The 127,963-nt window shown below is 43.8% G+C and overlaps 2 protein-coding genes and 1 non-coding gene across 4 annotated transcripts in view; all 3 read right to left on the reverse strand.

The window, feature by feature from the left end:
- Positions 1-26,116, reverse strand: part of LOC106563797 (serine/threonine-protein kinase TAO1-B) — a 70,755-nt gene extending 44,639 nt beyond the window's left edge. The window contains exons 1-10 of the mRNA XM_082958296.1: positions 25,674-26,116; positions 25,454-25,534; positions 12,466-12,746; positions 11,653-11,724; positions 10,933-11,034; positions 10,717-10,762; positions 10,479-10,575; positions 6,870-6,983; positions 938-1,029; positions 726-819 (exon numbers count right to left, since the gene is read on the reverse strand). Of these exons, the coding sequence (XP_082814422.1) occupies positions 726-819; positions 938-1,029; positions 6,870-6,983; positions 10,479-10,575; positions 10,717-10,762; positions 10,933-11,034; positions 11,653-11,724; positions 12,466-12,597 (749 nt within the window). The 5' untranslated portion in view covers positions 12,598-12,746; positions 25,454-25,534; positions 25,674-26,116. The remainder of the gene's footprint in view (positions 1-725; positions 820-937; positions 1,030-6,869; positions 6,984-10,478; positions 10,576-10,716; positions 10,763-10,932; positions 11,035-11,652; positions 11,725-12,465; positions 12,747-25,453; positions 25,535-25,673) is intronic.
- A 25,055-nt stretch (positions 26,117-51,171) lies between these two features.
- Positions 51,172-58,737, reverse strand: LOC106563798 (uncharacterized). The gene is made up of 2 exons (XR_014379492.1): positions 58,417-58,737; positions 51,172-55,214 (listed from the first exon to the last, which is right to left on the reverse strand). It is a non-coding gene; the product is annotated as an uncharacterized LOC106563798 (transcript).
- Positions 58,738-73,639: 14,902 nt separating this feature from the next.
- Positions 73,640-112,415, reverse strand: LOC106563799 (telomerase-binding protein EST1A). 2 transcript variants are annotated; one of them, XM_014129659.3, is made up of 19 exons: positions 112,261-112,415; positions 100,664-104,030; positions 100,316-100,508; positions 99,764-99,874; positions 99,552-99,658; positions 92,206-92,284; positions 91,611-91,721; positions 91,203-91,418; positions 86,937-86,998; positions 86,568-86,713; positions 85,536-85,649; positions 82,378-82,546; positions 80,808-81,030; positions 80,437-80,616; positions 80,050-80,199; positions 77,234-77,378; positions 76,700-76,953; positions 76,425-76,506; positions 73,640-76,183 (listed from the first exon to the last, which is right to left on the reverse strand). In XM_014129659.3, exons 1-19 carry the CDS (start codon positions 112,364-112,366, stop codon positions 76,053-76,055), a joined length of 5,946 nt encoding a protein of 1,981 aa, XP_013985134.3. In that variant the 5' UTR covers positions 112,367-112,415; the 3' UTR covers positions 73,640-76,052. The 2 variants fall into 2 exon arrangements, with proteins under 2 accessions (XP_013985134.3, XP_013985135.1); XM_014129660.3 differs by lacking the exons at positions 86,568-86,713; positions 86,937-86,998; positions 91,203-91,418; ... (5 more) ...; positions 100,664-104,030; positions 112,261-112,415 and adding an exon at positions 85,938-86,531.
- Between the last annotated feature and the right edge of the window lie 15,548 nt (positions 112,416-127,963).

Consider the following 127,963-nt stretch of genomic DNA (forward strand, 5'->3'; position numbering starts at 1 on the left):
CTTCAGACAAAGTCTTTATCAAGGGCCCGTCTTCAGACAAAGTCTTTATCAAGGGCCCGTCTTCAGACAAAGTCTATCAGATAATTGCCTCAACTGATTTTGCCTATTGACTACTTTGAAGCAAGGTAAAACATGCCTCATATTACGTTGTAAAATGTTCAGCTTTCAAACAATTAAGTATATGTTTTCAAAACGCACCCTGCCTCCACCTCATTGCAAAGTGGTGTGTGAGGTGCTGATGAAGCCTGTCTTCCGTTATGCATATGAATGGCGAATGGGAAGCGCGTTTCAATTACCAGTTGAGAAATAAAAAAATAGTAGCTCTTTTTAATCGCGTCCCAAAAACTATTTAAAAAAAAAAACAGGACTGGCCTTATAAAAGCACTGTGAGAGATTTTCCACATGTGATAAGAAATAACTAATATACACACACATGGTAATTTAATTCCACTAAATGATGCAAATTAACCCCGAAATTGTTAAGTATGACCGGTCAAATGTATTTACATCAACTGGTATTCCATCAACGAATAGGCTAAAATGCATTATTCCGCAATGGGATTCCTTTTTCGCTCCCTGACTATTATCCGCTACAAACTTGATTTATCTGTGCTGAACTTTGTTTTTTTTTTTACAGCTAACGGAAACTCTGGTGTGTGTGTGTGTGTGTGTGTGTGTGTGTGTGTGTGTGTGTGTGTGATATAGTCTATGTATAACACACTCACCAGTCGCTGGACTGCAGCGTAGGGCTCTCATTCTGCGCTATGTGGTATAAGGCACTCATAGCGTTCATATTGAACAGAGGAGGCTTCCTCTCCGCTGCACACAAGAGATACACACAGATTAGTCACATACACAGACAATGTTTACACACGCAGTATGTTGCACATATAAACAATCGAAAACCACACACACACACACACACACATCTACCTACCTAGTTCTACACAGGTAATCCCCAGGGACCAGACGTCCACCTTCCCATCATACTGGCCCTCGTCCATGGCCAAGATCACTTCTGGGGCCATCCTGGAGACAGGGGGAGGGGGAAGAGCAAGGAGGAGGGGAAGAGGAGAGAGACAGAGGAGGAGAGGAAGAGAGAGAGAAAGAGACAGAGCTCAATTACAATCATTGAACATTTTGCCAACAGAGATGGTGCATAATGGCACAGGTAGACCCTATAGAAGGCACGTCAGGTAGACCCTATAGAAGGCACGTCAGGTAGACCCTATAGAAGGCACGTCGGGTAGACCCTATAGAAGGCACGTCGGGTAGACCCTATAGAAGGCACGTCGGGTAGACCCTATAGAAGGCACGTCAGGTAGACCCTATAGAAGGCCCGTCGGGTAGACCCTATAGAAGGCCCGTCGGGTAGACCCTATAGAAGGCCCGTCGGGTAGACCCTATAGAAGGCCCGTCGGGTAGACCCTATAGAAGGCACGTCGGGTAGACCCTATAGAAGGCACGTCGGGTAGACCCTATAGAAGGCACGTCGGGTAGACCCTATAGAAGGCACGTCGGGTAGACCCTATAGAAGGCACGTCGGGTAGACCCTATAGAAGGCACGTCGGGTAGACCCTATAGAAGGCACGTCGGGTAGACCCTATAGAAGGCACGTCGGGTAGACCCTATAGAAGGCACGTCGGGTAGACCCTATAGAAGGCACGTCGGGTAGACCCTATAGAAGGCACGTCGGGTAGACCCTATAGAAGGCACGTCGGGTAGACCCTATAGAAGGCACGTCGGGTAGACCCTATAGAAGGCCCGTCGGGTAGACCCTATAGAAGGCCCGTCGGGTAGACCCTATAGAAGGCACGTCGGGTAGACCCTATAGAAGGCCCGTCGGGTAGACCCTATAGAAGGCCCGTCGGGTAGACCCTATAGAAGGCACGTCGGGTAGACCCTATAGAAGGCACGTCGGGTAGACCCTATAGAAGGCCCGTCGGGTAGACCCTATAGAAGGCCCGTCGGGTAGACCCTATAGAAGGCACGTCGGGTAGACCCTATAGAAGGCCCGTCGGGTAGACCCTATAGAAGGCACGTCGGGTAGACCCTATAGAAGGCACGTCGGGTAGACCCTATAGAAGGCACGTCGGGTAGACCCTATAGAAGGCCCGTCGGGTAGACCCTATAGAAGGCCCGTCGGGTAGACCCTATAGAAGGCCCGTCGGGTAGACCCTATAGAAGGCCCGTCGGGTAGACCCTATAGAAGGCCCGTCAGGTAGACCCTATAGAAGGCCCGTCAGGTAGACCCTATAGAAGGCCCGTCAGGTAGACCCTATAGAAGGCCCGTCAGGTAGACCCTATAGAAGGCCCGTCAGGTAGACCCTATAGAAGGCACGTCAGGTAGACCCTATAGAAGGCACGTCGGGTAGACCCTGTAGAAGGCCCGTCGGGTAGACCCTATAGAAGGCCCGTCGGGTAGACCCTATAGAAGGCACGTCGGGTAGACCCTATAGAAGGCCCGTCGGGTAGACCCTATAGAAGGCCCGTCGGGTAGACCCTATAGAAGGCACGTCGGGTAGACCCTAGAGAAGGCACGTCGGGTAGACCCTATAGAAGGCACGTCGGGTAGACCCTATAGAAGGCACGTCCGGTAGACCCTATAGAAGGCCCGTCGGGTAGACCCTATAGAAGGCCCGTCGGGTAGACCCTATAGAAGGCCCGTCGGGTAGACCCTAGAGAAGGCACGTCGGGTAGACCCTATAGAAGGCACGTCGGGTAGACCCTATAGAAGGCACGTCGGGTAGACCCTATAGAAGGCACGTCGGGTAGACCCTATAGAAGGCACGTCGGGTAGACCCTAGAGAAGGCACGTCGGGTAGACCCTATAGAAGGCACGTCGGGTAGACCCTATAGAAGGCACGTCGGGTAGACCCTATAGAAGGCACGTCGGGTAGACCCTATAGAAGGCACGTCGGGTAGACCCTATAGAAGGCACGTCGGGTAGACCCTATAGAAGGCACGTCGGGTAGACCCTATAGAAGGCACGTCGGGTAGACCCTATAGAAGGCCCGTCGGGTAGACCCTATAGAAGGCACGTCACCCTATAGAAGGCACGTCGGGTAGACCCTAGAGAAGGCACGTCGGGTAGACCCTATAGAAGGCACGTCGGGTAGACCCTATAGAAGGCACGTCGGGTAGACCCTATAGAAGGCACGTCACCCTATAGAAGGCACGTCGGGTAGACCCTATAGAAGGCACGTCGGGTAGACCCTATAGAAGGCCCGTCGGGTAGACCCTATAGAAGGCACGTCGGGTAGACCCTATACAAGGCACGTCAGGTAGACCCTATAGAAGGCCCGTCAGGTAGACCCTATAGAAGGCCCGTCAGGTAGACCCTATAGAAGGCCCGTCGGGTAGACCCTATAGAAGGCCCGTCGGGTAGACCCTATAGAAGGCACGTCGGGTAGACCCTATAGAAGGCACGTCGGGTAGACCCTATAGAAGGCACGTCGGGTAGACCCTATAGAAGGCACGTCGGGTAGACCCTATAGAAGGCACGTCGGGTAGACCCTATAGAAGGCACGTCGGGTAGACCCTATAGAAGGCACGTCGGGTAGACCCTATAGAAGGCACGTCGGGTAGACCCTATAGAAGGCACGTCGGGTAGACCCTATAGAAGGCACGTCGGGTAGACCCTATAGAAGGCACGTCGGGTAGACCCTATAGAAGGCCCGTCAGGTAGACCCTATAGAAGGCCCGTCGGGTAGACCCTATAGAAGGCACGTCGGGTAGACCCTATAGAAGGCACGTCGGGTAGACCCTATAGAAGGCACGTCGGGTAGACCCTATAGAAGGCACGTCGGGTAGACCCTAGAGAAGGCACGTCGGGTAGACCCTATAGAAGGCACGTCGGGTAGACCCTATAGAAGGCACGTCGGGTAGACCCTATAGAAGGCACGTCGGGTAGACCCTATAGAAGGCACGTCGGGAAGACCCTATAGAAGGCACGTCGGGTAGACCCTATAGAAGGCACGTCGGGTAGACCCTAGAGAAGGCACGTCGGGTAGACCCTATAGAAGGCACGTCGGGTAGACCCTATAGAAGGCACGTCGGGTAGACCCTATAGAAGGCACGTCGGGTAGACCCTATAGAAGGCACGTCGGGTAGACCCTATAGAAGGCCCGTCGGGTAGACCCTATAGAAGGCACGTCACCCTATAGAAGGCACGTCGGGTAGACCCTATAGAAGGCCCGTCGGGTAGACCCTATAGAAGGCACGTCACCCTATAGAAGGCACGTCAGGTAGACCCTATAGAAGGCACGTCAGGTAGACCCTAGAGAAGGCACGTCGGGTAGACCCTATAGAAGGCACGTCGGGTAGACCCTATAGAAGGCACGTCGGGTAGACCCTATAGAAGGCCCGTCAGGTAGACCCTATAGAAGGCACGTCAGGTAGACCCTATAGAAGGCCCGTCGGGTAGACCCTATAGAAGGCACGTCGGGTAGACCCTATAGAAGGCCCGTCGGGTAGACCCTATAGAAGGCACGTCACCCTATAGAAGGCACGTCGGGTAGACCCTATAGAAGGCCCGTCGGGTAGACCCTATAGAAGGCACGTCGGGTAGACCCTATAGAAGGCACGTCGGGTAGACCCTATAGAAGGCACGTCGGGTAGACCCTATAGAAGGCACGTCAGGTAGACCCTATAGAAGGCCCGTCAGGTAGACCCTATAGAAGGCCCGTCAGGTAGACCCTATAGAAGGCACGTCAGGTAGACCCTATAGAAGGCACGTCAGGTAGACCCTATAGAAGGCACGTCAGGTAGACCCTATAGAAGGCACGTCAGGTAGACCCTATAGAAGGCACGTCAGGTAGACCCTATAGAAGGCACGTCAGGTAGACCTTATAGAAGGCCCGTCAGGTAGACCCTATAGAAGGCACGTCAGGTAGACCCTATAGAAGGCCCGTCAGGTAGACCCTATAGAAGGCCCGTCAGGTAGACCCTATAGAAGGCCCGTCAGGTAGACCCTATAGAAGGCACGTCAGGTAGACCCTATAGAAGGCACGTCAGGTAGACCCTATAGAAGGCCCGTCAGGTAGACCCTATAGAAGGCCCGTCAGGTAGACCCTATAGAAGGCCCGTCAGGTAGACCCTATAGAAGGCACGTCAGGTAGACCCTATAGAAGGCACGTCAGGTAGACCCTATAGAAGGCACGTCAGGTAGACCCTATAGAAGGCACGTCAGGTAGACCCTATAGAAGGCACGTCAGGTAGACCCTATAGAAGGCCCGTCAGGTAGACCCTATAGAAGGCCCGTCAGGTAGACCCTATAGAAGGCCCGTCAGGTAGACCCTATAGAAGGCCCGTCAGGTAGACCCTATAGAAGGCACGTCGGGTAGACCCTATAGAAGGCACGTCGGGTAGACCCTATAGAAGGCCCGTCGGGTAGACCCTATAGAAGGCACGTCACCCTATAGAAGGCACGTCGGGTAGACCCTATAGAAGGCCCGTCAGGTAGACCCTATAGAAGGCACGTCAGGTAGACCCTATAGAAGGCACGTCAGGTAGACCCTATAGAAGGCACGTCAGGTAGACCCTATAGAAGGCACGTCAGGTAGACCCTATAGAAGGCACGTCGGGTAGACCCTATAGAAGGCACGTCGGGTAGACCCTATAGAAGGCACGTCAGGTAGACCCTATAGAAGGCCCGTCAGGTAGACCCTATAGAAGGCCCGTCAGGTAGACCCTATAGAAGGCACGTCAGGTAGACCCTATAGAAGGCACGTCAGGTAGACCCTATAGAAGGCACGTCAGGTAGACCCTATAGAAGGCACGTCAGGTAGACCCTATAGAAGGCCCGTCGGGTAGACCCTATAGAAGGCCCGTCGGGTAGACCCTATAGAAGGCACGTCGGGTAGACCCTATAGAAGGCACGTCGGGTAGACCCTATAGAAGGCCCGTCAGGTAGACCCTATAGAAGGCACGTCAGGTAGACCCTAGAGAAGGCCCGTCGGGTAGACCCTATAGAAGGCACGTCGGGTAGACCCTATAGAAGGCACGTCAGGTAGACCCTATAGAAGGCCCGTCAGGTAGACCCTATAGAAGGCCCGTCAGGTAGACCCTATAGAAGGCACGTCAGGTAGACCCTATAGAAGGCACGTCAGGTAGACCCTATAGAAGGCACGTCAGGTAGACCCTATAGAAGGCACGTCAGGTAGACCCTATAGAAGGCACGTCAGGTAGACCCTAGAGAAGGCACGTCAGGTAGACCCTAGAGAAGGCACGTCAGGTAGACCCTATAGAAGGCCCGTCAGGTAGACCCTATAGAAGGCACGTCAGGTAGACCCTATAGAAGGCACGTCAGGTAGACCCTATAGAAGGCCCGTCAGGTAGACCCTATAGAAGGCCCGTCAGGTAGACCCTATAGAAGGCACGTCAGGTAGACCCTATAGAAGGCACGTCAGGTAGACCCTATAGAAGGCACGTCAGGTAGACCCTATAGAAGGCACGTCAGGTAGACCCTATAGAAGGCACGTCAGGTAGACCCTATAGAAGGCACGTCAGGTAGACCCTATAGAAGGCACGTCAGGTAGACCCTATAGAAGGCACGTCAGGTAGACCCTATAGAAGGCACGTCGGGTAGACCCTATAGAAGGCACGTCGGGTAGACCCTATAGAAGGCACGTCAGGTAGACCCTATAGAAGGCACGTCAGGTAGACCCTATAGAAGGCACGTCAGGTAGACCCTATAGAAGGCACGTCGGGTAGACCCTATAGAAGGCACGTCGGGTAGACCCTATAGAAGGCACGTCAGGTAGACCCTATAGAAGGCACGTCAAGAAATAAAAACTTGTCATCACACGGACAAAGCTGGTAGACCCCCTGGTAGACCCCGCTGACTGTCGGGCTCTGTTGTTCCTTACCAATATGGCGTCCCCACAAAGGAGTTGGCTGGCGAAGCAATGGAGGCGGAGCCAAAGTCAGCTAGCTTGACCTGCCCTGGCTCCGTCAGGAGGATGTTACCAGCCTTGATGTCTCTGGAGAGGGATGGAGAGAGGTGGGGGAGGGATGGAGAGGGAACGAGATTTTCAAAACAGTACTTTGGACCACATGCTAATCTCGTTACGGACAAGCCCCACTGGGTCAGTAGGTGTAATTTCATTGTTAGACAAGTACCACTGGGTCAGTAGGTGTAATCTCAATATGGACAAGTACCACTGGGTCAGTAGGTGTAATCTCAATATGGACAAGTACCACTGGGTCAGTAGGTGTAATCTCAATATGGACAAGTACCACTGGGTCAGTAGGTGTAATCTCAATATGGACAAGTACCACTGGGTCAGTAGGTGTAATCTCGTTGTTAGACAAGTACCACTGGGTCAGTAGGTGTAATCTCAATATGGACAAGTACCACTGGGTCAGTAGGTGTAATCTCAATATGGACAAGCCCCACTGGGTCAGTAGGTGTAATCTCGTTACGGACAAGCACCACTGGGTCAGTAGGTGTAATCTCGTTGTTAGACAAGTACCACTGGGTCAGTAGGTGTAATCTCAATATGGACAAGTACCACTGGGTCAGTAGGTGTAATCTCAATATGGACAAGTACCACTGGGTCAGTAGGTGTAACCTCAATATGGACAAGTACCACTGGGTCAGTAGGTGTAATTTCATTGTTAGACAAGTACCACTGGGTCAGTAGGTGTAATCTCAATATGGACAAGTACCACTGGGTCAGTAGGTGTAATCTCGTTACGGACAAGTACCACTGGGTCAGTAGGTGTAATCTCATTGTTAGACAAGTACCACTGGGTCAGTAGGTGTAATCTCGTTGTTAGACAAGTACCACTGGGTCAGTAGGTGTAATCTCGTTGTTAGACAAGTACCACTGGGTCAGTAGGTGTAATCTCGTTGTTAGACAAAAACCACTGGGTCAGTAGGTGTAATCTCATTGTTAGACAAGTACCACTGGGTCAGTAGGTGTAATGTCATTGTTAGACAAGTACCACTGGGTCAGTAGGTGTAATCTCAATATGGACAAGTACCACTGGGTCAGTAGGTGTAATCTCAATATGGACAAGTACCACTGGGTCAGTAGGTGTAATCTCATTGTTAGACAAGTACCACTGGGTCAGTAGGTGTAATCTCAATATGGACAAGTACCACTGGGTCAGTAGGTGTAATCTCAATATGGACAAGTACCACTGGGTCAGTAGGTGTAATCTCAATATGGACAAGTACCACTGGGTCAGTAGGTGTAATCTCAATATGGACAAGTACCACTGGGTCAGTAGGTGTAATCTCAATATGGACAAGTACCACTGGGTCAGTAGGTGTAATCTCAATATGGACAAATACCACTGGGTCAGTAGGTGTAATCTCGTTGTTAGACAAGTACCACTGGGTCAGTAGGTGTAATCTCGTTGTTAGACAAGTACCACTGGGTCAGTAGGTGTAATCTCAATATGGACAAGTACCACTGGGTCAGTAGGTGTAATCTCAATATGGACAAGCACCACTGGGTCAGTAGGTGTAATCTCAATATGGACAAGTACCACTGGGTCAGTAGGTGTAATCTCAATATGGACAAGTACCACTGGGTCAGTAGGTGTAATCTCAATATGGACAAGTACCACTGGGTCAGTAGGTGTAATCTCAATATGGACAAGTACCACTGGGTCAGTAGGTGTAATCTCAATATGGACAAGTACCACTGGGTCAGTAGGTGTAATCTCAATATGGACAAGTACCACTGGGTCAGTAGGTGTAATCTCATTGTTAGACAAGCACCACTGGGTCAGTAGGTGTAATCTCAATATGGACAAGTACCACTGGGTCAGTAGGTGTAATCTCAATATGGACAAGCACCACTGGGTCAGTAGGTGTAATCTCAATATGGACAAGTACCACTGGGTCAGTAGGTGTAATCTCAATATGGACAAGTACCACTGGGTCAGTAGGTGTAATCTCAATATGGACAAGTACCACTGGGTCAGTAGGTGTAATCTCATTGTTAGACAAGTACCACTGGGTCAGTAGGTGTAATCTCAATATGGACAAATACCACTGGGTCAGTAGGTGTAATCTCGTTGTTAGACAAGTACCACTGGGTCAGTAGGTGTAATCTCGTTGTTAGACAAGTACCACTGGGTCAGTAGGTGTAATCTCAATATGGACAAGTACCACTGGGTCAGTAGGTGTAATCTCAATATGGACAAGCACCACTGGGTCAGTAGGTGTAATCTCAATATGGACAAGTACCACTGGGTCAGTAGGTGTAATCTCAATATGGACAAGTACCACTGGGTCAGTAGGTGTAATCTCATTGTTAGACAAGTACCACTGGGTCAGTAGGTGTAATCTCAATATGGACAAGTACCACTGGGTCAGTAGGTGTAATCTCATTGTTAGACAAGCACCACTGGGTCAGTAGGTGTAATCTCAATATGGACAAGTACCACTGGGTCAGTAGGTGTAATCTCAATATGGACAAGCACCACTGGGTCAGTAGGTGTAATCTCAATATGGACAAGTACCACTGGGTCAGTAGGTGTAATCTCAATATGGACAAGTACCACTGGGTCAGTAGGTGTAATCTCAATATGGACAAGTACCACTGGGTCAGTAGGTGTAATCTCATTGTTAGACAAGTACCACTGGGTCAGTAGGTGTAATCTCAATATGGACAAATACCACTGGGTCAGTAGGTGTAATCTCGTTGTTAGACAAGTACCACTGGGTCAGTAGGTGTAATCTCGTTGTTAGACAAGTACCACTGGGTCAGTAGGTGTAATCTCAATATGGACAAGTACCACTGGGTCAGTAGGTGTAATCTCAATATGGACAAGCACCACTGGGTCAGTAGGTGTAATCTCAATATGGACAAGTACCACTGGGTCAGTAGGTGTAATCTCAATATGGACAAGTACCACTGGGTCAGTAGGTGTAATCTCATTGTTAGACAAGTACCACTGGGTCAGTAGGTGTAATCTCAATATGGACAAGTACCACTGGGTCAGTAGGTGTAATCTCATTGTTAGACAAGCACCACTGGGTCAGTAGGTGTAATCTCAATATGGACAAGTACCACTGGGTCAGTAGGTGTAATCTCAATATGGACAAGCACCACTGGGTCAGTAGGTGTAATCTCAATATGGACAAGTACCACTGGGTCAGTAGGTGTAATCTCGTTGTTAGACAAGTACCACTGGGTCAGTAGGTGTAATCTCGTTGTTAGACAAGTACCACTGGGTCAGTAGGTGTAATCTCAATATGGACAAGTACCACTGGGTCAGTAGGTGTAATCTCATTGTTAGACAAGCACCACTGGGTCAGTAGGTGTAATCTCAATATGGACAAGCACCACTGGGTCAGTAGGTGTAATCTCAATATGGACAAGTACCACTGGGTCAGTAGGTGTAATCTCATTGTTAGACAAGCACCACTGGGTCAGTAGGTGTAATCTCAATATGGACAAGCACCACTGGGTCAGTAGGTGTAATCATGTTTCTGAATGCTCCTCTAACTGTCTCACCTGTGAATCATGTTGTGGGAGTGAAGGTAGGCCAACCCCTGCAAAGCACCATGGGTAATGGCAGCGATCTCCATTTCCTGAAGGGGATTTTTATGAACTACAGGATGAGTAAGAGAGGATATTTTAGAAAACATTTGCTAAAAATGTGTAAAAAGACACATTGTGTCAAACACAGTCTAAATTGACCACGATGTAGTACAACACAAAAAGGAAGGTTAATGTTTCTAGAATGTTTTACCTTCTAGAACATCAGAAGCGGAGCCCAGACAGTACTCCATCACCAGCTAGACACACACAGAACACATCCAGGAAGAAAACAGGTCCATGGATATACACCTGAAACATCTCAATGGGAGTTTTAACCTCAAAATGTGTGCGAGGGTGTGTTTTTCTGGGTTTCATAGGTAGTAGGCCTTCATACACTACCGTGTGTGTGTGTTTGTGTGTGTCTTACCCATGCTGTGTGTTCTCGTAGGTAGCAGCCCTTGTACTCTATGCTGTTGGGATGTTGAATCCTCTGGAGAAACTTCACCTCTTTTACAATGTCCTGCCATTTCTGAGAGAGATAGTTTTATTTTTTTTTTAAATACCTATATCGGCCCAAAATTAAAATGAAAAACAAAGAAAGAGTGAGAGAGAGGGAGGGAGAGTGTGAAAAGAGAATACTTTTATTTTTTAAGAATAAACCATATAAAGAAAGACTTAATATATTTCTGTGGAGACATGGTGAAACTACAAATGAGTTCTTGGTCAACCAACACACCTGGGGAAATAAAATGGGTGCAGAGTGACTACTCAGATCACTCTGAATGAACACAAAACATACAGAGAACCCTGGAGGTCTCCATCAAGTGTTTGTTCTCATACGTGACATACATACGGAATGGTGTCTGTCTACTGGGGTGGTTTTCTTCGTACACAGATTAGGTGTAATCTGATTACAGATCATTTGAAATTACGAGGAGAGCGAGGTGAAAGTGAAAGTGTATGAGAGCCGTGGGGTGACCTTGGAGATAATTGTGTTCAGCTCACATATTTCTATCGGAGAGTGTGTGTGTGTTAACTCAATCTGGTGCAGCGCAACATTTCTCAAGTGTGCCGTCTGAGATGTTGTCCCTGTTGAAATAAACTTTCGAAAGAAAAACAGGGAGGAATGTGTAGCAGTCCGCCTCACCTCGTTGGACTGCTTCCCGCTGTAGGACATCTTCTTGATGGCCACCACCTCGGTAGTTCGCACATCCCGCGCCTTAGACACAGACAGAGAACACACACACACACACACAGGCAGAGAACACGAACACACCTTAGACACAGAACACACACAAGCCTTAAGACACAGACAGAACACGCACACAGGCCTTAAGACACAGTCAGAGTAAACACACAGGCCTTAAGACACAGTCAGAGTAAACACACAGGCCTTAAGACACAGAGAGAACACAGGTGGAACAATAGGACTATTACAGCACAGGAATCGGTGTGTGTGTTTGCATGTTTGAGTGATGTGGTGTGTGTGTGTGATGTGGTGTGCGTGTTTGAGTGTGTGTGTGTGTGATGTGGTGTGCGTGTGTGTGTGAGAGATGTGGTGTGTGTGTTTGAGTGTGTGTGTGTGTGAGAGATGTGGTGTGTGTGTGTGTGTGTGTGTGTGTGTGATGTGGTGTGTGTGATGTGGTGTGTGTGTGTGATGTGGTGTGTGTGTTTGAGTGTGTGTGTGTGTGATGTGGTGTGTGTGTTTGAGTGTGTGTGTGTGTGTGTGTGAGAGATGTGGTGTGTGTGTTTGAGTGTGTGTGTGTGTGTGTGATGTGGTGTGTGTGTTTGAGTGTGTGTGTGTGTGTGAGATGTGGTGTGCGTGTTTGAGTGTGTGTGTGTGTGATGTGGTGTGTGTGTGTTTGAGTGTGTGTGTGTGTGTGTGATGTGGTGTGTGTGTGTTTGAGTGTGTGTGTGTGTGTGTGTGTGATGTGGTGTGTGTGTTTGAGTGTGTACATACAAAGTAGACTGCTCCAAAGCTGCCATGACCTATCTCTCTGAGGTCAGAGAACAGTTTCTCAGGGTCTTCCTTGAAGAACAGCTCAGCTACATCCGGGTCCTTCAGACTGCCCGCCCGCACAGTGGAGGGCATGCTGGGTAATGTAGTTTTCTGTCTCCCGGCAGGGCGGGGGCAGGGGCCAGAGGACTATCTGGCCGTTGGAGCGCAGCTGGATCTATGCCAGAGCAGCTGACAACTCATCTGCCAGTGGGGAGGAGCCAGAGGAGCCGGAGCATGGGCATCTTGAGGGAGGGGGAAGAGGAAGAGTATGTAAGAAGAATATGGGGGGGGGGGGGGAACAGCTTCGTTACTCCGCTTAGAGAAACATTGGATCAAACATTGCCTCTCACTCAGCTTAACCTCATCCCCAGGCTATTGTGCACAGCGTGGGAGTGTCCACAGAATTCTATGGGAGTGGTCTTATGCAGTAAAATATGTCATTTAATCCAACCAAAAGGACTGCGTGGCTAAGGGAAAGTTGTTTTGGTAGATTAAGTCGATTAAGCCAATGGCTATGCGTTTGATGAGTTGGTCATTAAAATGTTCAAAACTCACTACATTAAATTACACCTGGGAATTCTGGGAAATTTACTGGACTTTTCCATCAGGTAGATATTTAAAACTACTGGCCTGGGCGAGTAGACGCACAAACATCATGTAGATCTTTAAACTACTGGCCTGGGCGAGTAGACGCACAAACATCATGTAGATCTTTAAACTACTGGCCTGGGCGAGTAGACGCACAAACATCATGTAGATCTTTAAACTACTGGCCTGGGCGAGTAGACGCACAAACATCATGTAGATCTTTAAACTACTGGCCTGGGCGAGCAGACGCACAAACATCATGTAGATCTTTAAACTACTGGCCTGGGCGAGCACACGCACAAACATCATGTAGATCTTTAAACTACTGGCCTGGGCGAGTAGACGCACAAACATCATGTAGATCTTTAAACTACTGGCCTGGGCGAGTAGACGCACAAACATCATGTAGATCTTTAAACTACTGGCCTGGGCGAGTAGACGCACAAACATCATGTAGATCTTTAAACTACTGGCCTGGGCGAGTAGACGCACAAACATCATGTAGATCTTTAAACTACTGGCCTGGGCGAGTAGACGCACAAACATCATGTAGATCTTTAAACTACTGGCCTGGGCGAGTAGACGCACAAACATCATGTAGATCTTTAAACTACTGGCCTGGGCGAGTAGACGCACAAACATCATGTAGATCTTTAAACTACTGGCCTGGGCGAGTAGACGCACAAACATCATGTAGATCTTTAAACTACTGGCCTGGGCGAGTAGACGCACAAACATCATGTAGATCTTTAAACTACTGGCCTGGGCGAGTAGACGCACAAACATCATGTGGATTAATCATTGATTTAACATCCGGGTTTAAACTAGGCTATTGCCTTAATGAGAGACAGAAGTGGGGTCAGAGTGCAGTGAGGGATTCAGTGTGTGTGCGTGTGCATCATTGAGTCACGTATTGATGAGTTGTGTGTGTGTGTGTTTCATTGAGTGTATTGATAAGTGTGTGTGTTTCATTGAGTGTATTGATAAGTGTGTGTGTGTGTGTGTGTGTGTGTGTGTGTGTGTGTGTGTGTGTGTGTGTGTGTGTGTGTGAGAGAGAGAGCACTGAGTTCTTCTGGGACTGAAACATCAGCCTCTGATGTGCAAATCACCACAGCTGTAGTACCACAGCAAAGCTCTCAATAAAACACACACCATTATGGATTAGGGATGTGTGTGTGTGTGTGTGTGTAAGAGAGAGAGAATGAGTGACATTGTGTTGACATTTGAAATGTCTTTATTGTTTTTGGAACTTCTGTGAGTGTAATTTGTTTATTATCTGTTTCACTAGCTTTGGCAATGTAAACATGTTTCCCATGCCAATAAAGCCCTTAAATTGAATTCACACACAAACATGAAATTGATCATAAATACAGTGTAGACATTGTTAATGTTGTACATGACTATTGTAGCTGGAAACGGCAGATTTCTTTATGGAATATCTACATAGGTGTACAGAGGCCCATTATCAGCAACCATCACTCCTGTGTTCCAATGGCACGTTGTGTTAGCTAATCCAAGTTTATCATTTTAAAAGGCTAATTGATCATTAGAAAACATTTTTGCAATTATGTTAGCACAGCTGAAAACTGTTGTTGTGATTAAAGAAGCAATAAAACTGGCCTTCTTTAGACGAATTGAGTATCTGGAGCATCAGTATTTGTGGGTTCGACTACAGGCTCAAAATGGCCAGAAACAAATAACTTTCTTCTGAAACTCGTCAGTCTATTCTTGTTCTGAGAAATGAAGGCTATTCCATGCGAGAAATTGCCAAGAAACGGAAGATCTCGTACAACGCTGTGTACTACTCCCTTCACAGAACAGCGCAAACTGGCTCTAACCAGAATAGAAAGAGGAGTAGGAGGCCCCGGTGCACAACTGAGCAAGAGGACAAGTACATTAGAGTGTCTAGTTTGAGAAACAGACACCTCACAAGTCCTCAACCGGTTCCAGCTACAATAGTCATTTACAACATTAACAATGTCTACACTGTATTTCTGATCAATTTGATGTTATTTCTAAAGTGACCCCAAACTTTTGAACGGTAGTGTAGGTAGGAATAAAGTGACTTGGCAACAGGAAAGATAATAAACAGTAACAGCAGCGTATGTGATGAGTCAAAAGGGTCAATGCAGATTGTTAAATAGTTAACTAATAGCTACCCAGATGAACTATTTAACAGTCTTTTTGGCTAGGGGTTAGAAGCTGTTCAGGGTCCTGTTGGTTCCACACTTGTCGTGCGGTAGGAGAAAACCGTCTATGACTTGAGTGGCTGCAGTCTATGACCATTTTTAGTGCCTTCCTCTGACACCGGCTGGTATAGAGGTCCTGGATGGCAGGGAACTCGGCCCCAGAGGTGTACTGGGCCATACGCACTACAGGGGCTGTTACGCTGACCGCATTACCACCAGTCATGAGTCATAAAGGCAGTCAAATTCCACCTGACCGTTTAGTCACATTAATTAGGCTTCTCCAAGCTCTGATGCTGCTGATGGTCATTAGCAGCCTACCAAACTTGCTAACTGCCTGGTACTCAGCACTCTATTGTCCCTTTAATCACTCTGACATCAATGCAAATGTATTCAAAAATCTTATCAAAACACTTCATGAGGGCACATGAGCTCATGTTGCGCAACATTTCTATAGGCTGTGTAATTGTGTGAGAAAACAGAGTGATGGGCTCTATTAAAAAAGAGGAGGATCCCATCAGCTTTCTATAGGTTAGGCCCATTATATTTATTTTTCAACTTTCCTAATATTAAGCACATTGTTTATCTTTACAACAGGAGTATAGCCTACATTTTACATTTTAGTCATTTTAGCAGACGCTCTTATCCAGAGCGACTTACAGTAGTGAATGCATACATTTCATTTCATGCATTTTTTTTTTTTTTTTTTTTTTTTTTTGTACTGGCCCCCCGTGGGAATCGAACCCACAACCCTGGCGTTGCACACACCATGCTCTACCAACTGAGCCACAGGGAAGGCCCCTACCTGGCTGGCATGAAAATTAACCACGGGAAAAGTATCCTCCATTCGCTATTAAAGTGCATGGTCATGTATTTTTTCCCCTGAACCTGTTTCCAGACAGGTGCATGATAACGGTCCATTCTAAAAATCTACATTTTACACATATATTACTTAGTATATGGACTATGAAACATTGTTTCTATTTGAAGAAAGAAAAGTACATTTACACATTAGTATTAGGCAGTTTGTTGTGGTATGAGGTGTTATGGAGCACGATGAAGGCATATCAAAACGTTGAGACGACCTATTCCCACCATCACTAAGGTCATGCGCACCACTTTCAATGACAGAGGCAATGCTTACACTTCTAACCCCAGTTACTGCTAGTGGAATGATCACGCTGCTCATCAATCCCTGCTAAAGGGGGTTGAGACGGAAAATGATCAAATACATCCGACAATGTTCAACATTAAGACAAGTTCACTGAAAGTAACTAATCAGAAAGGCTAGGTCAATCTAATGTATAATAACACTTCTGGAATTGATCAAATTAAGTTGGATCCAAGCAACAAAAAGTCATTATGCTGTACCTAATATATTAGTGCCTGTAAAACACTAAAAAGGTAGGTTTATTATACATTTTTAAAAATTGTTCATGTTGGAAATATTCAAAAAGCTCATAGAAAATAGTTGCCTCAGTTTTCTAAGTAGAACAATAGGTTTTACAGTGTGTACAGGATGAACCCAGAGACTAAAAAGACACCTGACCAATCAACATAATATAATTCATACCTCGTCGACAGAGAAAGTAGGCCTAGAGAGAGCAGAAGCTGTCAACCAATCAACACAGCAGTTCTGGCCTGAATCAGAGCATAAAACACAGTCCATGGACAGTCATAGTAGAGAGACAAACCTAGGAGGATTTCCCCCTTCTCACACACAGTCACACACACTAGCTCCTCTGTCATTAGGATAAAGGCAGTGTTTAGCCTAACTCTCACTCTGCTACCACATCACTAGTCAAATCAAAGTTCATTGGTCGTACACAGCTTAGCAACGTTCTAGAGCAGTGAAATGCTTATGTTTATTTGTATCTATCCTTTTTATCCCCAATTTTCGTGGAATCCAATTGGTAGTTACAGTCTTGTCTCATTGCTGCAACTCCCCTACGGACTCTGGAGAGGCGAAGGTCGAGAGCCGCTCGTCCTCCAAAACACGACCCAACCAAGCCGCACTGCTTCTTGACACACTGCCCACTTAACCCGGAAGCCAGACGCACCAATGTGTCGGCGGAAACACCGTACAACTGGTCAACCGTGTCAGCGAGCATGTGCCCAGCCCGCCACAGGAGTCGCTAGAGCGCGATGGGACATCCCGGGACGGCCAAACCCTCCCCTAACCCGGACAACGCTGGGCCAATGGTGCATCGCATCATGGGTCTCCCGGTCGCGGCCGGTTGAGACACAGCCCAGTATCAAACCAGGATCTGTAGTAACGCAGCTAGCACTGCGATGCAGTGCCTTAGACCACTGCGCCACTTGGGAGGCCCCTGAAATGCCTATGTTACTAGCTCCAAACAATCCAGTCAAATGTCAAAAAGTACACAAATTATCAAAATGTTTAAATAAAAACACAAGAAATCGTGAAATGGCTGAAGCAATTTGGTAACGGAATTGACTATAATGTATTTTCAGCTCAGATTTACTCACAAGGGAATGGCATACAACACAGCCTTGGCATAGCCTATAGGCATAGTGTTTTCATTTTAAAAAATATATATTTTATGTATTCATTCAAATCAAACTTTATTTGCAACATTCGACAAATACAACAAGGGTAGACTTTACCTTAAATGCTTACTTACAAGCCCTTAACCAACAGTTCAAGAAGAAGAAAATATTTACCAAGTAGACTAAAATAAAAAGTACTAATACAAAGTAACACAATAAGAACAACAATAACAAGGCTATATACAGGGGGCACCGGTACCGAGTCAGTGTGCAGGGGTACAGGCTAGTTGAGGTAATCTGTACATGTAGCTGGGGTTCACAGTGCGGACAGAACCGAGGTGGCCAATTTGGATGCAATCAATTAGCTTTATTTCTGAGAGATCAAATTATTTAGGTCAACAAAATGCATTTTGAAGGAAGGCTAATCTTATCCGTTTCTAACCACAAACAATTTCAGAACCGTCTGAGTTGGTGGGTGTTGAAAATGTACCCAGGATCACTGTATGTGTCCTGGGGTGGACTGGCTGGCTGAGAGGGTTTTTTCTGGATAGCTGAGAGGGTGTTTCTGAGCATGCCAGTGTTTCACTGGGACAGAGGCTGCTGCTACGGTGGGTTATGTCAGGTGGCAACTGATATAGAGCGGGGTGGGGGGGGGGTCAGGATAACAACACTGATCCCTGTGGACTGTACTGTGTGGCAGGCCGAGAGAACAGGCTTTACCACACTCCCTCTCTGATCCCTTTTTCCTGGGAGATGCATAAATCCTATAGACTATAGTACTGTCAGTGTGGCAACAGTGACCAGGCCTGAAGCTGGTATAACACATAGTAGAACACAAACATTAACAGGCTGTTACGCCACCGACCCACGTAGCTCAACTAGGACGCCACCGACCCACGTAGCTCAACTAGGACGCCACCGACCCACGTAGCTCAACTAGGACGCCACCGACCCACGTAGCTCAACTAGGACGCCACCGACCCACGTAGCTCAACTAGGACGCCACCGACCCACGTAGCTCAACTAGGACGCCACCGACCCACGTAGCTCAACTAGGACGCCACCGACCCACGTAGCTCAACTAGGACGCCACCGACCCACGTAGCTCAACTAGGACGCCACCGACCCACGTAGCTCAACTAGGACGCCACCTACCCACGTAGCTCAACTAGGACGCCACCTACCCACGTAGCTCAACTAGGACGCCACCTACCCACGTAGCTCAACTAGGACGCCACCTACCCACGTAGCTCAACTAGGACGCCACCTACCCACGTAGCTCAACTAGGACGCCACCTACCCACGTAGCTCAACTAGGACGCCACTTACCCACGTAGCTCAACTAGGACGCCACCTACCCACGTAGCTCAACTAGGACGCCACCTACCCACGTAGCTCAACTAGGACGCCACCTACCCACGTAGCTCAACTAGGACGCCACCTACCCACGTAGCTCAACTAGGACGCCACCTACCCACGTAGCTCAACTAGGACGCCACCTACCCACGTAGCTCAACTAGGACGCCACCTACCCACGTAGCTCAACTAGGACGCCACCTACCCACGTAGCTCAACTAGGACGCCACCTACCCACGTAGCTCAACTAGGACGCCACCTACCCACGTAGCTCAACTAGGACGCCACCTACCCACGTAGCTCAACTAGGACGCCACCTACCCACGTAGCTCAACTAGGACGCCACCTACCCACGTAGCTCAACTAGGACGCCACCTACCCACGTAGCTCAACTAGGACGCCACCTACCCACGTAGCTCAACTAGGACGCCACCTACCCACGTAGCTCAACTAGGACGCCACCTACCCACGTAGCTCAACTAGGACGCCACCTACCCACGTAGCTCAACTAGGACGCCACCTACCCACGTAGCTCAACTAGGACGCCACTTACCCACGTAGCTCAACTAGGACGCCACTTACCCACGTAGCTCAACTAGGACGCCACTTACCCACGTAGCTCAACTAGGACGCCACCTACCCACGTAGCTCAACTAGGACGCTACTTACCAACTAGGACGCTACTTACCAACTATGACGCTACTTACCAACTATGACGCTACTTACCAACTATGACGCTACTTACCAACTATGACGCTACTTACCAACTATGACGCTACTTACCCATGTACAGTTGAAGTCGGAAGTTTACATACACTTAAGCTGGAGTCATTAAAACTTGTTTTTTTAACCACTCCACAAATTTCTTGTTAACAAACTATAGTTTTGGCAAGTCGGTTAGGACATCTACTTTGTGCATGACAAAAGTAGATTTCCAACAATTGTTGACAGAGAGATTATTTCACTTATAATTCACTGTATCACAATTCCAGTGGGTCAGAAGCTTACATACACTAAGTTGACTGTGCCTTTAAACCGCTTGGAAAATTCCAGAAAATAATGTCATGGCTTTAGAAGCTTCTGATAAATGGTGTCAATTAGCCTGAGTCAATTGGAGGTGTACCTGTGGATGTATTTCAAGGCCTACCTTCAAACTCAGTGCCTCTTTGCTTGATATCATGGGAAAATCTAAAGAAATAAGCCAAGACCTCAGAAGAAAAATTTAAGACCTCTACAAGTCTGGTTCATCCTTGGGAGCAATTTCCAAATGCCTGAAGGTACCACCTCCATCTGTACAAACAATAGTATGCAAGCACAAACACCATGGGACCACGCAGCTGTCATACCGCTCAGGAAGGAGACGCGTTCTGTCTCCTAGAGATGAACGTACTTTGATTTGCACTTTTCGCACCAATCTCAGAACAACAGCAAAGGACCTTGTGAAGATGCTGGAGGAAACAAGTACAAAAGTATCTATAGCCACAGTAAAACGAGTCCTAGATCGACAAAACCTGAAAGGCCGCTCAGCAAAGAAGAAGCCACTGCTCCAAAACCGCCATAAAAAAGCCAGACTACGGTTTGCAACTGTACATGGGGACAAAGATTGTACTTTTTGGAGAAATGTCCTCTGGTCTGATGAAACAAAAATATAACTGTTCGGCCAAAATGACCATCGTTATGTTTGGAGGAAAAGGGGGGAGGCTTGCAAGCCGAAGAACACCATCCCAACCGTGAAGCACGGGGGTGGCAGCATCATGTTGTGGGGGTGCTTTGCTGCAGGAGGGACTGGTGCACTTCACAAAATAGATGACATCATGATGAAAGAAAATTATGTGGATATATTGAAGCAACATCTCAAGGCATCAGTCAGGAAGTTAAAGCTTGGTTGCAAGTGGGTCTTTCAAATGGACATTGACCCCAAGCATACTTCCAAAGTTGTGGCAAAATGGCTTAAGGACAACAAAGTCAAGGTATTGGAGTGGCCATCACAAAGCCCTGACATCAATCCCATAGAAAATTGTGTGCAGAACTGAAAAGGCGTGTACGAGCAAAGAGGCCTACAAACCTGACTCGGTTAAACCAGCTCTGTCAGGAGGAATGGGCCAAAATGTACCCAACTTAGGGGAAGCTTGTGCAAGGCTACCTAAAACATATGACCCAAGTTAAACAATTTGAAGGCAATGCTACCAAATACTAATTGAGTGCATGTAAACTTCTGACACACTGGGAATGTGATGAAAGAAATAAAAGCTGAAATAAATAATTCTCTCTACTGTTATTCTGACATTTCACATTCTCCTACAGTGAGGGAAAAAAGTATTTGATCCCCTGCTGATTTTGTACGTTTGCACACTGACAAAGAAATTATCAGTCTATAATTTTAATGGTAGGTTTATTTGAACAGTGAGAGACAGAATAACAACAAAAAAATCCAGAAAAACGCATGTCAAAAATGTTAAAAATTATTTGCATTTTAACGAGGGAAATAAGTATTTGACCCCTCTGCAAAACATGACTTAGTACTTGGTGGCAAAACCCTTGTTGGCAATCACAGAGGTCAGACGTTTCTTGTAGTTGGCCACCAGGTTTGCACACATCTCAGGAGGGATTTTGTCCCACTCCTCTTTGCAGATCTTCTCCAAGTCATTAAGGTTTCGAGGCTGACGTTTGGCAACTCAAACCTTCAGCTCCCTCCACAGATTTTCAATGGGATTAAGGTCTGGAGACTGGCTAGGCCACTCCAGGACCTTAATGTGCCTCTTCTTGAGCCACTCCTTTGTTGCCTTGGCCGTGTGTTTTGGGTCATTGTCATGCTGGAATACCCATCCACGACCCGTTTTCAATGCCCTGGCTGAGGGAAGGCGGTTCTCACCCAAGATTTGACGGTACATGGCCCCGCCCATCGTCCCTTTGATGCGGTGAAGTTGTCCTGTCCCCTTAGCAGAAAGACACCCCCAAAGCATAATGTTTCCACCTCCATGTTTGACGGTGGGGATGGTAATCTTGGGGTCATAGACAGCATTCCTCCTCCTCCAAACACGGCGAGTTGAGTTGATGCCAAAGAGCTCCATTTTGGTCTCATCTGACCATAACACTTTCACCCAGTTGTCCTCTGAATCATTCAGATGTCCATTGGCAATCTTCAGACGGGCATGTAAATGTGCTTTCTTGAGCAGGGGGACCTTGCGGGCGCTGCAGGATTTCAGTCCTTCACGGCGTAGTGTGTTACCAATTGTTTTCTTGGTGACTATGGTCCCAGCTGCCTTGAGATCATTGACAAGATCCTCCCGTGTAGTTCTGGGCTGATTCCTCACCGTTCTCATGATCATTGCAACTCCACGAGGTGAGATCTTGCATGGAGCCCCAGGCCGAGGGAGATTGACAGTTCTTTTGTGTTTCTTCCATTTGCGAATAATTGCACCAACTGTTGTCACCTTCTCACCAAGCTGCTTGGCGATGGTCTTGTAGCACATTCCAGCCTTGTGTAGGTCTACAATCTTGTCCCTGACGTCCTTGGAGAGCTCTTTGGTCTTGGCCATGGTGGAGAGTTTGGAATCTGATTGATTGATTGCTTCTGTGGACAGGTGTCTTTTATACAGGTAACAAACTGAGATTAGGAGCACTCCCTTTAAGAGTGTGCTCCTAATCTCAGCTCGTTACCTATATAAAAGACACCTGGGAGCCAGAAATCTTTCTGATTGAGAGGGGTCAAATACTAATTTCCCTCATTAAAATACAAATCAATTTATAAAAAATGTTATATGCATTTTTCCTGTTTTTTTTAATGTTGTTCTGTCTCTCACTGTTCAAATAAACCTACCATTAAAATTATAGACTGATAATTTCTTTGTCAGTGGGCAAACGTACAAAATAAGCAGGGGATCAAATACTTTTTTCCCCTCACTGTAACTGACCTAAGACAGGGTCTTCTTACTAGGATTAAATGTCAGGAATTGTGAAAACTGAGTTTAAATGTATTTGGCTAAGGTGAATGTAAACTTCCGACTTCAACTGTAGCTGAACTACGACGCCACCTACCCACGTAGCTCAACTACGACGCCACCTACCCACGTAGCTCAACTACGACGCCACCTACCCACATAGCTCAACTACGACGCCACCTACCCACGTAGCTCAACTACGACGCCACCTACCCACGTAGCTCAACTACGACGCCACCTACCCACGTAGCTCAACTACGACGCCACCTACCCACGTAGCTCAACTACGACGCCACCTACCCACGTAGCTCAACTACGACGCCACCTACCCACGTAGCTCAACTACGACGCCACCTACCCACGTAGCTCAACTAGGACGCCACCTACCCACGTAGCTCAACTACGACGCTACCAACCCTTGTAGCTAAACTATGACGGTACCGACACTTGCAGCTAAATTCCATCGAGAGCATCCTGACCGGTTGCATCACCGCCTGGTATGGCAACTGCTTGGCCTCCGACCGCAAGGCACTACAGAGGGTAGTGCGTAAGGCCCAGTAAATCACTGGAGCCAAGCTTCCTGCCATCCAGGACCTCTATACCAGGCGATGTCAGAGGAAAGCCCTAAAACTGTCAAAGACTCCAGCCACCCTAGTCATAGACTGTTCTCTCTGCTACCGCACGGCAAGTGGTACCGGAGCGCCAAGTCTAGGTCCAAAAGGCTTCTTAACAGCTTCTACCCCCAGGCCTGAACAGCTAATCAAATGGCTACCCAGACTAATTGTATTGCCCCCCCCCCCCCCCCCCCCCCCCCCCCTTTACACTGCTGCTACTCTCTGTTTATTATCTATGAATAGTTACTTGAATAACTCTACCAACATGTACATACTACCTCAATTACCTCGACTAACTGGTGCCCCTGCACATTGACTCTGTACCGGTACCCCCTGTATATAGCCTCGCTACTGTTATTTCACTGCTGCTCTTTAATTATTTGTTCTTCTTTTACATAACACTTATTTTTCTTAAAACTACATTGTTGGTTAAGGGCTTGTAAGTAAGCATTTCACTGTAAGGTCTACCTGTTGTATTTGGCGCATGTGACAAATACAGTTTTATTTCAACTCTCACTGGTCTAGTGATGGACGACACTTCAAATCATTGTGTGCAGATGTGAGGACAGTGTGTGGATAACTACCTTATATCACTGGTTGTGATATAACCTACTGTACATTCAAATTCCTAGAATGCCAAGTGTTTGAATGCAATGTTGTTAATCAATGCAAAAGGTTTGCATTGTTAACGGGAAAAAAAGTGTTCTTGATTTGTCATTCCCAACACTTCACCTTAATGTGTAGGAAGGATGTGAAGGGGAGTTGTTGCCAACTTACATTTATGATGCCATTGTCTAACAAATGAAAACAACATAATCGTTATTTAGAGATGTTTTCCATTAAGTACAGTTTGTCACAATTTGGAGTGTGCAATACTGGCGAACAGGCATAGTCAAGGCCGAGAAAGAATGTTACGCAATGTCAACACAGAAATTAGGAATGTGACTCACGTCACTGCCCACAAACAAGTCAGCAACCGCCAGGAATGAATGCAGGCGTACAAGGAAGACATACCACGACAATAGATTTGTCAAGCTGCTTGTTTGCTGGCTGTAAACATTAAAACCTAGCAACACTTAGGACATAACTAGTGCTATTTCAGTTCACAGTTTAGCCCGAGTGGTTGACATTGGTCGTGAAGCTGCTGTGTTTCTGATCGCCTCAGCCATGATTTACAGTTGAGTTGAACAGTGAGGAAAAAACACGAAGGAGTGTCACATCAAAACGACCTGTCTACATTAGAAGAGGATTCGCTAGTTAGCTATCTGGCTAGTAAAACAGCAGACGTTAGCTTGATAGCTAACGTTACAAGCCAGCATTTATCGCTAGACGAACGTTACCTAGCTAGCCATGTCCTTCCCAGCATTTGACAATCTGTCTTGTCATTTAGCTGCCATTGAATTGTCATTTAGCTGCCATTGAATTGTTTACAAGTTAAAAGGAGACATTCGCTTCATAGCTTATCAAAAGTTAGCTAGTTAGTTAGCCATCTAGCTAGTTAGCCATGTCCATTAGTTATCATTCCCCAATCGTTAGAGCAAAGATTCCTCTCTGACTAAAGTTAGCTAGTTGGATGTCATCGAGCTAACATTAACCATCCACGTCGTAAGCTAACTAACGTTACAGCATTAATGATGTTGTCTAACCAGCTGATCAAGTTGGCTAACTAAGAAGCCTAGCTAGCAGGCAAGTTATCCAGATAAACACATTTCTCACCAGCAGAAGTTGGCTTGAATGCACAGCGGACACTTACCTGTCAGAGGCCAGGTTCAGGTAGAATAACGGGAGCAAATGTCCAACAAGGCAGGGAAGGGCGCAACAAACTGACTCGAGTCTGGAGGTGGAGCACAGATTGGAGTTTTGTTAGCTAGCCTTTTCCAGGTTGAACGATGCCGACTCGTTGTGTTTGGTCAACCGAATAGCAAGTGTAATGTGTGTACAGTAAGGCCAGTCGAGGCCCTGAAAATAACTACCAATAGCTGGGTAATAAACCAGTCAGCCAACGAAGTTCTCCACTCCTCCCAATCAGTTTCCAAAGATGGCGGCGGCGAGAATTCACCTCCTCCTTACTACCGTGACAATCATAGGGCAAAAATATGTAAAAACATCCACAACTCTGTTAAAACTGAAAAGCGACAGTCATCCCTAGTTCTGACTAAAACGATTAGTGTGCCGCACTTGGGTGGCCTTGTCGCTGTTTACCCCCGGGTGGGTGCTGAAGTTACTGTCACCTCTCCGTGCTAGCTATCCCCCTGCGAAACATCCAGCCAAGATCCGCAATCTGAATCCTCCCTCCCTGTTGCCAAGTTGGCGGGGCGTGACAACACAACAGGGAATTCGTAGTTGGTTATGAGTAAAACACACAAGTTGGTGGTGGTTGACAGTCAGGGTAGATTCACAATCATGTTCCGAATATCTATCAAATAATATATAATTCATTTTATGTTCTCAAATGTTCAAGTCTAGTTCAACATTCAAAGTAAACACACACAATCCTCTTCATTGCCTGGAAACCCGGTGTTGAATTGCATTGAATTCTACGCCAGGAAGAAAATGATTTTGAATCAGGAACATTTCCTCTAATGACCTCAACAGCCAGAATGTTGAATACATTTACATTTTAAAGTACTTTATCGGTTGTCTGTGAGGTCCTTTTGGCGGTAGGAATGTGAGACAATATATCTACTGGAAAGTATAATTACATAAACTGTTCAAAGTGCTAATAGCGCTCTCTGATTTCCATCATCTGGTGTATAGAAATACATGAACCAGACACGCATACTTGCCGAGCTCGTGCACGTGTTTACATGGTTCTGCGCATGCTTCAGGTCATAGAAATCTGAGTGTACTGCCAGCGCTTTGAAAAGTATAATTACATCAACTTTACTGTGGATATATTGTCTCACATTCCTACCGCCAAAAGGACCAAGCGCACGGACAACCAGTACTTAAAATATCATTTTATTTAGCATTCTGTCTTGTAGAGGTCATGAGAGGAATCTTTCCTAACTTCAAACGCTCCTTTCTGCCTGATGTAGAATTCAACTCAATTCAATGTTTGGTTTCCTGGCAATCCTCTTCATAGCTATATGCTTTATTGCATGTGTGTGTGTGTGTCCTGAGTCCTCAGTCTTGCTGAGCTCCTTAGCCGATTATGATCTAAGTCTTTGCCACAAATAGCCTAAATAACCTCCCCACACCCATAGTCCTGACTGAGCTTCAGCATTCACAAATAATCTGGATGAAGCATGCACTGCTGCAATTATAATGTATAAACACATACAGTGTCCAATAGTGACTGAAACCTTTTTTATTTTGAATAGTCAGTTTGCCACTCATGAGGTAGAGACAGTCTCTCTCTCTCTCACACACACACACACAAGGTGCTGTCTGGTTCAGGTCTGGTCACCTGTATAGGTGTATCCCTGACTTCCAGATATCTCATATACCTGACCCCCAATACTTCATATACAGTTTGGTCAATAGCATGTGTCCTTCAAATGTGAACCCAAAAGTGTCAAAGTGTCATTTAAAGTGATGAATCATGTATGTAATCCAAACTAAAGTGAGAGTTTTACATCAGTGAGAGAGACAGACAAATAAAACATCAGTGAGAGAGACAGACAGGGGCCACAGTCAGGATCATCGGATGGGACCACAGTGTCTCCTGACCCTTCCTGTCTCAGCCTCCAGTATTTATGCTGCAGTAGTTTATGTGTCGGGGGGCTAGGGTCAGTCTGTTACATCTGGAGTATTTCTCTTGTCTTCTCCGGTGTCCTGTGTGAATTTAAATATGCTCTCTCTAATTCTCTCTTTCTCTCTTTCTTTCTCTCTCTCGGAGGACCTGAGCCCTAGGACCATGCCTCATGATGACCTGGCATGATGACTCCTTGCTGTCCCCAGTCCACCTGGCCGTGCTGCTGCTCCAGTTTCAACTGTTCTGCCTGCGGCTATGGAACCCTGACCTGTTCACCGGACGTGCTACCTGTCCCAGACTTCCTGTCCCAGACCTGCTGGAACCCTGACCTGTTCACCGGACGTGCTACCTGTCCCAGACCTGCTGTTTTCAACTCTCTAGAGACAGCAGGAGCGGTAGAGATACTCTCAAAGATCGGCTATGAAAAAGCCAACTGACACTTACTCTTGAGTTTCTGACTTGTTGCACCCTTGACAACTACTATGATTATTATAATTTGACCATGCTGGTCATTTATGGACATTTGAACATCTTGGCCATGTGCTGTTATAATCTCCACTCGGCACAGCCAGAAGAGGACTGGCCACCCCTCATAGCCTGGTTCCTCTCTAGGTTTCTTCCTAGGTTTTGGCCTTTCTAGGGATTTTTTCCTAGCCACTGTGCTTCTACACCTGCATTGCTTGCTGTTTGGGGTTTTAGGCTGGGTTTTTGTACAGCACTTTGAGATATCAGCTGATGTAAGAAGGGCTATATAAATACATTTGATAGCATCACATAGGTTGAGTCCCAAAGGGCACTGTATTCCCACATAAGTATAATACTTGTAATATATTTTGTTCTGGTCTAAAGTAGTGCACTCTATAGGGAATAGAGTGCCATTTGGGACAAGACCATTCATACTGAGTGGGTTCAGGTGCTGAGTATATATATTTATATACACATTTACATTTTAGTCATTTAGCAGACGTTCTTATCCAGAGCGACTTACAGTCGTGAATACATACATTTCATTTCATGCATTTTCTTTTGTTTGTACTGGCCCCCCGTGGGAATCAAACCCACAAGCCTGGCGTTGCACATACCATGCTGACGTTGCAAACACCATGCTCTACCAACTGAGCCACAGGGCCACCCTTTCCCTTTTTCCACATTTTGTTACGTTACAGCCTTATTCTCAAATGGATTAAATTTAAAAAATGTCCTCATCCATCTACACACAGTACCCCATAATGACAAAGCGAAAACAGGGTTTTAGAAATGTTTGCAAATTTATTAAACAAAAAATAGGAATACCTTATTTACATTAAGTATTCAGACCCTTTGCTATGAGACTCAAAATTTTGCTCATGGTGCATCCTGTTTCCATTGATCATCCTTGATTGAAGGACCCCAAGAACACAGTGGGCTCCATCATTGAAGGTCCCCAAGAACACAGTGGCCTCCATCATTCTTAAATGGAAGAAGTTTGGAACCAACAAGACTCTTTCTAGAGCTGGTCACCCGGCTTAACTGAGCAATCGGGAAGAAGGACCTTGGTCAGGGAGGTGACCAAGAACCCGATGGTCACTCTGACAGAGCTCCAGAGTTCCTCTGTGGAGATTAGAGTACCTTCCAGAAGGACAACCATCTCTGCAGCACTCCACTAATCAGGCCTTTATGGTAGAGTGGCCAGACGGAAGCCACTCCTCTGTAAAAGGCACATGACAGCCCGCTTGGAGTTTGCTAAAAGGCACCTTGTTTCTCAGTCCATGAGAAACAAGATGCTCTGGTCTGATGAAACCAAGATTGAACTCTTTGGCCTGAATGCCAAGTGTTACGTCTGGAGGAAACCTAGCACCATCCCTACGGTGAAGCATGGTGGTGACAGCATCATGCTGTGGGGGTGTTTTTCAGCTGCAGGAACTGGGAGACTAGTCAGCATAGAGGGAAAGATGAATGGGCAAAGTACAGAAGGGTGAAAATCTGCTCCAGAGCACTCAGGACCTCAGACTTGGGCGAAGGTTCACCTTTCAACAGGACAACGACTCTAAGCACACAGCCAAGAGAACACGAGTGGCTCCGGGACAAGTCTCTGAATGTTCTTCAGTGGCCCACCCAGAGCCTGGAATTGAACGCGATCGAACATCTCTGGAGAGACCTGAAAATAGCTGTGCAGCGATGCTCCACATCCAACCTGGCCGAGCTTGAGAGGATCTGCAGAGAGGAATGGGAGAAACTCCCCAAATACAGGTGTGCCAAGCTTGTCACGTTATACCCAAGAAGACTCGAGGCTGTAATCACTGTCAAAGGTGCTTTAACATAGTACTGAGTAAAGGGTCTGAATACTTACAGTTGAAGTCGGAAGTTTACATACACCTTAGCCAAATACATTTCAATTCAGTTTTTCACAATTCCTGACATTTAATCCAAGTAAAAATTTCCTGTCTTAGGTCAGTTAGGATCATCACTTTATTTGAAGAATGTGAAATGTCAGAATAATAGTAGAGAGAATGATTTATATCAGCTTTTATTTCTTTCATCACATTCCCAGTGGGTCAGACATTTACATACACTCAATTAGTATTTGGTAGCATTGCCTTCAAATTGTTTAACTTGGGTCAAACATTTCGTGTAGCCTTCCACAAGCTTCCCACAATAAGTTGGGTGAATTTTGGCGCATTCCTCCTGACAGAGCTGGTGTAACTGAATCAGGTTTGTAGGCCTCCTTACTCACACACACTTTTTCAGTTCTGCCCACAGATTTTCTATAGGATTGAGGTCAGGGCTTTGTGATGGCCACTCCAATACCTTGACTTTGTTGTCCTTAAGCCATTTTGCCACAACTTTGGTGGTATGCTTGGGGTCAATGTCCATTTGGAAGACCCATTTGCGACCTAGCTTTAACTTCCTGACTGATGTCTTGAGATGTTGCTTCAATATAACCACATCATTTTCCTGCCTCGTGATGCCATCTATTTTGTGAAGTGCACCAGTCCCTCCTGCAGCAAAGCACCCACAACATGATGCTGCCACCCCCGTGCTTCACGGTTGTGATGGTGTTCTTCGGCTTGCAAGCCTCCCCATTTTTCCTCCAAATATAACGATGGTCATTATGGCCAAACACTTATATTTTTGTTTCATCAGACCAGAGGACATTTCTCCAAAAAGTACAATCTTTGTCCCCATGTGCAGTTGCAAACCGTAGTCTGGCTTTTTTATGGCGGTTTTGGAGCAGTGGCTTCTTCCTTGCTGAGCGGCCTTTCAGGTTATGTCGATATAGGACTCGTTTTACTGTGGATATAGATACTTTTGTACCTGTTTCCTCCAGCATCTTCACAAGTTCCTTTGCTGTAGTTCTGGGAATGATTTGCACTTTTCGAACCAAAGTACGTTCATCTCTAAGAGACAGAACTCATCTCCTTCCTGAGCGGTATGATGGCTGCGTGGTCCCATGGTGTTTATACTTGCATACTATTGTTTGTACAGATGAATGTGGTACCTTCAGGCATTTGGAAATTGCTCCCAAGGATGAACCAGACTTGTGGAGGTCTACAATTTTGTCAAGCAAAGAGGCACTGAGTTTGAAGGTAGGCCTTGAAATACATCCACAGGTACACCTCCAATTGACTCAAATGATGTCAATTAGCCTATCAAAAGCTTCTAAAGCCATGACATCATTTTCTGGAATTTTCCAAGCGGTTTAAAGGCACAGTCAACTTAGTGTATGTAAACTTCTGACCCACTGGAATTGTGATACAGTGAATTATAAGTGAACTAATCTGTCTGTAAACAATTGTTGGAAAAATGACTTGTGTCATGCATAAAGTAGATGTCCTAACCGACTTGCCAAAACTATAGTTTGTTAACAAGAAATTTGTGGAGTGGTTGAAAACGAGTTTTAATGACTCCAACCTAAGTGTATGTAAACTTCTGATTTCAACTGTATGTAAATGTGATATTTCAATTGTTTTTAGTTTTTTTTGCAAACACTCATCTAACAGGACTGTGTATATAATACTGTAGCATAAGGAGGACATCACCTAGCCAACTTATCCAGAGGTTTGGTCCTAATGGCTAAGATGTTGGACTTTCCAACACAGTGATAAGGTCCTTTTGGGACTACTTCCTGAATTTACTGCAGTTTCATGGCATAGGCATAACATATCACATCATAAGGAAAAGGAGACAATTACATATGTATATGGCTCTGAAGGGAAATAAGATTTGTGACAAAGATGGTTTGCTGAGAAGAGGCAGTGAAATGTGTGTGGTAGTGAAAGGGTTAAGGATGGGCATTTCACAACAGGCTTCAGGCCAGGCAGCCAATCAGCTTGCAGGACAGGTCTTCTAGAGCCCTGATTGGCTGCTGGGCGGCCATTGTCCTGACGATGGGAATCAGGTCCTGTCCGTGTGGTCTGTATCCAGGCGCTGGGGAAGTATGCTGCTGGAGCAGTGACAGAGAGAAACACTGCACAACACTCTCTCTCTGTCTGTGAGTCTCTCTATAGCTCTCTCTCTCTCTGTCTGTGTCTCTCTCTCTCTCTTTCTCTCTCTCTCTCTCTCTCTACACACACACACACACACACACACACACACACACACACACACACACACACACACACACACACACACACACACACACACACACAAAACAGTTTAGTTGGTCAGTTAGTGTCCACAAACCTCCAGGGTCCATAATCACAAACCAGGACCATGGGCTGTGTGGGTAAACAGGGAGTGTTTCCCTGGTCTGCCCCTGTCTCTGTGCGCATCCTCAAATGGCATCCCATTCCCAAAGGGTTCTGGTCAAAAGTAGTGCACTATATAGGGAATAAGGTGCCATATGGGATGCAACCCCGGTCTCCTCCATCATTTCCTGCGCTCCAGCTCTGGGCTTCTCCCTCCCTGAGGAGAGTGCTTATGATGGTTCTCCCTCCTGCTCTCGAATGCTCTGCTCTCTCTCTCACATTGTTGCTGCTGCTTCCAAGCACGAATGTAATTACACTAGTGGCCACAGGAGGGTACTCATCGCTCAATGCTAAGGCATACACGAACAAAACCTGTCACTGCTGCCATGCAACAGGTGCAAGATGTGGCTGTTTTTCCCCCCCAACTTCAAATCTAAGACTTATAAATGATTCTCTTATTTCTTCAACCCTGTACCCATGACTTTAGTATGACGATTTCAGAGTTGAGTATGTTATTCTGCTTTGTGTCACATCTCCCAATTAAGGAAGAATGTGCTGCAGCATGTGTTTCACAGGAGGTTGGTGGCACGTTAACTGGGGAGGAGGGGCTCGTGGTAAGGGCTGGAGCTGAATCGGTGGAATGTTATCAAACACATGGTTTCTGTGTGTTTGATGCCATTCCATTCGCTCCGTTCTGACCATTATTATGAGCCGTCCTCCCCTCAGCAGCCTCCTGTACATTACTGTATCATAGCTTTGCTATCATACCGCACATCTCCCCCCCCCCCCCCCCCCCCCGTAATAATTTGGACAGTGAGTCAAACATTTGTACATTTGGCTCTATACTCCAACATGAATTTCACCCTTTATTTTGGGGTATTTTCATACATATCTCTGTTTTACTGTTTAGAAATATAAGCACTTTATGCATATAGTTCCCACCATAATATATATATATTTTTTAAATCCTAGGTATTTGGACAAATTCCTTTATAATGTAATGTCAAAATGTAGATTTCTGCCTAGACATACCCAAAAGCAATTATTTATCTTGAGAGGGCCATAAACAATACCTAGTAATACTCATACTGACAGAAATATTAAAATGTAACCTTTCTAGTAAAAAGAAAAGTTATAAATTGCTTTGATGTAGTCACTTTTGAGGATAGAATATGAAATATGTATTTCCTATTCAACAAAATTGGATTAATAAGTAGAGTAGTGGAGGTATACGGGTGATCAATTATGTAGCACAAGAGAAATCATGCACCAAGTAGCCTACACAATCGCAAAACACATGAAATATACTGAACAAAAATATAAAACGCAACAATTTTACAGAGTTACAGTTCATATAAGAAAATCAGTCAATTGAAATAAATTCATTAGGCCCTAATCTATGGACTTTACATGACTGGGCAGGGGCACACCCATGGTTGGGCCTGGGAGGGCATGGGCCCACCCAACCAATAAGAATTATTTTTTCCCCACAAAAGGGCTTTATTACAGACAGAAATACTCCTCAGTTTCATCAGCTGTCCGGGTGGCTTGTCTTAGACGATTCCGCAGGTGAAGAAGCTGCATGTGGAGGCTGGTGTGGTTACGTGGTGTGCTGTTGTGAGGCCGGTTGGACGTACTGCCAAATTCTCTAAAACGATGTTGGAGGCGGCTTATTGTAGAGAAATTAACATTAAATTCTCTGGTAACAGCTCTGGTGAACATTCCTGCAGTCAGCGTGCCAATTGTACACTCCCTCAAAACATCTGTGGTATTGTGTTGTGTGACCTTCTAGAAGGGAGAAATGCTCACTAACATGGATGTACACTAATTTGTGCACAAAATTGGAGATACATTTTGTGTGTCTGGGATCTTTTTTTTCAGCTCTCATGAAACCACTTTACGTGTTGCATTTATATTTTTGTTCAGTATATATTAAACATGCGTGCCGCACACGTAGCCTGGTTTGACCAGAATATCACCTGCAGGCAGCAAGAGTGCACAGCTCTCAACTGGTTTTGTCATGGAGCAACTAACAGAAGAATGACATCGTTAGCTGGTAGGGTAGGAAAGATATTTAAATTTATGATATCTACCAGTAACATGCCAAGTAAGTCAACCATGGGTATGCAAACCAGGTATTGAAAAAGTTTGGTCCGAAGTGTTGGTTAGTAAGCTATTTGTGATGCACAATTATCATCATGGGCTGTTTGCATTAGGGGCGTAGGCATGGGGCCCAACCAATCAGATTATTGTGGACTTAGAATAGACAAAAATTTGATGTTCTATTAAAAAAAAAAGTCTGATTTTGAGAGTGAAAATTCAACAACAAAACATGTATAGAATTTTGTAACTTTTCTTTGGTGGGTGGGCTGTTTGGGAACTTTTTTGGCAAATTTGATTGTCGTTGTAGAGTACACACGATTTGTGTGACTCAATAGGTAAAAATTCTTCAAAGATCCAGAAAAAAAGGACCTTGTGCATTTCAGGTAAAATAACAACCCAATGTTTATATCCCAGGACAAATTAGCTAGCTAGCAAACAAGCTAGCTAAATGTCCATGAATGTTTAATGTGTTTCGACCTGTCCCCAAATTAATATAGTTGGTTTAGGAGTTCATTTTGATATTTCAACCTGCATGTCCTGATCGAGTCTGGTGTAGATGGATTAAAATCAACATGCGTGCGAGCCAGGTGTAGTCAGCATGTTGGCTGCAGGCGGGCCAGCAGTAGCCTCAGGGACTGCCCTGCGCAAGAAATATCAGCACAGATTAAACTTCACTCAACTTTCTAGAGCAGTGGTCACCAACCGGTTGATCGCGATCGACTGGTTGATCTCCAAGGCATTCTTAGTCAATCGCCAAACATTTCTGTAAAAAACCCAACAATAAAACCCTGTGATCCTATTTTTTATTTTGCGGTAGGTGCACCCGATTCAGCTGTAGGCGGACCCTCAGTCACATTTAATGTGTCTGAAAGTCCAAACTAACCCTTCCGGGCGGGCCCGGAGAGCAAATCAAGTGCACTATAAGTCTACCGCTGGCCAATCGGATTGCTCAGATGACCAAGTCTGCAGTAACGTAGTTGGCATGAAAGACAGCTACAGTAAAGTTCGTACTGTGAGATTTCAAAATGTTTAAAACCATGACTAGAGAGAGACTATCAATGAATACAGCAAAGAGCTGCTGTTTTTATGAGAGTTCTTACTCAGCACTGTCAACACTTTTATAAGCCATAAAATGCACGTTCTACCTATTTCCACTCAGCGCTACAACAAACACTGCAGCAGTAATTAATGGGTAGGAAAGTGTATCTATAGGCTATTATTAGCAGCTTGGGTCTTTTTAATATAAAGGAATATTTAACTTTCTCAGTTCATAGGAGTAACAACATGAATTTGTGCATGAGGCAGAAATAATGCGGTGCGACTCGAGTTTTTCCATCAGCTGGAAGACGGTGTCCCTTTCTGGTCAGTGTCAGTGGAGGAAAGGGAGAGCGAAGAGACGTTAGAGGTTGACCCTCAGTCTGCTGCTCTCTCCCTCCGCTGAGACTGACCATCAGATGCAGGCAACATCAACCCAGTAAAATAAAAATAAAAGTAAATTATTTAAATGTATGCTCACTCAGCTGTGCCTCACAAATAATACAATGATGGATCTATTACCGGTATGTTCATATAGCCTACCTCAAACTTTTAAATATATATCTTTTTTAATGGGTCGATCAAATTTGCGGTGATAATGTATATATCCTACTGCACAAACCCCATTGCTACAGTACTGTTTTTAATTGGTTAACGTTGCATAGGCTTAAACATTTTTGACTCAAAATGTAGATAATGCTGGTGACCACTGTTCAAGAGTTCTCTGTTAACACTGTCAACGTTTCCCTTTAATGTGGCAATTGTGATCGAATCAACACAATATTAGCCACTTTCAATGCAACATAACGAAACAAAAATTATGCAAGAGATTTTGTTGTAGGCAGAACGCATCGAACTAGGATTCTATTGCATTGACACGCATGACTCAGCCCGTACTCTACAGACCTGTGCAACATAAACAATCAGAGCTGCAGTAGGTCTATATGCAAATACACCATTGCCATATATGGATCTGTGCCATTCACTTTGAACTGGACTGTGTTTACAGCATGAGCAGTCGTGAGTAGATGCACTTGTTTTGAGATCAAAGCAAGAGTAGCATGTTGCCACGTGTGCACATTTTGCTCATATCCTTTGCTAGTTAGTGAGTTATTAGCTCAGTTATAGATAATTTGTAGTCAGCAATAGGTGAGTGAGTGATTGCTTCCGCCAAGAGTGCACATTTCTAAACATCTTTGAAAAGCGATTTAGGTTAAGAGGTTTTTTTTATCTTAAAGGGGCAGTGTTGTATTTTGAGACAGGCTTAAATAAGCTTAGTAGCCAGCAGGTAGCATAATTTGACTGATTCTGTTATAATGCATTTTATTTTGTAAAGTGTTTTTTTTTGTTGCATCAAACAACACTTTTAGTCATCTTGTCTGATGGAGGCCTTCATTATGATCTATTAGCCACAGTAGCCTACTTGGCCTCTGTTAAAACTGTAACAAAAAATGGGTACAGCCTCAGTGTTCACAGTAAATGTGAGCTGGAATATGCACAGAATTTTAACAACATTCAAGTTTTGTGCTCTGCAGACCTGAAATGTTCTCAGTGCCTAAATTATTTTTAGGGCTAGGCCTAGGGGGGACCGCTTGATGATAAGATATAGGCCTAGGGGGACCGCTTGATGATAAGATATAGGCCTGGGGGGACAGCTTGATAAGGCATAGGCCTAGGGGGGACCGCTTGATGATAAGATATAGGCCTAGGGGGGACCGCTTGATGATAAGATATAGGCCTGGGGGGACAGCTTGATGATAAGATATAGGCCTGGGGGGACCCCTTGATGATAAGGTCTAGGCCTGGGGGGGACAGCGTGATAAGGCATAGGCCTAGGGGGGGACAGCTTGATGATAAGATATAGGCCTGGGGGGACAGCTTGATGATAAGATATAGGCCTGGGGGGACCACTTGATGATAAGGTCTAGGCCTGGGGGGGACAGCTTGATAAGGCATAGGCCTAGGGGGGGACAGCTTGATGATAAGGCCTAGGGGGACCGCTTGATGATAAGATATAGGCCTAAGGGGGACCGCTTGATGATAAGGGATAGGCCTAGTGGGACAGCTTGACGATAAGGCATAGGCCTGGGGGGACAGCTTGATGATAAGGCATAGGCCTAGGGGGGGACAGCTCGATGATAAGGCATAGGCCTAGGGGGGACCGCTTGATGATAAGGTCTAGGCATGGGGGGGACAGCTCGATGATAAGGCATAGGCCTAGGGGGACAACTACAGTGGGGGAAAAAAGTATTTGATCCCCTGCTGATTTTGTACGTTTGCCCACTGACAAAGAAATTATCAGTCTATAATTTTAATGGTAGGTTAATTTGAACAGTGAGAGACAGAATAACAACAAAAAAATCCAGAAAAACACATGTCAAAAATGTTATAAATTGATTTGTATTTTAATGAGGGAAATAAGTATTTGACCCTTCTGCAAAACATGACTTAGTACTTGGTGGCAAAACCCTTGTTGGCAATCACAGAGGTCAGACGTTTCTTGTAGTTGGCCACCAGGTTTGCACACATCTCAGGAGGGATTTTGTCACACTCATCTTTGCAGATCTTCTCCAAGTCATTAAGGTTTCGAGGCTGACATTTGGCAACTCGAACGTTCAGCTCCCTCCACAGATTTTCTATGGGATTAAGGTCTGGAGACTGGCTAGGCCACTCCAGGACCTTAATGTGCTTCTTCTTGAGCCACTCCTTTGTTGCCTTGGCCGTGTGTTTCGGGTCATTGTCATGCTGGAATACCCATCCACGACCCATTTTCAATGCCCTGGCTGAGGGAAGGAGATTCTCACCCAAGATTTGACAGTACATGGCCCCGTCAAATGATGCGGTGAAGTTGTCCTGTCCCCTTAGCAGAAAAACACCCCCAAAGCATAATGTTTCCACCTCCATGTTTGACGGTGGAGATGGTGTTCTTGGGGTCATAGGCAGCATTCCTCCTCCAAACACGGCGAGTTGAGTTGATGCCAAAGAGCTCCATTTTGGTCTCATCTGACCACAACACTTTCACCAGTTGTCCTCTGAATCATTCAGATGTTCATTGGCAAACTTCAGATGGGCATGTATATGTATTCTTCAGCAGGGGGACATTGCGGGCGCTGCAGGATTTCAGTCCTTCACGGCGTAGTGTGTTACCAATTGTTTTCTTGGTGACTATGGTCCCAGCTGCCTTGAGATCATTGACAAGATCCTCCCGTGTAGTTCTGGGCTGATTCCTCACCGTTCTCATGATCATTGCAACTCCATGAGGTGAGATCTTGCATGGAGCCCCAGGCCGAGGGATATTGACAGTTCTTTTGTGTTTCTTCCATTTGCGAATAATCGCACCAAATGTTGTCACCTTCTCACCAAGCTGCTTGCTGATGGTCTTGTAGCCCATTCCAGCCTTGTGTAGGTCTACAATCTTGTCCCTGACATCCTTGGAGAGCTCTTTGGTCTTGGCCATGGTGGAGAGTTTGGAATCTGATTGATTGATTGCTTCTGTGGACAGGTGTCTTTTATACAGGTAACAAGCTGCGGTTAAGAGCACTCCCTTTAAGAGTGTGCTCCTGGGAGCCAGAAATCTTTCTGATTGAGAGGGGGTCAAATACTTATTTCCCTCATTAAAATGCAAATCAGTTTATAACATTTTTGACGTGTTTTTCTCAATATTTTTGTTGTTATTCTGTCTCTCACTGTTCAAATAAACCTAACATTAAAATTATAGACTGATAATTTCTTTGTCAGTGGGCAAACATACAAAATCAGCAGGGGATCAAATACTTCTTTCCCCCACCTTAGTTTTTTTAAGCATGTTACTAGAACCTGTACGCAATCAACTGCTTTTTGTCACACATGTTCAAGTATTTCACCTGAGGACAGGGAACATCGTTCTGAATCAGTTCAGTGATATCAATAACACTGCAAACAATCATGGAAACTAGATGTCGACCGATTCATCGGAATGGCCAATTAATTAGGGTGATTTCAAGTTTTCATAACAATTGGTAATCTGCATTTTTGGACACCGATCATGGCCGATTACATTGCACTCCACGGGGAGACTGCGTGGCAGGCTGACTACCTGTTATGCGAGTGCAGCAAGGAGCCAAGGTAAGCTGCTAGCTAGCATTAAACGTATCTTATAAAAAACAATCAATCTTAACATAATCACTAGTTAAACTAGTAATATCATCAACCATGTGTAGTTATCTAGCTTGTCCTGCGTTGCATATAATCGATGCGGTGCCTGTTAGTTTATCATTGAATCACAGCCTACTTCGACAAACGGGTGATTTAACAAGTGCATTCAAGAAAAAAGCACTGTCGTTGCACCAATGTGTACCTAACCATAAACATCAACGACTTTCTTAAAATCAATACACAGTATATATTTTTAAACCTGCGTATTTAGTTAATATTGCCTGCTAACATGAATTTCTTTTAACTAGGGGAATTGTGTCACTTCTCTTGCTTTCTGTGCAACAGAGTCAAGGTATATGCAGCAGTTTGGGCCGCCTGGCTCGTTGCAAACTGTGTGAATACTATTTCTTCCTAACAAAGACAGCCAACTTCACCAAACGGGGGATGATTTAACAAAAGCGCATTTGCGAAAAAAGCACAATCGTTTCACGACTGTACCTAACCATAAACATCAATGCCTTTCTTAAAATCAATACACAGAAGTATATATTTTTAAACCTGCATATTTAGTTAAAAGAAATTCATGTTAACAGGCAATTTTGAACTAGGGAAATTGTGTCACTTCTCTTTTGTTCATTGCACGCAGAGTCAGGGTATATGCAACAGTTTGGGCCGCCTGGCTCGTTGCGAACTAATTTGCCAGAATTGTACATAATTATGACATAACATTGAAGGTTGTACAATGTAACAGCAATATTTAGACTTGGGGATGCCACCCGTTAGATGAAATACGGAACGGTTCCGTATTTCACTGAAAGAATAAACGTTTTGTTTTCGAAATTATAGTTTCCGGATTTGACCATATTAATGACCTAAGGCTCGTATTTCTGTGTGTTATTATATTATAATTAAGTCTATGATTTGATAGAGCAGTCTGACTGAGCGGTGGTAGGCACCAGCAGGCTCGTAAGCATTCATTCAAACAGCACTTTACTGTGTTTGCCAGCAGCTCTTCGCAATGCTTCAAGCATTGCGCTGTTTATGACTTCAAGCCTATCAACTCCTGAGATTAGGCTGGCAATACTAAAGTACCTATTAGAACATCCAATAGTCAAAGGTATATGAAATACAAATGGTATAGAGAGAAATAGTCCTATAATAACTACAACCTAAAACTTCTTACCTGGGAATATTGGACTCATGTTAAAAGGAACCACCAGCTTTCATATGTTCTCCTGTTCTGAGCAAGGAACTTAAACGTTTGCAATATGTGCCATGTAAAAAAGCTCTTTTACTTTCTTCACCAAGACTTTGTTTTTGCATTATTTAAACCAAATTGAACATGTTTCATTATTTATTTGAGACTAAATTGATTTTATTGATGTATTATATTAAGTTAAAATAAAAGTGTTAATTGTTCATTCAGTATTGTTGTAATTTACAACAATACTGAATGAACAATTAACACTTTTATTTTAACTCAATATATATATATATATATATATATATATATATATATATATATATATATATATAAATAGTCCGATTAATCGATATCGTCTTTTTTTGGTCCTCCAATAATCGGTATCGGCGTTGAAAAATCATAATCGGTCGACCTCTAATAGAAACACCGCTATAAAAGTCTTCTTTCAGAGATGTTTATATAGGTGTGTAGGTACAGTAGCATGGATAAGAACCGTTTGGTATTATCTGGATTTCGGCATACAATGTAATCTGATCTTCATCTAAGTCACAGACAAAACACAGTCTGCTTAAACTAATAACACACACATTATTGTATTTGTCTTGTCTATATTGAATACATCATTTAAACATTCACAGTGTGGGTTGGAAAAAAGTATGTGAACCCCTAGGCTAATGACTTCTCCAAAAGCTAATTGGAATCAGGAGTTAGCTAACCTGGAATACAATCATTGAGACGAGATTGGAGATGTTGGTTAGAGCTGCCTTGCCCTATAAAAAAATACTCACAAAATGTGAGTTTGCTATTCACAATAAGCATTGCCTGATGTGAACCATGCCTTGGACAAAAGAGATCTCAGAAGACTCAATATTAAGAATTGTTGACTTGCATAAAGCTGGAAAGGGTTACAAAAGTATCTCTAAAAAGGCTTGATGTTCATCAGTCCATGGTATGACAAATTGTCTATAAATGGAGAAAGTTCAACACTGTTGCTACTCTCCCTAGGAGTGGCCATCCTGCAAAGATGACTGCAAGAGCACAGTGCTCAATGAGGTTAAAAAGAATCTTAGTGTCAACATGCTAACATCTCTGTTGACGAGTCTACGATACGTAAACACTAAACCAGAATGGTGTTCATGGGAGGACACCACAGAAGAAGCGACTGCTGTCCAAAAAAAACATGTCTGAAGTTTGCAGAAGAGCATCTGGATGTTCCACAGCGCTAATGGCAAAATATTCTGTGGACAGATGAAACTAAAGTTGAGTTGTTTGGAAGGAACACACAACACTATGTGTGGAGAAAAAAAGGCACAGCACACCAACATCAAAACCTCATCCCAACTGTAAAGTATGGTGGAGGGAGCGTCATGGTTTGGGTCTGCTTTGCTGTCTCAGGGCCTGAATAGCTTGCTACGTCAACGGAAAAATGAATTCCCAAGTTTATCAAGACATTTTGCAGGAGAATGTTAGGCTATCTGTCCGACAATTGAAGCTCAACAGAAGTTGGGTGATGCAACAGGACAACGACCCAAAACACACAAGTAAAGCAACAACAGAATGGCTTTAACAGAAGAAAATACGCCTTCTGGAGTGGTCCAGTCAGAGTCCTGACCTCAACCCGTTTGAGATGCTGTGGCATTACCTCAAGAGAGCGGTTCACACCAGACATCCCAAGAATATTGCTGAACTGAAACAGTTTTGTAAAGTGGAATGGTCCATAATTATTCCTGACCCGTTGAGAAGGTCTGATCTGTAGTTGAGGTTATTGCTGCCAAAGGAGGGTCAACCAGTTATTAAATCCAAGGGTTCACATACTTTTCCCACCCTGCACTGTGAATGTTTACACGGTGTGTTCAATTAAGACATGAAAACATATAATTGTATGTGTTATTAGTTTAAGCAGACTGTGTTTGTCTGTTGTTGAGACTTAAATGAAGATCACATTTTATGACCAATTTATACAGAAGTCCAGGTAATTCCAAAAGGTTCACATACTTTTTCTTTCCACTGTATACTGATATCTTGTAGCGGTGTTCGTGTAGCTTGTGGAATTTAACTTTTTATTCATTTCTCACAGTACTCTTTGCATTTGTCATTAATAAGAAATAGAAGACAGTACATTCCCCAGACAGATTAAACCTTGTCCTAGAGGAGGACGATCAAGAGAGACTCTCCTAGTCCAAGACTTAATCTGTGTTCAGCAGACAGGGAGTGGACCAGAGGGTCATTTCCTGACATATTTGAACAAAGTGGAAATCAACTGGGAAACGAAAAAACATTAGGGGTCAAACTTGGTTAGGCTAAGGTTAAGTTTAGGGACAAGGGTTAGGTTAAGGTTTGGGATAGCTTTAGTGAGGTTAGTGTAAGAGCTCGGGAAAGGCTTAAAGATTAGCACTGGGTTAGTGTACCATGGTCTGCCGCCATTCATTTTCTGCCTGTTGAAACTACCTCCTTTTAATGAAGACGGTCCAACAGTCACGGTTTTACTCTGGGGTTTGTTTTTAACTGTTGTTGTTTTACTCTGGGGTTTGTTTTTAACTGTTGTTTTACTCTGGGGTTTGTTTGTTTTTAACTGTTGTTTTACTCTGGGGTTTGTTTTTAACTGTTGTTTTACTCTGGGGTTTGTTTTTAACTGTTGTTGTTTTACTCCGGGGTTTGTTTTTAACTGTTGTTTTACTCTGGGGGTTGTTTTTAACTGTTGTTTTACTCTGGGGGTTGTTTTTAACTGTTGTTTTACTCTGGGGTTTGTTTTTAACTGTTGTTTTACTCTGGGGGTTGTTTTTAACTGTTGTTTTACTCTGGGGTTTGTTTTTAACTGTTGTTGTTTTACTCTGGGGTTTGTTTTTAACTGTTGTTTTACTCTGGGGTTTGTTTTTAACTGTTGTTTTACTCTGGGGTTTGTTTTTAACTGTTGTTTTACTCTGGGGTTTGTTTTTAACTGTTGTTTTACTCTGGGGGTTGTTTTTAACTGTTGTTTTACTCTGGGGTTTGTTTTTAACTGTTGTTGTTTTACTCTGGGGGTTGTTTTTAACTGTTGTTTTACTCTGGGGGTTGTTTTTAACTGTTGTTGTTTTACTCTGGGGTTTGTTTTTAACTGTTGTTTTACTCTGGGGTTTGTTTTTAACTGTTGTTTTACTCTGGGGTTTGTTTTTAACTGTTGTTTTACTCTGGGGTTTGTTTTTAACTGTTGTTTTACTCTGGGGTTTGTTTTTAACTGTTGTTTTACTCTGGGGTTTGTTTTTAACTGTTGTTTTACTCTGGGGTTTGTTTTTAACTGTTGTTTTACTCTGGGGGTTGTTTTTAACTGTTGTTTTACTCTGGGGTTTGTTTTTAACTGTTGTTTTACTCTGGGGTTTGTTTTTAACTGTTGTTTTACTCTGGGGTTTGTTTTTAACTGTTGTTTTACTCTGGGGTTTGTTTTTAACTGTTGTTTTACTCTGGGGTTTGTTTTTAACTGTTGTTTTACTCTGGGGTTTGTTTTTAACTGTTGTTGTTTTACTCTGGGGTTTGTTTTTAACTGTTGTTTTACTCTGGGGTTTGTTTGTAACTGTTGTTGTTTTACTCTGGGGTTTGTTTTTAACTGTTGTTTTACTCTGGGGTTTGTTTTTAACTGTTGTTTTACTCTGGGGTTTGTTTTTAACTGTTGTTTTACTCTGGGGTTTGTTTTTAACTGTTGTTGTACTCTGGGGTTTGTTTTTAACTGTTGTTTTACTCTGGGGTTTGTTTTTAACTGTTGTTTTACTCTGGGGTTTGTTTTTAACTGTTGTTTTACTCTGGGGTTTGTTTTTAACTGTTGTTTTACTCTGGGGTTTGTTTTTAACTGTTGTTTTACTCTGGGGTTTGTTTTTAACTGTTGTTTTACTCTGGGGGTTGTTTTTAACTGTTGTTTTACTCTGGGGTTTGTTTTTAACTGTTGTTTTACTCTGGGTTTGTTTTTAACTGTTGTTTTACTCTGGGGTTTGTTTTTAACTGTTGTTTTACTCTGGGGTTTGTTTTTAACTGTTGTTTTACTCTGGGGTTTGTTTTTAACTGTTGTTTTACTCTGGGGGTTGTTTTTAACTGTTGTTTTACTCTGGGGTTTGTTTTTAACTGTTGTTGTTTTACTCTGGGGTTTGTTTTTAACTGTTGTTGTTTTACTCTGGGGTTTGTTTTTAACTGTTGTTGTTTTACTCTGGGGGTTGTTTTTAACTGTTGTTGTTTTACTCTGGGGGTTGTTTTTAACTGTTGTTTTACTCTGGGGTTTGTTTTTAACTGTTGTTTTACTCTGGGGTTTGTTTTTAACTGTTGTTGTTTTACTCTGGGGTTTGTTTTTAACTGTTGTTTTACTCTGGGGTTTGTTTTTAACTGTTGTTTTACTCTGGGGTTTGTTTTTAACTGTTGTTGTTTTACTCTGGGGGTTGTTTTTAACTGTTGTTTTACTCTGGGGTTTGTTTTTAACTGTTGTTGTTTTACTCTGGGGTTTGTTTTTAACTGTTGTTGTTTTACTCTGGGGTTTGTTTTTAACTGTTGTTTTACTCTGGGGTTTGTTTTTAACTGTTGTTGTTTTACTCTGGGGTTTGTTTTTAACTGTTGTTTTACTCTGGGGTTTGTTTTTAACTGTTGTTTTACTCTGGGGTTTGTTTTTAACTGTTGTTTTACTCTGGTGTTTGTTTTTAACTGTTGTTTTACTCTGGGGTTTGTTTTTAACTGTTGTTTTACTCTGGGGGTTGTTTTTAACTGTTGTTTTACTCTGGGGGTTGTTTTTAACTGTTGTTTTACTCTGGGGGTTGTTTTTAACTGTTGTTTTACTCTGGTGTTTGTTTTTAACTGTTGTTTTACTCTGGGGTTTGTTTTTAACTGTTGTTTTACTCTGGGGTTTGTTTTTAACTGTTGTTGTTTTACTCTGGGGTTTGTTTTTAACTGTTGTTGTTTTACTCTGGGGTTTGTTTTTAACTGTTGTTTTACTCTGGGGTTTGTTTTTAACTGTTGTTGTTTTACTCTGGGGTTTGTTTTTAACTGTTGTTTTACTCTGGGGTTTGTTTTTAACTGTTGTTTTACTCTGGGGTTGTTTTTAACTGTTGTTGTACTCTGGGGTTTGTTTTTAACTGTTGTTTTACTCTGGGGTTTGTTTTTAACTGTTGTTGTTTTACTCTGGGGTTTGTTTTTAACTGTTGTTTTACTCTGGGGTTTGTTTTTAACTGTTGTTGTTTTACTCTGGGGTTTGTTTTTAACTGTTGTTTTACTCTGGGGTTTGTTTTTAACTGTTGTTTTACTCTGGGGTTTGTTTTTAACTGTTGTTTTACTCTGGGGTTTGTTTTTAACTGTTGTTTTACTCTGGGGTTTGTTTTTAACTGTTGTTTTACTCTGGGGGTTGTTTTTAACTGTTGTTTTACTCTGGGGGTTGTTTTTAACTGTTGTTTTACTCTGGGGGTTGTTTTTAACTGTTGTTTTACTCTGGGGTTTGTTTTTAACTGTTGTTTTACTCTGGGGTTTGTTTTTAACTGTTGTTGTTTTACTCTGGGGTTTGTTTTTAACTGTTGTTGTTTTACTCTGGGGTTTGTTTTTAACTGTTGTTTTACTCTGGGGTTTGTTTTTAACTGTTGTTTTACTCTGGGGTTTGTTTTTAACTGTTGTTGTTTTACTCTGGGGTTTGTTTTTAACTGTTGTTGTTTTACTCTGGGGTTTGTTTTTAACTGTTGTTTTACTCTGGGGTTTGTTTTTAACTGTTGTTGTTTTACTCTGGGGTTTGTTTTTAACTGTTGTTGTTTTACTCTGGGGTTTGTTTTTAACTGTTGTTTTACTCTGGGGTTTGTTTTTAACTGTTGTTGTACTCTGGGGTTTGTTTTTAACTGTTGTTTTACTCTGGGGTTTGTTTTTAACTGTTGTTGTTTTACTCTGGGGTTTGTTTTTAACTGTTGTTTTACTCTGGGGTTTGTTTTTAACTGTTGTTTTACTCTGGGGTTTGTTTTTAACTGTTGTTGTTTTACTCTGGGGTTTGTTTTTAACTGTTGTTTTACTCTGGGGTTTGTTTTTAACTGTTGTTGTTTTACTCTGGGGTTTGTTTTTAACTGTTGTTTTACTCTGGGGTTTGTTTTTAACTGTTGTTGTTTTACTCTGGGGTTTGTTTTTAACTGTTGTTTTACTCTGGGGTTTGTTTTTAACTGTTGTTTTACTCTGGGGTTTGTTTTTAACTGTTGTTGTTTTACTCTGGGGTTTGTTTTTAACTGTTGTTTTACTCTGGGGTTTGTTTTTAACTGTTGTTTTACTCTGGGGTTTGTTTTTAACTGTTGTTTTACTCTGGGGTTTGTTTTTAACTGTTGTTGTTTTACTCTGGGGTTTGTTTTTAACTGTTGTTGTTTTACTCTGGGGTTTGTTTTTAACTGTTGTTTTACTCTGGGGTTTGTTTTTAACTGTTGTTTTACTCTGGGGTTTGTTTTTAACTGTTGTTTTACTCTGGGGTTTGTTTTTAACTGTTGTTTTACTCTGGGGTTTGTTTTTAACTGTTGTTTTACTCTGGGGTTTGTTTTTAACAGTTGTTGTTTTACTCTGGGGTTTGTTTTTAACTGTTGTTGTTTTACTCTGGGGTTTGTTTTTAACTGTTGTTTTACTCTGGGGTTTGTTTTTAACTGTTGTTTTACTCTGGGGTTTGTTTTTAACTGTTGTTGTTTTACTCTGGGGTTTGTTTTTAACTGTTGTTGTTTTACTCTGGGGTTTGTTTTTAACTGTTGTTTTACTCTGGGGTTTGTTTTTAACTGTTGTTTTACTCTGGGGTTTGTTTTTAACTGTTGTTTTACTCTGGGGTTTGTTTTTAACTGTTGTTTTACTCTGGGGTTTGTTTTTAACTGTTGTTTTACTCTGGGGTTTGTTTTTAACTGTTGTTTTACTCTGGGGTTTGTTTTTAACTGTTGTTGTTTTACTCTGGGGTTTGTTTTTAACTGTTGTTTTACTCTGGGGTTTGTTTTTAACTGTTGTTGTTTTACTCTGGGGTTTGTTTTTAACTGTTGTTTTACTCTGGGGTTTGTTTTTAACTGTTGTTTTACTCTGGGGTTTGTTTTTAACTGTTGTTTTACTCTGGGGTTTGTTTTTAACTGTTGTTTTACTCTGGGGTTTGTTTTTAACTGTTGTTTTACTCTGGGGTTTGTTTTTAACTGTTGTTGTACTCTGGGGTTTGTTTTTAACTGTTGTTTTACTCTGGGGTTTGTTTTTAACTGTTGTTGTTTTACTCTGGGGTTTGTTTTTAACTGTTGTTTTACTCTGGGGTTTGTTTTTAACTGTTGTTTTACTCTGGGGTTTGTTTTTAACTGTTGTTTTACTCTGGGGTTTGTTTTTAACTGTTGTTTTACTCTGGGGTTTGTTTTTAACTGTTGTTTTACTCTGGGGTTTGTTTTTAACTGTTGTTTTACTCTGGGGTTTGTTTTTAACTGTTGTTTTACTCTGGGGTTTGTTTTTAACTGTTGTTTTACTCTGGGGTTTGTTTTTAACTGTTGTTGTTTTACTCTGGGGTTTGTTTTTAACTGTTGTTGTTTTACTCTGGGGTTTGTTTTTAACTGTTGTTTTACTCTGGGGTTTGTTTTTAACTGTTGTTTTACTCTGGGGTTGTTTTTAACTGTTGTTTTACTCTGGGGTTTGTTTTTAACTGTTGTTTTACTCTGGGGTTTGTTTTTAACTGTTGTTTTACTCTGGGGTTTGTTTTTAACTGTTGTTGTTTTACTCTGGGGTTTGTTTTTAACTGTTGTTGTTTTACTCTGGGGTTTGTTTTTAACTGTTGTTTTACTCTGGGGTTTGTTTTTAACTGTTGTTTTACTCTGGGGTTTGTTTTTAACTGTTGTTTTACTCTGGGGTTTGTTTTTAACTGTTGTTGTTTTACTCTGGGGTTTGTTTTTAACTGTTGTTGTTTTACTCTGGGGTTTGTTTTTAACTGTTGTTGTTTTACTCTGGGGTTTGTTTTTAACTGTTGTTGTTTTACTCTGGGGTTTGTTTTTAACTGTTGTTTTACTCTGGGGTTTGTTTTTAACTGTTGTTGTTTTACTCTGGGGTTTGTTTTTAACTGTTGTTTTACTCTGGGGTTTGTTTTTAACTGTTGTTTTACTCTGGGGTTTGTTTTTAACTGTTGTTTTACTCTGGGGTTTGTTTTTAACTGTTGTTGTTTTACTCTGGGGTTTGTTTTTAACTGTTGTTGTTTTACTCTGGGGGTTGTTTTTAACTGTTGTTTTACTCTGGGGTTTGTTTTTAACTGTTGTTTTACTCTGGTGTTTGTTTTTAACTGTTGTTTTACTCTGGGGTTTGTTTTTAACTGTTGTTTTACTCTGGGGTTTGTTTTTAACTGTTGTTTTACTCTGGGGTTTGTTTTTAACTGTTGTTTTACTCTGGGGGTTGTTTTTAACTGTTGTTGTTTTACTCTGGGGTTTGTTTTTAACTGTTGTTGTTTTACTCTGGGGTTTGTTTTTAACTGTTGTTTTACTCTGGGGTTTGTTTTTAACTGTTGTTGTTTTACTCTGGGGTTTGTTTTTAACTGTTGTTGTTTTACTCTGGGGTTTGTTTTTAACTGTTGTTGTTTTACTCTGGGGTTTGTTTTTAACTGTTGTTTTACTCTGGGGTTTGTTTTTAACTGTTGTTTTACTCTGGGGTTTGTTTTTAACTGTTGTGTTTTACTCTGGGGTTTGTTTTTAACTGTTGTTTTACTCTGGGGTTTGTTTTTAACTGTTGTTTTACTCTGGGGTTTGTTTTTAACTGTTGTTTTACTCTGGGGTTTGTTTTTAACTGTTGTTGTTTTACTCTGGGGTTTGTTTTTAACTGTTGTTGTTTTACTCTGGGGTTTGTTTTTAACTGTTGTTTTACTCTGGGGTTTGTTTTTAACTGTTGTTGTTTTACTCTGGGGTTTGTTTTTAACTGTTGTTTTACTCTGGGGGTTGTTTTTAACTGTTGTTGTTGTACTCTGGGGTTTGTTTTTAACTGTTGTTTTACTCTGGGGTTTGTTTTTAACTGTTGTTTTACTCTGGGGTTTGTTTTTAACTGTTGTTTTACTCTGGGGTTTGTTTTTAACTGTTGTTTTACTCTGGGGGTTGTTTTTAACTGTTGTTGTTTTACTCTGGGGTTTGTTTTTAACTGTTGTTTTACTCTGGGGTTTGTTTTTAACTGTTGTTTTACTCTGGGGTTTGTTTTTAACTGTTGTTTTTAACTGTTGTTTTACTCTGGGGTTTGTTTTTAACTGTTGTTTTACTCTGGGGTTTGTTTTTAACTGTTGTTTTACTCTGGGGGTTGTTTTTAACTGTTGTTTTACTCTGGGGTTTGTTTTTAACTGTTGTTTTACTCTGGGGGTTGTTTTTAACTGTTGTTGTTTTACTCTGGGGGTTGTTTTTAACTGTTGTTGTTTTACTCTGGGGTTTGTTTTTAACTGTTGTTGTTTTACTCTGGGGTTTGTTTTTAACTGTTGTTGTTTTACTCTGGGGTTTGTTTTTAACTGTTGTTGTTTTACTCTGGGGTTTGTTTTTAACTGTTGTTGTTTTACTCTGGGGTTTGTTTTTAACTGTTGTTGTTTTACTCTGGGGTTTGTTTTTAACTGTTGTTTTACTCTGGGGTTTGTTTTTAACTGTTGTTTTACTCTGGGGTTTGTTTTTAACTGTTGTTTTACTCTGGGGTTTGTTTTTAACTGTTGTTTTACTCTGGGGTTTGTTTTTAACTGTTGTTTTACTCTGGGGTTTGTTTTTAACTGTTGTTTTACTCTGGGGTTTGTTTTTAACTGTTGTTGTACTCTGGGGTTTGTTTTTAACTGTTGTTGTACTCTGGGGTTTGTTTTTAACTGTTGTTTTACTCTGGGGTTTGTTTTTAACTGTTGTTTTACTCTGGGGGTTGTTTTTAACTGTTGTTTTACTCTGGGGTTTGTTTTTAACTGTTGTTTTACTCTGGGGTTTGTTTTTAACTGTTGTTTTACTCTGGGGTTTGTTTTTAACTGTTGTTTTACTCTGGGGGTTGTTTTTAACTGTTGTTGTTTTACTCTGGTGTTTGTTTTTAACTGTTGTTTTACTCTGGGGTTTGTTTTTAACTGTTGTTTTACTCTGGGGTTTGTTTTTAACTGTTGTTTTACTCTGGGGTTTGTTTTTAACTGTTGTTTTACTCTGGGGGTTGTTTTTAACTGTTGTTGTTTTACTCTGGGGTTTGTTTTTAACTGTTGTTTTACTCTGGGGTTTGTTTTTAACTGTTGTTGTTTTACTCTGGGGTTTGTTTTTAACTGTTGTTGTTTTACTCTGGGGTTTGTTTTTAACTGTTGTTTTACTCTGGGGTTTGAGTATGAATGAACATGTAGATGGGTGGCTGAAGGAGGGAGTGCAGGAGCACGTATTTGTAAACCGAAACACAGTTAATTCTACATGACAGGAGCCGACATTCAGATACTATAATTCACACAACACAGACACATTGTGAAATCAAGTTCATAAGACAAACATGTTGGTGATTTATAACATGAGTCCTGAGCGGCAGTGAAGCTGGTCTCACAGATAGAACACTGTGGCATGGTGTACGAGCAACGTCACATCTTACCTGTACATGCACTCTTCATAATATAACCCCCCCCAGCATGTTAGTGCTGGGGTAGATAAAAACCCTGCAACTCCAAAAGAAGTTACCATCTTAAACAGAAATATAAAACAAAATAGCTGATAAAAACATTTATTGAAGGTTTCAAAGTAACAACAATTACATAATATAGGTTTGCTACAACGTTGGACTGTAGTGAAATAATATTGATCATATAATGCATATAATATATATCTCACATGCGACTCGTGATAAGACTTCACAGACTTAACAACAATGTTAATGAATTATCTGATTCCATAGAGAATATACTTAGATTTTTTACAGTAATAGGCTACCAAGAAATGTCTGAGAATTAAAATTGTAAAGGAAAATAGATTTAACTACATTGTAAAAGATTTACCGATTCACAGGCATGAAGCTTAAGTTATAAAACATTAACAAGCGTGACAAGGCATATGACAAGGGTGGCAGGTAGCCTAGTGGTTAGAGGGGGCAGGTAGCCTAGTGGTTAGAGGGGAGGCAGGTAGCCTAGTGGTTAGAGGGGGCAGGTAGCCTAGTGGTTAGAGGGGGCAGGTAGCCTAGTGGTTAGAGGGGGCAGGTAGCCTAGTGGTTAGAGGGGGGCGGCAGGTAGCCTAGTGGTTAGAGGGGGGCGGCAGGTAGCCTAGTGGTTAGAGGGGGCAGATAGCCTAGTGGTTAGAGGGGGCAGGTAGCCTAGTGGTTAGAGCGTTGGGCCAGTAACTGAAAGGTCGCTGGATTGAATACCAGAGATGACAAGGTGAAAAATCTGTCTTTGCCCATGAGCAAGGCACTTAACCCTAATTTCCTCCAGGGGTGCTTAACTACTATGGCTGACCCTGTAAAACAACACATTTCACTGCACCTATCCGGTGTATGTGGAAGAAAAAAATGTGGAGGGGCTGGGATCTTACAGTTAGAAGGCAAAGCATGACCAAAAACAGACCTACTCAGGCCGAGCAGCCTACAAGAAAAACATGTTCATATAGCTTTTCTGTAGAGCGTAGGACAGGAGGAAGAGACAGAAAAAAGGCATTCCCTTTATTACATTTCAAGGTGACTTAATCAAACCATCCAACCTTAACAAGTTACCCATGATCACCCAGGCCCAATATCCAAATCTAACGGCTTGTGGGGGATGAAACCAAATAAGGCAGAATTCCTAAGGACAATAAAATCCCTTAACATACAGTAGTTTAAAGTTCACCATGTCCAGATACAAGTTACCACAGATCATACATCCATATAGATGACATCAAAGTTCTCTTCAGAAGTTTCTGAGATACCAAACATGGAGGCAATAGCATCACTAACACACATTTCAATAGTCAGGAAGTGCTGAATGGCCCTTGAGTGTTTTCCTGGGCCATTTGTCATGCAGACCCAGAGGTGACAAAGCACATAAGTTAGGGCCTACAGTACAGTTTAATTAAGTTATTATCAAACCTGAGGGTATGTTCACTTACAGGTGTCAGTTTGAATAAGCCTTCATCTTCAAACGGACATTTTACACAATGGACACTGTTGTGTTCCCTTTAGTGAATATTCTTCATGTGTGATTTAAGGGAACTGATCTGACTAAAGCATTTGTTGCAATCATTGCAGCGATATGGTTTCTCTCCAGTGTGAATTCGCTTGTGGCGTGTCAGATCACCCGATGATGTAAAACCTTTCCCACATACAGAACACTTAAATGGCTTCTCCCCTGTGTGAGTCATCATATGAAGTGACAGTTTTCTGCTATAAATGAACCTTTTGCTGCAGACATGGCACTGATGAGATTTCTCCCCTGTGTGAGTCTTCATGTGTTCTCTAAGGACTCCCTTCCAAGTGAAGCTTTTGCCACAAACAGTGCACAGATAAGGTTTCTCTCCAGTGTGAATTCCCTGGTGGTCTTTGAGATAACTCAGTGATGTACAGCCTTTTCCACAAACAGGACACTTATGCAGCTCTCGCTCTGTTTTAGTTCCCGGATCTCTCTCTGTGTGAATCCTCATATGCTTTCTCAGATAACGTTTCTCCCGGAAGCACTTGCCACAATCACTGCAAAGATACAACTGTTTCTCTGATTGATTTTCTCTTCGTTTCTCCCCTGTGTGTGTCCTCATATGTCTAGTCAAATCACATTTCTGAATGAATCTTTTGTTGCAAACATGACATTGATGTGGTTTCTCCCCAGTGTGAATTCGCTGGTGGATTTTTAGAACATTTGGATATGCAAAGCCTTTTCCACATACAGGACACATATGCAGTCTTCTCTTTTTGTGACTCCCCAATTCTCTCTCTGTCCGACTTCTCGGTTCGCTCTCTGTCCGACTCCCCGGTTCGCTCTCTGTCCGGCTCTCTGTCCGACTCCCCGGTTCGCTGTCTGTCCGACTCCCCGGTTCGCTGTCTGTCCGACTCCCTGATTCAGTCTCTGTATGAGTCTTCATATGAACCCTCAAGTAACTCATCGTTCGGAAGCTTTTGCCACAATCGCTGCAGAGATATGATGGTTTCTCTCCAGAGTGATTCAGCTCGTGTTGTTTTAGACCTCCCAACGATTTAAAGCATTTTTCACAAAGAGCGCACTTGTATGATTTCTCCCCTGTGTGAATTCTCATATGCTTTCTCAGTTCATGTTTTTGACTGAAAGATTTGTCACACTCTTTACACTTATATGGTTTCTCCCCTGTGTGAATCTTCATATGCACTTTTAATGTTGCCCTTTGAGTGAAGCGTTTCTCACATTCAGTGCAACAAAACGGTTTCTCCCCTGTGTGAATCCTCATATGGTCTTTTAATGATGACCTTTGAGTGAAGCATTTCTCACATTCACGGCAACCATATGGTTTCTCCCCTGTGTGAGTCCTCATATGCTTGACCAGATGTCCCTTGCGGTAGAAGCATTTGTCACATTCTTTGCACTTATGTGGTTTCTCACCTGTATGAATGACCTGATGTATTTTTAACAGGCCTGAGCTAGTAAAGCTTTTAATGCACACAGGACACTTGAAGGGTTTCTCCCCTGTGTGATTTCTCTGATGTACTTTATAATGGCTTACATTATAAAAGCTTTTACTGCACACTGCACATGTGTATGGTTTCTCACTACCATGAAACTTTTGTTGGTGTTCCTTTAGGTAGCGTGGTCTCTTAAAGCATTTATTACACACAGGACAGATACATGGATTCACTCCATGAGTTTTCCCATGTATTTTTAGAGAGCCTGGTGTGTTGAAACATTCATTGCACACGGGACAGTTGTTCGGTTTTGCATCTGGGTGAGTAGTGCTCATATGTTTGTTGAAGTCGGTCTTGACACTGAAGGATTTGCCACATTCTTTGCACAGATATGTTTTTTCACCTGTGTGAATTCGCTGATGATCTTTTAAAGAAGCTGTGCAAAGAAAGGATTCATTGCACAAAGAACACTGCTGTGGTCCTTCTTTCTCCCCTGTGTGAACTTTTTTGTGTCGTTGTAGACCATTTAGTGATTTAAAGCCTTCACAACAGAAAGGACATCTGTGTCGTTTCTCTGCTTTGTGAATTCTCTGATGTACTTTTAAACTGATTGGTGCCTTAAACAGTTTACTGCACACAGGACACTTGTATCGCCTCTTGCTTGTGTGACACTTCAATGGTGCGTTCTGCTCATTGGTTATCTTGGCCTCAGTGCAGACTTGAGAGCTTTGTCCTTTCTTGTCCCGGGTTCTCTTTGACCCTGACGGTAGTTCTTCACTCTCCTCCTCATCAATACTAACAATGATTTCACTTGGAGCTGCAGAACAGTCTGGATGTAGTACAGAGAGGGGCTGAGAGTCACTGGTTGGTTCTGATACTCTGATACTGTAGTGCTCTTCATCTGATTCTGATTGGGTCTGTTCCGTTGTGTTGATGGGTTGAGAGTCCCTTTTGCTGTCCTGATCACAGTCACTTTCCACACAGGGAGGAATAAATATCAACTGTATGACCTCTGTGGTAGGAGACCTAAGTCTTTGAAGCTGCTCTTCCTCCTGACTGGTCCTGAGTTCCTCATGTTCCTCTGTAATCTGTGTGGGCTCTGGGTCCTCCTGGCTCAGACTGGGGCTCAACTCCTGCTCACAGTGCTGCTGCTGCTTAGGGGGAACCTCCTCTTCCGGGAGAGTTACCTGCTTGGGGTCTGCAGAGAAGGAGAGAAGTAAAAATACTAAATAACAATTCAAAATACTTCACATTCTGAATTCTCTATGCCGTGCTTAGGGCATCATGAAATTGTCAGCCGGTGATTGTCAAGCAAATAACTGCCGTTGTCACGGTAATTGAGACGATGTCTGGAATGACACATCGATCTCTGGAATGACACATCGTCCCATCGACCTGTCCGAACATCGTATGGTCTATTTATTTTTACCCGGGGCAGGGGGTCGTTGCGTTGCCTAGCAATTCAGCCTGGGTCCTCCACAAACCACTGATTAAGATCAAATCATTAGACTACAATGTGAAAATCATTTTACCAAGATTGTATTTCCCTGTGTGTAAATAAGTACATCAATATGAACCAATCATATGGTTAAATGTGGTACCGATAACTTTGATTGGTGATTTGGAACCAAATGTTGTAGGCCTACAGTGTGATACGAGACCCTTTCAATGGTGATTACAGACAATTTCAACTGAGATCGTGAGCGCACGTTCACCATAGAAGACAGGGCAGTCTTCTCGGGAGAGCTAAGCAAACAGTCATACTCAGTGTTCAACAGCAGGCCAGCGCAGAGCTCACATCCTCCCTACTGATGTCATCAGAGGAGATGATCACCCACTGGCCTGGTGGAGAGGGAATGAGGGTCATTTCACTTTTTGTTTGAATGCGACTTGTTTGTCTAAAACAGATCTTTCATGATCAACTTTCAAATGAATCTAGAACGCCAGTAAAAGGGTTCTATTCCTGAAAGTTGTGTTTGTGAATAGACAAAATAACAACACGATCTGGTAAATAATGAGAGACAGAATTCTAAATGGTAGCAACGTCAGCACAAGAACTGTTTGTCGGGAGCTTCATGAAATGAGTTTCATTATTCGATTCACCGCGATTTAACTGAATCTGAATTAACGCAATGGTGAAGTGAATAATTTTTCCCAGTCAAAAATAATAATGAATCGTTCAAAGAAAATCAATCAATACGGCCAGCCTTATTGGTGAGTGTCGGTATATGTATATATGAGCAACTTTTAATTCATGGGTTTAACATACTGGATTTGTTTATATTCCGTATGTACTAATTAGCATATTAAGTTCCTATAAAAGTTGCATGGTAATTTCTTAAATTGGTTTAAAATGTAACAAACTTTCAATGTTGCATAAAGTTTTGTTAATAATATGCCCACCTCATCTTAAATTACTGTAATTATGTATTTTCCCTATGCTGCTTCCTTCACTTGTTATTTTCCTGATTGGATAACATCTAGACTCAGTGTTGTGGTGTACTGTTCTCGCTAATGTTTTTCACCTGTGCATTCTGACACAATGAATTTAAATAGTGTAAGCCTACACAAAACACAGCCTTTATTTGAAGTGTTTCTAAATTCCAAGTTGGATTAAATGAATAGTGGAAAAACGATTGGAACCACATCCATGTCTGACTGCTAAGTTTTATAACACGTCCACTGTGGGGCTCAATGGTAAATCCTAACCTCATGAAAAAGTCCTGCGTCTTCCTGAGAAGCTTCTCTATAACATGAAATACAAAGTATAACACCAGAACCACAGTTTCAATGTTGACCCCTAACACTCTAATATCATACCTACCTTACATGACCAAAAGTATGTGGACACCTGCTCGTCAAACATCTCATTCCAAAATCATGGGCATTAATATGGAGTTGGTCCCCCTTTGCTGCTAAAACAGTCTCCACTCTTCTGGGAAGGCTTTCCACTAGATGATGGAACATTTCTGCTGGGACTTGCTTCCATTCAGCCACAAGAGGATTAGTGAGGTCGGGCACTGATGTTGGGCGATTAGAACTGGCTCGCAGTTGGCGTTCCAATTCATCCCTAAGGTATTTAATGGTGTTGAGGTTAGGGCTCTGTGCAGACTAATCCGGTTCTTCCACACCGATCGACATACCATTTCTATAAAGACCTCGCTTTGTGCACGGGGGCATTGTCATGCTGAAACAGGAAAGGGCCTTCCCCAAACTGTTGTCACAAAGTTGGAAGCACAGAATCCTCTAGAATGTCATTGTATGCTGTAGCATTAAGATTTCCCTTCACTGGAACTAAGGGGCCCAGCCCGAACCATGAAGAACAGCCCCAGACTTTTACTCTGCCTCCACCGAAATGTACAGTTGGCACTATGCATTGGGGCAGGTAGTGTTCTTCTGGCACGTTTCCACTTCACAATAACATCATTTACAATTGACCAGGGCTGCTCTAGCAGGGCAGAAATGTAACTAACTGACTTATTGGAAAGGTGGCATCCTATGACGATGCCACGTTTAAAGTCACTGTGCTCTTCGGGTGGGTATAATTTGTGGAACGTTCCAACAGGAACCTGTTCCAAAAACGTTGTAAATAACAAGGTAGCAAACAAACAACGCATACAAAGTTATATAGCGGCAGAATATGATACAGGGTAGGGTTTGTTAGCAACCTTGAACTTTATGAAGTTTTTGAAACAGATTCCTGTTGAAACGTTCCACAAATTATACCCACCCTGCTCTTCAGTACGGGCCATTCTACTGCCAATGTTTGTCTACGGAGATTGCATGGCTGTGTGGTCGACTTTATAACGTTACACCTGTCAGCAACGGGTGTTGTTGAAATAAAGGTGTCAACATACTTTTGTATATATACTGTATAATGCATTATGTTAACAGTTAAAAGTTTTGAAATAAAATATTTATTTGATTGTATATACGTTATATACACCTAGCCTTAGCAAGCTCTTTGCCAGCAAGGTAAGCTTTTTTAGTTATAATATTTAGTTAACGTTAGTTAGTTTTGCAAACATTAGCTACTTAGCATCAAGTGTAGACGATAGAAAGAAGGTCGTAAAAACAGATGTATATTCGTTTAGAAGACTTAAGTAAAACATTTTACCGGAGAATGACCTTTGATACACATTTCTACCACTAGCTAAGTCCTTGTTCTATCTGAGCCGGTAGTATACAGTAGCTGCCATTACCGCCGCAGAGAAAGGCCTATAGGATCTCACGTGAGTCGCGTCAGCCAGGCTAGATAATTAACGTTAGCTACTAAACTTTAAGTCAAAACAGCTTAAGTTACCTGAACGTAGCAGTGAATACGATACGTCCACGGCTAGTGATTCAGCAAACACAATATGTTGTTATCCTATAACTTGGTGTAACTGGTCGCTACAAACCTGCTCCGAAATGATCCAGAAGAAGCCCCCGAAGACGGTCGTTCTCTCCCTGAACCTCTGCTACCGTCTTTTCTACCACAACACATATCTCCACCGCCGCTGTTGTCAGCCGCTCCTGGTACTCTGCTAACGTCTTCTCCGCCGAACCAAATATATCCACAGCCGCTGCTGTTAGCCGCTCGGTAATAAACACACTCAACACCTGTAGTTTGGACATTTTACGTACAAATAAACATTTCAGACGCTCAAACTACATATTCCTATTAGACCCACACTTTCTGATGAAAACATGCGACTGAGCGCCATTATTGCTGTGAAAAACGCAATAATAACTAAGTACTTCCGGGTCATGGATTTTTGGAATCCTTCAGAATAAGAGTCCTGTCCCGTATACTTTGTCAATTAATAATGATGGAGGAAATGGTGGATAATGTACACAGTTATCGAAATGTTATACTACTTACCATACAAATAATAATTTAAAGTATTTCTATAAGATAGTGTATATTAAGTGGTCAACAATGTTTTTAGTGTGGGTATTATTCATTGCAGCATACAGCCTGAACATGTGTCAAAGTAAAAAAGAGTTCCATTCTAGTCAGGAGCACTTCTACTTTCCAAATCCACAAAGTGTACACCCTGAGGAGCATCACTGCTCATTTTGCAGCCCTTAAAGAGGTGCCCATCAGCTTAAATCCAATCGTTTTTTTTCTTCATATTGGACACACATATTGCACCTTACATAATTGTCTGTATGCTGTGGGGGGGGGGGGGGGTCCATTCTATTCAGGAGCACTTCTAATTTCCAAATACACAGAGTTTACACCCTCCAGGGTCGTCATTGCTACTATTGTGGCCCTTTAAGAGTGGGAAATCCACTTAAATCCAAATATGCTGTTGGGTTTTATTTCACTTATTAGATGTGATGCATTACCATTTACAGTAGATGTAGGCCTAAGTATGAACGGACTGTAATGCACTAAGAGGTTTATATTGTATTAACATAGATTGAGCAACATATAATAGACATGACTAACTGGAGGGTTGCTGGCTAGTAGGCGTGTAGGCTGAGTAGACTCTTGACACACACACACAATGCCTGGTTGTGGGGCCGCTCAAGGACAGGTGTACGGGAGGGGCTGGTAGAATGGAAGATGGCTGTAGCACAAAAGCAGAAACTGTCCTAACTGTGGCACAAGAACAGGCACTGTCCTTGGGTGTCTGACTCTCGGGTACACACACGAAGATAAGCTAGAAGACAACTATGCTTGGCAACAAAGATGCGTCTAGAGGCTGGGACCAGCCTGCAAGCCAACGATAGGCTGGAGTAAGTCTAAACCACACCCAAGCCTCTACTATGACAGGCCCTCAGGGAGAGGGAACTACGTCTGTCAAGAAGTATTTAAGGAAGAACTTATGTCATTTCAGTTCTCTGTTTGCCCTGCGAGGTGTTACAGTGAACCCATATATACGAAGATTGCATTTACCATTTATTCTGCTTGACTAATTCTATTAATAAACAGCTGAAAATATATTCAGTAGCCTAGTGTTATATTTTGTTCTGATACCAGAATTGAATTGACGCAGCCCTAACAATGCGCATATTAGATAGGTTTTATTTACACAAATACATGTGCATAGGTAATCCCTGTCACGTGGTGTCTACACTTGACACATACATGCGACTTCTGCTATCAAAATACGAAGATTGCACTGAAAGACGGGTTTAGACGCACAAAAGTCGCTTTGTGGTCTGACTGTGTTCAGATCTGTAGGCCGTCATTGTAAATAAGAATTTGTTCTTAACTGACTTGCCTAGTTAAATAAAGGTTAAAAAATAAAAAATAAAGATCTGGCTGACAACTTCAGGAGGTGGTCAGGGATGCATTGTGTATGCATTTCCCCACAGTCTGGACGCAATCCGGTTACCGCCGTTTGGGTCTTTGCGTGTCAAAAAAAGATACACTTCAAATAACACTATTTGACGTGTCAAATAAGCTTGTTGACCAATCAGGAACTGAATAAGACTGCATGTTACATAATAATTTAATGCGTTCATCATTTTTTACCTAGTTATTCAACCTAGTTATTACACATTGATTTATTTACAGGTATTCTCAAACTGGGGTGCAATGCCGTCGAAGGTACGCCAAATAAAATGTGATTCACATCAAAAAAATATATAGTTAGTTATTTTTTCTTCACATTTTCAAACAGTACATTTATATTTTACGGGGCTATACATTTGGGTACGTTTTTTTTCTCACCTGAGTAGCCTTGTCTGACCGCTTGCATGGTGGCGAGTTTCTCACACGACCTGCCAATCTGGGTGATGTTTTTCTCTCGTCTGAATGATCTGAATCTAGGATTACAGGGACTCTCAGCAACTATATTCAATGCGGGACAAAATTGAGGCTATGATTAAGAAGTTGGAGCTCTTCTCTGTCTGCATTAACAAGAACAACACACAGGTCTTTCCATCATTGTATGATTTTTTTTTGTGCAAATGAACTCAAGTTTACGGACTATGTCAAACGTGATATAGCGAAGCACCTGAGTGAGCTGGGTGCGCAATTACGCAGATACTTTTCCGAAACGGGTGACTCAAACAACTGGATTCGTTATCCCTTTCATGCCCTGCCTCCAGTCCACTTTCATATATCTGAACAAGAGCGCCTCATCGAAATTGCAACAACCGGTTCTGTGAAAATTTAATTTAATCAGAAGCCACTGACATATTTCTGGGTAGGGCTGCGCTCAGAGTTTCTTGCCTTGGCAAATCGTGCTGTTAAGACACTGATGCCCTTTGCAACCACGTACCTATGTGAGAGTGGATTCTCGGCCCTCAATAGCATGAAAACTAAATACATATTTTCTGTAATATTCATATGTGAATACATACTGAATTATAATTGGATGCATTTTACCGCCGTATCATACTGTGCGGTGATTGGTTAAGACCACCCAGACGGTTAGGTCATGGGCAGTTGATCGTGGTTGGAGATAGGCTAACATGTAGTTGTAGCTAGTTAATAAAGAGTTATGTTAAGAAACATCCTGTAGTTCTGCGTTTTATTATTTTGTACAAAGCGTACAAAACAAGACATTTTCCACACAGACTGTGTGTGGAAAATGATTTAAGACAGACTGAGACTCTCTCCAATACAACCCAACATTGCAGAGTTATGTGCATCCTTTCAAGCACACCATTCTCATTAACCTGTGGTGAGTTTTTCACAATTTTTGATGAACAAATATGGTTTTATATGTAAGATGGTTAAATAAAGAGCAAAATTATTGATTATAATTCTATTATTATTTGTGCCCTGGTCCTATAAGAGCTCTTTGTCACTTCCCACGAGCCGGGTTGTGACAAAAATGTACACTCATTCTTATGTTTAATAAATGTATCGTATAGTGTGTGTGTGGGAGGCTTACAATGATGGCAAAAAAAACTAAATTTGAAAGTGCGCTGACCCTGGTGCTAAAGGGGGTATGTAGCTGGAGGTTGAATGTTTGAAGGGGTACGGGACTATAAAATTTTTGGGAACGACTGGATTACACTGTCACTCGTATTTCATATGTCACAACGATTCATCGATACGTATTCTATGATGCTGGTAAAGTTGTCTCGCGCACCTACAGCCCTGGTCATAAAAAAAGCTAGTTAGATCATGGATGCAAACAATGTTCTTCCCCAAATGCATAGCAAAACGACAATCTGTTTCAGTAGCTATATAGTTAGCTAGCTAACTATATGATCTCCAGCTGTCGTAGCTAGCTAACTATATAGCTAAGTGTCATCATTATAAGACAGTTCTTATTTGATTAATGGTGGTCGGACCCATCTATGTGAAAGTAGCCACAATAGTGTACTTTGCGTTTATTATTATTTGGGGCGGCAGGTAGCCTAGTAGTTAGAGCTTTGGACTAGTAACCCGAAAGGTTGCAATATTGAATCCCTAAACTGACAAGGTAAAAATGTCGTTCTGCCCCTGAACAAGGCAGTTAACTTGTTCCTAGGCCGTCATTGAAAATAAGAATTTGTTCTTAACTGACTTGTCTAATTAAATAAAGGTAAAATAAATAAATACAATCAATTACCGAAAGCGCATACAGAGTACGTCATCAGCACTCCCCCCACAAGTCTCCAGAAAACGTGTTTTGGGACCGAGGCACCTTTTCATTATAACGCTGGCGGAAATTCCATGATCAAAACTCTATGATCAGAATACTGCACTAACTGTCAAGTCTAGACACGACCTATTTATTATATGAAGCGAGATACCTGCCAAAAGGTTGAACGTACATATCGTTAAGATCATAAGAAAAGCCATGAGTGAAACATGAAACGTAGATTTGAAATTTCTGCTGTGAACATACACACACCATGTTTCGATTAAGGACCAACATTTTAGGCTTGAACAAATCTTGTGTTGCAATTATGATGTACACTAATACTTTTCAGAGTTTTGGCCTGTGATGAGTGCTGCACGAACAAGCGTAACACAGTATAAAAAAAAGGTAGTCAGGGAAACCGGAAAGAGGTATCCTGCACGTTTTCAAGTTAAAAGTCTCCATTCTCTATTACTCCTCAGTTGAGTTTACCTCACATTAGGTAGCAAATGTAATGGATATGTTTGCCAGCGCAAGTCTACAGTCGTGGCCAAAAAGTTTTGAGAATGACACAAATATTAATTTTCACAAAGTCTGCTGCCTCAGTTTGTATGATGGCAATTTGCATATACTCCAGAATGTTATGAAGAGTGATCAGATGAATTGCAATTAATTGCAAAGTCCTTCTTTGCCATGCAAATTAACTGAATCCCCCAAAAACATTTCCACTGCATTTCAGCCCTGCCACAAAAGGACCAGCTGACATCATGTCAGTGATTCTCTCGTTAACACAGGTGTGAGTGTTGACGAGGACAAGGCTGGAGATCACTCTGTCATGCTGATTGAGTTTGAAAAACAGACTGGGTGATGTATCTCTGGGTGATGTGGACATCCCCATGCATGCACCTTATCAAAATATGACTAATTCAATATTGCACCATCCCATTCTCTGGGCTCTGTCTGCAATCATAACCAGTAGTATCTACCAGGAATAATGAATCATAACCAGTAGTATCTACCAGAATAATGAATCATAACCAGTAGTATCTACCAGAATAATGAATCATAACCAGTAGTATCTACCAGAATAATGAATCATAACCAGTAGTATCTACCAGGAATAATGAATCATAACCAGTAGTATCTACCAGAATAATGAATCATAACCAGTAGTATCTACCAGAATAATGAATCATAACCAGTAGTATCTACCAGAATAATGAATCATAACCAGTAGTATCTACCAGGAATAATGAATCATAACCAGTAGTATCTACCAGAATAATGAAACATAGCCAGTAGTATCTACCAGAATAATGAATCATAACCAGTAGTATCTACTAGAATAATGAATCATAACCAGTAGTATCTACCAGAATAATGAATCATAACCAGTAGTATGTACCAGAATAATGAATCATAACCAGTAGAATCTACCAGAATAATGAATCATAACCAGTAGTATCTACCAGAATAATTAATCATAACCAGTATTATCTACCAGAATAATGAATCATAACCAGTAGTATCTACCAGAATAATGAATCTGTCACAGGGGTCGTTGAATGGAGACCAAGACGTTGTGTGGATAGTGCTCATTTTCAATACTTTAATGAAGACACTTGACAAAATAACAAAAACAACCAACACAGTCCCGTCAGGTACACTTAGACTAAACAGGAAACAACTACCCACAACCCCAAAGGAAAAACAGGCTGCCTAAGTATGGCTTCCAATCAGAGACAATGAAAGACACCTGCCTCTGATTGGAAACCATACCTGGCCGAACATGAAAACCAACACATAGAAATAGACAACTAGAACAAACCCACATAGATACAGAAAACCCAAAATACATACAAAACAAACCCCCCTGCCACGCCCTGACCATACTACTATGGCAAATTACCTCTTTCACTGGTCAGGACGTGACAGAATCATAACCAGTAGTATCTACCAGAATAATGAATCATAACCAGTAGTATCTACCAGAATAATGAAACATAACCAGTAGTATCTACCAGAATAATGAAACATAACCAGTAGTATGTACCAGAATAATGAATCATAACCAGTAGTATCTACCAGAATAATGAATCATAACCAGTAGTATCTACCAGAATAATGAATCATAACCAGTAGTATCTACCAGAATAATGAATCATAACCAGTAGTATCTACCAGAATAATGAATCATAACCAGTAGTATCTACCAGAATAATGAATCATAACCAGTAGTATCTACCAGAATAATGAAACATAGCCAGTAGTATCTACCAGAATAATGAATCATAACCAGTAGTATCTACCAGAATAATGAATCATAACCAGTAGTATCTACCAGAATAATGAATCATAACCAGTAGTATCTACCAGAATAATGAATCATAACCAGTAGTATCTACCAGAATAATGAATCATAACCAGTAGTATCTACCAGAATAATGAATCATAACCAGTAGTATCTACCAGAATAATGAATCATAACCAGTAGTATCTACCAGAATAATAAAACATATAGTAACAATCATAATAATAGAAGTTTGGTGGATCTATGAATTGCCACTGGAGTCTTTGCCACTCAAAATATTTTCTTTATAGAATATTTTGATGTTTATTTATCATCACTCAAAATCTTGCCAAAGCATATTCTGTGAGAGGGGTTAATATAAATGTTAAATCATTTTACATGAATCTGGTCATGAACATATGGACTTTGACATTAACAAGGGAGAGATTAAATGTAGGCTAAGTCTGGCATAAGTTTATTCCCACACTTTACAATAACTCTGTTGCAGTGATTTTAGGTAGTCTTCGTATAGGCTAAACTGCTTTATCGTGTAGAACTAACTCCTCACAGGCCGTTTGGTGTACATTTCTTTTGTTGGAGAGATGAAACTGCCAAAACTCTGAAAGGTATTATTGTACGTCAGAATTGCAACACAAGATTTGTTCAAGCCTAAAATGTTGGTCCGTAATCGTAATATGGTGTTTGTATGTTCACAGATGGAATGTCACGTTTCCGTTTCATAAATGGCTTTTCTTACGAGAATAGAAATTAACGTATGGACTTTCTTACAATCCTAGCGATATGTACGTTCAACCTTTTGGCAGGTATGTCGCTCCATACCAACTAGCCTGACTGCTAGAGGAACCTGGGTAAGATCTCAATTGCTTACTCCTCATGTTCTCTCCTTCTCAAAAACCATTAGAGGAGAAGGTCAGAGGGGAGGGACCTCTGGCTTTCTCATCCAATGGGTTTTGAGGAGATGAGGAGAGAGCACGACAAGTATGCAACTGAGATGTTACCTTTGTCTTTTCAAATATAGCATGGCACAGAGTTCAAATTGTGGTCTAGTAGCTTGGCTGGCCAGTGCACAAAATCCTTCAATTCCATCCCTGAGTAGAAACGTGTAAATAATCTGTATTTAGAATTGAAATATGACAAATAATTGTCTAAATATGAACAATGATTCAAATGTGTTCAAATTGTTACATTTGCATTACATTTGGGTTTCAAAACATGTTCCAGGGTCAAATGAAAGAACAACACATCTCTGTATACATCACATGAATATAGCACTATACAGGAAAAAACAACCGATTGTGTGCAAAATACTGAGGTAAATCAACGTCCGGGTTGGTGATGTAAGTGACATTGGTGACCCAATGAAATTCAAGCTATGGTGAGAGGAATACAATTCTCAACACTATTTACAGTGGTGCATCTACTAACACTGAAAGTAGGATTAAATCTGTTTCATCATTTTCATTTTGTCTAGGTGTGTATTTCCTTATTGAGATTACATGTTTTTGTCATTAGTTAACAAAATGGGTTCCATTATCATCTTAATTAGAAAATAAACACTCCCCCCTCATCCTATCCTAGCTGCAAAGCCCAATCCCACCCTCCACACTGAGTAGCTTCAAGTTAAATACAACTGTTCTTAAATTGCATTAGCTAAATCAGCTGCTAGAAAACACAAGTTAAGAGTTTCTTCCAGTGGTGCATGAATGTGAAACTTCAGGAGGCTGAAGAAATTCAGCGTGGCCCCTAAGACCCTCACAAACTTATACAGATGCACCATTGAGAGCATCCTGTCGAGCTTCATTACCTGGTACGGCAACTGCACCGCCCGTAATCCAGAACTCTCTAGAGGATGGTGCTGTCTTCCTAACCCATCACCAGGGGCACACTGCCTGCCCTCCCGGACACCTACAGCACCCGATGTCACAGGAAGGCCAAAAAGATGATCAAGGACAACAACCACCCGAGCCACTACCTGTTCACCCCGCTATCATTCAGAAGGCGAGGTCAGTACACTTCAAAGCTGGGACCGAGAGACTGAAAAACAGCTTCTATCTCACGGCCATCAGACTGTTAAATAGCCATCACTAGCCGACCTCTACCCAGTACCCTGCCCTGAACCTAGTCACTGTCACTAGCTAGGTATCACCCAGTTACTCAACCCTGCAACTTAGAAGCTCTGCCCTATGTACATAGACATGGAATCACTGTTCACTTTAATAATGGAACACTGGTCACTTTAATAATGGAACACTGGTCACTTTAATAATGTTAACATAATGTTTTACCCACTTCATATGTATATACTGTATTGTAGTCAAGGCCGTCCTATTGAACTTTTGCTGTACATTATATCCATGTATTCTTCAGGTATACTACATATTCTATCATATACTGTCCATAATGTCTATACATCCCATCACACATATATATATATATAACAACGGTGGAGAAATCATAGACCTACAGTATATACGTCAACAACGGTGGAGAAACTATAGACCTACAGTATATACGTCAACAACAGTGGAGAAACCATAGACCTACAGTATATACGTCAACAACAGTGGAGAAACTATAGACCTACAGTATATACGTCAACAACGGTGGAGAAACCATAGACCTACAGTATATACGTCAACAACAGTGGAGAAACCATAGACCTACAGTATATACGTCAACAACAGTGGAGAAACCATAGACCTACAGTATATACGTCAACAACAGTGGAGAAACCATAGACCTACAGTATATACATCAACAACAGTGGAGAAACTATAGACCTACAGTATATACGTCAACAACGGTGGAGAAACTATAGACCTACAGTATATACATCAATAACAGTGGAGAAACCATAGACCTACAGTATATACGTCAACAACAGTGGAGAAACTATAGACCTACAGTATATACGTCAACAACAGTGGAGAAACCATAGACCTACAGTATATACGTCAACAACGGTGGAGAAACCATAGACCTACAGTATATACGTCAACAACAGTGGAGAAACTATAGACCTACTGTTATCCTAATTAAGCAATAAGGCACGGGGGTGTGGTATATACCACGGCTGTCAGCCAATCAGCATTCAGGACTCGAACCACCCAGTGTATAATAATTTGCTTTGTGTTAACGAGTCCTCGCAACTGGACCTGTATTATTATCATAGTCACAAAGTAGGAGTACTGATCTAGGATCAGATTTGACTAGATCATCATAATGAGTAAGATTACATGGACAGGGGCAAACTGATCCTAGATCAGCACTCTGAAGCTGCATTTCCACCTAAGACTTACCCACGGTGTTTAACAACAACAAAAAGGCTCAGACTTTTGTGTTTCCACTCCACAGACCAGCTCCCGTATCTTTCTGGGCCATGGCCTCAGTGGACCTGCTGTGACTTGGGGCCAAGGCCAGTCCACTGATACTTTGTCAGCTGCATTTACATAACACTGGCTAACTGTGAACATAAATGAACACCTTCCACGATTGACACCTCCTCACAAAGCAATTGTCTTGAGGATGCAGAGGTTGTATTGTTACACAACTGATGGCAACAAATCAACACTAGAGCCAACATTGACATAAACACTGGGGACACACTGGTGAGGGGTAAGTATCAGATGGAAATTCACCATGAGAAGCTTTATGAATACCGTCCCTGCTGTCTTATTCAGATAGCCATGTAAATAAAAAAACAAGATAAAGTTTATTCAAAATTACAATCATTCAACATCCATTATAATCAGACATTTTTGTGAACAATGAGCATTGTCCTTTAACAATGACTAAAAGCTTCCTTTAAATGAAGACAGAAGACAGTTCAAACGATCCTATTTCATTATATCAATAATCAATAAGGACTCCTGCTGTTTACAGATGCACAGACTGCTCTCTTCAAAATAAGCAACATCTTTTCAAATATCGCATGGCACAGATTTTGGACCTGGGATAGTTCAAATTGTGGTCTAGTAACCCGGCTGACCAGAGGCCAAAATCCATGTTATGTTTTTCGCTTAATCCTTTCTATCTTCTGACTGGCACATTGGATACCTATGGGTTCTCCCTCTTGTGAATATTCTTCATGTGTGATTTAAGGGAATGACTTTGATTGGAGCATTTGTCACAACCGTTGCAGCGATACGTTTTCTCTCCATTGTGAACTTGCTTGTGCTGTGTCCGATCACCTAATGTTGTAAAGCATTTTTCACATATAGAACAATTATATCACTTCTCCCCTGTGTGCGTCTTCATATGTTGTGTCAGGACTGTGCTCCGAGTGAAGCTTCTGCTGCAAACGTTGCACTGGTATGGTTTCACTCCGTTGTGAATTCACTGGTGGCGTTTTAGAATACTTAATGATATCCAGCGTTGTCCACATACAGAACACTTAAATGGTTTATTGGATTTCTCCCCTATGTGAGTCATCATATGACGTGACAGGTATGCGCTCTGACTGAAGTGTTTGCTGCAAACGTTACACTGATGTGAATTCTCTCCAGTGTGAGTCTTCATGTGTTCTCTAAGGACTCGCTTCCAAGTGAAGCTTTTGCCGCAAACAGTGCACAGATAAGGTTTCTCTCCAGTGTGAATTCCCTGGTGGTCTTTGAGATAACTCAGTGATGGACAGCCTTTTCCACATACAGGATACTCTGTGTGAGTCTTCCACTCTCAGGAAGCTCATTGTTTGGAAGCTGCAAAGATACAACGCTTTCTCTGATTGACAGATGGGCGCTGTTTCGCTCGCTCAGATGCTTTAACTGAGATTGATTAATCTTTTTCTTGTATACCGAGTATATCATGTACAATAGCAATTAATATGCTTTGTTTACCGTATTGAACAAACTTTTTATATTTTTTGTACTTATATTTGTGGTGTGGTTTTCATATAAGCCCTTTTGGGCTTCCAACCTCACCTGCACACCATTTTTACCAGTTTAAAAAAAAAAATCTGTACTGGTTTGTCTTTCACCTCTTTTCTTTGATGTGAATAAATAAAACCTAAAAATCTAAACCTTTCTGTTGGAGTGCGTCTCGGTCAAATAAATTATCAATATTTCAATATTTTATTTGGATGGGCAAGGAGGTACGGTAGGGCAGGCCCCCTTAGGCCCACCCATAACGCCGGCCCTGGCTATAACTCTTCTGAAGTCAAATCTCTACCACCAAGTACTTCTCTGCAGCTGCCAAAACAACATCTATTTTCTGTGATTTATGTTCCATCTCTGTGGTACAGTTGATAACTACTGCTATGAACGCTAAGAAGCCAACCTCTACTGAAACATATATCACTCATTGGCCTATCCCTCTGTACTGGCACAGATCTACTATTCACAGGGATCCTCTCAGAATCCCTCAGCCTTGATCCACCTTCCTCTACTTTCTTCACTGTCTCAGCATAAGACACATTCTGCACTACTCTGACCCTGGCCACCTCAACCTGCCTCTCTGACCCTGGCCACCTCAACCTGCCTCTCTGACCCTGGCCACCTCAACCTGCCTCTCTGACCCTGGCCACCTCAACCTGCCTCTCTGACCCTGGCCACCTCAACCTGCCTCTCTGACCCTGGCCACCTCAACCTGCCTCTCTGACCCTGGCCACCTCAACCTGCCTCTCTGACCCTGGCCACCTCACCCTTCCTCTCTGACCCTGGCCACCTCAACCTGCCTCTCTGACCCTGGCCACCTCAACCTGCCTCTCTCACACTGGACACCTCCGATCCCCAACAACATGGGCACCCCTACAGTTGACAACTTTTTCCACCGAAACTCCACATTCCTCTGTCCCATGTCCTCCTGCACACTTCCCACATCTTGGAATCTCCCTCCTACACACTGCTGTGATATGTCCATAAACGTGCCACCTATAACACTGCAGAGGATTTGGTACAAAATCTCTAACAGCATAACTCATATATCTTAACATTACTTTGTCAGGTAAAGACTAAATCAAATCTCAAAAGAACAGACTGTGTCACTTCTGTTTCACCACGCTCTCCCCCGGGTCTGCGTTGCACCAAATGGCGAGTGTCGCAAACACCAGGAATCTTCAACTTCAATACCACCACTTCCACACTTAACACTATCCCAGAAATCACTCCCTTCAATGGTGTCCTGTACCTTAGCGTAGAGCAAGATACATGTCTTTCTCCAAGTTGCATCGCACAGAGCACCTGCACCCTCTGATCTGAAGAAACACAAACAAAACATCACAAGTCCCCTTCAGGTTACCTTCACTGACTCAACCGCACCCACCATGTTTTCCATCCAAACTGAAACCACCCCATGCATCAGCCAAAAGGCCTGGATCCACCCACGTCAAAGATCTCACTCCCACTGGACCAAACTTATCTCTATCATACCCATCGATACAAGGCTCGGGATCCTCACCACACCTTCCCCCCTCTTCCATTTCACCTCCAGAACTCCAACTGACATCCAGCTCACTCTGTTTGAACTTGACACCAATCCTTCTCAACATACCGTTCAACAGATTCCACCCTATCCTCTGCCTCCCTCAGTCTTTTCACCCTCCTTTGTCGTTCCCTCCAATCCTCCTCCATTAACCAATTACCCGACTTCTGACTTTTCCAAGCCAAAATCTCTTTCTTGCCTCCTCGAGGGACATGCTACGACCTGTATTCGACCTACCCAAATGCAAACTGTCTGGGCTTCCTCTCCCGAACCGCCATCATGAGTCGCATGCCCCTTGTCAATTTACTTCGGTTGTCACCAGATCATATCCACAAAGACATAAACCCAGCCTATTTCTACATTTTAAACCTAACACTAACCACACTGCTAACCTTATGCTTAAACCTAACCTTAAATTAAGACCAAAAAGAAAACATATTATAATCATGCATTTTTACGATTTAGCCAATTTGGACTGTGGCAATAGAATGCAGTGGAAGCCATTTTCTTTCCATATCCACATCGACGAAACAGTGACATGTTGAGGACCCAAAGAAATCCAACCAGAGGCAGGGGTAATACATTACTAGCCAATGTACTCGTTAGATAATGTCATTCTAAGGCGACGAGTTGCCAGACACAACATACCACTAATGGTGTCAAACTCATTCCACTGAGGGCTGAGTGTCTGCGGCTTCTTAGTTTTTCCTTTCAATTAAGACCTAGACAACCAGGTGAGGAGAGTTCCTTACTAAGACCTAGACAACCAGGTGAGGAGAGTTCCTTACTAAGACCCAGACAACCAGGTGAGGAGAGTTCCTTACTAAGACCTAGACAACCAGGTGAGGAGAGTTCCTTACTGAGACCTAGACAACCAGGTGAGGAGAGTTCCTTACTGAGACCTAGACAACCAGGTGAGGAGAGTTCCTTACTGAGACCTAGACAACCAGGTGAGGGGAGTTCCTTACTAAGACCTAGACAACCAGGTGAGGAGAGTTCCTTACTAAGACCTAGACAACCAGGTGAGGAGAGTTCCTTACAGAGACCTAGACAACCAGGTGAGGAGAGTTCCTTACTAAGACCTAGACAACCAGGTGAGGAGAGTTCCTTACTGAGACCTAGACAACCAGGTGAGGAGAGTTCCTTACTAAGACCTAGACAACCAGGTGAGGAGAGTTCCTTACTAAGACCTAGACAACCAGGTGAGGAGAGTTCCTCACTGAGACCTAGACAACCAGGTGAGGGGAGTTCCTTACTGAGACCTAGACAACCAGGTGAGGAGAGATTCTTACTAAGACCTAGACAACCAGGTGAGGAGAGTTCCTTACTGAGACCTAGACAACCAGGTGAGGAGAGTTCCTTACTGAGACCTAGACAACCAGGTGAGGAGAGTTCCTTACTAAGACCTAGACAATCAGGTGAGGAGAGTTCCTTACTGAGACCTAGACAACCAGGTGAGGAGAGTTCCTTACTGAGACCTAGACAACCAGGTGAGGAGAGTTCCTTACTAAGACCTAGACAACCAGGTGAGGAGAGTTCCTTACTGAGACCTAGACAATCAGGTGAGGAGAGTTCCTTACTGAGACCTAGACAACCAGGTGAGGAGAGTTCCTTACTAAGACCTAGACAACCAGGTGAGGGGAGTTCCTTACTGAGACCTAGACAACCAGGTGAGGAGAGTTCCTTACTAAGACCTAGACAATCAGGTGAGGAGAGTTCCTTACTGAGACCTAGACAACCAGGTGAGGAGAGTTCCTTACTAAGACCTAGACAACCAGGTGAGGAGAGTTCCTTACTGAGACCCAGACAACCAGGTGAGGGGAGTTCCTTACTGAGACCTAGACAACCAGGTGAGGAGAGTTCCTTACTGAGACCCAGACAACCAGGTGAGGAGAGTTCCTTACTGAGACCTAGACAACCAGGTGAGGAGAGTTCCTTACTAAGACCTAGACAACCAGGTGAGGAGAGTTCCTTACTGAGACCTAGACAACCAGGTGAGGAGAGTTCCTTACTAAGACCTAGACAACCAGGTGAGGAGAGTGCCTTACTGAGACCTAGACAACCAGGTGAGGAGAGTTCCTTACTGAGACCTAGACAACCAGGTGAGGAGAGTTCCTTACTGAGACCTAGACAACCAGGTGAGGAGAGTTCCTTACTGAGACCTAGACAACCAGGTGAGGAGAGTTCCTTACTGAGACCTAGACAACCAGGTGAGGAGAGTTCCTTACTAATCAGTGACCTTAATTCATCAATCAAGTACAAGGGAGGAGTGAAAACCCACAGACACTCTGCCCTCCGTGGAATGAGTTTGACACGTGATGTAAACCCATCATCGTACACCACACACACAAACACATAAATAAACAAACAGACAACTGATTTGAATCAAAACAAATAATTTATTCAAACAACTCATGGAAAAGAATGAAAAAGCCTTGTGATAGGATAGTACATGCAGGCCTGGGGTCAGCTCCAGCATATAGACAGAACAGTGAGAGTAGACGGAGAGGGCGTCCCGGGAATACCTCCTTCCTCCTGAAGTGCGCTGTCGATCACCAATCCCTCCCACAAAAAGGGAACAAGTGCACACTTTGGGAGAAAGGAGAGATCATTGGGACCCACTTAAAGATTCCTAAACAAGTGGGATCAACAAGTTAACTAGCTATGGTTTTGGCAAATAAACAACACACAAAGGTAAAGATCAAATGATTTAGAGTATCAACTCATTTATACCAAATCTATCTATATGTAGTTGTTCATAGACTTGGGCTTACAAGACTGATGTTTAATGCTTTGTGAAATTACTCAACTGTGTGTGTGTTACTGTCATAGATAATAAACCAACTAACTTGTGCCGTCTGGTGGACAGATTAGAACCGGTAACACGTTAACCGGTAACGTCAGCATGCACAGTAAACCATTATAGCATGCTGATCAAACATTACGTGAGGATGACATCAGACCCTCACTGATGTCCTCTTTGTTTGTATTGCGTGGGACGTTTTATGGTTGTGAAAAGACTCCAGTCTGTCTGACACAGTGCATAATATTGTGTTCTCTGACACACACGCACGTTTACACACGTATCATACCAGCTTGTTAACGTGTGCACACTGAAGGTGCTACAAAAGCTAATTCCGTTGTTAATTGTATGATCAGTGTAGGGCACCCTATTGGCACCCTGTTCCTTATAGGCCTAGTGCACAACTTTTGACCAGGGCCCACAGCGTACCATTTTGGACGCAGCCCAGGTCTTAGCCACTCATAAAGAAACAGATCAGCACAAAGTTCTGCACTTAGAATGAACATAGATATAGAATTTAAAAAAATAAAAACAAAGGAAAACAAACACACAAAATTTACAATGACCTAAAACTAACGTTCAATCTAATTATAATATTTAAACTCTTAAAAACAACAAACTAAAAGGGTAGGTGAGTGAGAACGACTGCTGACAGAAAAGCTCCTCTGTAGAGCCTAAACATCACACACTCCCAATGGATACACCAGCCAACTCAGAAACAACACACTCCCACCACCGCACAATGCTAAAAAAGACCAAGTATTTTTCCTTTGTCTTTTTGTCTTTAAAGCTGTTCCTTAACAGAAGCCTTGGGAATGACTCTCAGTCAACACAAGCTGCTGGGCAACTGGGATGAAAATCACTTCATGGTTTTACAGGAACTGAAACGGACCACTTCCGGGTCATCAGAGGCTGAGAGTGTGGTTTGGGGTCACAGGGACTTGGAGGAGGGTGGGTAGATGAAGGTACCCCCCCGTCCACTATACTACAACCTGGCTGGTACCCCGATACTACAACCTGGCTGGTACCCCAACCTGGCTGGTACCCCAACCTGGCTGGTACCCCGATACTACAACCTGGCTGGTACCCCGATACTACAACCTGGCTGGTACCCCGATACTGCAACCTGGCTGGTACCCCGATACTACAACCTGCCTCCCCTGCCACTCCCCCGAGTGGCGCAGCGGTCTAAGGCACTGCATCTCAGTGCTAGAGGCGTCACTACAGACCCTGGTTCGATTCCAGGCTGTATCACAACCGGCCCAGCGACGTTAGGGTTTGGCCCGGGGTAGGGCCTCATTGTAAAAAAGAATTTGTTCTTAACTGACTTGCCTCGTTAAATAAAGGTTACATAAATAAAATACAAAGCCTCTCTCTCTGTGCTGCTCTGGGGGTTCCAGCAGCTGTCAGTCAAACAGATCCTCACACAGACACACACTATAACACTGCTCAGTCAGGTTTGGGCCTTCGTCCTCCAGCCCTAACCTCCCTCTCCATTCCATGTCTCTCTTCCTCTCTGTCGTTTTCACTGAGGTAAGTACTGCCGCTGGCCTTGTGAACGTTCTGCAGAAGTTACGCACGACGCATGGCTGGACCAAAGAAACCAGAAATGAACACAAATACATCTCCTCCTCCTGTCTTCTACCTCTCTTCATGGGCCAGCCTTCCTGCATCTCTTAAAACTCTCCCTGCTCCTCTCCTCCCTTCCGCTCCCTGAGCTCAGCGGTAAACACACACACCTCATCACAATGAGAGGGTAAAAAGCTCTCAGCCTATTCAACTCATTCCACACAAAATAAAATGCTTTTTAGTTTCCATATTTCATTTTTCCACAAAAAAAGCTTTCTTCTCCTTCTCTCCATCAGTCTTCACTTCTGCATTAGCTTACAGGCTCCTCCTCCACTCCGATGGTATGGGAGGTGGCCAGCGGTTCTCAGCAGTTGATTGGTTGTTTGAGTGCTATGGGCGTGGTCTAAGATGTAACCCGGTTCAGCCCACTTTGGCCCAGGTGAGGAAGGCGGGGATGTCTCTGACCGGCACATTCCTGGTCAGGGCTTTGACCCGCAGGTTACGGTCATCTGTCAGAAGAACCACCTCCCGACGCAACCGCACCGGACCGTCTGGTAGAGAGAGGTTGGAAGGGAGGAAGAGGGCAAATCGGTAGGGGAGAGAGAGTGGAGGGGAGCAGAGGTTGGGAGAGAGAAGGGAGCAGAGGATGGGAGGGGGGGAGAAGGGAGCAGAGGATGGGAGGGGGGGAGAAGTGGTGGGGGGGATTTGGGGAAGGAGAGGATAGAGGGAAAGAGGGGGGTTAATATAAAAGTATAGACAAATCAGGCATAATGTGTGTGGGTGGTTGTCTACCTCTCTGTGCAGGCATGAAGTCCTTAGCCTTGTCTTTGCAGTAGTGGAGACAGCAGGACAAGATGACATCATCATTGTTCCCCTGGAGAGAGAGAAAGGAAGAGAGGAGGTAGGGAGGGAGGAGAGACTGGTAAATCTAAAGATGATTTTCAACGACAGCCCAAAATTGGATGAAAATGCATTGATATGCAGTCAGACTGCTCCAAATGGTATGATGGTAAAACATCGCACTGTAAACAGAGGATCTGGGTGTTTAAACACACACATTAACACACCTGTTGTCCGGAGGTGTCTTCACTGCGGAAGGCAATAGACTCCAGTTGACTTCCTCTGCTGGTCAGCGCTCTGAGACAGGGCTCTCTGGCCTCGAACCCTCGCTCCAGAAACGCCACGGCAACCTTGGCCTTCTCCTGGACCGCCCGTGCATGAGTCGCGCCAGGGTTTCCACGGGAACCACCGCCGCCACGACCACCGCCGGAGCCTCCGCAGCTCTCCTGACCCTTTGCCAGACCATCCAACTCTGTTATCACTGGAGAAGGGAGAGAGCGAGAGGGGGAGAGAGATAGAGAGACAGTGCGGAGAGACGGGGGAGAGATAGGGGGAGAGATTAAGGGGGAGAGATTAAGGGGGAGAGAGAGAGAGTGAGAGACGGGGAGGGAGAGAGAGCGAGCGAGTGACGGGGAGAGAGAGAGAGGTGGAAGGGGGTTAGAAAAGGAGGGGGAGAGGTATCTTGAGGCCGGTGAGGTGGTTGATGAAGCCTGTGTGTGTGTGTGTGTGTGTGTGTGTGTGTGTGTGTGTGTGTTAGTTACCTATGAGGGGCACCACCAGTATGTAAGTCCCAGACTGCAGTAGTGTCTTGAGGCTGGTCAGGTGGTCGATGAAAGCGTTGGTGTCTGGAACCAGGAAAAGAGGACGGACCTCTAACTCCAGCTGACCACATGTCTGTAACACGGCCTGCACAGAGGGACACACCCGCATGTTAACACACGTTACATGGTATAAACACATGTATACACACACGTTAACACACAGGTTAATACGCTCAAGAATTCAGGACATACAGCGGGGTCCGAAATGATTGACACCCTAAAAAAAGATGATCAATAATTACAGTAGGAAGTCAATGCTGAGCTACACAGAACCAGTTAAAAGTTGACACAACTACTCACTCCGGGGTTTTTATTTATCCATTTTTATACTATTTTCAACATTGTAAAAATAAAGAAAAACCGTTGAATGTGTAGGCTTTTGACTGGTACTGTATAGTACGCACCAAAAAAATGGGGAAATGATATTATACCAATACAATTGCTCAGAGAAAGAGATGTTGTTTATTAAGTCATATTATTTTCCTCAAAAAAAGGTAGGGGTCAAAATTGACACACCTAAAGATTCTTGTAAATAAATGAGTCAAAAAGTTTAGTATTTGGTCCCATATTCATAGCATGCAATGAGTATGTTTACATGCACAGGAATAAAGTAATATAAACACTTTACTCTGCTTATCTTAAATCGGGTCAGTTTTCAGCTGTGGTAATATAATTGCACAAGGGTTTCCTAATGATCAATTAGCCTTTTAAAATGATAAACTTGGATTAGCTAACACAACGTGCCATTGGAACACAGGAGTGATGGTTGATGATAATGGGCCTCTGTACACCTATGTAGATATTCCATAAAGAAATCTGCCGTTTCCAGCTACAATAGTCATGTACAACATTAACATTGTTTACACTGTGTTTCTGATCAATTTGATGTTATTTTAATGGACAAAACATTTGCTTTTCTTTTAAAAACAAGGAAACTTCTAAGTGACCCCAAACTTCTGAACGGTAGTGTACAGTCGTGGCCAAAAGTTTTGAGAATGACATACATATTCATTTTCACAAACTCTGCTGCCTCAGTGTCTTTAGATATTTTTGTCAGATGTTACTATGGAATACTGAAGTATAATTACAAGCATTTCATAAGTGTCAAAGGCTTTTATTGACAATTACATGAAGTTGATGCAGAGTCAATATTTGCAGTGTTGACCATTCTTTTTCAAGACCTCTGCAATCTGCCCTGGCATGCTGTCAATTAACTTCTGGGCCACATCCTGACTGATGGCAGCCCATTCTTGCATAATCAATGCTTGGAGTCTGTCAGAATTTGTGGGTTTTTGTTTGTCCACCGCCTCTTGAGGATTGACCACAAGTTCTCAATGGGATTAAGGTCTGGGGAGTTTCCTGGCCATGGACCCAAAATATCGATGTTTTGTTCCCCGAGCCACTTAGTTATCAATTTTGCCTTATGGCAAGGTGTTCCATCATGCTGGAAAAGGCATTGTTCGTCACCAAACTGTTCCTGGATGGTTGGGAGAAGTTGCTCTCGGAGGATGTGTTGGTACCATTCTTTATTCATGGCTGTGTTCTCAGGTAAAATTGTGAGTGAGCCTCTCCCTTGGCTGAGAAGCAACCCCACACATGAATGGTCTCAGGATGCTTTACTGTTGGCATGACACAGGACTGATGGTAGCGCTCACCTTGTCTTCTCCGGACAAACTTTTTTCCGGATGCCCCAAACAATCGGAAAGGGGATTCATCAGAGAAAATGACTTTACCCCAGTCCTCAGCAGTCCAATCCCTGTACCTTTTGCAGAATACCAGTCTGTCCCTGATGTTTTTCCTGGAGAGAAGTGGCTTCTTTGCTGCCCTTCTTGACACCAGGCCATCCTCCAAAAGTCTTTGCCTCACTGTGCGTGCAGATGCACTCACACCTGCCTGCTGCCATTCCTGAGCAAGCTCTGTACTGGTGGTGCCCCGATCCCGCAGCTGAATGAACTTTAGGAGACGGTCCTGGCACTTGCTGGACTTTCTTGGGCACCCTGAAACAATTGAACCGCTCTCCTTGAAGTTCTTGATGATCCGATAAATGGTTGATTTAGGTGCAATCTTACTGGCAGCAATATCCTTGCCTGTGAAGCCCTTTTTGTGCAAAGCAATGATGACGGCACGTGTTTCCTTGCAGGTAATCATGGTTGACAGAGGAAGAACAATGATTCCAAGCACCACCCTCCTTTTGAAGCTTCCAGTCTGTTATTCGAACTCAATCAGCATGACAGAGTGATCTCCAGCCTTGTCCTCGTCAACACTCACACCTGTGTTAACGAGAGAATCACTGACATGATGTCAGCTGGTCCTTTTGTGACAGGGCTAAAATGCAGTGGAAATGTTTTGGGGGGATTCAGTTAATTTGCATGGCGAAGAGGGACTTTGCAATTAATTGCAATTCATCTGATCACTCTTCATAACATTCTGGAGTATATGCAAATTGCCGTCATACAAACTGAGGCAGCAGACTTTGTGAAAATTAATATTTGTGTCATTTTCAAAACTTTTGGCCACGACTGTATATAGTGTGTGTCTGTGTGAGTGTGTATATAGTGTGTGTGTACGTATATAGTGTGTGTGTGTGAGTGTGTATATAGTGTGTGTGTGTGTGTGTGTGTCTCTGTGAGTGTGTATTTGTGTGAGTGTGTATATAGTGTGTGTGTACGTATATAGTGTGTGTGTGTCTGTATATAGTGTGCGTGTGTGTGTCTGTAAGTCTGTGTGAGTGTGCATATAGTGTGTGTGTGTGTGACCTGTATCTTGTCCCTGCGTCGTTGCTGCTGCGCCAGTCTGTTAGTGAGGGCGCTGTGTCTGGCCCGAAGCTCTCTGATGTCATCTTCGCTGCCCCCGCCCTCATCCCCCTCGGAAACAGACGACTCCGCCTCCACGATGACGTCATCGCTCTAAGATACAGCACCACAGGAGAGAGGGGAACAGAGGGACATGTTAGCAGCCACACATCTAAAAACACCTACACACCTGATTCAGCTAACCATGGGATTCAAGACGGTAATTAGTTGAGACAGGTGTCTAACTCAGTGCTAGACTTAAAACAAATATTCAAGGAATGAGAGACCGAAAAACTTGGAGAAGAACCTGCGATAACATTTGATTGGTAAGAGAGAGAAACAAACAAACACCTCTCTCTCGGTCAGTGAGTCGTGTCGACTGTGGGCGTCGCCGGGGCTGCTGGGTTGGGGAGAGGTTGCCATGGAGACATACTTCCCTCCCTTGAAGGCCAGGAGAGGTTGTTCCTGTCCACACAGAGCCTCCAGGAAATACTTCAACACTGTTACCCTTTTACAGTCTGCTGCTATTACCTAGAGGGAGAGACAGAGAGAGAAATAGGGAGAGAGTGAGACGGGGAGAGCGAGAGAGAGAGAAAGGGAAAGAGTGAGGGGGACAGAGAGAGAGAGAGAGGGAGAGAAAGAGAGAGAGGGAGAGAGTGAGAGCGAGCAAGAGAAAGAGAGCGAGAGCATGTATGCAATGTATATATGGTGTATAAACTCACGGTATCCCTGGTGAGGTCTATGTAGCAAGGTTCCTGTGGGGCGGCGAGCAGCGGGACGAAGCCGGCCAGCAGCCTGTCCTCCTCCAATAGCAACAGGCGGAGCTCCTCATCCCCCTCGTCTCCGTCCCCGTCTGCCTTGTACAGCGGCGCTTCCCCGTGGTCGACACGCGCCAACGCATTACACAGGTCGGCCAAGCTACGCCACACACCAGAGCTACAACCACTGGTAGAGAGACGAGGGACAATCAGTGTGGTACAGTAACACCTCCCCACAGGAACAGAGAGGAGACAGTAACACCTCCCCACAGGAACAGAGAGGAGACAGTAACACCTCCCCACAGGAACAGAGAGGAGACAGTAACACCTCCCCACAGGAACAGAGAGGAGACAGTAACACCTCCCCACAGGAAGAGAGAGGAGACAGTAACACCTCCCCACAGGAACAGAGAGGAGACAGTAACACCTCCCTACAGGAAGAGAGAAGAGACAGTAACACCTCCCCACAGGAACAGAGAGGAGAGAGTAACACCTCCCCACAGGAACAGAGAGAGGAGACAGTAACACCTCCCCACAGGAACAGAGAGGAGACAGTAACACCTCCCTACAGGAAGAGAGAGGAGACAGTAACACCTCCCCACAGGAACAGAGAGGAGACAGTAACACCTCCCTACAGGAAGAGAGAGGAGACAGTAACACCTCCCCACAGGAACAGAGAGGAGACAGTAACACCTCCCTACAGGAAGAGAGAAGAGACAGTAACACCTCCCCACAGGAACAGAGAGGAGACAGTAACACCTCCCTACAGGAAGAGAGAAGAGACAGTAACACCTCCCCACAGGAACAGAGAGAGGAGACAGTAACACCTCCCCACAGGAACAGAGAGGAGACAGTAACACCTCCCTACAGGAAGAGAGAAGAGACAGTAACACCTCCCCACAGGAACAGAGAGGAGACAGTAACACCTCCCTACAGGAAGAGAGAAGAGACAGTAACACCTCCCCACAGGAACAGAGAGGAGACAGTAACACCTCCCTACAGGAAGAGAGAGGAGACAGTAACACCTCCCCACAGGAACAGAGAGGAGACAGTAACACCTCCCCACAGGAACAGAGAGGAGACAGTAACACCTCCCTACAGGAAGAGAGAGGAGACAGTAACACCTCCCCACAGGAAGAGAGAGGAGACAGTAACACCTCCCCACAGGAACAGAGAGGAGACAGTAACACCTCCCCACAGGAACAGAGAGGAGACAGTAACACCTCCCCACAGGAACAGAGAGGAGACAGTAACACCTCCCCACAGGAACAGAGAGAGGAGACAGTAACACCTCCCCACAGGAACAGAGAGGAGACAGTAACACCTCCCCACAGGAACAGAGAGAGGAGACAGTAACACCTCCCCACAGGAAGAGAGAAGAGACAGTAACACCTCCCCACAGGAACAGAGAGGAGACAGTAACACCTCCCCACAGGAAGAGAGAAGAGACAGTAACACCTCCCCACAGGAACAGAGAGGAGACAGTAACACCTCCCCACAGGGAGATCGTCCTGTGTTTGGATTGTATACTCACTCTATACTACAAGGCGGAGGATTCCATTGGTCGGGGTGTCCAAGCATCCAATCAGACCAGACTTTAACGCTGGGCAGCAGCTCCCTCAGGTCCAATGGGAAGGCAGAAACTTTCACCATCCCCTCCTCCCACTCATCCCCCTCTTCTCTCTCCTCCTCAGGGATGGGCTCTGAGAGAGGGAGTGAGGGAGAGGAAGAAAGGGATAGGGAGAGAGAGAAAGAGAATCATTGTCTGCCTTCCTAGGGGGTAGAGTTCATAGGTCAGGCAAACCTCTCCATTAAGGTTACTACAAGCTGTGTGGGTAGAGTTGGATTTTTGGTAACATGATATCCTCATCAGTCCCACTCCCACTCACGATAGCAAAATAAAAAAACATTTGGCATTACATTTTTAGAAAGCAAGGAAGAGTCCCCTTCCCTTGCGAGTAGTAGCTAGCTGGCAGCCTGGCTAGGTGGCTTTAGCCTGGCTAAAACATAGCAAGCTAGCCAGCCTTTTTAGCTTCCCACTTCTCCAATGCGACATAATCAGATTCATAATTTAAAAAAATATGCCCTGGAAAATATTCTTATACTTGTCGGTGTAACCTGTTAGGTTGTAATTATCAGAGTAAGAACTCGAGGGACACTATGAAAGCTTAAACCAAGTGAATTCATCCCAGAGGGTCGAACAGCTGAACCGACCAAAACATGGTACCACCAGTGGTGGTATACAGTCTCCTCCCTGCTAAACATTGCCTCTTTATTGCAGGAAACTAAGTGTTAGGGGAAATAAACTGTTCCTTCTCCCTTAACATGACCTGACCTCGACCCCCTTCATCACTAATCCATGGCTCTCTCCTTATCAATGCCTGCCACATGTGATCGTTTTCCCTACACTCAGTTCATTCCAAGCTTAATTGCACCCACCATATACCTTCCTCCTACAGATAACCATTCACTTCTGGTGTAGACCCTCTAAAACATAGTACTCAATATTTCAATAGGATACCTGATAATTAACCCTAAGTTTTAGGAGTCAGAACCAAGAATCCATCCAACCTAAAACATGATCCCAGTTTGATATGCTGCTTGTGTATTCATTCCCATAGCATCTAAATAAAACACCATGTTTTGGTCATGGAGAAAAAGCACATGGCTAGTTAGCTGGCTACAGCAGGTTCTACCATTTCACAGTAGCCTGTTAGTGGGTTAGAGGGTTTGAGAGTTATGGGGTTAGAGGGTTAGTGGGTTAGAGGGTTAGAGTGTTAGTGGGTTAGAGTGTTTGTGGGTTAGAGTGGTAGTGGGTTAGAGGGTTAGAGTGTTTGTGGGTTAGAGGGTTAGTGGGTTAGTGGGTTAGTGTGTTAAAGGGTTAGTGGGTTAAAGGGTTAGTGTGTTAGTGGGTTAGAGTGTTAGTGGGTTAGAGTGTTTGTGGGTTAGAGTGGTAGTGGGTTAGAGGGTTTGTGTGTTAGAGGGTTTGTGTGTTAGAGGGTTTGTGTGTTAGAGGGTTAGAGGGTTTGAGAGTTATGGGGTTAGACGGTTAGTGGGTTAGAGTGTTAGTGGGTTAGAGTGTTAGTGGGTTAGTGTGTTAGAGGGTTAGTGGGTTTGAGAGTTATGGGGTTAGACGGTTAGTGGGTTAGAGTGTTAGTGGGTTAGAGTGTTAGTGGGTTAGTGTGTTAGAGGGTTAGAGGGTTTGAGAGTTATGGGGTTAGACGGTTAGTGGGTTAGAGTGTTAGTGGGTTAGAGTGTTAGTGGGTTAGTGTGTTAGAGGGTTAGTGGGTTTGAGAGTTATGGGGTTAGAGTGTTAGTGGGTTAGAGGGTTAGTGGGTTAGAGTGGTAATTGGTTAGTGGGTTAGAGTGTTAGTGGGTTAGAGTGTTAGTGGGTTAGAGGGTTAGTGGGTTAGAGGGTTAGTGGGTTATCGTGTTAAAGGGTTAGAGTGGTAGTGGGTTAGTGGGTTAGAGTGTTAGTGGGTTAGAGTGTTAGTGGGTTATCGTGTTAAAGGGTTAGAGTGGTAGTGGGTTAGTGGGTTAGAGTGTTAGTGGGTTAGAGGTTAGAGGGTTAGTGTGTTAGAGGGTTAGTGTGTTAGAGTGTTAGAGGGTTAGAGGGTTAGAGGGTTAGTGTGTTAGAGGGTTAGTGGGTTAGAGGGTTAGTGGGTTAGAGGGTTAGTGGGTTTGAGAGTTATGGGGTTAGACGGTTAGTGGGTTAGAGTGTTAGTGGGTTAGAGTGTTAGTGGGTTAGTGTGTTAGAGGGTTAGTGGGTTTGAGAGTTATGGGGTTAGACGGTTAGTGGGTTAGAGTGTTAGTGGGTTAGTGTGTTAGAGGGTTAGTGGGTTTGAGAGTTATGGGGTTAGAGTGTTAGTGGGTTAGAGGGTTAGTGGGTTAGAGTGGTAATTGGTTAGTGGGTTAGAGTGTTAGTGGGTTAGAGTGTTAGTGGGTTAGAGGGTTAGTGGGTTAGAGGGTTAGTGGGTTATCGTGTTAAAGGGTTAGAGTGGTAGTGGGTTAGTGGGTTAGAGTGTTAGTGGGTTAGAGTGTTAGTGGGTTATCGTGTTAAAGGGTTAGAGTGGTAGTGGGTTAGTGGGTTAGAGTGTTAGTGGGTTAGAGGTTAGAGGGTTAGTGTGTTAGAGGGTTAGTGTGTTAGAGTGTTAGAGGGTTAGAGTGTTAGAGGGTTAGAGGGTTAGTGGGTTAGAGGGTTAGTGGGTTAGAGTGTTAGTGGGTTAGAGTGTTAGTGGGCTAGCGTGTTAGTGGGTTAGAGTGTTAGTGTGTTAGAGGGTTAGCGTGCTAGTGGGTTAGAGGGTTAGCGTGCTAGTGGGTTAGAGGGTTAGCGTGCTAGTGGGTTAGAGTGTTAGAGTGTTAGTGGGTTAGTGGGTTAGAGGGTTAGTGGGTTAGAGGGTTAGTGGGTTAGAGTGTTAGTGGGTTAGTGGGTTAGAGGGTTAGTGGGTTAGTGGGTTAGAGGGTTAGTGGGTTAGAGTGTTAGTGGGTTAGAGGGTTAGTGGGTTAGAGGGTTAGTGGGTTAGAGGGTTAGTGGGTTAGAGGGTTAGTGTGTTAGTGGGTTAGTGGGTTAGCGTGTTAGCGTGTTAGAGTGCGTCAGAGAACACAACTCTTCCCTCATATGAACTGTGTCAATCAAACAATCTTTACACAACCATACAATGTATACAAATATCCCATCTGTGAATGACATACCTGCAGGTGTGTCTCTCAGTAGTTCTGTGCAGCGCTGGACCAGCAGAGAGAACATGGCCAGACCCAGAGATGTAGTCTGCTCCTGTAAAACAGACCTCACCTCACCATCTCCTCCTAGAGGAAGGGAGACGAGAGGGAGGGAGGAGGAGAGGGAGGGAGGGAGGGAGGGAGGGAGAGGGAACGGGGAGGAGAGGGAGGGAGGGAGGGAGAGAGAAAGGGAAGGAAGGAGGTAGAGGGAGAGAGGAAGGGGGAGGGAGAGAGAGAGAGGAAGGGGGAGGGAGAGAGAGAGAGGAAGGGAGAGGGAAGGGAAAGGGGAGGAGAGGGATCATAGGCTTCAGTGTTTTTGCGCAAGGTCACTTTTCTCTTGGTGTGTGTGTGTGTGTGTGTGTGTGTGTGTGTTACCTCTGCTCTGAGCGTTGTGTATAGTGAACATGTTGATGGTGATGATCTGTAACATGTGTGTGTGTGTTACCTCTGCTCTGAGCGTTGTGTATAGTGAACATGTTGATGGTGATGATCTGTAACATGTGTGTGTGTGTTACCTCTGCTCTGAGCGTTGTGTATAGTGAACATGTTGATGGTGATGATCTGTAACATGTGTGTGTGTGTTACCTCTGCTCTGAGCGTTGTGTATAGTGAACATGTTGATGGTGATGATCTGTAACATGTGTGTGTGTGTTACCTCTGCTCTGAGCGTTGTGTATAGTGAACATGTTGATGGTGATGATCTGTAACATGTGTGTGTGTGTTACCTCTGCTCTGAGCGTTGTGTATAGTGAACATGTTGATGGTGATGATCTGTAACATGTGTGTGTGTGTTACCTCTGCTCTGAGCGTTGTGTATAGTGAACATGTTGATGGTGATGATCTGTAACATGTGTGTGTGTGTTACCTCTGCTCTGAGCGTTGTGTATAGTGAACATGTTGATGGTGATGATCTGTAACGTGTGTGTGTGTGTTACCTCTGCTCTGAGCGTTGTGTATAGTGAACATGTTGATGGTGATGATCTGTAACATGTGTGTGTGTGTTACCTCTGCTCTGAGCGTTGTGTATAGTGAACATGTTGATGGTGATGATCTGTAACAGGCGTGTTCTTCCCAGGGGAGAGGGGCTGTGTTGGAGCAGTGCTCTGAACTCCTGGAGAACACGACTGACCACCTCCGGGAACGACTCCATGCTGCCACACAGTGGACATGTTGCTCATTTAGCACACACTCTTACCCAGAGATACTTACAGTCAGTGCTTTCAACTAAGATAGGTAAGACCAGAAAAATCCTTCAAAAACAACAGCATTATCAGTGAAATACGTGTGTTAGAGCATACACACAACCACACGGGCTTTAAAAAAATGAAGTCTACATATTTAATTCACGACCACACACACACCAAAATAACTCACCCCACTTTAGTGAAGAGTTTTCCATGAGCGTGGAGGAAGCTGAGAATGAACCTCTTATTGAGCTGCAGACAGACAGGAGCAACAGAGCACTGATGAGTCAGATAGTAGGTCTAACATTGATTAGTCATGTCTGTCCTGTCGTCTTCTTTCATTGTTCTATGCTATTTAACAGCTAGGTGAAGGGGACTGGTTATAACAGCTAGGTGAAGGGGACTGGTTATAACAGCTAGGTGAAGGGGACTGGTTATAACACTGGTTATAACAGCTAGGTGAAGGGGACTGGTTATAACACTGGTTATAACAGCTAGGTGAAGGGGACTGGTTATAACACTGGTTATAACAGCTAGGTGAACAGGACTGGTTATAACACTGGTTATAACAGCTAGGTGAAGGGGACTGGTTATTACACTGGTTATAACAGCTAGGTGAAGGGGCCTGGTTATTACACTGGTTATGACAGCTAGGTGAAGGGGCCTGGTTATTACACTGGTTATAACAGCTAGGTGAAGGGGCCTGGTTATAACACTGGTTATAACAGCTAGGTGAAGGGGCCTGGTTATTACACTGGTTATAACAGCTAGGTGAAGGGGACTGGTTATAACAGCTAGGTGAAGGGGACTGGTTATAACACTGGTTATAACAGCTAGGTGAAGGGGACTGGTTATAACACTGGTTATAACAGCTAGGTGAAGGAGCCTGGTTATTACACTGGTTATAACAGCTAGGTGAAGGGGACTGGTTATAACACTGGTTATAACAGCTAGGTGAAGGGGACTGGTTATAACAGCTAGGTGAAGGGGACTGGTTATTACACTGGTTATAACAGCTAGGTGAAGGGGACTGGTTATTACACTGGTTATAACAGCTAGGTGAAGGGGACTGGTTATAACACTGGTTATAACAGCTAGGTGAAGGGGACTGGTTATAACACTGGTTATAACAGCTAGGTGAACAGGACTGGTTATAACACTGATTATAACAGCTAGGTAGGTGATAGAGACTGAGCAGAAAGGTGGGCACCAGAACCTGACTATAGGCCAACTTACATCAGAAAAACAACAAAGGTAATTGAAGAGATGAAAAGAAAAAGAGAGGAAGATTAAACTATGGTAAACAGTCTTCCAGACACAAAGACAGACATTTGTCATTAACTACTGATTTAGTCATGGGGAAGTCTGTTAACTAACAGGTTTCACACATGGATATGTGTGTGTGTGTGTTAGCAATGGGCATTTTAAATTATTTCACTATTAGAATAATATATATTTTTTACAGATATCCCGGATAGTCGAACTACATGTAAAAATAACAACAACAAAACCATTTGGAACAGTGTTTGAAGTTGGGAAATGGCTTTGCTACGCAGCCTGCGAAACATAGGACAGAGGTGCTGCTCTGCTTGCTTGCTACGCAGCCTGCGAAACATAGGACAGAGGTGCTGCTCTGCTTGCTTGCTACGCAGCCTGCGAAACATAGGACAGAGGTGCTGCTCTGCTTGCTTGCTACGCAGCCTGCGAAACATAGGACAGAGGTGCTGCTCTGCTTGCTTGCTACGCAGCCTGCGAAACATAGGACAGAGGTGCTGCTCTGCTTGCTTGCTACGCAGCCTGCGAAACATAGGACAGAGGTGCTGCTCTGCTTGCTTGCTACGCAGCCTGCGAAACATAGGACAGAGGTGCTGCTCTGCTTGCTTGCTACGCAGCCTGCGAAACATAGGACAGAGGTGCTGCTCTGCTTGCTTGCTACGCAGCCTGCGAAACATAGGACAGAGGTGCTGCTCTGCTTGCTTGCTACGCAGCCTGCGAAACATAGGACAGAGGTGCTGCTCTGCTTGCTTGCTACGCAGCCTGCGAAACATAGGACAGAGGTGCTGCTCTGCTTGCTTGCTACGCAGCCTGCGAAACATAGGACAGAGGTGCTGCTCTGCTTGCTTGCTACGCAGCCTGCGAAACATAGGACAGAGGTGCTGCTCTGCTTGCTTGCTACGCAGCCTGCGAAACATAGGACAGAAGTGCTGCTCTGCTTGCTTGCTACGCAGCCTGCGAAACATAGGACAGAGGTGCTGCTCTGCTTGCTTGCTACGCAGCCTGCGAAACATAGGACAGAGGTGCTGCTCTGCTTGCTTGCAGCAGTGCGGGGGTCAGTGTGTTTGAGACGGGAAGGAGAGAGAGTAGTCATACAGACTTGTGCTAGTTAGACAAACTTGTAGATGCCAGGGTTTTTTTCTGGACAAAAAAAAGGGCTTAGGTGGTGTGGCAGGGGGAATGGCAACGGTCAGCCTGTCGGCACGGCTGAATTGTTAAGAAAATTGTACAGACATCTGGCCCGTATGGTACATTATGCATCATATAAAACACTTTTGGACTATATCAACAATGGACTAATGAAACAAATACCAAAAGATCGTTTTTGGATGGAGTTTTCCTTTAGGTTTACACAAAGCATTTTTCCACCCCAAAAATTTTGAAAAATAAAAAAAATACATATACTGTATGGACTTAGGCTGCCCGCCCAAGGGTTTCTATGGCAGAAGAATCGCTGGATGCCATAGGTTATCTATCATCCCATCTTGTAGTGCCTGTCTTGACTGCATCAAATCGATGTTAGTCAGCTAGCTAGCTACTAGGCTAATTGAGTCTATTTTGCTGTGCTTCCCATCCTTGTCGACAACAATTCCATTCAGATTAAACAGCCAACCTGATGGTTGCTCGTCGCAACCTACTCCTTCTCATTTAGCTAACTTAATTCCGTCATTTTAATTCAATTTTGCAATGATTAGAGATCTCCCACATTGCTTTATACACATGCAGCCTCGGACTGTAGTGCCACTGATTGGCTGACAATTACAAGAAACGCGTAGAACCTTTGTAAGACTACATTATGTATTTTTATTGGGGGCACGTCTTAAAAACTACATTAAAATGTGTATTGTTTAATTGAATTAAGAATTTAAAATGTCATGGTAAATCCGTGTATAGCAATATCACAGCCTTTTCATTGTTAAAATATGCCGGGTTTTGTTTCTTAAAAAAAATTGATACTCTCGCAACTATTCTAATACTAATGTATTTGAATATTCAAATAACAGTGCTCATCCCTAGTGTCTGCGTGTGTGTCTGTGTGGGTGTCTGTGTGGGTGTCTGGGTGTTTACATGTTTCTGCCTGCACGTGTGTGTCTGTGTGGGTGTCTGTGTGTCTGCGTGTGTCGGCGTCTGGGTGTTTACATGTTTCTGCCTGCACGTGTGTGTCTGGACATGTTTACCTAGAAGTCCCCACAAGAAAAGTAAACTAACAAAAACTTGGTTAGGGTTAGGTTTTTGGGTTAAGGTTAGTGTTAGGTTTAGGGGTTAGGGAAAATTGTATTTTGAATGGGACTAAATTGTGTGTCGCCGACAAGGTTAGTTGTACAAGACTGTGTATGTGAGCGGGTGTTTGTGTGTTTGCCTGCGTATGTGTGTGTGTGTGGATGTGTTTTTACGAGGGCGTATCTCCATGGAGACGGCGAGAGCGCCGCGGCCCACGACGCACTCTGTCTGTCCACTACGGAGGGTGAGTCACAGAGCCACCACTTCCTGGGAGAGAAAACATCTCTAGTGTGTGTATATGTATGTTTATGTCTGTCTGTGTGTGTATATGTGTGTGTGTGTGTGTGAGAGAGAATATGGGTGTGTTTCTCTGACTGTGCCCTGTGGACAAGGGAACCTGAGAACCAGAGGTGTTTAACAGAGAAAGTGACAGCATATACAGTGCATTCAGAAAGTATTCAGACCCCTTCACTTTTCCCACATTTTGTTACATTACAGCCTTATTCTAACATTGATGAAAGTATTTTTTCCCCTCATCAATCGACACACAATAACCCATAATGACAAAGCAAAAACAGGTTTTAGATTTTTTTGCAAGGAGAGGAAGAGGAGAATATGAGCTGGAAAGAAAGAAAGAAAGACCGACAGAGAGAGAGATATATAATGGTGAATAGTTCCTGTTGTGTGTCTGGAAACAAGGTCACATGTGACTCCATTTCTGTGTGTGTCTCTGTTGCTGTGTGTGTCTATGTGTGTGTGTGTGTGTGTGGCTACCATGAAGTATACTTCTTCTGACGCATGATTGAACATGTGCACACCCACAGATGGACACAAAGAGACACAGAGGAGTTTTAACAATGTCCAATATAGAAGAACTGTAACAGAACCGGAAGAGAAGCAGAAGAGAAGCCATAAAGAGTAAGTGTGCGTGGGTGCATACATATGTGTGTATTGTACTCACGTCACTAGCGCTGAGGTTGCCGAGCTCTCCGTCCTGTTCAGAGTCTCTGCTGGACTCGCTGCCCCCGCGGTGCGATGAGAGAGCCCCTGCCTGGACGACAGGGCGAAGCCAGATCTCTACTCTGGCCCCCTGCTCCCCCCGTCCTCTTCCTCCACCCCGGACGCCCGGGCCCCTGGAACCCCCTTCTGACTCCTGCCTCCGCCCCATCTGGTCCGCCTGGGGGGGGGGGGGGGGGGGGGGGGGGGTCAAGGGGTCAGAGGTCATATATACAGAATACACAAGCAGGGGACAGAACCAGGAGATGAAAGGCTTGGATGTGTTTGGTCTATGAATACATTAGCTGGTCTATGAAAGCAGTGTCGGTTGAGCTATAGGTGTATATGTGGCCAGTGTGTGTGTGTGTTCGACCTTGCGTTTGGTCTCTTCAAACAGACTCATGAGGCTCTCCTTGGCAGTGAGGATGGGATTGGAGGCCGCCAGGCTACGCATGTAATAATACACCGCATCCAACTTCCTCTTCTAGAGAGAGAGAGAGAGAGAGAGAGAGAGAGAGAGCGAGAGACAGAGAGAGCGAGAGACAGAGAGAGCGAGAGACAGAGAGAGCGAGAGACAGAGAGAGCGAGAGACAGAGAGAGCGAGAGACAGAGAGAGAGAGACAGAGAGAGAGAGAGACAGAGAGAGAGAGAGAGAAGAGAGAGAGAGACAGAGAGAGAGAGAGAGAGAGAGAGACAGAGAGAGCGAGAGACAGAGAGAGCGAGAGACAGAGAGAGCGAGAGAGAGAGAGAGAGAGAGAGACAGAGAAGAGATGTGAGTGATCTTTCTTGTGTCTGTCGGGTTTCTCTCTCAAAATATTACTAACTATATACATTATTCACCATTTTCATGGAAATCATTTTTTTGGTCAGCAATACATACTTTACACAGCATTACATCAACACAACACAGCAGATATTTGTCTCGTCTCATCTTGTCCCCCACTGTAGAAAATAACACATCTTCTCACCGTGTAAACAGCCAGCAGGGCCAGCTGGTTGTAGGGTCGTCCGTTCTTAGGAGCAATCTGCTGGGCCTTCAGGTACCAACTAGACAGGAGGAAGAAAAGGAGGGAAGAGGAAGAAAGAAGAGGGAGAAGGAAAAGAGAAGATGACTTTACACAAAAAGAGAGACCACTCCTGTGTCGGGGTTGTAAAGCTGGCTTCGAGGCAAGCAACACTGAAGCATGCATGAGAGCACCAGCTGTTCAGGACGACTGTGTGATCACGCTCTCCGTAGCCGATGTGAGCAAGACCTTTAAACTGGTCAACATTCACAAGGCCGCGGGGCCAGACGGATTACCAAGGTGTGTACTCAGAGCATGCGCAGACCAACTGGCAAGTGTCTTCAATGACATTTTCAACCTCTCCCTGACCAAGTCTGTAATACCTACACGTTTCATGCAGACCCCTATAGTCACTGTGCTCAAGAGAGCGAAGGTAACCTGCCTAAATGACTACCGCCCCGAAGCACTCACGTCGGTATCCATGAAGTGTTCGCATACCGCCCAACAGATCCACAGATGACGCAATCTCAATCCACACTGCGCTTTTCCACCTGGACAAAAGGAACACCTATGTGAGAATGATGTTCATTAACTACAGCTCAGCGTTCAACACCATAGTGCCCACATAGCTCATCACGAAGCTAAGGATCCTGGGAGTAAACACCTCCCTCTGCAACTGGATCCTGGACTTCCTGATGGGCGCCCCCAAGTGGTAAGGGTAGGCAACAACACTTCTGCCACACTGATCCTCAACACCGTGGCCCAACAAGGGTGCGTGCTTAGTCCCCTCCTGTACTCCCTCTTCACCCATGACTGCGTGGCCAAGAACGACTCAAACTCCATCATTAAGTTTGCTGACGATACAACAGTGGTAGGCCTGATCACCGACAACGATGAGACAGCCTATAGGGAGGAGTTCAGAGACCTCAATGTGAGCAAGACAAAGGAGATGATCGTGGACTACAGGAAAAGGAGGGCTGAACAGGCCCCCATTAACGTCGACGGGGCTGTAGTGGAGCGGGTCGAGAGTTTCAAGTTCCTTAGTGTCCACATCCCCAACGAACCATCATGGTCCAAACACACCAAGACAGTCGTGAAGAGGGCACGACAACACCTTTCCCCCCTCAGGATACTGAAAAGATTTGGCATGGCTCCCCAGATCCTCAAAAAGTTCTACAGCTGCACCATCGAGAGCATCCTCACTGCTTGCATCCCCGCCTGGTATGGCAACTGCTCGGCCTCCGACCATAAGGCACTACAGAGGGTAGTGAGTACGGCCCCGTACATCACTGGGGCCAAGCTTCCTGACATCCAGGAAAATTGTCAACGACTCCAGTCACCCAAGTCATAGAGTGTTCTCTCTGCTACCGCACTGCAAGCGGTACCGGAGTGCCAAGTCTAGGTTCAAAAGACAATTAATAAAACGGCCACCGGGACTATTTACATTGACCTCCCCCCTTTGTTTTTACACTGCTGCTACTCACTGTTTATTATCTATGCATAGTCACTTTAGCCATACCTAGATGTACAAATTACCTTGACTAACCTGTACCCCCGCACATTGACTCGGTATCGGTACCCCCTGTATATAGCCTCATTATTGTTAAGTAATTTTGTGTTACTTTTAATTACATTTTTTACTTTATTTTGTAAATATTTTCTTAACTATTTCTTGAACTGCATTGTTGTTTAAGGGCTTGTAAGTAAGCATTTCACGGTTGTATTCGGCGCATGTGATTTGATAGCTACCGGTAATTTACTAAAGTTACTGGAATCTTCTGGCAATCTATTGTAACTTTGGTAATTTATACTTTAATAACTGCATTTTTTAAATTCATATATAAAAAAAAGATATATATGAAAATATATATATCTGTGTCCATATTGTCCAACAGTTTTTAGTAGATAGACCATATGGTCCAAGAGAAAATAGCCTAATGAATGAAAAAAGCGTCTAATCAGCAATAGCATTATTTTCAATTACCTCTGCAACTTGTCCAATGATTGACTATTTTCACAACTGCCACCAGTTTAACGGCAAAACATTGACAACAAATACATATTGACAGAGTAAATTAAATATATTGCAAAAAAATAAATAGGGGATATTTTTTATTTCACCTTTATTTAACCAGGTAGGCCAGTTGAGAACAAGTTCTCATTTACAAGATAAAGCAAAGCATTGCGACAAAAACAACAACACAGAGTTACACATGGGATAAACAAACGTAGTCAATAACACAATAGAAAAATCTATATACAGTGTGTGCAAATGTAGAAGATTAGGGAGGTAAGGCAATAAATAGGCCATAGAGGCTAAATAATTACAATTTAGCATTAACACTGGAGTGATAGATGTGCAGATGATGATGTGCAAGTAGAGATACTGGGTTGCAAAAGAGCAAAAAGATAAATAACAATAGGGGGATGAGGTATTTGGGTGTGCTATTTACAGATTGGCTGTGTACAGGTACACCAATGGTATTCACTAAGTGTATGGTTTATATTTAGAATGTTTTACAGCGGTCATTCGATTTTTTTATAATAAAATCATATACATTTTTTCTCACATATTTTACATGTGATAAGGCCAGAGATAATTACAGACACCTGTGATAATCTGTAGTACCTAAAACGACAACTGGATTTATTTCGATAGATTACATACAATAATTAAAAGATACCAAAATTCTGGTAGTTTACTGGTAAACTTTGAAAGTTTCCAGTAATATACCCTCCCTTTGTAACCCTACACTTGTGACTAAAACTTTAAAGTTTATCATGACAGTAAGAGACAAATGCCGACGTTCTGTACATTACCTTGGAAATAATGGAAAACGCAGCGGGACGAGGCGGAGTCAAGTCCCTTTGCGGAGTTCATTTTTATCCTGCTTATACCACAGTTGCTAAAGAAAACAATACTAAAGCAAACATTTACCAGTAGAAATAAAAACATTTAATTGATATTTTCATTTTTATAAAGAGAATTCAAACTTTCTCATATTTTAATTGCTAGAGATGAAACCCAGTCGTTCGTTCAATTGGTTTGATATTTATGGACACGACCCAGTCGTTAGTTCAGTTGGTTTGATATTTATGAACGCGACCCAGTCGTTCGTTCTGGTTTGATATTTATGGACGCGACCCAGTCGTTAGTTCAGTTGGTTTGATATTTATGAACGCGACCCAGTCGTTAGTTCAGTTTGTTTGATATTTATGGACGCGACCCAGTCGTTAGTTCAGTTGGTTTGATATTTATGGACGCGACCCAGTCGTTAGTTCAGTTGGTTTGATATTTATGGACGCGACCCAGTCGTTAGTTCAGTTGGTTTGATATTTATGAACGCGACCCAGTCGTTCGTTCTGGTTTGATATTTATGGACGCGACCCAGTCGTTAGTTCAGTTGGTTTGATATTTATGAACGCGACCCAGTCGTTCGTTCAGTTGGTTTGATATTTATGAACGCGACCCAGTCGTTAGTTCAGTTTGTTTGATATTTATGGACGCGACCCAGTCGTTAGTTCAGTTGGTTTGATATTTATGAACGCGACCCAGTCGTTCGTTCAGTTGGTTTGATATTTATGGATGTGACTCAGTCGTTCGTTCAGTTGGTTTGATATTTATGGACGCGACCCAGTCGTTAGTTCAGTTGGTTTGATATTTTTGGATGTGACCCAGTCGTTCGTTCAGTTGGTTTGATATTTATGGACGCGACCCAGTCGTTCGTTCTGGTTTGATATTTATGGTCGCGACCCAGTCGTTAGTTCAGTTGGTTTGATATTTATGGTCGCGACCCAGTCGTTAGTTCAGTTGGTTTGATATTTATGGACGCGACCCAGTCGTTAGTTCAGTTGGTTTGATATTTATGGACGCGACCCAGTCGTTCGTTCTGGTTTGATATTTATGGACGCGACCCAGTCGTTCGTTCTGGTTTGATATTTATGGTCGCGACCCAGTCGTTAGTTCAGTTGGTTTGATATTTATGGTCGCGACCCAGTCGTTAGTTCAGTTGGTTTGATATTTATGGACGCGACCCAGTCGTTAGTTCAGTTGGTTTGATATTTATGGACGCGACCCAGTCGTTAGTTCAGTTGGTTTGATATTTATGGACGCGACCCAGTCGTTAGTTCAGTTGGTTTGATATTTATGGACGCGACCCAGTCGTTAGTTCAGTTGGTTTGATATTTATGGACGCGACCCAGTCGTTAGTTCAGTTGGTTTGATATTTATGGACGCGACCCAGTCGTTAGTTCAGTTGGTTTGATATTTATGGACACGACCCAGTCGTTAGTTCAGTTGGTTTGATATTTATGGACGCGACCCAGTCGTTCGTTCAGTTGGTTTGATATTTATGGACGCGACCCAGTCGTTAGTTCAGTTGGTTTGATATTTATGAACGCGACCCAGTCGTTAGTTCAGTTGGTTTGATATTTATGGACGCGACCCAGTCGTTAGTTCAGTTGGTTTGATATTTATGGACGCGACCCAGTCGTTCGTTCAGTTGGTTTGATATTTATGGACGCGACCCAGTCGTTAGTTCAGTTGGTTTGATATTTATGGACGCGACCCAGTCGTTAGTTCAGTTGGTTTGATATTTATGGATGTGACCCAGTCGTTCGTTCAGTTGGTTTGATATTTATGGATGTGACCCAGTCGTTAGTTCAGTTGGTTTGATATTTATGAACGCGACCCAGTCGTTAGTTCAGTTGGTTTGATATTTATGGACGCGACCCAGTCGTTAGTTCAGTTGGTTTGATATTTATGGATGTGACCCAGTCGTTCGTTCAGTTGGTTTGATATTTATGGACGCGACCCAGTCGTTAGTTCAGTTGGTTTGATATTTATGGACGCGACCCAGTCGTTCGTTCAGTTGGTTTGATATTTATGAACGCGACCCAGTCGTTAGTTCAGTTGGTTTGATATTTATGGACGCGACCCAGTCGTTCGTTCTGGTTTGATATTTATGGATGTGACCCAGTTGTTCGTTCTTTAAGTTCCGTTTCTGCATTTGCTTTTGTTTAACCTGTTTCCTATTGACATTCATTTAGATACATCCATAACAATGAGCTGATATGCCCAATTTTGCCTGGCATAACTAGAAAAGTTTGCCTTCTCGTCAGGACACTTGACACTATTCATTACGAGATCACATTGCATTTCAAACACTAGGCTAGAAGCGAACTAAACAAGTAAAAAAATACCAGTTGCTGAAAACAGCTAGTCAAACTAGAAACATGTGGGAGGATTTGACAGCATAGCGCCACTTGCGTCACGACTGCAACAGTAGGTACGAGATAAATCAATGTTCATCACTCACCACATTAGGTCATCAGATGCTCCATAAAAATATGTCACTGCAAAAACAAAGAAATGCTATCTAGCTATGTTTTTCCTCGTGGGACCTGCGTTTACAATGTATCCAATTTCGGTTTGCATTGTGAACGCTGGCCCTTTCAGTGAATTGGCTAGCAGAGATGTGAACAACCCCCCCCCCCTCACAGTTTTACGAGGCAGTTTTACGACTTTACAACCACGTCGTAAATACCATAGAGACTCTCCCTGACCATGCAATTGAGAAAGAGCTTCACAGTAAAACAAAGGGATTCTCCCGCCCAATTCTACTACATCCCAGAATTTGAGAATGGAACAATAGTCCTATTTTGGAGAATGTGAAAACGGTCGGTGGAGAAGCCAGCTACGACGCGGCCGTTTTGTTTCATGTTCGTGACCTCATACAGCCACATTACCCTAACTCTGTTTATACAGGTGCCTCAGCTATGAGGTTTGCATCTAATTCTTGTATAAAATGAATGAGTAAAGATGAAACTATTTACGAAATGATGTAATGTGATGTTAACTTTTAAAATGAGAAAATTGTCTTCCCTGTAAAGTTTAACTAAGTCAGTAGCCAAGCTCAAGTGAATAGGCATTGGTTGGAAATGATGAACCAACCCCTTCTCTACATTTCTATAAGAGCCCCCATGACCCAATTCACATTGAACTAAGCAAACCCCAGCGTGAGCTGTGGTGGCGAATAGTAGCACATCCACTCTACATAACGAAAAGTCACTCAAGTTCTGAATACCGTGAGGATTTGTCTTCACGTTTAAAAGGGCTAATTCTAATGTCAACCATAGAGGCCAGGAAACGTGGGAGCTTGCTCTACACGTAAAATGGTATGAACTCTGAACTATTGATCACTTAAGAAGAAGTGAGTCCTAGACGACAGCCTAACAGACTGCAGCTGGAAAGGTAGCAAATCTAGTACGAGAACACTGAGCGACGTGGACGAATCTCCAGAGTGAGATGAACCTCTCCGACCATGTGAACTTCTCACACGACGACCCGGAAGTTTCCACAAAGGACGAGGGCGACATCGACTGGGCAAACCAGAGCCTCACATCACCAGCTTCACGTAAATACAATGCATTGCTTTTCCCAAATGAGTGATCGTTAGTGGCATATGTATTTATGTGAGAATAGCTTCCCAGGTCCTATGAAGACCAATGTTCCTTAGTCTTCCTTCCAAAACCTCTTTCTCTTCTCTCTGAATTTACCATGTTATAACCCAACTGTTTTGTCTTGTTTAGTCCACTAGGGACGGCATTTTACTGTATAATGTTATTATGTATTGTATATTCTGTAATTGTTTAGTTAGTTAGTTAATAAATAATTGAGCCAATAGGTGTATGGATGATTCATAGTAGAGGCTGGGTTCGTGCAGATAACCAACAATTTACGACGTTCAGATGAGACTGACGAAGGTAATAATAATAATAATAATAATTTATTAATAGAAGACTAATTGATCAGATATTCAAATATCTGAAGAGGTATACTCAGAAAATTATAACTTTGTAATCTGAACATTTTCCGTGATTAGTTTAATCACGTAATAATAATTACAGAGAATTGATTTGATAAAATAAGTCTTCACCTTTAATAATGATACTAAAGACATGACAGTGTGGTTGTTGGTTTAGCTTTCTGTAACTGTGTAGCAAGTATAGGCGGCATGTGTAGGTGCATATTGCATCAAGGTGTTACGATTTCTTTCCCAACTCTCCCAATATCTGGTTTTAATGTACATTCTAGAATGCCCTTCTAGCCAATCAGAAATTAGTATTCAACAATGCTGTGGTATAAGCTACATTTACCAGTTGGGGAATAGTCTCCCTGAGAACAAAAAGCACACCGTTTTCTCCATTGTGGAGAAACGAGCAGGAACACACATGAATGGTCATGTATGAATGGTCAGACAATTATGTGTTTTGTGGTAGCCAATAGCCACGGTTGATGTGCTACGTACCTGCGGGCCTTGCCGTAGTTAGCAGAGTCGCTGGCCTGCTCCCGGTAACGGGCGATGTCCCCCTGACAGATCAAACACCGCTGGGCACTGATCAGAGCATACTTCACCTGAACCAACACACATTAAACATGGTTAATTACACACACACACACACACACACACACACACACACACACACACACCGTACCCAAACACACACACACACTAGTTACCGTTTTGCGTAGTGGTCGTGGTCTGATGGCCATGCCGTCCATGTAATCCTCCAGTTTAAACTGAAACACCATCTGAAGCTTCTGCAGCAGCGCATCAAAGAATACTGCCCCCTGGAAAACAAACAACAGCATTATATAAAAGTTTAGTTCCCTGAAGAAATGTAGTCTGCATACTGTCACCAAACCCTATTCGCATTAAAGTGCTGTTCACACAATCAGTGCTTGTGTGTGTGTGTGTGTCTGTACGTGGTGTTTGTCTGTCTGTACATGTTTCAAGTTAAGTTTTATTAGTCGTATGTACGGGACACACATGATATACACCGTCCCACGAAATGCTTACTTGCACGTTCCTTTTGGACAATGCAACAACAATAATAAATAATGAAAGATAAGAATAGGAACATAAAGTAAATGTCTCAGTACAATAGAATAAACATTTCAATTTAAATACAATAAAGGAAGGCACAATTTATAGTCCAATATTTACATGTGTTTTAGGTAATGACTGATTGACGCCTGTGTGTGTACATGCTGTGTGTTCAGTGTGTGTACCTCGTCCAGCAGTGTCAACAGCATGGCGGTGATGCGCGGAGCTGAGTCTCCACTGGGATCTTTGAGGAGCTGTCTGAAGCGCTCTATAACCTGGTAGAACACGTTCTTCCATAGAGCCTGGTCCATGTTCTGGCTGTCACTGAACTCTATGTCTGTTAGGATCACCCGCTCGTACAGGGTCAACAGCTCAGCTCTGGGGGGGGGGGGGGACGGGGACGACACAAGATAAAGAAAGGAGCATAGTCTGTTTTTAGACAGCAGGTTGCAGCTTTCACCATTCCTCCATCCTTCCCCCCCTCCATTAGCAGGTTACTGAGCTGTTGCTTCCTCTCCATCCCTCTATCTTACCTGAGCTGAGCCATGCGGTCCAGTCCATCAGCACTGAGTCTGTCTCGAGACAACAGGTTAGTGAGCTGTAACTCCTGACTGTCCGCAGCTCTCAGCAGTCTCCCCAGCTCTCCTCTGGCATGTTGCCCAGCCTCCTCAGGGGTTAGACCTGCTCCGGATCCACCCCCTGCTGCTGCCTCGGGTCCATCTGGGTACCCCTGGCCCCTGTACCCCCCGTAGAACTGACCTGGGTGGTACATGTCGTTAGAGGGGGGGATCTGGTAAGGGCCGGCGGGCATAGTGTGGTAAGGGTAGGGGTAGCGTGTGTTGGGGTTAGGGTTGGCGTTGTAAGGGTAAGGGTTGTCAGAGTTCTGGTACTTGTAGAAGGCCTGGGCCATGGCTGCAGCCTGCTGCTGCAGGTGGAAGTGCTCCGCCTGGTGGACCGGGGGACTCCCTGCAGCCTCGTCATCTGTATCCAGGAAGTGCAGTGCTCCGTAACCAACGCCTGTCTGCAGGTACATGGGTTGCTGCTGCTGGAGCGATGCATGCTGGGAGAGCCCGAGGGCGGGTTTCTGGTCGGGGTTGTTCGGGTCCCAGAGACGCCTTGTTCCTCCGCCCCTTCCTCCTCCTCTCCCTAGTCCCACTTCTCTTCCTCCACGGATCCCACCAAACAGTAGCCTCGGCCCGGGCTCCGCCGGCAAATTCGAGAGGTTGGTGTGGGCAGGGAGGATGAGGATGCCCCTCCCCCTGCCGCAAGGCCCAGTGCCCTGTCTGCGTCGCCCCTGGGGGTCCTCGCCGGGGCCTGAGGTAGCCTGGGAGGAGCCTGACTGTCTGTCACTGTGAGATATTCTCAGGAGACCTCCTCTCCCTCTTCCTCCTCTGTGCCTCCCTCCTGTCCCTCTGCTCTCCTCCCCCCTCTTCCTCCTCTCCGGGCTCCAGTCCTCCTCTCCGTCTCTCCTCCTTCTCCTCCTCCTCTCATCCATCCAGTCTCCCACCTTGCTCTCTTCCATTGAGTCAGTAGAGGAGTCTCTAGCGCTTCTCCTCCTGTTCTGGAGCTGACCACCTCCTCCTCCTCCTCCCTCCCCTCTCTCTCGCTCCCTGCGCCCCAGCCGGTCTCGTCGGGCCCTGTCCTCCCCCAACCCCCCTCCCTGTCCCAGTCCAGGTCCGTCCAGACTGGTGCCACTGCTGGCAGAGCTGGTGCTGTAGGTGCGGTTCCTGGGTCTTCTGATGTCTGACTTGGAGTAACGCTTAGAGGACGATGATGGGTGGTGGTGGTGGTTGTTAGGACTAGTGTTGGCTCTGCTCCTCTCGTTCCCCTCCGCTGGCCTCTCTCTGTTTCTCTCCATCTCTCCATCCCTCTCTCTGTCTCGGGGTCTGTTGTTCCCTCTCTGCTTGTCCCTCTCCGTCCCCCTATCCCTCGGTTCCTCTCTTTCTGTCTCTCTATCCCTCGGTTCCTCTCTTTCCATCTCTCTATCCCTCTGTCTTTCTCTTTCTGTCTCTCTATCCCTCGGTTCCTCTCTTTCCATCTCTCTATCCCTCTGTCTTTCTCTTTCTGTCTCTCTATCCCTCGGTTCCTCTCTTTCCATCTCTCTATCCCTCTGTCTTTCTCTTTCTGTCTCTCTATCCCTCGGTTCCTCTCTTTCCATCTCTCTATCCCTCTGTCTTTCTCTTTCTGTCTCTCTATCCCTCTGTTTTTCTCTTCCTTTTGTTGGCTGTGTATCTGCAGGACGGTTTGCTTCCCTCTCTTTGTCCCCCTCTGACTCTCTCTTATTTCTCTCTTTCATCACTCGCTCACCCTTCCCCCCTCCTCCTTCCCCACTCCCTCTTCTCCTGGAGTCCTGATTGCCACCCGTCTCCCCTCCTCCTCCTCTGTTCCTGCGGTTTCCCCTCTCTCTCTTCTTCTCCTCATCTCCTTCATTTGCTCTTCCTCCCTCAACTCCTCTGCTCCTCCTGCCCTCAACGCTGGCATTCTTCCTCCTGTCTACTTCCTGACCGTGTCCTTTCTCTCCTCCTCCTCTCTCCTCCTCCTCCTCTCTCCCGGATGAGACAGTCACATTGAGTTTCTCCATCTTCCCAGTCAGATTCTCTGATACAGGGTCTGAGACTGCTGCTGCTGCTATGCCTGTCTCTCTCCTCCCCTGCCGTCTCCCCTTCTCCTCACACCTGCCACCTCTCCCCTTCTCCTCCGCTACCCCTCTCTCTCCTCCAGTCTCTTTTTGTGGGGCTGGATCTCTCCTGACTACAGCCTCCTCTCTAACAGAACCAGACCCAGGACCAGGTTTCTTGGTCTCTCTTCCCACTTCCTTCCCCTGGGTGCAGGTGGTGCTCCTTCGGCCCCCAGGCTGATAGATCTCCCGGTCCGGTTTACGAGTCTTCCTGGTGGGCTTGGCAGAGCCAAGGGAACCCCCTGCTGGCTCCGGGATGTCTGGGTCTCTCCCACTGTGGTCCTTCTCTCTCCCTCTATCCCTCTGGTCCTTCTCTCTCCCTCCATCCCTCTGGTCCTTCTCTCTCCCTCCATCTCTCTGGTCCTTCTCTCTCCCTCCATCCCTCTGGTCCTTCTCTCTCCCTCCATCCCTCTGGTCCTTCTCTCTCCCTCCATCCCTCTGGTCCTTCTCTCTCCCTCCATCCCTCTGGTCCTTCTCTCTCCCTCCATCCCTCTGGTCCTTCTCTCTCCCTCCATCTCTCTGGTCCTTCTCTCTCCCTCCATCCCTCTGGTCCTTCTCTCTCCCTCCATCCCTCTGGTCCTTCTCTCTCCCTCCATCCCTCTGGTCCTTCTCTCTCCCTCCATCCCTCTGGTCCTTCTCTCTCCCTCCATCCCTCTGGTCCTTCTCTCTCCCTCCATCCCTCTGGTCCTTCTCTCTCCCTCCATCCCTCTGTCTGGAGCTCTGTGGTCCGCTGCCTGAGCCCGATGGCCCCCCTGCACTGCTACTGTTGCTGCTAATGTTGCTGTTGTCGACTCTGGTGGTGTGGTGGTCACCTCTTTGAGTCTTCTGTAGTGCAGATTCTTGAGAGCCTTCGCTGTTAAAAGTAAAACCTTCCCCACCATGACTACCCCCTCCTCCATATTTATCTTCTCCTTCTTTCCCCATCCCTCCATCTGTATATCCAGGTTCAGTTGAAACCATCTCAGTGGCGGCCATCTTGAGTCCTTCTTCCTCCTTCTGTGGCAGTGGTGACAGTACCAGCTCCTCCTCAGGGTCAGAGGTCATGGTTACAGGGTCTCCAGGGTGACGAGGGGAGGTCACCACCTCGCCTTCCTTTCTGTCATGGCAACGGTTGCCGTGGATGGCCTCGGACGTGTAGCATTGCAGATTGGGATGTTTTGATGCGTCGTTGCCGTGGTTACTCTGCTGCTGGCATTCGCCACGCCCCTCCTCTCCTTGCTCCTCTGTGACAGGGAGAGAGGGAAGGGGGAGATAGAAAAGGGAGATAAATAGTTGGGGAAAGAGAGAGAGAGGGAGAAGAATGAGGAGAAAGGGAGAGATATATTAGCAGTGATGACAAGGTGTGTGTTATGAACTTGAAAGTGTTCCAAGAAGCTGTAGAGAGGACGTTCAGACAACAGACAGACTACTTGTCCTGTCCTACACACAGTAACAGTGCAGAGTTAACACACAGACACAGGTCCACCTGCACAGAGCACATCACATCCTATCTCACCTTCTTATGTGTTATTCATCTCCCAGTCGGCTAATGAACTAAACTGACTCATCAGGCTCTTCAACTAACCCTCAGCAGGAGACAGTTTAACCTGTTAGGGCTAGGGGGCAGCATTGACACGGCTGGATAAAAAACATACCCGATTTAATCTGGTTACCACTCCTACTCAGTAACTAGAATATGCATATACTTATTACATATGGATAGAAAACACCCTACATTTTCTAAAACTGTTTGAATGGTGTCTGTGAGTATAACAGAACTCAAATGGCAGGTCAAAACCTGAGAGATTCCTTTACAGGAAGTGGCCTGTCTGACCATTTGTTGAACTTCTTTTCCATCTCTATCATTTACTAAGGATCTCTGCTCTAACGTGACACTTCCCACGTCGTCCATAGGCGCTCAGAGCCCGGGAAAAAACAGAATGTCGTCATTCCAGCCCCAGGCTGAAACACATTATCGCCTTTCTCAAGTGGCCGATCAAGAGACACTAGCTTATGCGCGTGACCCCGACCGCCCCCGCCTTTGGGATTTTTTCCTCTGTTTGCCGAAAAGGAGATTCCCTGTCGGAATATTATCGCTTTTCTACGAGAAAAATGTCGGAAAAATTGATTTTAAACAGCGGTTGACATGGTTCGAAGTACGGTAATGGAATACTTAGAATTTTATTGTCACGAATTGCGCCAAGCGCGTGACACTTCTTTACTATTTCGGATAGTGTCTGGAACGCACGAACAAAACGCCGCTATTCGGATATAACGATGGATTATTTTGGACCAAACCAACATTTGTTATTGAAGTAGCTGTCCTGGGTGTGTATTCTGACGAAGACAACAAAAGGTAATGACATTTTTATAATAGTAAATATGATTATGGTGAGTGCTAAACTTGCCGGGTGTCTAAATAGCGAGCCCGTGATGCCTGGGCTATGTACTTAGAATATTGCAAAATGTGCTTTCACCAAAAAGCTATTTTAAAATCGGACATATCGAGTGCATAGAGGAGGTCTGTATCTATAATTCTTAAAATAATTGTTATGCTTTTTGTGAACGTTTATCGTGAGTAATTTAGTAAAATGTTAGCGAATTCCCCGGAAGTTTGCGGGGGGTATGCTAGTTCTGAACGTCACATGCTAATGTAAAAAGCTGGTTTTTGATATAAATATGAACTTGATTGAACAAAACATGCATGTATTGTATAACATAATGTCCTAGGGTTGTCATCTGATGAAGATCATCAAAGGTGAGTGCTGCATTTAGCTGTCTTCTGGGTTTTGGTGACATTATATGCTGGCTTGAAAAATGGGTGTCTGATTATTTCTGGCTTGGTACTCTGCTGACATAATCTAATGTTTTGCTTTCGTTGTAAAGCCTTTTTGAAATCGGACAGTGTGGTTAGATTAACGAGAGTCTTATCTTTAAATGGCTGTAAAATAGTCATATGTTTGAGAAATTGAAGTAATAGGATTTTTAAGGTTTTGAAAATCGCGCCACAGGATAGCCGTGGCTGTTACGTAGGTGGGACGAATTCGTCCCGCCTAGCCTAGAGAGGTTAACCTGTTGGGGAAAGGGGGCAGTATTTGCACGGCCGGATAAAAAACGTACCCGATTTAATCTGGTTACTACTCCTGCCCAGTAACTAGAATATGCATATAATTAGTAGATTTGGATAGAAAACACTCTAAAGTTTCTAAATCTGTTTGAATGGTGTCTGTGAGTATAACAGAACTCATATGGCAGTCAAAACCCTGAGACAAATCCTAACATGAAGTGGAAATCTGATGTGTGGAATCACTTTCAAGCCTTTGCCATTGAAACACACAGGGACTTATTAATCATTTAGCACTTCCTACGGCTTCCACTAGATGTCAACAGTCTTTACAAAGTGGTTTGAGTCTTCTATGGTAGAAACTGACCCAAAGAGAGGCTTGGGAAGTTGGTCACAGGGGGAGGGCCTATACTACTATGACGCGGGCGCCCATGGGAACCCTTTTGTTCCGAAACGTTTAGTAAGACAATGCAATAGTCCGCCTTGAATATTATTGAAGCTCTGGTTGAAAAAGGCCCTAAAGATTTATGTTATACAACGTTTGACATGTTTGAACGAACGTAAATATATATTTTTTGCACATTCGTGACGACAAGTCCAGCGCGCCTCGTACATTATGAGTAGCCTTCGGAACGCGTTAACAAGAAGGAACTATTGGGACATAAATTATTAACTTTTTCGAACAAAACTACATTTATCGTGGACCTGGGATTCCTGGAAGTGCCTTCTGATGAAGATAATCAAAGGTAATGGAATATTTACAATAGATATATTTGATTTTAGATGGTTCCAAGATGGCGCTAACATGTATCGCCTAGCCTATTTTTCTGAGCATACCACGTCGTTTATTGCAAAGTGTGATTTCCCAGTAAAGTTATTTTTAAATCTGGCAATGCGGTTGCATTCACGAGATGTTAATCTATAATTCTTTGAATGACAATATTATATTTTAACAATGTTTTCAAATAGTAATTTTGTAAATTGTAGCGCTGATTCACCGGAAGCATTTCAGGGAAAATATTTTCTTAACGTCACGCACCGATGTAAAATGCTGTTTTTATATATAAATATGAACTTTATCGAACAAAAAATGCATGTATTGTGTAACATGATGTCCTAGGAGTGTCATCTGATGAAGATTGTCAAAGGTTAGTGCTGCATTTAGCTGTGTTTTGGGTATTTGTGATGCATGCTAGTTGCTTTGAAAATGTCTTTTTTTGGCAGGGTACTCTCCTAACATAATCTAATGTTTTGCTTTTGCTGTAAAGTCTTTTTGAAATTGGACAACGTGGTTTGATTCAGGAGAGGTGTATCTATAAAATGATGTAAAATAGTCATATGTTTGAGAAATTGAAGTTATAGCATTTATGAGGTATTTGTATTTTTGCGCGACGCGATTCCACTGGCTGTTGACTAGGGTGGCAAGCGTCCCACGTTCCCAGACAGGTTAACCTCCTGCCAAATGTATGACCATATTAGAGACACATATTTCCCTCATATTACACAGATCCACAAAGAATTTGAAAACATACCCAATTTTGATAAACTCCCATATCTACTGGGTGAAATACCACAGCAGCAAGATTTGTGACCTGTTGCCACAAGAAAAGGGCAACCAGTGAAGAACAAACACCATTGTAAATACAACCCATATTTATGTTTATTTTTTTCCCCCTTTTGTACTTTAACTATTTGCACATCGTTACAACACTGTATATAGATATGTGACATTTGACGTGTCTTCATTCTTTTGGAACTTCTGTGAGTATAATGTTTACTGTGATTTTTTATTGTTCATTTCACTTTTGTTTATTATCTATGTCACTTGCTTTGGCAATGTTAACATATGTTTCCCATGCCAATAAAGCCCTTGAATTGAGAGAGAGAGAGCGCGAGCAAGGAGAACAGTCATGATGCCTGCATGAAAATGTAGCCCACCTATGCCGCATATATCAACAACAAAAAATGGACATGGCACACACTCACAGGTGCCCCAGGGCCTGGATATACGGACATGGCACACACTCACAGGTGCCCCAGGGCCTGGATATACGGACATGGCACACACTCACAGGTGCCCCAGGGCCTGGATATACAGACATGGCACACACTCACAGGTGCCCCAGGGCCTGGATATACGGACATGGCACACACTCACAGGTGCCCCAGGGCCTGGATATACGGACATGGCACACACTCACAGGTGCCCCAGGGCCTGGATATACGGACATGGCACACACTCACAGGTGTCCCAGGGCCTGGATATACAGACATGGCACACACTCACAGGTGTCCCAGGGCCTGGATATACGGACATGGCACACACCGACAGGTGTCCCAGGGCCTGGATATACGGACATGGCACACACCGACAGGTGTCCCAGGGCCTGGATATACGGACATGGCACACACCGACAGGTGTCCCAGGGCCTGGATATACGGACATGGCACACACCGACAGGTGTCCCAGGGCCTGGATATACGGACATGGCACACACCGACAGGTGTCCCAGGGCCTGGATATACGGACATGGCACACACCGACAGGTGTCCCAGGGCCTGGATATACGGACATGGCACACACCGACAGGTGTCCCAGGGCCTGGATATACGGACATGGCACACACTCACAGGTGTCCCAGGGCCTGGATATACGGACATGGCACACACCCACAGGTGTCCCAGGGCCTGGATATACGGACATGGCACACACCGACAGGTGCCCCAGGGCCTGGATATACGGACATGGCACACACCGACAGGTGCCCCAGGGCCTGGATATACGGACATGGCACACACCGACAGGTGCCTCAGGGCCTGGATATACAGACATGGCACACACTCACAGCTGTCCCAGGGCCTGGATATACGGACATGGCACACACCGACAGGTGCCTCAGGGCCTGGATATACAGACATGGCACACACTCACAGCTGTCCCAGGGCCTGGATATACGGACATGGCACACACCGACAGCTGTCCCAGGGCCTGGATATACGGACATGGCACACACCGACAGGTGTCCCAGGGCCTGGATATACGGACATGGCACACACCGACAGGTGTCCCAGGGCCTGGATATACGGACATGGCACACACCGACAGGTGTCCCAGGGCCTGGATATACGGACATGGCACACACCGACAGGTGTCCCAGGGCCTGGATATACGGACATGGCACACACCGACAGGTGTCCCAGGGCCTGGATATACGTTGTAGCTATGGTGAGCAACTTTGTCATCAAGGCAAAGGGTGGCAACTTTGAAGAATCTCAAATCTAAAATAGATTTAGATTTTTTGGTTACTACATGATTCCATATGTGTAATTTCATAGTTTTGATATCGTCGCAATTGTTCTACAATGTAGAAAATAGTAAAAATAAAGAAGGAAAAAAACTTGAATGTGTAGGTGTGTCCAACGTTTTGACTGGTACAGTGTGTGTGAAATTAGTTTTGATTTAGAATGGACCATTATGAGGCACCTGTCGCGGGTCAGGGGAAAAAATACACGTAATCTATGCACTTAAATAGCGAATGGAGGACACTTTTCCCATTGTTCATTTTCATACCAGCCAGCTAGGCTATACTCCTGTTTTAAGCCAAACAATGTTCTTAATATTGGGAAGGTTGAGAAATAAATATAGTATGCCTAGCCTACAGAAAGCTGTTGGGATTACATTTGCATTGATGTCAGAGTGATTAAAGGGACAATAGAGTGCTGAGTACCAGGCAGTTAGCAAGTTTGGTAGGTTACTAATGACCATCAGCAGCATCAGAGCTTGGAGAAGCCTAGTTAACGTGACTATGTGATCATGTGGAATTTGACTATGGTCATTACTCGTGACTACCAGCGTGGCGGTAATACAGTCAGAGTAACAAGCCCTAGGCGCAGCTCCAATGTATCAAATGTACAAATGTAACAACCGAAGACTCATCAGGGTCTGCACCCACACTTGCCATCACCTCTAATTTTTATTTTAAAAACTGACAGTGGAATAGATGCACAGGAAGACTGGATGGAGAGAAGCAGGTGAGTGATGGCTGGAAGGGGATGTGGCTGGCTGATCACAGCTGCCACACTTGAGATGTGCATGAAAGTGAAGTGGAAATTACAGCACATACAAGAAACTAGTTGCTGTTGCTTAATTTTTTTTACTACATTTATAAACCAAACTGACTTTATAAACATTTTATAATAGGTGTGAGCTTATTAGATCGGTAGGGACCAAATGTTTTTTTTTTATATCATATGAAACGGTACTATGGAGCCGTGGCCGTGCATGACTCCAAAACCATCATTAAGTTTGCCGACGACACAGCGTTGGTAGGTCTGATCACCGACGACGATGAGACAGCCTACAGGGAGGTCAGAGACCTGGCAGCGTGTTGCCAAGACATCAACCTCTCCCTCAACGTCAGCAAGACAAAGCAGCTGATAGTGGACTACAGGAAACGGAGGGCCAAGCAAGCTCCTATCCACACCGATGGGGCTGTAGTGGAGCAGGTCAAGAGCTTCAAGTTTCTCGGTGTCCACATCGCTAAGGAATTATCATGGTCCACACACACCAACACAGTTGTAAAGAGGACGCAACAACGTCTGTTCCCCCTCAGGAGGCTGAAAAGGTTTGGCATAGGCCATCAGATCCTCAAAAAGTTCTACAGCTGCACTAGTGAGATCATCTTGATTGGCTGCAAAGACTCCAGCCACCCAAGGCATACACTGTTTTCTCTGCTACCGCACAGCAAGCAGTATCAATGCACCAAGGCTGGAACCAACAGGACCCTAAACAGCTTCTACCCTAAGCCATTAGACTGCTAAATAGGTAGTCATATAGTTAACCAATAGCTACCTGGACTATCTGCATTGACCATTTACACACGAACTATTTTGACTCATCACATATTTACATTTTTTACATTTTAGTCATTTAGCAGATGCTCTTATCCAGAACGACTTACAGTAGTGAATGCATACATTTCATACATTTTTTCCCCCGTACTAGTTCCCCGTGGGAATCGAACCCACAACCTTGGCGTTGCAAACACCATGCTCTACCAACTGAGCCACACGGGACTACATATGCTGCTGTTACTGTCTATTATCTATCCTGTTGCCTTGTCACTTTATCCCTACCTATATGTACATATCTACCTCAATTCCCTCATACCCCTGCACATGGACTCGGTACTGGTATCCCGTGTATATTGCCAAGTTATCGTTACTCATTCTGTACTTATTCCTTGTGTTATTATTTTTCTAATACTTCTCTTTTTTTCTCTCTCTGCATTGTTGGAATGGCAGTAAGTACACATTTTGCTTAGTCTACACCTGTTGTTTATGAAGCATGTGACGAATAAAATGTGATTGATATGGTATTCTAAAATGTTGGAATCATCTTCTGTGAAGATGGCGCAGGAGAGGATGCTGGCGTCTTATTGGCTCTTAACCAACCGTGCTATTTTGTTTGTTTTTTCACATTGTTCGTAACTTGTTTTGTACATAATGTTGCTGCTACCGTCTCTTATGACCGAAAAGAGCTTCTGGACATCAGAACAGTGATTACTCACCTCGAATTGGACAAATCATTTCTCTTTAATGAGTCGGACAGGATGGATATACTCCAAACACCCGTACAGGCCCTCATCCCCGTCATTCGCCAAGTCTAGGTCCAAGAGGCTTCTAAACAGCTTCTACCCTCAAGACATAAGACTCCCGAACGTCTAATCAAAAGGCTACCCAGACTACTTGCATTGCCCCCCCCCCCCCCCCCCCCCTACGCTGCTGCTACTCCCTGTTATTATCTATGCATAGTCACGTTAATAACTCTACCTATATGTACATATTACTTCGACAGCGATACCCATACCCCCTGTATATAGCCCCGCTATTGTTATTTACTGCTGCTCTTTAATTATTTGTTATTCTTATCTCTTACTTTTTTTGAGGTATTTTCTTAAAACTGCATTGTTGGTTAAGGGCTTGTAAGTAAGCATTTCACTGTAAGGTGATCTGTTGCCACAAGAAAAAGGCAACCAGTGAAGTACAAACATCATTTTAAATACAACCCATGTTGATTTATTTTCCATTATGTTCTTCAACTATTTGCACTGTGTTACAACATCGTACATAGCCATAATTTAACATTCTAAATGTCTCTCTCTATTCTTTTGAAACTTTTGTTTTATTAGTGTAATGTTTATTTCACTTGCTTTGACAATGTAAACATGTTTCCCATACCTATGTAAGCATGGGGGGGCGTTTGAAAACAAACGACCACATGATGAGCCTAGCTACCGTTAGCTAGCAAGTTAGCGTTAGCCACTTAGTTTCGTGGCACTTTATACTTCGGGTAGCTCATTTTGCGTTCTCTTTCTTAGTGTATTGAGCACTTCTGCGATCGTTCTCACCTCTGTGAACATCGCCGTGGTTGACGAAACTCGACGCTTCAACTCGAAGCTCCGCAGCAGAAATCCGTACTCTGTCTAGTTCACTGAAGTCTAATTCGTCCGCCATCTTCGTCTCTATCCAACAACACAAACACACGGCGCCTCGGAGGGACAAAACACAACGCGCCCGCAGATAAACGCGTTAAGATAAACAACTGTTTGTCATTCTGGGTACAGTAGCCAAGCTTGAACATTAGGCTATACTTTGCCGAAAGACCGGCAGATGGCGATATTGATCTGGTATTGATGGCTCCAAAAGCATTGTGTACAGTCGGCTATTGTAACAAAGACAGTACAGTATGAAGATACGTTAAAACCGCTTCTCCAATCCCCGATCACCCTTGTAGGCCATGTTTTAGCACGGTTGTCTATTTGTAATGATGAAGAGAGTTTAGAGCACATTTTATTGAACTGCTAGCTACAGAACTAAAGAAATATGGGGCCTGACGAGAAGTATTGATTTCGATGTATAAATTCCAAGACAGTCTTTCACTGCGTTTACACACATGGATGACAATGCTAAAGATCTATGGTGGACAATAATGTGCATTGTGAACAATAAGATTGGTCACTGTGACAAATAAAATTTGATGTTGATGTTAAGCAGTCTAATAATGAAACCATGTAATGATGTGAAAATAGACTTGTATTTATATGAATGAAATATGGGACCTGATGAGAAGTATTGATTGTGATGTATAAATCTCAAGACAGTCTTTCACTATGTTTTTGATACTCACATGGATGACAATACTAAAGGTCTATGGAGGACAATAATATGCATTGTAAACAATAAGATTTGGAAGACAAGATGTATGATGACTATAAAACAAGTTTTTGTCCCCTATGACATTATTTTTAAACAACTCAGAACAGAATAAAAACAAGAACAAAGCTGGACTCCAAAAAACAAGTTTAACTACAGAAACTTCCATGGACACTATTAAATATGTAAACTACACAAGGACACCCAGGCGCGAGCTGCCTAGTGACGCGACCCTACGATGGGATAAATGCCTTTTATCCTCACTTCGAGGCAAGCAACACTGAAGCATGCATGAGAGCACTAGCTGTTCCGGACGACTGTGTGATCACGCTCTCTGTAGCCGACGTGAGCAAGACCTTTAAACAGGTCAACATTCACAAGGCTGCGGGGCCAGACTGATTACCAGGACGTGTCCTCAAAGCATGCGAGGGCCCATTTGGCATGGGTCCTCAGATCCTGAAAAGATTCTACAGCTGCACCATTGAGAGCATTCTGACGGGGTGCATCACTGCCTGGTATGGCAACTGCTCGTCCTCCGACCGCAAGGCACTACAGAGGGTAGTGCGTATGGCCCAGTACATCACCAGGGCCAAGCTTCCTGCCATCCAGGACCTCTGTACCAGGCAGTGTCAGAGGAATGCCCTAAACATTTTCAGACTCCAGCCACCCTAGTCATAGACTGTTCTCTCTGCTACCGCACGACAAGCGGTACCGGAGCGCCAAGTCTAGGTCCAAGAGACTTCTAAACAGCTTCTACCCCCAAGCCTTAAGACTCCTGAGCATCTAATCAAATGGCTACCCCGACTATTTGCATTGCCCCCCATCCCTCTTTTACACTGCTGCTACACTCTTATTATCTATGCAGTGTCACTTTAATAACTCTACCTACATGTACATATTACCTCAAATATGTCACGGTAGTCGAAGCGATTAGACCAAGGCACAGCGGGTTGCGTGCTCATCATAACTTTATTTGTAAAGTGAACACAAAAAAACAATAAATAAAGAACGACAGTGAGACAGTTTCGCAGGCTACACAAAAGCAATGCAAAAAAAACAACTACCCACAAAGGGACGGGTGGAAAACAAGCTCCCTAAGTATGACTCTCAATCAGAAACAACGATGTACAGCTGTTCCTGATTGAGAGCCACAGCAGGCCAACAAAGAAATACACAACATAGAAACCCTAGAATACAAAACAAGAACATAAACCAAAAACCCCGGAACACATAAATTCAACACCCCTCTACATGCACACACACCCCGAACCATATAAAACAAATACCCCCTGCCACGTCCTGACCAAACTACAATAACCAATAACCCCTTATACTGGTCAGGACGTGACAAATTACCTCGACTAACCGGTGCCCTCGCACATTGTCTCTGTACCGGTACCCCTTGTATATAGCCTCGCTATTGTTATTTTACTGCTGCTCCTTAGTTGTTTGTTACTTGTATTTCTTAATTTTTTTGGGTATTTTTCTAAAAACTGCATTGTTGGTTTAGGGCTTGTAAGTAAACATTTCACTGTTGTATTCGGCGCTTGTGACAAATACAATTTGAAGTGTCTTTACTGACATGTTCAACCTCTACCTGACCGAGTCTGTAATACCTACACGTTTCAAGCAGACCACCCTGTGCACAAGAAAGCGAAGGTAACCTGCCTAAATGACTACAGCCCCGTAGCACTCACGTCGGTAGCCATTAAAGGCTTTGAAAGGCTGGTCATGGCTACATATCAACACAATCATCCTGGAAACCCTAGACCCACTCCATTTCGCATACCGCCCCAACAGATCCACAGATGACGCAATCTCAATCGCACTCCACACTGCCCTTTCCCACCTGGACAAAAGGAACACCTATGTGAGAATGCTATTAATTGACTACAGCTCAGCGTTCGACACCATAGTGCCCACAAAGCTCATCACTAAGCTAAGGACCCTGGGACTAAACACCTCCCTCTGCAACTGGATCCTGGACTTCCTGATGGGCCGCCCTCAGATGGTAAGGATAGGCAACAACACGTCTGCCACGCTGATCCTCAACACGGGGGCCCCTCAGGGTGTGTACTTAGTCCCCTACTGTACTCCCTGTTCACCCACGACTGCGTGGCCATGCATGACTCCAACACCATCATTAAGTTTGCTGGCGACAACGCTGGTAGGCCTGATCACCAACAACGATGAGACAGCCTATAGGGAGGAGGTCAGAGACGCCAGGACAACAACCACTGCCTCAACGTGAGCAAGACAAAGGAGCTGTTCGTGGACTACACGAAAAGGAGGGCTGAACAAGCCCCCATTCACATCGACGGGGTCAAGAGTTTCAAGTTCCTTGGTCTCCACATCACCAACAAACTATCATGGTCCAAACACACCAAGACAGTCGTGAAGAGGGCACGACAACCCCTTTTCCCCCTCAGGAGACTGAAAATATTTGGCATGGCTCCTCAGATCCTCAGAAAGTTATGCAGCTGCACCATTGAGAGCATCCTGACTGCTTGCATCGCCGCCTGGTATGGCAACTGCTCGGCATCCGACCGTAAGTGGCTACAGAAGGTAGTGAGTACGGCCCAGTACATCACTGGGGCCAAGCTTCCTGCCATCCAGGACCTATATATTAGGCGGTGTCAGAAGGCAGCCCAAAAAATGGTCAAAGACTCCAGTCACCCAAGTCATAGACTGTTCTCTCTGCTATCGCACGGCAAGCAGTACCGGAGCGCCAAGTTTAGGTTAAAAAAAAAGCTCCTTAACAGCTTCTACCCTCAAGCCATAAGACTTCTGAACAATTAATCAGATGGCCACCCTGACTTTTTTTCGATAAAAAAAGCAAGGTTGGCTAGCTACCATGCTGACCAGACCGGACACGTCGTGTGCACCGCGAAATACATTTTGAAATCCATGTTATTCAATTATTGTACCACACTGCTCGCACGTGCCAACGAGCGTCTGCGATGCCAAGGGCTAAAATAGAACTCCTTTCTATTTCTGACGCAGATCGCGCTGAAAGTCCTGCCTCTCCCATCTCCTCATTGGTTTATAGAAGCAGGTACCCACGTGCCATCTCTTCATTGGTTATTACCACGTGGGTGATTAAAAGACGAACTGTTGTGCTGGTTGTCGTGGTAATACTATGAAAGTTTAGATGCGATCAACATATAAGTTCAAAGAAGGAAAAGCCTGGAAGGAGGAGAAATGACTAGAAACGATTCGGTTCCCCGTTTTATGCGTGGATTAATTGTCGGAGTAGAGGACCTTGTGCATTTCAGGTAAAATACCAACTCAATGTTTATATCCCAGGACAAATTAGCTAGCAAGTGCAAGCTAACTAGCTAAATTGCCATACATGTTTAATGTTTTTCGACCTGTCCCCAAATAAATGTCATTGGTTCAGAGTTCTTTTTGATATTTTAACCCTCGTGTAGTGATCGCGTTTGGTGTAGGGGGACAAAATAAATGTATGCATGATAGCGCACCATTTATTTACTTAACCTTTATTTAACTAGGCTGCTGCTACTCGCTGTTTATTATCTATGCATAGTCACTTTACAAATTACCTCGACTAACCTGTACTCCCGCACATTGACTCGGTACCGGAGGTGGAGCCTCTTCATTCAGCACTCCCTGAAACATTCCGGCTGCCACGTTCAAGTGCTAGTCCGAACTAGGAAACTCTGAAATGTCAAATTTGCTAACTTCTTGTATAAACGTGCCACGTTCAACAAATCATAAAGTCGGACATTTCGAGTTTCCTAGATCTGACTAGTATAGAAACGCGGCATGAAATCATAGGTAGAAACACGTAATCGGGTCTAACGATCGTTAGGCGCCGAGCTGCGCATGTACAGGCCGTCAACTCCAACTATAAAGTTTGGAGTAATAACATGTTCAACTACTTAAGACATTGGCTCGAATCTAGGTTGTGCATTTAGATATTTGAGAAAAGGAACAATTAAACAATAATTTTTCACTTCTCTCTTTAACTTATCAAACCCCCAAACCCCGGCCTTGTCGGTTTGGTCTTTTTCCCAATCGTTCCCGGAAGTCTCGCGATGTTGCACCTCTGGGTTTAGAAACTCTGTGGCTGTAGCCTGATTGGCTGAACGCGATATGCAACATCTGGGACTAGCATTCGTAGGCATTAGCCACTTCAGCACGGTGGTGGAGCACTGTATTTCATGTTGAAAGTATGCATATTTTCCCGCCTTCTCGCAGTTAAATCGAGTTAAGGAGAACATCTACGCATTTGAACTGGTCCACAGGGGATACGAGTGTATTTCCGGCTGCATGAAATGCCTTTGGACGGTAAGATGGAAACGACTCAATATCGCCATCTGTCGGGCTATGTGCTAGGCTATACCCTTTCTACCTCACGACCCAGAACGGGGTCAGTAGCCTAGGGATCGCGTGTCAAGACTAAAACAATTATATATATATATATATATATATATATGTATGTATGTATGTATGTATGTATGTATGTATGTATGTATGTATGTATGTATGTATGTGTGTGTTTATTTTATTTGTTTAATTTTTTGGAACTCAGTCGGGCTTTCGACTTACTGCTGTTGAGAGTTGTAATAGTAGAATGCACAAGGTTTCTAAATTTGGTAGTGCATGGGCAGTTTTCATTTTATTATGTCAATCACTGACAGACCTTAGAGAGCTATTTATAACCTGTCAAAAACGTCCAGTTGATGCACCTGCCCGTGGTAGCTAGGTAGGTAAATTATGCTAACCTATTTAAATCTTGTAGGGTAGTTATCGTAGCCAGATGATGTGCCCAGCGGCCTTGACCCCCAGGGCCCCCCCATTGATTTTGTTGAGCCACTCAGGTATCATATCACCTGAGTATCATATGAATACTCTGAGTTTGTTACTATGCCGATAAATGACAATGTCCATCCGGACCTTTGCCACCCAGGAAATGTGTGTCTGGATCAGAAATAATAGTTGAGAACCCCTGCTATACAGTGTAATTTACAAATTAAGTGAATTAGGATATGAATTAGGTTATAAATGTATTCAAATGTTTAGTCAAGATTTGCGATATGTCAGAGTATGTCTACAAAGTGAAACAACACCAACCTGTAGCTAACAAAACAAATAGCTAAAAGGGATCTGACTGCATTCTTTTAAATTGTTTTTAGAAATAATGAATCTAACCATTACACCCTAGAACCCCATGGTGATGGCTTTGGTGACGTATGACACTTGTTTGCTTCTTGCCTACATAAAATGGTTGGGTGGTAAGTGAAGTGATTTTGACTTTTTTAGATATGTTAAAGCTGGTTTGTAAGTAATTTCAAATACATTACATTTCATATGTGCCTCTAGTCAACAATGATAAGTCATTTTCTCTCTTTCTCATCTCTCTTTTCTTATCTTTCTTCCTTGCTTTCACCACCCTCCCATCTCTCTCCCATTCTCTTGGTAGCCTTCTCTGTTGCACTCTCTCTCTGTCGCTCTCTCTGTCTCTCTCTCTGTCGCTCTCTCTGTCGCTCTCTCTGTCGCTCTCTCTGTCTGTCGCTCCCTCCCCCTCTCTCCCTCTCTGTGGAATAATGAGATGTGTGAATGGAGAGGGAGGGGGGATGTGAGTCATCCCAATGAGTCATGCAGTGTGTGTTAAGGATGGCACAGGAAGAGACAGGCAGTAAATATGGGCATACACAGACACGGAAATATGGTCACACAACAATAACAAACCACACACACACACACACACACACACACACACACACACACACACACACACACACACACACACACACACACACACACACACACACACACACACACACACACACACACAGCTATAATGGATTAATTGGCAAAGCCAGAGTGAGTGTGTGTGCAGAATAGCATATTTTGCTCGTGGTCCTGTAGATCTTTAACATGCAGTTACAGACATTGACCAGCTGGTGTCAGGTGTATTGAGTATTGAACCCCTGGCTAGCAATGCTCAAACACACTGCAGCTTCCTGCCCTCTTCTCCCATTGAGCTCTCTGGACCTAAGACAATCACACACTTACAGGAACTTAAATATGATGATTTAGTTGGATCCAACCCAGCTGATAGCAAGCTGTGTGTGAGTGTTTGTTAAAGAAATAACTATCTTCTTTTCTTTCACACCCCCTCTCCATCTCGACGTCATATCTTTTGCTCTTTCTTTCGGTTGACACTTCTCTTTGTCTTTTCTATCTGAAACAGACAGAATAGGAGTGAAAGAGAGAGGAGGTCAGGGAGAATGAGAGACAGAGAAAGATACAAAGGAGAGAGAAGAGAGCAGGAGCGCATGCAAGATAGAGAGAGAGAGAGTTTGAGACAGACAGACAGACAGACAGACAGACAGACAGACAGACAGACAGACAGACAGACAGACAGACAGACAGACAGACAGACAGACAGACAAAGGGAGAGGGATATAGGGATTGTGAGAGAGTGGGACAAAGAGAGAGAATGAAAGAGGTAAAGAAAGAGAGAGAATGAAAGAGGTAAAGAAAGAGAGAGAATGAAAGAGGTAAAGAAAGAGAGAGAATGAAAGAGGTAAAGAAAGAGAGAGAATGAAAGAGGTAAAGAAAGAGAGAGAATGAAAGAGGTAAAGAAAAAGAGAGAAGGAAAGAGGTGAAGGAAAGAGGTAAAGAAAGAGAGAGAATGAAAGAGGTAAAGAAAGAGAGAGAATGAAAGAGGTAAAGAAAGAGAGAGAATGAAAGAGGTAAAGAAAAAGAGAGAATGAAAGAGGTAAAGAAAGAGAGAGAATGAAAGAGGTAAAGAAAGAGAGAGAAGGAAAGAGAGGAAAAACAGATAGAGGGACAGAAAGAGAAAGAATAGATAGAGAAAGAAAGAAAGAAAGAGCAGGTGGGGGACCCAGCTGCATCAGCAGTAGCAGTGCAGAGAGATGAGGTGTTGTAGCAGCCGTCTGCTCTATCTGACAGTAGAGTAAACATCCTTATTTCCCTAGCAACAAGATTCACTTCGGAATTAAAGGACCAGTGCCTTACACATGACGCACGCTCTCTCTCTCTCATTTTCCCTCCATTTTTGTCTTCTTCTCTCTCCACTTCATTATGTTTTTTTGAAGTCTTCTTGATTGCTCATTCTCCCCCCATGTTCCTACAGCATGTGAGTGAATGATACATCTAAGGCCTGTGTGTGAGCTCACATCCACAGTGGGATGATTTGATTCGGTAGACCTACATGTTCTTGGAGAACTGTAATTGCTAATAGGCTACTGTAGATCATGTGCACATTGAACGCTGTAGTCCAGTGGTCACCAACCTTTTCGAGTCAAGATCACAAAATGCATTTTAAACTTAACTTAAAAATCGTAAGCCTATGCCCAATACATTATCACTGCATATTGGCTATGCTTGAATTGCCCTGCCAAAATTGTTTTTCTCAGACCATATTTAAAAATGTTAGGTATATGATCACACTGGTAATAGATCATTTGTTGTATTAGTTGTGAAGCACAGCTGAGTGAGCATAATATAGTTTTAGTTTTACTGGACTGATGGCCTGCATCTGATGAGAGGGAGGGAGCAGGGGGAGGCTCAGTAAAGGGGACACCTTTTTCCAGCTGATGGCGAAACTTAAGTCGCACTGCATTATTTCTAACTCATGTATTGTTTTTTGTTGTTGTCATTTAGCAGACACTCTTATCCAGAGTGATTTACAGTAGTGAGGACATACATTTTCATACTGTTCCCCATGGGAATCGAACCCACAACCCTGGTGTTGCCATGTTCTACCAACTGAGGCACACAGGACACCTATGACCAGAGAAAGTGAAATATTCCTCGATATCAAAAAAATCCACAAACCGCTAATAATAACAACACAAGCTCATGGAAACACATTGCTGTACTCATTCATTACAGCTGCAGTGCTGGTTATAGCGTGAGTGGAAGTAGGGAGAACTTGCATTTTATGGCTTATAAAAGTGTTGAACAAAGTGTTGACAGTGCTGAATAACAACTTAAACATGAACTTAATCATAAAAACAGCAGCTATTTGCTGTAATTGCTGAGTCTCTCTCTAGACGTGGTTTTAAATGTTTTGAAATCCCACATGATCAACTTTGGTGCGTTAGAGGCTTCTTTTCACAGTCTATAGCACAAGGAAACTGTACAGACACAGTGATCTGAGCTATCTCAAGGGAGCTCCTGCGTGGCTCAGTGGTCCAAGGCACTGCATCTCAGTGCAAGAGGTGTCACTACAGACACCCTGGCTTGAATCCAGGCTGTATCACGACAGGCCATGATTGGGAGTCCCATAGGGCGGTGCACAATTGGCCTGGATTTGGCTTTTGTAGGCTGTCATTGTAAACAAGAATTTGTTCTCAACTTACTTGCCTAGTTAAATAAAAATAAAATACAAATCAGATTTGCTATAGGTGCACTTGATTTGCTCTCTGGGTCTGCCAGATAGGCGGAGAACTACCTTTAGACACACAAAATGGTTCAAAATGAGAACACTTTGCCTTCCAGGCACTAGGGCTGCTGAATCAAGTGCACCTTTACATTGGGTTTTTTACAGAAATGTTTGGTGATCGACTAGGAATGGCTTGGATCGCGATCGACCAGTTGGTGACCACTGCACTAGCCATCGTGCATTCATTTATTTTGTCCCCCTACACCAAACGCGATCGCGACACGCAGGTTAAAATATCAATACAAACTCTGAACCAATTACATTAATTTGGGAACAGGTCGAAAAGCATTAAACATTTATGGCAATTTAGCTAGTTTGCTTGCACTTGCTAGCTAATTTGTCCTGGGATATAAACATTGAGTTGTTATTCTACCTGAAAGGCACAAGGTCCTCTACTCCGACAATTAATCCACACATAAAACGGGGAACCGAATCATTTCTAGTCATCTCTCCTCATTCCAGGCTTTTTCATCTTTGAACTTATATGGTGATTGGCATCTAAACTTTCATAGTATTACTACACCGACCGGCAACACAGTTCGTCTTTCAGTCACCCACGTGGGTATAACCAATGAGGAGATGGCACGTGGGTACCTGCTTCTATAAACCAATGAGGAGATGGGAGAGGCAGGACTTGCAGCGCGATCTGCATCAGAAATAGAAAGGATTTCTATTTTAGCCCTTGGCAACACAGATGTTCGTTGATGCACGCGAGCAGTGTGGTGCAATAATTGAATAACAGATTTCTAAATTTATTTTGCAACGCTCGCGCACGCGACGCAAGCGGTGTGGTCAGCCTATAATGCATGTACTGGATATAGTAGATGTGGCCTGGTATTTATTGACTGAGAAATACTGCTGACAGGCTACTCTCTGGGACAAACTTGGAATAATTAGTTCCCTAACTAGTAGTCTATTAAGTAGTATTCAATAGGTATTTGGCATCATTTTATTTTTACTATGTTAGTTCTCTGGTAAATAAGTCAATATCAGCTTAGCTACAGTTGAAGTCGGAAGTTTACATACACTTAGGTTGTAGTCATTAAAACTCGTTTTTCAACCACTCCACAAATGTACTTTGTGTATGTCCTAACCGACTTGCCAAAACTATAGTTTGTTAACAAGAAATTTGTGGAGTGGTTGAAAACGAGTTTTAATGACTCCAACCTAAGTGTATGTCAACTTCCGACTTCAACTGTACATATGAATAGGCTCTTCTCAGTTTCAGCACCACTATTTTGTCAAATTTTTGTATTTCGTTGTCGTTGTCTTCTTCTTTTTCTTAGCAGTGGCGTGTATTCATGGATGCCAAGGGAATCCAGCCTTCCCCAAAACAATTGACCAAGATTTTTTTTAATAAAATACAAAATCATTTATCTTTCGTCTCTCTGTGTTTCATAATATTCCTTAAATTTTCCTTCTCTACATGTAAGCCATCTATCTGATGCTGTCCGGTCCAAACAAGTATGACATTGTTGCCGCCCATAGCATTGAAGGCAAGGGAAGAGAGCATTTGGCCTCATTTGATAAAAAAATAAACAAGAGTCCCAAAAATGTGCCAATCAGCATTGAACTAAACTGAGCAAGCTCAACTGTAAATGGTCCAAAAAAACTGTGTCAAGGGAAGCCAACTTGGATTTGGCTTCACTCCTATCAAGCCTCATTGAGAGCATACGTCATTGACAGAAGAACTTGAATTGTTGCATCTCGTTGTGTTGTTGTCCTCCCATGGCCAGCTAGCCAGTGTGGCCCTTTCCTAAATTAGCTATGGATGGAGATAGGGATTTGGACTTGTGGTTTTACTTAATTCTCCGTACTGACCAATGATTATAACGGCGATTCTGATCCAATCATTACATTCATACATTGTTGTGCCCCTGGCCTGAGAGGATGAAAGTTCAATATGTAGCTAGATGTAGAAGGCTAATGTTAACTGGCTAACATTGCCCATGAATGGAAGTTATTCTAGCAAGCAAGCATTTTAGCCAGGTAGCCTAGGACAACAAAAAATACAAGCGTGTACTACTGTATGACAGAGTGATAGACCGTTTCCTCAACATGAAAGAGAGGAGGATGGCATTGGTGTTTCTCTACAAGTAGGGTGAATCAACATGTTTTTCTACTTGTACGCACACATAAGGTCATGTAACTGTTTGTTTGTCACTGTATTAGACTAAAGCATACAGATGATAGAATACGTGGACAACTACAAATACCTGGGTGTTTAGTTAGACTGTAAACTCTCCTTCCAGACTCACATTAAGCATCTCCAATCCAAAATTAAATCTAGAATCGGCTTCCTATATCGCAACAAAGCATCCTTCACTCATGCTGCCAAACATACCCTCATAAAACTGACCATCCTACCGATCCTCGACTTCGGTGATGTCATCTATAAAATAGCCTCCAACACTCTACTCAACAAACTGGATGCAGTCTATCACAGTGCCATCCATTTTGTTACCAAAGCCCCATCCACTACCCACCATTGCGACCTGTACGCTCTCGTTGGTTGGCCCTCGCTTCATACTCGTCGCCAAACCCACTGGCTCCAGGTCATCTACAAGTCTCTGCTAGGTAAAGCCCCGCCTTATCTCAGCTCACTGGTCACCATAGCAGCACCCACTTGTAGCACGCGCTCCAGCAGGTATATCTCACTGGTCACCCCCAAAGCCAATTCCTCCTTTGGTCGTCTTTCCTTCAGTTCTCTGCTGCCAATGACTGGAACAAACTGCAAAAATCTCTGAAGCTGGAGACTCATATCTCCCTCACTATCTTTAGCACCAGCTGTCATAGCAGCTCACAGATCACTGCGCCTGTACATAGCCCATCTGTAAACAGCCCATCTATCTACCTACCTCATCCCCATACTGTATTTATTTATTTATCTTGCTCCTTTGCACCCCAGTATCTCTACTTGCACATTCATCTTTTGCACATCTACCATTCCAGTGTTTAATTGCTATATTGTAATTACTTTGCCACCATGGCCTATTTATTGCCTTAACTTACCTCATTTGCACTCACTGTATATAGACTTTTTGTTTTCTTTTGTTCTACTGTATTATTGACTGTATGTTTTGTTTATTCCATGTGTAACTCTGTGTTGTTGTATGCGTCGAACTGCTTTGCTTTATCTTGGCCAGGTCGCAGTTGTAAATGAGAACTTGTTCTCAACTAACCTACCTGGTTAAATAAAGGTGAAATAAATAACAATTTGATGATGTTGAAGTTGAAATTGAAATGTTGATGTTGAAATGGTGCTGGAATAGTTGAAGCAGCTCCTGTTTTCTTTGTGACTTGCGATAACTATCCATGGTTCTAAATCATTAGTTGTTTAGTAGTCCAAAAATGTCAGAAACATTACCTTGTTTGACCGTGCTGTAGATCTGTAACTGTTTGTTACATGCAGTATGTTTTGTGGACTTCACCAGACAGAGGTAGCTCTCCAGTTTTGTGATGAAACAAAGGTGTGGTTGAATTTATTCTGCCACTGTATCTTCTTATTGTCTCGGCCTTAGGCCTATATATCACGGTGTCAAGGCATATGAACTAACAGGTTATAGAGCAAACAATGCAATTATCACAACACATAGGTAGCTTGGCTTCCCCAGTGATTTTACCCACGCACCACTACTGCTTCTCGGTCAGAGAGAGAGAGAGAGAGAGAAACAGAGAGGAGAGAAGAGGAGAGAAACAGAGGTAAGAGGAGAAACTGGCTCTACTTACACCAGTGAAAGAACAACAGCCTGATAGTCCAGAATACGGAATAGAACCAGCAGCTTCAGGCTTGAGCACAAACTTAATGGAGATTCGTATATATTCTACAACATATCAATAGATTACAGTTTATATTGTCTTATTAAACTCACTCGACAGATGTTAAGATACATGTTAGCATTAATATTATGATTATACAGCTATTTTGTTGTGGTACAATACAGTTTAGATAGTGAATATGCTGTGATTCAGTGCTGTAGTGGAGAATGTGTCGTTTCTGCAGTGAAGTAGTGTCTTTGTGTCTGTGTGTGAGAGGGAGGGGGAGCCGGAAGTGCCGGGTGTGTGTGTCTCTCTCTGTGTGTGTCTGTGTGTGTGTGTGTGTGTGTGTGTGTGTGTGTTCACTCCACTAAATTATACAGCGGAGGACCAACTGCTGCGTTATGCACAAGATTCTCAACTCGACAGGGATCTGATGTCTATGTCCTTGAAGACATGGCTCATGTGTGCAGGGTTCTGATTGTCAGTACAGTGCTTTGGTGCAGGTAGAGCAATGCAGAATGACAGGAGACAGGGAAGAGGGAGAGCACGAGCGAGGGAGGGAGGGAGGGAGGGAGGGAGGGAGGGAGGGAGGGAGGGAGGGAGGGAGGGAGGGAGGGAGGGAGGGAGGGAGGGAGGGAGGGAGGGAGGGAGGGAGGGAGGGAGGGAGCGAGCGAGCGAGGGAGGGACTGAATACAGATGAGGAAAGCGGAGGCGGAGGTTTTTTTTTGCAGGTGAATTCTTAACACCAGGGGGGTTTCCACTGCCCCCTCACCCCCACCCACCCCTGCCTCTCTCGTGGGATGGAGGGATGACTTTTGAAAGTGACAGCAGAGGAGGACAGATGGAGGGAGGAAGTTAGCTTAGAAAAGAGGAGTGAGGGATGGGGTAGCAGAGGGCGATGGAATGAAGAGGGATGAGAAATGCAGAATGAAGAGGAAGAGGGATGAGAAATGAAGCTGAAGAGGGATGAGAGAGAAATTGAGGGAAGGAGAGGAGAGAGAAAGAGATGAGAGACACTGATGGAGGGGAGAGAGAAAGAGGTGAGAGATACAGTGATGGAGAAGGAGAGAGAAAGAGGTGAGAGACTGATGGAGACGAGAGAGAAAGAGGTGAGAGATACAGTGATGGAGAAGGAGAGAGAAAGGTGGAGGGAACATACAGAATGAAGAGAGAGAAAGAAAGAGATTGATGAGAGAGAAAGAGATCAATGAGAGAAAGGGTGGCAGCGTAGCCTAGTGGTTAGAGTGTTGGACTTGTAACTGAAAGGTTGCAAGTTTGAATCCCTGAGCTGACAAGGTACAAATCTGTTGTTCTGAACAAGGCAGTTAACACACTGTTCCTAGGCTGTCATTGAAAATAAGAATTTGTTCTTAACTGACATGCCTAGTAAAATAAGAGATTGATGAGTGTGGAGAGATGGATCTGTGTGATGCTGTTATTAAAGTTTGTGATATGTCCCTTAATTAGTACTGTTTCTAATGTCTCATTTACATTGAGGGGGAGGGGGGAGAAAGAGGAAGGCAGAGAGCGAGTGCTCTGTTTGGCTTTCACCATATGTTGTATTATATTGAGGACAACAGCAGTGTGGGGAGCCTCCCACCGGAAGACTCATTGTCATTACTAACATTAATCATCAACACACACTGGTTGCTATTCATCTTTACCTGCTTGTGACTTTTTCATGAGAAGCCAGGTTTGTGGATCCTTTGGGGATTTACAGTCCCTTCAGAAAGTATTCATACCTCTTGAATGATTCTACATTTTGTGATACAGCCTGAATTCAAAATGGATTAAATTGATTTTTCTCTCTCACCCATCGACACACAATACCCCATAATGATAGTAAAAACATGTTTTGAGACATTTTACGTCTCTAAGAGCTTTCCACACCTGGATTGTGCACCATTTGCCCATTATTATTTTCTTCAAGTTCTGTCAAATTGGTTGTAGATCATTGCTAGAAAACCATTTTCAGGACTCGCCACAGATTTTCAAGCAGATTTAAGTCAAAACTGTAACTCGGCCACTCAGGAACATTCACTGTCTTCTTGGTAAGCAGTTCCAGGATAGATTTGGCCTTCTGTTTTAGGTTATTGTCCTGCTGAAAGGAGAATGAATCTCCCAGTGTCTAGTGGAAAGCAGACTGAACCAGGTTTTCCTTTAGGACTTTACCTGTGCTTAGCTCCATTCCAATAATATTTTTATCCTGAAAAACTCTACAGTCCTTAACATTTAAAAGCATACCCATAACATGACGCAGCCACCACTATGCTTGAAAATATGGAGTGTGGGAGTCAGTAATGTGTTACATTGGATTTGCCCCAAACATAACACTTTATTTGGGACAAAAAGGGAATTACTTTGCCACATTTTTTGCAGTGTTACTTTAGTGCCTTATTGCAAACAGGATGCATGTTGTGGAATATTTTTATTCTGTTCAGGCTCCCTTCTTTTCACTCTTTCATTTAGCTTAGTATTGTGGATTAACTACAATGTTGTTGATCCATCCTCAGTTTTCTCCTATCACAGCCATTAAATTCTGTAACTGTTTTAAAGTCACCATTGGCCTCTTGGTGAAATCCCTGAGCGGTTTCCTTCCTCTCCGGAAACTGAGTTAGGAAAGACACCTGTATATTTGTAGTGACCGGGTGTATTGATACACCATCCAAAGTGTAATTAATAACTTCATCATGCTC

The sequence above is a fragment of the Salmo salar genome, chromosome 11 (assembly GCF_965601325.2).
Source record: "Salmo salar chromosome 11, fSalSal1, whole genome shotgun sequence".
Lineage (NCBI taxonomy): Eukaryota > Metazoa > Chordata > Actinopteri > Salmoniformes > Salmonidae > Salmo > Salmo salar.

What these genes read in the sequence shown, in the direction of transcription:
- LOC106563799 (XM_014129659.3), bottom strand. Translation starts at nt 112,366, where the DNA reads ATGGCGGACGAATTAGACTTCAGTGAACTAGACAGAGTACGGATTTCT. An exon ending in CCTCCGCCTTGTAGTATAGA is followed by an intron (nt 81,031 to 82,377) that starts GTGAGTATACAA and finishes TCTCTCTACCAG; the next exon opens with TGGTTGTAGCTCTGGTGTGT. An exon ending in ACTCACTGACCGAGAGAGAG is followed by an intron (nt 80,200 to 80,436) that starts GTGTTTGTTTGT and finishes GCTGTATCTTAG; the next exon opens with AGCGATGACGTCATCGTGGA.